Raw genomic sequence first — 124,321 nt, forward strand, 5'->3', positions numbered from 1 at the left:
TCGTGGTCAATCTAGTATCCAAGGTTTAAATGGTCTGCACTTATATACCAATTTTTCACCATAGCAGTCTCAAAGTGTGTCATCGTTAAATGACCTTTGACCCTTCATGAAATGACCCAGACCTTTTATCACCATATTATGTGATGGTAGCACAACATTTGTTACAATTGGAAATTCAATTAGGATCTTTTTTTTTTTTTTTTTTTTGTCGTAACCCTTTAAAAGTGAACCGGAGAAGTGACGCAGTTCAGATGACGTCTTTGTAATGTGACTTTTTCCTTATTCGGAGGAAGCGGGTTGGTTGGATGTTCGATACAACAGCGATTTGAGTGCAGGAGACCATTTTTTGCTTCCCATTTCCAACCATGAGTTGGGATAGTTTATTAAAACCATGTTTACTGTTTTCATGACAGCAAAAGTTGCGTGACTTTAAGAACAACACAGCTTAAGCCATCATTTTAACTGAAAGCATTATTTTTCTCATAATATAGTGTTTTTTGTGCCTAAACCTAACCAGAGGCACAACTTTAAGAAACTGTGTTGTATTCGATAGTAGGAACAAAGGACCCGTATGGTTGCTTGGTTTAGAGGACTTGTTGGTTGTTGGATATAAGTTGCAGGGAGTAGAGTATATCATATACAGTAAGTGTAGCAGTGCAAATCAAACAGACTTCACTGCATTAATAATATAACATAATACTAAAATGTGTCAAAAATGTTGACGTGCTACAAAAGCACAAAAGTCATTTTTGACAGGAGATGGTCTACATTGCATTGTCATTAAGTGTTATTATCATGTTATATCGCCATTATGAAATGTCTGGTACCAAAGTATTTTTTTATATTTTTGTTCAATTCCAGTATCTCATGATAAATGAATGCATACATGGTTGGTCAATGGTCAAGATTATACGGCACTTGATTTCAAAGCTTGAAAAACTCCCAACCACTGTGTAACTGTATTATTCCAGACAATCTTACACATCAGATCCAGTCTGGAATCGTTTTTTGGACGGAGTTGGGCTCCTTCTCAGAAGAAAAGAACGCAAATATTCAATGTTTCTGACTCTCAAAACATTGGTCTACCACAGGTGCAAGTTTTCCATACCAATTAGCAAGTGCTCCACCCACAAATTTTCCATCAAAATAAACTGGGAACACATAAAAATTGCACATTAAAATGGGAGTGATTGTCTTTGATATTCAATGCTTTAATTGAAACCAGGCAGGCGAATTACAGAGCTCTGTTTTGACGGCTCCATGGTTTCCGTCAGTAAAAGGGGATTCCTGAGTGATATCCTGAGGAACACTAGATTTCCTTTTAGAGGAAAACCAAACAGGGCAACACGTCATTGTTTTGCACCGACTTCATGGTCAATCGGCTTTGCAGTTTTTCTGTACCTGAAATGGACACTGGGTCAAAGGTTCACACTCCTTCTGTCTGCCACTCACCCACTTGTGTGCATAAGTTCAGTATCCACTTCACATATGGCAGGGCTGGGTAAACATCTGGTAATCTTTGTTTCAGCTTCTCAATAGCTCACCAGGCTATGGTCTCGCTGTGTGTACTCAATCTTCTCCAATTACATAGTTGCTGGCTGCTCCCCTGAGGTTACGTGGACAAACCGTTTGGGATTGCGGAAGGAGTTTCCACAAAATAGGTGTTGTCCAAAAATTCCTTGCAGTTATGGAAATAAACCCACAAAAAGAGAAAACGTTAAATAGACTGAGAAAAGAAGACCGAATGAGCTTATAAGCATGTCATTTGGTATATTTAACTAGGACTTTACTTCTTTTGTTGTTAAGTTCTCTTCCTCAAATTCTGATGACATAAAAGTATTTACGAGAAAAAAAATCCGTCAACAGACATTCAAGTTAAAACATACAATAAAATAATCTTTCTCTTTGTTGTTGCACTCGGGAAGACAGGACACGTCAGACATTCTGGAACGAGATTATAACAGAAGTTTCCCTGAATCCATTCTTAAACCAAAGATGATTACAATTATAGTGGTTGCATTGACTTCAAAAGTTGTAGCCTGCGGTATTAGCCTGGCGGCTTCCTTGTGGAAGTTCTCGACAGAAAATGTCATAATTATTCCAGTCTGAACTTGATGGTCCACACCCCATTACAGACCCTGTCTATTGTCCTGGCACGGCTTAACCACCTTGTCAATCATCCTCTATGTCATGTGTTGATGCAAAGCTACCTGCATTCCTAAACGGTGCATCTGGACAGTGACTTCCCAGGTCCCACTGACGAGGCTGTTCTTACCAAGCTGGCAGGGAGCCAGGCAAGGCTGCTGGCCCGGGCTCCTTTTCCCAAGTTCCACCCAGACACTGCGTGCGCCGTCATCCTGCTGAAATGTAAACCCCAGATTCAGCTGTGTTTGTTATGGTTGCGCCAGCCCTCAGTGAACACACAACGCTGTCACAACGTACCTATAACAGCGGGGCGATATTTCAATAACAATCTATTTGGTCAGCTGCAATTACATCACTAGGTGGTCAAACATAAGTTTGCTGGAATGATAATTAGGATTATTTCACGGACACTTTTAGCAAGGGTGCAAGATGAGGCTATTATTTCCGAACATGCCTCGACATTTAATACAGAAGTTTAAGTCAAGTGATTTTAAGTATGTTTTCACAGTGTTGAACTTGACCCCACTGGACTGTGTTCACTGGAGCACCATCATTACTGTTTTTGCTATGGATGCTCTATTTAACAGCTCAGCCGGCTGTACCTCGTTGTCTCGTTTAATCATCCAGCTTCACTATAAACAATAGTTTAGTCTGAACACTAGTGTTGTCCTTGAGATCGCTGGCCTGCTGCACTAATGGCTATTTACTTTCCAGAGAAAATGAGTAACCCAGAAAATCTATTTTTATCCTGAAATGACCCCGGGGTCAGCCCCACTGAGGTGACAGGGGGACACATCCTTAACTTTAATCAAACCGCCGGCCCTGCAGGCTGCACGCTAGTGCAACAACCTTTGCGTGATTATTATTAATTTTTTTTTTCCTGTCCTCTTATCAGTTCATGTGACCCAAAGTCACTATAGCATGGCAAATTCCACAGAATCTAATGTTGGAGTATAAATCCAGTCTGTCTGCAACTAGCTGGGGGTCTGTGCAGTGTGGCATCAGTCGGGTGGGTAATTTATTGTGGGAGCTAAGTGTTTCCATTTGCAGTAAGAGCCACTAAAAACAGACTCGCTGAAGGTTTCTGGGGGGCCTGCTTGTAAAAGTACTGATGCGGTGTGAGCTGGCTCATGGCCTGACAACCTGTTTGGGGAGCTGTATAGATGGACTTTTAATGAATACATAATCCAGTCATCACAAAAGGGAGCCCTCAAACTTGCCAAAGCTGCACTTCTGGACAGGTCGTGTTCTCATTTACCTTGTGCAGAAAAGTGAGATGCATTTTCAGAGGAGGTTTCCCAAATAAAACAAACAAGACCTCCAAAGAGATTTCTGTTGGTGGTTACAGATAATGTACTTGTGCAGACACCCATGAGTCTAAATATAGGACTATTATTCCAATGAAATGAAGAAAGAATGATGATTTATTCGATTTTTTTTTTTGGTTGTAATATGCATTGAGACATTTGCAAGTATTTATATGTGTACTTCTTAGGCCATACATTATCCCAGCTGATCAACCGCAGTGCAAATACAATAATACTGTCCTCACACAAAGTGCAAAGATCGTTACGCAATACATTTTTGTAGGTAATAAGTTTAAACTCGCCAACAGCAACTCACTGCTGCCCTCTACTGAATCCTATGAGATCGAATTAACAATAGCATTATAAAAAAACATGAATTATTGAATATTTTTCCACTTTATTGTCAGAAAGTCAAACGCTGGCCTAGTGGCTGAGAATAAGTATGCATTGCTACTAACTTACAATAATTCACACAATATAAATATATGGGAATATGTTGTTGCGAACACCTCATAAGACACAATTAAGTAAAAATAGCTAACAGTGCAACAATAGTGTAAAGATGCACGCTTAACCCGTAAAAATGCTCCAACCTAGATGTAAGTTATTGTAGAGTATTGTTGAGCACGTCCCTCTACACTCTGAGCACGTTATCTGAGCATGAATCAACTTTCCTGCTGAATGATTCATTGCACGTATTCACTTCAAGCATTAATATGCAAGTTAGTAAGTAATACAGTATTCATATGCAAGCACCTCAGCAGAGTTCAGGTAGGCCGTAATGTGGGTTTTCACCTGGAGTTGATTTGAGACTGATACTACTGTATAAAACCACAGCCAAGTTTAGTTTGGCTGCAAAGCTGTTAACTCTGTCGTACAAAAATGAGAAAAGTTTGCGAAACAAAAGCCAGAAAACCAAAGTGCGCCTGAAAGACCAAGGAAAACATAACGATGTGCAACAGCACATGATATCATCATGCAGCAGAGCATCTGGGAAAGTACCTTATTAACAGCAACACGGAGTGCATTAATAGTTTGACTAAACAAAAGAAAGATCAAATTTTAAACAATGTATGTACACAAAAATATGTAAATTCACATGTTCATTTATGCCTGTAGAGCAATGCCCATCTATGACTAAACCAGAGCAGCAAACGTTACCGCGCTGATATAAAAGAAGACCATGTTGATGTGAAGTGTCGTATCACTTTCGAGACTACACACTGTATACACCCCTGCTTGGACTCAAGCACCTTCCCTCCAGGAACGTTTTTTCCCAGTTCTAACATTAACCAACAGGCCTTATTTCCTGAAACCAGAAACTCCCTCAGCAAAAGGAAACCCAGCAACACCTGCACTAGTCAGAGGCCGTCCAGGATGTGAGTCGAAAATTAGGCCATTAGACCCAGACATGGTCTAATAGTGCTGTGGAAGACAAATTTCTCCAATATTTTATTTATGTACCTCAGTTTGCTCTACATCAACAACTGCTCATGAATTTTGATGAGTAATGCTAAAATACACGACTTAAATGAAAGTAGGTTGAAAGCATAATTGCTCCGTCATTTACAGATTACTGAATAACACAAGGAAAGTGGAGCCGAGTGCTTTAATTCTTACAAATGGACATTAAAAAAGTAATTTTTTTTTTTGAGAATGGTGTATGCAGACAATTTCTATTGCAGTCTCACGACTCCATATTTTGGAATGCAGTGCAACTGACATTTGCCCTCACAGCCCGCAAACACTGGTTGCTTTTTTCCCTGCAAGAGGAGATTGATTGACCATCAGTGGAGACACGCTCCTTGAATGAGAGCGCTCACCGCAGAACTATCAAGTAAACAGACTTGGAAGTCAAGGCCAGCAAAATCCCTTGTGTCTCCATACCATCCGTTAGGAAGGCAAAGCCGGATCTCATGTATCTGTGGTCAGACAAGACCGCCACCACTTCCTCGTATTGCAAGGCTGCTTCGAAACCACGCCAGTGTGTGCTCTATTTCCCTAACCTTTTTTAAGCGTTGGAATTCACATAACCATGTGGTGTGCTTCTGGACTTTGGGACTTCCAAAAATCCGACTGTTTATCACTGAAATCAACAAAAATAAATGGCCCTCAGTGAAAACATATTCAGCTGTGTTATAAGAACGCTTCATGTCAAGGCATCCCTTTCGTGTTTTGCACGGTGCTTTCAGTGTCACATCTTTCATGGTGGGCTGTGTTTAATATAAGTGATAAGTTCAGGCTAACTAGGACCAGACTGTTGAATGAGGCTGTCAGTCGTCTTTCCAACCCTTTTATATAAGGCTTCTTCCTGATTCCTAATTGAGTACTCAGCGACTTGCCAAACCAAATCTGGTCTACTGTTGATATGAAGTAGTCCCGCCTTCTGGTGAGAGCAATCCGACAGAGGTGGTCAGCTGATGCCAACAGTCTTGGTGCCAACAGGATGTTATAATACTAGAGGGTATAAAGTGAGCCACTTCCCCACAACAGCAGGCACAGCGGCTGAAACCGTAATTAACATCCGTTTCTAGTTTGCATTTGTTTTGATTTTCTCTGTTGCAATTTGTCACATGGGAGCCGACTATGAGGGGCGTTGCCTGATGACTTTTTGTTAAAGCTTAGTTAAAGTTCAGGAAGGTCATTTCTCCGGCTGAGTTTTCCTCCAGATGATAAACCTAAGTGTTTTCCATCTCCATATGTGATGGTTTTTTTGGGGGGGCTTTAGTGGTCATTTTATGTCAGGACATTTTAGTGAAATGTTCTCATGATCATTCAGTCAATCGCTTGTTACAAACGCTCCGCTTGCCTTTGAAAATATTTCCAAGCCAACCGACTCGAGCTCGTGTTAAAAGGTGATTAAAACCATTACTACCATTGTCATTTGCAAGAGCCAAAAAAAATCTCAAATGACGAAAACTACTTTTTACACCAAAGTTCATATGCATCATGGAGATAAACTGTTGAAATTTACACTGCACTTCTTCAGAAATGCTGATAGAAATGTTTCTTTTTGCATCTTTAGTTTTAAATGCTAATTCTGACAGTTCCCCTGGCTAGATGGATACCAAAACACAAATTAGAATAAACATGAATCCTGCATTAATCGATTTTAGGAGAGTTGGGGAACAAAACAACAACATATGAACAAAATGCTGGCATATTAGGAAGTTGATATGACGATCTATTTAGCTTAATTACAGCAAATATTAGCATTTACTTGTTAAATCACCCAGATTTTCAATATATGGGTCTGGCCATGCTCTATTCAGGATTGTTTCCAGTCGTTGCATCCTAGTGGGTGTCGACCTTTGGTGAAACTATCGAAACGGCTGTTAACCAAACGGCATTGACCACCATATGACGTATGTTGTGCGCCAATACTGACCATGCTGTGAACAGAGACCCTCCCACAATGTGGGCAGAGTTTAACACCCTGTCCATGAATTACCATTTCAGACTTTGAAAAAAAAAAAATGTTTAGGCATTTTGGCATTCAATTCCTTGATTTTTGCTTATATTGCTACAACTGTTCATATTGCTTCATCTAGCTCCACCACCGCCGCCACAAACACTTGAATTTAAGCTCATCGCACATAGCCGCCCCCCACTGGTTGCTGAATGGTCCGCCCTTTAGAGTAAAAGACTGAGGCCATGAGCAATAGGCGGGCGGAATCAGGCTAGCATTCAGCGGCATTCATTAATACACACGGACCAATATGAATGAACATTATTTAACTTATTTAAATTGTATTGCCAATAAGTTATTACAGACTTTAAATGACCGATAAAAAAGGAATTCATTTAGTACTTACAACAGCAGAATGAAACAGGTGAACTTCCCTTATAATTTGTATCCAGTGTCAGGATGACTTTATTATCAGCTAAAATAGGCACCGAAATCCTTTTTAAACTTGGTACAGATAACTCCGTTTTAACCAATCGCTCATCACAAGTTCACAGTGAAAACAAACCACAATAAAATTACAGAATCACAATATATATGTCAGTCTTTTACAGATAATACACATTTAGATTAGTATAAGTCTTTAGCAAGGCATATACAGTAGATTTACATCTTAATATGAATTATTTCATCTATAATATTTCAAAACAAAGAGCGGGGGATATTTCTGTTTTGTGTTTTCAAGAGCCCCAGTACTTAGTTACACATTTACAGTCTTCTGCTATACATATAATGATGGAACATTTTGGAACATTACTTGATGCAATACAAAGCAGTAATATTGAGACATGCAACGTTAAGCCACAGGGAAACCATGTCCAGGGAGGATAAGTGACACCTGAGAAAGACAAGTTGGTAACAGGACACAAATGGTTGTAAAAAGAAAGAATGGCAGTACATCAGCAGGGACACAGTAATGTGATGACACAAACCAACCTTATCTAGTTACCCTAAGCTATATTGGAAAACGTTCATCAACAGGATTAAATTAGGTTTACCCTTAACTCTTACACCTGTCTTTAAATAACAGCTGCGGAAACAACATGCAAGTTTCTTTTCATAAGTTTGTGCAGTTATTTAATTCACTAGCCATTTCCTGCTTCTTTTCTGAATGTCTATTTTGTTCGTCTTTGTAGTTGTGCAACTTCTAAACCGCGGCGTGTCTCCTCTGATACAGAGCTTATTTCACCGGAGTGCGCATGACATGCACTGAGGATTCAAGCTATTCGCCCGGCTCTCACTCAGGTGACACGACCAATCAGTAGGAGTTACCTCAGGTGAACCAATTCACTAGAGCAGGGGTGTCAAACATACGGATGACTTTGCTAAGTGTGAAAATTACAGAAAGACATAAAGTGCATTTCTATGAGAATATGGAGGTTTATGAGTACAAACGTTTTGTAATTTTTTTTTTAATCGATCCAGTAATTGCTTCAAAAACAGCGTAAATGCGACGTCTGCTCCGGAGGCAGAAGCGCTCGCTGCTAGGGAATCTGCAGAGGAGAGCCCAGGCAGATAAACAGTGGGCTGATGTCTGAGTTTTTGGTCTTTATGTTTCTAGTTTATTGTAGAAAGACCTTTAAAATAGGGTTTATCATCCAAAAACCATCACCAATGATTTAAACATAGAGAAATATTGTCGTTATGTATGCGTTATTATGCTATGATTTTACTGGTCTGGCCCACTTGAGATCAAAGTGGACGGTATGTGGCCCCTTGACTAAAATGAGTTTGACACCCCTGCACTAGAGTATCGTGATTCTTTATGTTACTACTTTTAACTCGCCACGCTGATTTCTGAGTTGATATTTCATTTATTATTCACACCGAGTTGTGCAGTAACAGCTAGCAGCTAACAGTTAGCCCAGGATCTAGCTTGTTAGCATCAGCGCATGAACCAGAGAGCTGTTGGTTAGTTCAAATGGCCCCTGGAAATCGCCAGTTTCCCGTTCACAGTGAATAAATACATGTTTATCGCTAACTGGTAATGGTTCAACTTTTCGCTTACTACCAACAGCTAACTGTTGTTGCTCACAACTATTGCATCAACACCTTTTGGCCTGAGACGAGCCCGGGTGCTTCAGAATGAAAACACCAGCGATTCAGCTTTGATTCACTCCATTATAACAGTACTTTATTTAACTTTATTATTAATTTTAGTATCTTATTTACATGTGATGTGCATTGTTTTTGGAAAACTTAACTCATGACATACATAATCTCTAGATGACTCATTGAACTTTTCCCCATGGCCTCATTTAAAAAAAAAAAAAGTAAACAAAAATTTAAATAAATAGTCATTTTAAACCCCAATGCTTTAAAATCACAATACATATGGACTTAGCACCCAAGTATCGTGAGAGCATTAAATCGGTTAATAAGCATATTGTTCCAACCCTACTACCGTGTGCTGAAACCAGTGAGGGATGAATATTTTTTTTCCTCCTCAGTGATAATCACCTGCTCATCATGATGTTATTGTCAGTTTTGAGAGTCCTCCTTCCTTTCCACAGAATTTTATCCTTATTCTGACTCCAAAATGTGAGAAGGCAGAAATCTTTTTTTTAGGCTGTAGTCAACTGGAACCGAAGTAAAAAGTAATGGTGTCTGCACTTGCAAGATATGCAATAGGAGGGTGGGTATTTATTCTACAAATCTCACATGTTTGGATTGTTTTAAATAAACTAATGAAATAAATAAAAAATTACAATTTTACATTTAAAATTACACAAATTCTTAACTAGTGTCATGTAAAAATATGACCAAAATTTGTGAGCCCACATCTCACCTAATTTCTAAAAAAACAAAACAACAAAAAAAAACAATCACCGCTTTCTTCGGTATGTTCTTATTTAAAGTCACTGATGTGCAAATATCAGAGATTTTGGTGAATGTCTTTAGCTTTAAGTGAACATTGCTGCACTTTCACAGAAATCACTGACACTGACCTTAAACCCATGAGCTGATACCATCGAATACAACACAAATCTTGGAAATCCCCAATGCTGTATTTCAAACCATACCAATTCCAGGAGGCTTACAGTGCATTTCTTCGGAGGGACACGGCGACCACATGCGTCTCTTGAACTGTCGGGACTACAGCAGTCTTTTCATGCGGCAGGTGTGCTTCTCTACGTTCATGGTGGCTCGGTCCGTCGAGCTCGTCAGGTCGTCCAGAACGTCATCCTGCCGCTCCAGCTCTGTCTCGGCTTCCAGGGCGAGGTTCTTCAGCTGCATCAGCATCTACACACACACAATCCAATAAGTACACGCATGTGGAGACACACACACACACACACACACACACACACTCATTTGTTTAAGTAAATACACTTAAGTAGAAGACATAGTAGACATAAATAACTAAGGAACAAAACGGGAATAAAAAATCTATTAAATAGTAAAAGTGCACCACAGACGTGCGTTTCAGAGCGGAGCATGTGGACCATATGTGAACGGGCGTAAAGATGGGGTCAGGGAGTTGTAAAGCAAGCGAGTACTAGAGAAAGAGTGATGGCTTTAATTCAGAGTTCTTCCTCTTCATTTTGCCAACAAAGACACCACCTTGTGACTTAATGTCTGCAGATCAGAAGGCGACATTATAGTTTAACACCAACTATGGTGCAATAATAGTTATTCATGTTGCTGATACGATAATATTTCATATTAAGGAGTGAATGAAACTTGAGATACACAGAGAAAAGTCGCGGCTTGTCTCCGGGGATCGGTGATATCATACAATACTGTTTGTTTTCTACTTTCAGTGGGTTTAAGGAACTATACAGTACATGCATGGTTTAACATCTGTGTACGTTATGGTTAATGGAACAGCTTAAATATACTGCAACGTGCCAAGCAAAGCCTAATAAACACTCACTTCAAACCCCACCAGCATGGTTTTCAAACTAGTATTATGTTATGCTACACATGCTCTCTCACACACACTGACATAATGTCAGTTTTCACTGGCTGGTATATGTGGATATTTTAACTGAGCACAGAGACAGCTCCAGGCAACAGTTTGAAAAACAGATAGTATGTCAATACACACCAAGGAACAACTGCATTCACTCAATTAGGTCTGTGACTTTACAGTTTCAACTGGGACGACAGGACTGAGTCACACCTTACAGTTAACATTCACAAGAGTTTTGGTGCGTCGTGTAAAAACACATGAATATTTGTATCTGCTGCTCATACAATGGCAGGCGGACTTAAGTCGTGGCGAAACCCCCGAAAATGAAACATTTAGGCTACAACTAACAGAAAAATGAGTTAAAATTCACAGTCATTTCAAGACTGAGAATTAGTATGCAGTACACACACACACACACACACACACACACACAAAATGATCTGAACCAGTTTGTGCTGTTAACAAGTAGGATTTTTCAACTTCTTGACAATAATAATTGTATAAAACTGCTGAGACAAACGTGAACGTTTTCCGCAGCACAGACGGGACATGAAACTGCGTGACCCGCTGCACAAGTTGTCCCACGGTCGATTCTAATCTTAACTTGAAGTCCATTAAAAGCAGGGTGTGTGCAGAAGGATAGGAGGAAGTCAAAACTGGCAGCCTTTGAAATGTGAGCCATTATCAGCTGTAGACAATAAGCAATTTAAAAACACAATAGACAAGCCAGGCTTTATGATTGGCTCACTGCTGCTACTGCTGTCAGATTTATCTGAACTATTATGTTATTATGTGCAATCATTTCCTACATTCTAGGCATAAAGTGAAGGAGAATAACTTTAGTTATTTATGAAGGGTGTACATCAAATAATGTATCATGAAAAAGGACTTTTAACATTAACATAATGCTGCAACAAAATTGAGTCATTAGTCTGCTACTAAATGTTGAATTCGTCTGCCCCAATATATTACATTTGAGAATCATTTTTAAATTTTAGGTTTCAACTATTGACAGTAACCTCTTTATCCTGGATATTGCACGTTTTTTTTCTATTTGGAAAATTAAGTTTTTGTTTTCATCTGCTAAATGCACCAAAAGTAAGAGCACAAATGGCACTTTTTCACTCTCAGCACCTCTCTTCTTCACCCTTATAAAAAAAAGCACAATGTTACGATAACCTTATCAAGAATACTTATTTAGGTTAACTGTTTATGTAAAACGATTAATAATAACAAGTATATCTTAAGGAGATGTTTAGACTGTTAAACATTTATCAGTATTTGCCTTACAATTTTATTATAAACCACATTCGTAAAAGTGTTTACAATAATTCTTTAGTTACTTTTCAGCAGGGAGAGTTAATATTATTGCGTCTTCCCCTCTATCCGGCAAGCTATCAGATGATCTTGTGTGCTGTAGACTAGCAGTCCTTCACTTATGGCAATCCTGTTATTGAAGTGAACTTGCTATAGTTAAAACAAAAGTAGCTTGCTGGAGGTTTTACATGAACTATCTCAGTCTAAGCAACCTGCAACAGTGAGTCACACATGAAAAAAATTGTCCGAATCACAGGCCTGAATTTGCGTCACTGTGTAGGTCTTGCCACCACAGACCGTGTCTGTAACAGCTCTGTGCCGCGAGGCTCTGAATGGAAAGACATTGTCGAGTCTGACCAAATCACAGACCGTGTTTCTTTTCCTCTCTTAAAACGAGGATGGACGTCGGTTTGTGGTCTCACCAAATAACATTTTAAACATACAGGATGAAAAATACAAATCATTACAGTGAATTGTGGTTTGGGATGAAAATATGTGTTTCAGAAACCATATGATTATTTAAGATAACACTATTTTAGGCCATCTGTTGCCTGCACACATGGGCTAGTTATTTGTATTAACTCTTGTCTTGTACTCCCAAGTTGTACATACAAACATGAAAAATCTTGATATTGCGGTTATATTTTTGCACAGGCGATGGGAATCCAACTTTCTCACCTGTTTGAGCTCCTTGGCCTCAGCCTGACTGACAGATGGCTGGAGGACATGCACCTGCAACTGGGACAACTCTCCTGCTGGGACCTCCAGCGGGAGCTCTGTCTCTTGGCACTTCTGCATTAAACCTGACTCCATGGGTGGAGATGGTGAAAAAGTGCAGAGTGCATATGTTGTTTATGAGGAAAGCAGACAGTAAACTCTAAAGCACAGCAGCTGAGGCAATAGGGATGAAGTGACTCATCAAAAATACATTTCTGCCCAACAGAGACACCAATAACCATGATGAAATGTTTTTACATGTGGCTGCACTGTTATAAATATGTCAAAGTGGAAACATGGACCTTTACTGCCACTTAGTGGCCACATTCATACCAGGCATGTAAACAGCAGTGAATTAACAGAGCCTCCGTTTATTTGACCTGTATCTTACCTTCATTCCAGCTTGTCCCTTCTCTGTCACATGGAGATGAAACTGGAGTCGCCCTGAAAGACGTGTACTCGCTGGTGAACTCCACCTTCTTCTTGTACTGCATCTCCAACACTGCCATTGCTTCTGACATCTTGGCAGACAGGAACCTGTAACATATATCTGGCTTCCCGATAAAACGCTGTCTGACGGTAAGCTCGTAGGGACTGTGCACCCTAATTTCGTCGATTTCATTTCGTTCAAACCGATGAAGAAGTTGGCAGTTAGTGTCTCTCGCCTCCAGCGAGGACACCAACACCAGCAAACATCCGGGCTTCAAGTCTGAGTCTCCACCTTTGGACACTACTGCTGGAATGCTCGAGATCACCTTATTTCTACCGGACCCCTTGGCTGCAGAAGCAGCGGCTGCAGCTCTTGCAGCATCTTCAGCCTTGGCCTCCTGCTGAACCTTCCAGGGGAGTTTGCCAAAAGGCCACCAGGGCGGAGACTCCAGTTCTGACAGAAGTCTGCAAGACAAGAGAAATTGATGTTACTATTGTATTAAGCACGTCTTCTGCTTGGTTAAACAAGTCAACAGCATAAGCCTGCAACATGACCAAGACATGAGAAAACTCTCAATAGGCAAAGACATTTTAGGATAATTACTTGTCAGCCACGCCCAAGTCAGAATCAATCTTCTCCAGTCCCTGCATCATACTGTCAAACTGCTCTCCCTGGTGGCTGAGGACACTGCCGGTGTCCTCCAGTCGTCTCTGGGCCCCTGCCACCAGGTTGATCAGCTCCCTACCTTTAGAGGGCTGAGACTCTGCCCCGCGGGCCTCCGAGCTGGGAGAAAGTAGGCGTTCTCTCCAGAAATGCTCCAACACATTATAAACCACCACCCTGTTGGGCTTCAGGGAACCGAACCAGTGTTTCACGTTGCCCTCTTCCAGCACCGTGAGAGTGCTGAAGATGAAACTTGACGACTCCATCTTGATCTGCATGATCCGTGAGAGGCGGAAGCTGGTGAGGCTCTCCTTACTGTGGTTGGAGACGAAGCGCACCATGGTTCTGGTGAGGGACAGAGTTCCGTTTTCCCACCGCTTCTCCGAGTTGATGTAATAGGAGCCCGGCCAGCTGTGGATGGGAACGTCCCGGCTCATTTTGGAAGGAGATGCACAGGTTCACCTGGAAGAAGGACACGTGTATAATACTGTACACGCACACAAACAAACAAACACTGGTGCTGCTTTAATCTATAATTGCAATCCCAAAAGACGTTGTGGTGAGTGACCTCTGTCCTGATGGTGGACATACTTTATACACGGTGTGATCCAGGCGGCAGATGGGCTCAGTTGAGGCGGCTTCAGCTCTCTATCCAGCTGACCGCATTACGCGTGCATCGTTACAACGTTACAAACCACTTAACACCCCCCCCCCCACTTCCTCTTGAAAAAATGATAACCGTCCCACATAACATTAGTCGTCAACATTGGGCTGAGCATTACGTTACCTCGTAGCCTTCCTAGTATGTTGTGATGTTTACTGCGGAAGTGATGTCACACCCGTGTACGGCTGTATTCACTGTCCGTGTTGAAAACTCTGCTGTCAGAAAACAACACGTCAAGGTTCAGAGGGAAATAACTGTGGTTGGGAATGACAGCGGTCGTCGAAGTAGTTAAAATCACGTGCATTGGCATTAAATAAACGGATACTTAGTACGTGTAGTGACAAATCATAAACAGGAACGGTATTTTCCAGTATGCGCGTCGTTCAGGAACCTGCAAGTCCTCGGGTTGCAGTAAAAATGTAGCGACCTGTTGTCAGCATAATGTTCGTTTCGTGGCCGAACCGGGTTTCAACTCTCGACAGAAAAAGTGCCAATATGGACGCAATGTAATGGCAAAAATAAGTCTCCCCGCTAGCTTTCACCTCGCCGTTTCCCCGCTAACCAAACGCAGCTGAGGAAGCTCACCAGCGAGCCGACGCGTTGTTTACCATCATGGACAGGGAGGCGTACCGTAACTACAGCAGCCTGGTCAAAATACCGAGGCAGCAGTCCTACGAGCAATTTTGGTCCTCCCATTTCGTCGATTACATCGACAGAGAGCTGAGCTATTCTACGTTTTTCAAGAAATATTTGCTTCCCAACCACCCGTGCATGTTTTCAAGAAGGTTCACGGAGGACTGGAAGTGTCGGAAACAGTGGGTGACTGAAGAGGGGAAACCTCATTTCCAGAAACTGCTGCAAGAGTTTGGTAAATAAGCCTCTTACTCCTTCCTGCATCGATTACATACTATACATACTAATGCCGTGTTTTGCACTGTCAGGTGTCATGTAAACTGATTTTGTATTTACCTCCGCTATGGAAGTTATGTTTTGATGTGGTTTGTTTGTCCTGTTTGTCAGCAAAATGATAGAAAAAAACAACAACTTGTTTTAATCAAACTTGGTGAACATGGGTGTAGCATAAGGCAAGGTAAAAAAAGCCATTCAAGTATGGAGGAGATCTGAATCACGGCTCAAAGTTCAGTGGTGACAAAAACACAGGCCATTCTAGAAATAAGATAACTGTGTATCACAGTCTACATTTACAGGTACCAGTAATCCTCTGAGATACATGTTTACTTGCTCAAACGTAGTTCAACCAGCAATTGTTATTACGCTTTCAGGGCCAGTGCTTAAAGAGAGAACCGGAAGCGGTACATATACAGACATACAGTAGAGTGGTTGCAGTCGTGTATACGCATGTCATAGACGAGCGTAGTGTTGGTCTTGAAGGAGGTCTGCGCTCTCTGATTTGTTGTTATCCTTTTATTCACAGACGAGACTCCTGTTCCCGTTGCAAACTGCAATTCAAAGGAATATAATGCCAACCCTAAACAAGTTATGCCTTTCAAAGAATTTATACACTACTGGAAGGAATACATCCAGAATGGAAACTCATCGCACAAAGGATGCCTTTATCTGAAAGACTGGCACATGTCAAGGTATTGTAGTAATACGCTAAAGATGTTTACACACTGTGCAAAATAGCTCATTGACGACGACTTTTATATATTCTTTGCAGGGACTTTCCAGAACATAATGTTTACACCACACCAGTCTTCTTTTCTTCTGACTGGCTCAATGAATACTGGGATACACTTGAAGTGGACGACTACCGGTTTGTCTACATGGGACCTAAAGGCTCATGGTATTGAAAATTAAACCCAATGTTGGTAAAAAAAAAAACCAAAAAAAACCTCCGTTATCTAAGTTTTAGATTTTTCATACAATCCAATGCTTTCTCATGTCACCAGGACACCGTTCCACGCTGATGTGTTCCGCTCCTACAGTTGGTCTGCAAACATCTGTGGCAGGAAGAAGTGGCTCCTGTATCCTCCGGGTCAGGAGGACTTTTTACGAGACACTCACGGCAATCTACCTTATGATGTTACGTCAGCCGAACTTAAAAACAGAGGCCTTTTTCCACACTCTGAAGAAGCCTGCCAACCTCTTGAAATTATTCAAGAAGCAGGTGAAATAATTTTCGTGCCCAGTGGCTGGCATCATCAAGTTTATAATCTGGTAAGAAGTACAGAGACAAGGATATCTACACAGTTGAGTTAAAGCAATATGATACATGATGGTATGTTTTATAATACTATGAGAATTATCTTTTTATCACAGATGTGAGAACATTAATATCGACGTCATCATTTTGTAATCCTGATTAAAATTTGTTTTCCTTACAGGAGGACACCATCTCCATTAATCATAATTGGTTGAATGGGTGCAACGTTGACATCATGTGGCAGTTCCTTCAGAATGAGCTGTCATCTGTTCAGAAGGAGATAGACGAATGGAGAAGCACAATGGATTCGTGGCATCAGCACTGTCAGGTACTGTGCTCTCATAATGCTGTCGGCATGTTGTCCAAAAACACAAATATGTTAAATGCATCGGTTTATTACTGGGTGCGTTTCCCCTCAGGTCATCATGAAGGCCTGCTCCGGTATTGATTACGGGGAATTTGCCTCGTTCGTGAAGATCATTGCTGACAACCGAATGGCTTTCTTGAATGCTTGCTCCTCCGGGGATTCCTCCTCCGATTACTCACGACATCTCTCCGAGACCTTCACCACGCTCGGACCTTACCATGCTGCCTTTGACCTCCAAAGAGTGGCGCACGTAATTGAATGCCTCCTGTGCAATGAGGACTTCAAGAGGCTCGATCATTCGACATTGACTTTGCAGCCGGAAACCATGTTACAGCGTATTCGAGACACCATACAGTCCACAAGAGGGCAGCATCTCCTTTACCAGGAATAATACTGTATGTTCAATGTCTGGGCAATGTTACCGCGACCTGGAAACAGCTTGAATGCAATGTTCCCATTTGTACAGTGTGATAAGAGGATGATAAAGGAGTTACTGCACCTTTGGCATGAGATGAATCGCAAATTCAAATGTTGCTTGTGAATGCCTGGAATTTGTTTTTGCACTGAAAGATAAAACAGATAAAAAAAATACACCAAGGAATTTTTGCTTTGCAATTTTTTTTTTTATACATTAAATAACCACTAATACCACATCATGATTGATACACCTTTTTATATAGAGCTTCAATACATCTTTGAAAGAGCAAAAATCTGTGATAAATAACACTGAAAAATTTAGGAAAGTCACTTTTAGGTGGGAAAAAAAACTACTCTCAAAAATAGAGGAGTGCTTCGCAGCTGTTGAGCAATGACAGTGTAACATACTGTTTCAGGGTTCTCTCTATGAGAAGTCTTGTCAGATCTGATGCATGTCATATTTTCACGTAGCTGTAAAACATCCTCCTCTTCAGTTGATTTTCTCGTCTTTGGGCCACCAGTCTGGCACCGAGGCCTCAAGTGTCACTGTGGCGTCGTCACAAGATTTGAGCGTCAACACCTCTTTGGCGTGCGCCGTGCGGATCAGGCTGAGACCCAGATCTCCTGCCCCGGCGCGGTGCTTCCCAGCTGGCTTGCCCGACTGCGTTTGCAGCGCGGCTCCTTCCTCGAGGTCTGGCGCTGGAGATGACAAGCGCACTGGCATCAGGCGTTTCCGAACCACCCCAGTGTGATGAGTCCTGGCTGTGAGCTCTTGGCCGATGTAGCAGCCCTTGCTGAAGCTGATGCCCTGCATGTAGACGAGATTTGACTCCAGCGGCAGCGCCACCCCGGGAGGAAGGTCGTTCACTCCCTCGGGAAGTCCTAGACGACAGTTTTCAAGAGCACGTGATTATGCAAATCCAGACATCTCAAACCATTCATTTTCTAATAAAAACGGTATACTCTTTTATTAACTGGTCATACCTATGGCATAGCGATGTCTCTGATACTCCTCTGTATCTCCTTTCTGACATGATGCAATGATATCCAAGGGGTCAACTTGACTTTGCAACACCAGTCTCCAGCCCATTAGCAGAGTTCGAGGATCAGCCTCCCATACCAGAGCTTTTTCGGGGGAGTTAAGCTCAGGTTTCGTGACCTCTTGATTTGGGCTGTTCTGCTGGGAAAGCACAGCCCACACAGAGAGCTCTGGACAGGGGCTAATAATGACCTTTCTGCGGAGCTTGTACACCTTCAGGTGTCTCAAGATTGAGTCTTTAACCATGCTGTCACACTCCAGGAAAACGCCGTGTCCTCCCTCTGCTTTGTTCAGACTGAAAGAAAATACAGCAAGTTGAGAGACTCATAAAAAAAATAAAAAAAAAACTCTACCATAAAACCACCACACTGGTATTTTTACTTATATTTTAGCTGGTTAGGTGTTCCTAGGTGGAGCTATGATGGGAAACACCTGGGTCACCACAGTGTGCTAGTTACAACAATACAGGTGTCCTATTAAAAGCTGTCTTAACGTAAAATAACTCGATTCAATGAATCGGGTTGTCGGTCCATCCGTCAACACGAGTGTGTATTGGGCTGTCAGTTTCGGATTTCTACATTTCCTGCAGTAAAGTAACTGTTCAAGTGTTACTCTTACTTTACTGTCAGATATGCACAATCATAAACAATTTTAGACATACATATGTCATTTTCAACATACAAAATAACTAGTAAAATGGTGTTTTGAATAGCAAGAGTTAGAATTATGACAAGTAACAATGTTATGTCCACAGCGTATTGGGGGGAGGGTATCTGCAGAGAATTCATTTTCTCAAACCATACAGGACAATTTAATCCTTAAATTTATCACAAACATTCAAGATTTAAATCACCAATATAGTTTTAACTGGACAGGAAGGGTGTGAAAAATCTGTATTTTGAAAGTAGTTGAAGCTGCCATACAAATGTAGGGGAGTGAAAAGGACACTATGTCCTCTCTGATATGTGGAGTGGAAGTATAAAGTGTAACCAAATAGAAATATTCAAGTAATATATGCACGCGCGCACGCACAATATCAAACCAGACCATTTCAAATTAAAACAATTTTTAATTGTTTCAAAAAATTTTTTTTTTACAAAACTATGACAGGCACCAGACAGTGACATTCCATCAAGAAATGTTCTTATTTATCATAAAAATAATACATAATTGTGGCTTCTTGTTTTACTCGAAGATGCATTATAAATTTCATAAGAAAGGAGGTCTAATGACCATAAATAAATAAAAAAGAAGAAGTGTAAAACCTGTGTAAACAAATTGTAATGAAGTTGGCTGATGAGGTTTGACAAAAAAAAAAAATGCTGTGATGAATTTTCCATTATGCCTTACAAGCACTTAAAACAGACCGGGTCATTTTTGACCCAGGAGGATGACAGGTGTGACTATTCGCTGCTGTTGGAAAATATGAAATGGTTTCAAAAATCATTTCTGACTACAATATGAGAGACACCAGTCTGTGATAATCCATCCAGAAATGAAAACGTTATTTTCGCTACAATAAAAAAAGAATTCACAATTTTCTTTTTAGGTTTGACCAAATGTTTTTGGTGAATTTTCCATTACGGGACTATAATGTCTATAATGTCCTGTTTGAGGACCGTAGCTCTCCCTATTGTGTCCGCAAAGACCGGATCAAGGTTAAAATAAGCAACGGTACTTGTGCAAATGTACTTGAGTCACCTTTTATCCCCGTTTAAAATCCAGTGATAAAAGAATATCTGTAAATGAGAAAATCGACATGATGAATTGTGCTGCCTTAAAAGAGAGAACAGTTGACCGCAGAGAGCAGGGAGGGCTCTGGAGGAGGGAGCTGGAGCGGACTATCACTTGTGACCTGCAGCTTAGATAACAGCGCTTACGTTGACTTTCTCAGATCATGACAGTGCTGTCTGTCTATCTGTCTGTCCGCCTGCCTGTCTGTCTGTCTCTCTGTCTCTCACTTCTTGCCACACGTTAGCTCTGGTGCGCACTTTTGTTGTTTGCAGAGCGGAAAAGGAGCGAGGAGGAGAAGGAGAGACGCAGGTCCAAATTACACACACACACACACGAGTGTTCAAAGGTCGTGACGAAGTCTCACCTGTACAACATGATGTCATAGAGTGTCCTCCCTTGTACGTTGAGCATGTGGGAGTACATGGCTGTGCGCTCGGGCTCCTTCAGCAGCTCCATGTCGTTGGTTATAATCCCCTGAAGAAACGGGCTCGTGTCTCGGCCCTGGATTTTGAGCAGGGTCCTGTGCGGAAGGTGATAGCACACAAACCGTCCCGCGGCGCGTCCTCGGCTCCCGGTGTCCTGGCTGTACCGCCGGACACGGATCCCCGCTGGTCCCGGAGCGCAGCGGGGAAGCGTCGGGCGCAACCCGGCGCGCTTTCCGGCGTTAACAGCGAGCGCTCCCCGGACGAGGCACAAAACCCCCATGGTGTGTTGTCGCACAGGCGGGAGCGTAGTGAGTCCTAAATTCAGCGACTATGTTACTGTTAGTAACAGCGGACGGCTACATAAACTAGGACACCGCAGCTTTCCGCCTCAGAGGGAGCTCCATTTTGAAGTCCCACAATGCTTTGCTCGATAATACTGGAGCACGTGGGTGAGACGGCACTGTTTTGGGTTTAGACTTTTCTGCTCATGAGGAGTCTGTCGCCTTACTTTAAGGTAGAAAAGAAAAAAAATACTCCAAATACTGCTTTATTAAATTGTATATGCTTTACATAATCATCAGCGATACAAGAAATACGTGGTTTAGAGCTGCAAAAATGTATCAATTAATTGTTGATCAACTGAAAATGAATTGCCAACTGTTTCTATCATGAATTAATCGTTTTAATTATTTTTAAATTAAAAATACTAAAATTATCTGATTTCAGCTGCTAAAATGAGAATCTTTTCTGCTTCCTTTGGTCCTTCGTGAGAAAAATAAACTCAATTTTTTTTTTTATTTGTGGACAGTTGGTTGGGACAAAATTTGATATTTTCAGCTGCTGGGAAACATATTTTGCCCATGTTCTGACATTTTAAAGACCAAAACAGCTAATTAATTAATCAAGAGAATATTTCACAGACAAATCAGTGTTGAAAGTCATTGTTTTTGCCACCCTGATGAAATCCCCTCTCCTTTGATAAACAATATAAACAAATAATCCAAAATAATTAATGTGATATCCAAATACACCATCTTGTTAAAAGCTCTGTAGTTGTATCATTTCAAGAAGATAATTTTTGTTATTTTAACAAGTTTTCTTCTTACATCTTACATCACTCTGCAGTTTTTGTAATGTCATTATGTCAAGAACCTTGTTATCATTATTATTTCAGAATATTATATTGAGGAGGTTTAGAAAGGCGGTGAAGAACTGGAACTGAACTGAATAATTATTGTATTGCTATATAAACAAACTATGACAATTTAGGGTCACATCAAAGGTCACTTCTGGAGTGCTTATGTTAGTGTTAGGATTACAATTTACTTCGCTTAACTCATTTAAAAAAAAGTTATATACAACTTTTAGCTGTTTATATCAAAGCCAAAATGCCGAACAGGCGTTATAGTGACTCATGCCTCTCATCGAGGCTCTAAACTTTTACTGCTCAGTAAAACTTTACAGATGAAAAAGTAAAATGAGCACACAAACACCTGTAGTTACTGAACAATGTGTGTAACTAATTAGCAGGTAAAAGATTCCTAATGCAAAAGTGTGTTTCCAAGAAAACAGATGAAAAAGAGCTCATAAATGAACACCAAATGTTTTCATCCAGGATACGAACGCCGAAGGCTCATACAGAAAAATCCAAGCGACAAGAAGCAACTGTCCAGACCCGCCATTTACATACCTTTATTTAAAAAAAGAAGCTCAATTTAGTTTGACACGATGTCTCTTTCTAAAGTTCAGACAAACACGCATTGTTTTATCTGTTAATAATTTGTTGATGAGCATCATGTGTGGAGCGCCTCTGTGTATTCTAAGCTGCACTCCACATCTGGTGCTACTTATCCTAAAATAAATTGATGGGAAAAATGGGCTTTCTTCTCTCCACAACTCAGTCCTCTGATACATACATTAAGCCTGGTTTTACGAATAAAAGTTTATTATGTTTTTTTGTTGTTGTTGTTGCTTCAGCTGATTCTTTAAAAGTGCTGTTTTCTCCCTTTAACTACATTTTCCCTTATTTAAGATAATAAAATGGTGTGTGATTTCTCAGGAAACGCCCCTCCTGCACCAACGCTATGAGTATTACGAAGCTCTTGTTTTTCTCAGCACAGGTTTACTTCCACAATTCAAAATTCTTCTTAGCATACTCATAAATAAGACAGATGAATCTCAACATGTGTTATCCCAAGCGTGAAATAAAATGTAATCAGCTTTAATAAATTAGTCATTTACAGTTTGCTACAAGCGCTACAATATATTGCTATACTTGTGAACATCCAATTTCCTTGCAAGTTTCTGACTTTGAATGAGGCTTCTAGAAAGACTTGAAAACGTTTACACTTTTAGACATGTCTTTGTTATTAGACAAAGCAGAGAGCTACTGTAAAGCAGGAAATCAGAGGTTTCAAATAAGTTTATTTTTTCATGAATAAAATACTAGAACAGTCTTTAAAAGTTTGAGGCACTTTGAAGTATGAAAACAGTGAAGGCAGGGTTAACTATTACTCTGAAACCAATTTTAGAAACATACTGCTTCAGTGACATGCCTAAACACAAAGTAAGGGCTCATTGAATAGCTAAGGATGGGATGTTTACTGCAGTCTCTCCTGTTTGTTCCCAGTTGCAAAGCGTGCTTCAAACGTCAAATGCTTCAGATTGCAGAAAATCGGGTCTTCATTTCGAAAATAATCTGATTTTCTCTTTGTTTACCTCCTTCTCTTCATGTGTGACACTGCAAGGCTTTGAAAAACAGTAGAATACATAGAGGCTTCGCACGCAATGACTGAAGTATCATCACAGATGTTTACCAGAAAAGCCCTCAGCGACACAGCCCCATTTCATTATCTTTATCAAAATATTTCACATTTACTTGGCTTTAAGCAGCACTCGTCAACACCACATCCAAAAACACTCCTCCAAATATTAAACATGCATCTTTCTAACAACAATCACCATTCTTCAGAAATGAGTCATTGTGCATTTGTGCACTGTTTTTCACTGCATTTTCAAATTTGGGTCGAGAATACAATCACACGCTTTCATACAAGATCAATTTCTCCTCTTTAATCCAGTTCAGTGGTCATCAATGGTATTTCAGATAAATAGCCTGAAGCAGTCTGTTTTGGACATTTTAGTAGGGATTAGAGATGTTGAACTAAAGTAAGCATATCTTAACCATATCCAAAAGCTATGGCAAGCACAACATGACACACTACATTAACAAAGAGGATTCATGATACTAGATTTGATAATTTCTTCACGTGTTTTCTTCTTTTTTATTCCCAAAAACTAATCCTACTGTGTACTGTACGTCTTCAGCTAGTGTGATTGAAATCTCACTTGTTATTGTCCAAAGTTGTATCTCTCTCTCACACACACGCACACACACACACACACACACACACACACACACACACACACACACACACACACACACACACACACACACACACACACACACACACACACACACACACACACACACACACACACACACACACACACACACACACACACATCCTCCAGCTGGCTCACAGTGCAGTTCTGGAGAGAGTTTTTACTGCTAATCTACTAAATTAGATTTATTTCATTTAGATCCAGACAGAGGTCTTCCCATTTTTTACGATGGTTGCAGCCTTCTCTGTGGCTGACTTCGGTCTCGCTCCTTGTTTCTCCTGGACTGTGTTGACTCGATTTTGTTCTGCCATCGTGCCCCCCGATACAGGACTACTGGCCCTGGAGGTTTGTGGGTGGTTTTTGGTTTGGTATGTTTGAAAGGCCATGTCGAGCTGCTCCTGTGCAACCCGCAGGTGCCGGTGCAGACTTGCAAGATCAGAGGGGATGTTCTCGTCTGGGCTGGTGCACTGCTGCTCCTGGGCCACGTTGGCCATGTTCTGCTCGTGGGTGATGAGGCTGTTGGGGATCCTGCTGGGTTTGTCTGTCTTCATCACAAGGTTGTAGCCTGGAGGGGAGGCCGGGATGTTGCGAGAGAACGGGTAGCCGTAGGACGTCCGTCGGCCCCGGTTCCTCTTCATGCGAAGAGTATCCCGAAAACTGCCAATTCCCAAGTGAAGCATCTCGCACACATTTAGCACAAGACAAAGACAGCTCACCACATACATAATGAGGAGGAAGATTGTTTTCTCTGTGGGCCTGGAGATGAAGCAGTCCACTCGGTGTGGACAGGGTACCCTGTTGCATACATATGAAGGACTAACTCGAAAACCATAGAGGAGATACTGTCCGGCAAGGAAAGCGATTTCAAAAATAGCTCTTGACATGAGTTGAAGGACGTAAATTCTCATCAGGCCTTCTTGCATAATTCTTCTGCGGCCATCATGTTTTGGTGGGTCTTTGCCGCTGCTGCTTACTGGTTCAGGCTTGCCCTCCTGCACCTCCAGTGTATCCTCATAGATCATGGGCTCAGCATCATCATCTTCCTCCTCCTCCAGGACATCCGCCAGGTGGTGGCTCTCCCTCCATCTCGAGTGAGGAGGTGGCTTTTTGCGCAGTCTTTGGTGCTTCCTGCGCTCCTCCTCCGAACTTCGGGCGATCTTGTGGATGGCATATCCCATGTACATGATGGAGGGAGTGGAGATCATGATGATCTGGAAGACCCAGAAGCGAACATGCGACAGAGGGGCGAAGGCATCGTAGCACACGTTGTCGCAGCCCGGCTGCTTGGTGTTGCAGGTGAACTTGGTCTGCTCGTCCGAGTAGATGGACTCACCTCCGACTGCCGTGAGCACAATGCGAAAGATGATGAGCACAGTCAGCCACACTTTCCCCACGAAGGTGGAGTGGTTGTGGATCTCTTCCAGGAGGCGAGTGAGAAAGCTCCAGCTCATGTTGCTCTTACAAGCTTTTCAACTAGAATCTGTGAAGAAAGAATGACGAATTCATTAAGATCTAACGGGGACTGCAAAGTTGTGAGATGTATTCAACATTTTCGTAAAACTGTGTCACCCACAATGAACCGTACTGTTCTTCACACAGTGGTATCGGCATATTTAGTACCTTTGCTGTTTGTGTGAAGTTCTCCGACCAAAGCAAATCCACAGCAGGGTTGTAAGTAAAATAAATCTTCATTATTATTATTATTAAATGAAAGTAAGTAAATAACAATCACAAAGAGTCTGTAATTCTTGGATTCAATTTGAAATCAATCAAGTCCTTAATACGCAGATAACTTATAAGGATGTAGTTTCTGTTATTTTGTAGTCATAGTTTTAATTACTTTGGATATACCCCAATGTAAAATATATCAGTGTCATTAGCAGAGTAGGGCTTCTTGGCGTAGAGGAGAAGTCTATTTTTACGTGATTGTACTGTCCATACAAAAGTCAAGGGCTCGTGTAGATGCATGAAGGGTAATGCCATTCAGACACACTCGAAAAGTTTTTGAAATGGCACAAAATAGAGAGAAAAATACTTAATCAGCCTCGTGAAAACCGACAGGGTTAAAGACTGAAAGCATAAATTGAATCCGACAGAGCCCTGAATGTACGAAAAGCCCATTCTGGCACCAGAGTGCGTTTCAGTCAGAGGGCCACTTGAGAAACATACTGTTCCCTCCGCTTTAACGCTCCATGCCCAACAGATGACATGAGATGTCACGGTGTCATGCTCTCCTCACGGCCAGCGTCACTGCTGACTCTGTGAGGCAAACGAAGCTGCGACGCGGAGACAGCGTAGACTTCTGTCCCTTCATTCATTGTCCGGCGCCGCAGAGTTCACGTTGATCTCATGACTGCGATGCTGTATTCCCTGGCGTGTGATGTGACATCTCCCCTGCCATCTGAGGGAACAGGAGAGGCTTGTTGCTCCGCCACAAGGCCTCAAGCACTGCTGACGCTGGGGAGGGTTACAGCCACGCGGAGGCAGATGGCACCTATGGTGGGCGGCTCATGTCCGCCCCAGGACGGCATGGCAGACGGGCTCCTTTTCACTGAGGAGTCACGTTTGAGTGAATTTGTTGTGTATCATAGCGTCAACCTTAGTCTTGCCACAATAACCACTCCTATATGCGTGCTGTTTTGATAAGGGCTTCACAACCTGGTGGAGATTTCATTGTTAGTAGAACTCGCCCGGATAAATAACTCCAGATTTTCACAGTAAGAGTAGTAGAGTAAGTACACGTGAGTATTCTCGTTAATGACAACTTCGGACCAAATAAAAATTGAGATCAGAGATTAGACTCATAAATTTGAGCTAAAAAACACATCTGTTCAGATGTCATATAAGGCGATTAACCCCCCAAATAACAGACCATTTTTGTTCTAATGTTTGTCAAATAAGGAAAAACAACAGCAAGACTGGCTGTGCTTTGAGGATTTAAATCTTTCTGAAATACAACTTAATGTATAATAACAGCTAAAGAGGTGTTGTAGATGTAGAAAATATTAAAATATATCATATATTATTATTGTTGTTATTAAGTTTTTAAATTTCACAAAAAATAGCCACTGTCTATTGAAGACAAATTAGAAATAGGCATTTATTAGAGAGTACATCTATAGTTAAAAACTCTCTCTATGATGAAGGCACAATTCTCTATTTGGATCAGGTATTTCATCACAAGTGCAGGTAAAAGCCAAATATATTATTATTACACTTGCATGGTAACAGCTTTCCAATCGTGAGTTCAGGCGCTTTGCATATTTCAAAATGTTCAATAGACTATTTAATTTAGGTTGCTGCAATAGAAATTGTCTTTCCACGGGGTTAATTCGGACACAGGTCCTCACGAACGGTCCCCGAATCCATCGTAACCGTATGAGCATCTGCAGTGACGTAACAGAGTAGTTCAGCAGAGACTATTATTCAGTCGATTCAGGGGAAAGTCAACTGAAACAACTCACCTGGAAAAGTTGCATATGCTTTTCCCATCCTGAAGGTCTCCTTTGCCCTTTCTAGATATCCCTTGCACAATCTGATCCGTGGACTACCACTTCCATCCTAATGACCTGGGCTTCCCCCGTCTAATTAGCAACTTCCAGAACAACAAAAACAAGAACAGTGACTAAACTTATCGGACTTCTTTTTACCCCGTTTTCCCACTCTGTGAAGAAGTGAGGTCTCGCCGCTGTGAATGCCTCACATTCTGGCTTGTGTCTGGTTTCTATTACACCAGCCTTCTGCCCAAGAAGGAAGTATAAAAAAACAGAGAGGCAGAAAAAAAAAAATCCTCCTCTGGCTAGTGACCCTCATCCGAGGGTTCAGACTTGAGGATATCGCACTGCAGATTGAAATGAACACCCAGCTGAGGGAGCGTGCTAATCGCAACACAGTCAACCTCCCCCCAACGCTCATGTGCAACATTTGTAACACAGATGATGGGAGTCTCTCTCTCTCTCTTTTTCTCTTACTTCATCTCCCTTTCGGCCCCTCCATGCTTCCATCTATCTGTATGTATCTCAGCTTAATCTCCGCGTGACCCCCGACGATTTATAAACAGCTACAGCTCACTGAGAAATAAATGTAATACATAAAGTCATGGGAGACATTTGTAAAAATGCAAAAAGTAATTTAAAAACATCAGTACTTCCTTCCCTCATTCACTGTCACACAAAGCACACGCGCATCCACTACAGTAAATGCAGATTAGCGAGCTCTATTATCCTTCAATTACATAACAGTTTACAGTGGGTGACAGTTATGAAAAACAACTTTGGGGAAGACGAAGACAGGTAATTTGAGGACAGCAGTGTCACAGAGACATAAGCCACCTTGCCTCTGCGCAGATCCGCCAGAATGTAACCAGAAGGTACGCTCAGTCATATCGAGTGTCATAATATTTGGATCCTCCATCCAGGCAGATGGCCAGATAACAGAGCAGTGGACAGGTCGCATTCTCCACTTCTTTTCCGACTTGGTGTTTATTCTTGAGGCTTTCGCCTCGGCCTGCCGAGCGCAGTAGCACACGTTGTTACTTAAGGCATCTAATGGAGTTTTTGGTCATGATGGCACAGGTGGCCACATGTGGACAAGAAGTCTCTCTCTGTCTCTCACACACGTACACATGTATTTCATGATCTTTTCTTAGTCTGAAACGACACAACAAAGCACAGATGAGGAGGGGATTCATGCGTGATTAAAATAGGAAAATAATTTCTCCATGTCTTGCTGTCAGGTTTTGGAAAGGATCTAAACTCATCTACTTTTAATAGAGTGCAGATGAACGGGTTAGTGTCTGGCTTGCATTAAAGAAATGTGTCTGGTCATTGTCACAGTATTATTATAATGTTCACTAGGCCCTCAATAACCCTTTAATTATGATTGGTTTACAGATATAAAGCAAAGAATAACGTGGCAGCAACATCAGTAAGTCCACCATCAATCAGAACGTAGTTTCAGCTCAGTTCCTTAAGTGACGATGAGAAGCTCTTGATTTCCGTCGTCTTCATACATTGTCAGAATATTACAAGTGCAGTAAGAGCTCAGCAATAAATATCAAGACTGAGACAATATCAGCGCGCAAAAAGCCGCTGCATTAAAATCTCATTCTGTCTGAGTAGTTTGTGGTCTAAAGAAAGCTCTGAGAGCCAAGTCATCTGGGCCTGCAGGACCCATCCTCCGGAGGCCCTCGCCTTCAAGGCTGGCCTCTGCGTCTGACTGAGGAGATGTGGCGTAGCGAGCGCCCCTGGTGCAGCAAAGAGGAAAAGAAAGCAGGGGATGCTGCTGGAGTGACTAGAGCATTCGGAGTTTGGACATGTGCTCTCCCTGAGGGACCAATAAGCACGTGCTTTTAAGTTGCAACGCATTCCTCTCCCTCCAAAATCTTCCCGTCATCCAAAAAAACACAGATGGTTCAGCAAAGACGGCTAATAAGTGAAAATTTGTGGGATTTGAAGTCAAAGTCAATTCGAGTGTTTGTTTCTCGACAGTTGCAGAACTTGCTCTCCGTGGACGTGAGCTGCAGACAGGTTTCAGGACGCTGAGAGAATACAAAATCTCAGAAACAGGTCTTTTCTGTCAGCAGGTTTTTCTTAAAATGTCAAGGTTTTATCTTTGACTACCTTTAAAAAAAAAAAAAAAAAAAAACACGATATGTGTCATTACCTTCATTTAACGACAACAAAAAAAACGGTTATTAATCTAGTAGGTCATTTATAATCGAGCTGCATTTAGCGTGAAAAAAATAGCAAAAGGAGTTATAAAACAATAAAATCTGCAAGTCAGATTTATTTTCCCAAAACTGCATTCAAATGTTTGAATCACACAAAGTCATATAAAACAAACAAACACGCAGCCGTCAACAGAATGACTGCGTAGCTTTGAATTCACTGTTCCTGTGTCCTCGAACATGTCAGGCTATTCTAGCTTTGGGAGACTGTAGTTCACGTTGATAAATATTGATTGGTCTGCCCAGAGCCAGGAACAATATTACAGTATTCCCCTGTAAGACATCATTTGACATTGCTCTTGTTACAAGGACTGGCACCATGTGACTGCCAAAAGAGAGTGTTTATTATTCATTACTTGAAGGTTGTATTTGATGTTAAATAGATCCCTTTTTTTTTCCATTGTGGTAGCATCTGTGAGATATAAATAACTTTTGAAAAACCTAACATGACATTTGACAAATTTATTGGATTGTTTCATGCACTTACAGGTAAAATTCATCTAAAAAAAAAAAAAGAAGAAGAAAAAAAAAAAAGCGGTGCAGAGCGAACACTCGCTGTATAAACCAATTCACAAATGTGTATCAGTGTATTCCGTAATTACAGAAATATTTGAGTTCCCAAACAGTTCTGCCTTTAAGAGCTCACTGGGGGCTGTGAGGTTTTGCGGCGCACTGAGTGGCGAAGTGATGCAACACGGAGGAGGGAGCATCTCGACGACTCTCCTTGGCCGCCACAAGTGTCATCACGAGAGTTTTGGCCACATGTATTTACTGAACAAAGTTGATTTGAGCAGACTAGGGGCTGTGGAGGTCTGTGTTTATGTAACAGATCAAGCTCCACCATGTGACTTGGATGTGCCCCCCCCCTCCTTCCCTCCTCTTCCTCTCCTCCTCCTCCTCCTCTTCCTCCTCCTCACCCCCCCCCCCCCCCCCCCGGAGAAAAGAGTGACACAAGACACCAGAGCAAAAGACATTCAACTTGGTGCTCGGACTCCTCCTCTCTCATCCTCTCCTACCACTATTATTAAGCTACGCTTACCGGGCTGTGAGGGGCGATCCTATAGGCAGCCTGAGAGTGGTGGCAGTCCCATCGCATTTGTTCATTTTTCTCCCAGTTTCTCCGCCGAGTCTATCCAACCCCCGGGCTGAGTGCGTCCCGTGCCAGTTTTACTAAGGCTGGACTCCACTGAAGCGACTGAGATGAAAAGCCTTGAGGTGGATGCCAACAACTTCCCTCAGCCAGGGCGCCGCGTCTCCCACATACGAGCAAAGCAACTTATATTGAGTGTGCATCACACTGTATTCAAAATACAAAGGAAACTTCTTACTAAAACAGCCATGTCATCACACAAGCAAACAAAGTGTGCAAGCGTCAAACCTCATCTTTGTGCCCTTTAAAGATGTGCCTCCTACAATTGGACAAATTCTATTAAGCACTGGGCAAACACACCAAGCAGCACGATTTTAAAGGCCCTACAGAATAATGGTGTTCCACTGGAATAGGTCTGCTGCCTCACAAGAGGTTAATTTTACCACCTCAAGAATCTCCCAACATGCTGCTTACAGTATAGACATTTGTGATGAGGAGGTGAGGGGAGAAATATGATTAAAACGATGTAGGTGATCTACTGTATCACTAATATGAGTGGACTTTGTACCAGTTTACATCTGAGGGACAATTCGATTTTTGTCATGGGAATTTTGGGAACACTTTAAAGTGTACAAACAGCAGTTCAGCAATTTACAGTTTTTAACTGTTGTCAGGTGACTGTACGGCTGTCGGCTATGTGACACAGTTGAGTCATGTAATATTCTTCAGGAATAGCATCCTCTAACAAGTATACCTAGAACAGTCACCAATTTTTCTTTCATTCTGACTTGATTTTGTTGACTGTTTAGCTTGCTCCATGTAAAGACGATGAATATAATGTAATTTACCTGTATCCAAATATTCTTTGTAAATTAGATCCATAACAGCACACCTTAAATCAGATTGAGCTATAGAAAAAACAGACATTCGGAAAGCAAGGTGGTTGATAACAGGACACTGACGACTTATTCTTGGTATTTTTCCAGCAAATTCTTTGGATGCTTAGGGGACCTGGAGGGAATATAGGTTCTAAAATTAGTAAGAAATTAACAAATGGCGCATATTTTGTAGACAAGATCCTTTAAAGACAAAAAAAAAAGAAAAAAAAAGCGCCAAATACTCATACAAATATACAAATATTCAGCCATATACTGAATACCAAAACTTAATGTGCAAAAATAAATCAAATAAAAATCAGTTGTTAAGTTTAACTACATTCATACAAGTCGGTGCAACCCAGTTTCATTTCAATATCACATCCCTTTGTTATCCCTCAACACCCCGACAATCTACTCTAATTTTTTATGAAGGCCTTCATAAATTTACCCCCAAATTACTCTGATCTGAAATACCTCTATTATAATACAATTATACCACATTTTCAGTTCCACTCGATACTTCAATACGCCCTGTAAAATAAGACAGAATCAAATAAAATTAAAAAAAAAAACCCAGACCAAATGAATGTAGGAAAATCTAAAAGGAAGAACAAAAAAACAACTTGGCACCTCTAGTCCTTGAGTCCTCATTTATGGCAAAAGGTAGTGTGATGTCATGTAAGGAAAGGTTGTGTCCTTTGGGTGGCTGGATACCAAAAGTATTCAGTATATTCTTACTAGAATCTGGCACTGTGATGAAGCCCTTGAATAATTATAAATACTCTATAATTAAGACTGTATGATTGAAGTGAACTACATCAATAAAATCACTTTCGTTCACAAATATAATGTAATGTTTAGCTGCTTTGTTACACAGTGTTATTTTACACCGACTTTTCCATTAGGGCAGTAAAAGCCAACACAACTACTCATCCAAATAAACAAAATAACAACGCTTTGCCTGCAGAGCTGCAGGGCCTTAATCTTTGACATGATCTTGTCTTTACCGTCTATGTCACGGGCCGAGCCGGGGAAAGCCCAAAGGAGCAGCAGACCTAGTCAGGGTCATTTGCACTATCAGAGATATGTTACTGCAGCTCCTCCTTCCTCGCAGACGCCTTCATGCCGTTGCCCTTCTCCCGTTGAGTGAACTCCAAACACTGATAGCGACGCTGCAGGACCCCTATGATAACGGCCATATACTCTCTATCTTCGGCGTACACTTATGCAACGAGAGCTCAGATCAAAACTCTACATATGCTCGTACTGTATGCGTAACAGTTAACACACGTGACATTCAAAGCTTGACTCTCGAGTCGGTGATAAGAACAGACAATCTGCTGAACGAAATATTCACCTTCCAGGTCATTGTGAATATTCTCAAGTGAATATGTGATGATGTATGCAGTGAATCATACACTGTGTTGATTAATTAAATGCTAGTGAACACAAATTAACCAGAATTTTTTTTATATTTGAAGGCCTCCTTTAATTAGAGCTTTATTTTATTTCTCATTTTTAGCCACAGGATGGCAATCATGCATTCAATTAACGCAGACTCCTCTGACCTTTCCCAAACATTTTAGAAATGTTGAAATTCACAGGCATAAACTGATCTGAACTGTCCAGAGACGGCTGTCACTGACCAGGTTCAACGATAACAGTCCTGTTAGTGTGAGCAGTAAAACAAATAAACATGTGGCAAGCTATCAAGATCACAAAGAACATTACAGTGAAAACCTTCACAAGATGAGATTCAGACTTTTAAGGCATTTAATACATCTAATTATAAGATGAGGAGAGTAGTTATTGTGTAATTCATGCTGAATCCCAGCACAATTCATATGCAGATTACTGTAGAAGAAGAAGTATTCACATCCCTTACTTAAGTCAAAGTACCCGTACAGCATTGTTAAAATATTCCATTACAGGTCAAATTCTTGCATTAAAAATCCTATTTAAGTAAAGGTACAGAAGTATTAGAAGCAAAATGTAGTTAAAGTATTAAAATAAAAGTCCTGGTTTGGTCCCTCTGACTAATACAGCTAGTTTGAACTTTATATGCAGTTTTATTAACAAAGGCAGCAGATAAATCTGAGGGCCATCAGATTGATTACTGGGAAAGAAAACAAGAAAAGACGGATTCACATGTTTTGATTCACCAATCTGTTTTCAGTTTTTATCCTTTTCTCTTCTGTTAGATTTTTTTTTTGTGAGATATTGAATCCTTTTAACAGTTATTGAAATTGAACCATGTAAGAGGGTTAGAGGGAAAAATCTCTGATTGGTGGAGCTGTTAACAACTCATAGACATCTGAAATGTGAAGAAGAGTTTGGAAACCACTGGTTTAATCTTTAACAATCTGTTCTATTTCAAAATCTTGTTATATTGTTCATTGTGTCAAATCTTCATATAATAAAACACTAAAGTTCTTAATGTTAACTTAATGTTAAATGTTAGCTAAAATAGAAATCATTTTAACCCTGTAACACGGCAACACACCAGCAGAGGTTAAGATAGTCAGCTGCATTAAAAACCGTGAAGCCTCACTTGGTGTCTCCTTCACCCGCTCTAAAGATTTTATGAACTGTATTATGATTCGGCAAAAAAGTAGAACATCTACCTGCTTATTTCTGCCACTTCAACTTGAATGAACATCTTTTTTTCCCCGCTGAATTTAAATGCTGCTAAAAATTTTAAGCTATAAAGCCAACGAGAACAGGATATTAAAACCTCCGGTATAATCCACGGCACCAGACTGCAAAAAAAGAAGGACAATGAAAGGCTGTACCTACTTGTCCATGTGGTTAAAGCAGGAACTTTTTCTATTCTTTATGGTGGAGCATCCTGGGCGGGCATCCAGAGGCATCGTTTCACTGCTCAGGCTCCGTAGTAGGATGAGAAAAACAATGGGTCATTTTTCTTCAAAACCCCTCACCACCAAGTACAGGCAGGACTCTCAGGAGACCAGCATCCTGCCAAAGGCCCCATTGTTCGCCAGCTCGTCCGCCTCCATTGCCATGACCACCGACTGTTTATCTATTTAATCCAGGATGACCAGGATGACTACAAACCCATTCATTCACACAGAAATCAGCAGTGTTGTAGCTCTGGACCTCCAAAACCTTCATTTTCCTGATTTAGCTCAGTGTGAGTGTGAACATGAATTTATGACCACAGTTATCAGCAGCTATACATCCCGTTCTATTTTAAGTCAATATTCAGTGTATTACTGGATATTCCACACATTTTAGTATCTGTCAACCTTTTTTCTGATGCATGTTTTGAAGAAACAAAACAAGCATCAGCAAAGGTTATTTTCAAGGCCAAGCAGCTTGGCCAACAGCAAAAGTCTTTTCCTCATCTGGCTTCAGAACACTTTGTTGTTGTTTTTTGGCAAGTGATGGAAATATAGGACGACAACCCCTGTCTCAGCTGTCCCATGGTGTGCCAAAAAATTTGATGAATACCAAAACAATTTTTTTGTTCTCTTTGGTACTAGTTTGGACATTGAACTTGCACAAAGAGTCAGTAATTAATTGTAATGTATGAAAATAATTACCTTAAAACCAATGCACAAGACATGCACCCCAAAATGTGCTAAATAAAACACACAATGAATATTTAGAACCATAGGAGAATGCATCATTGTAATTACACAAGCTCTTATTTATTTATTATTTAAAACAGCTATTTGTCTTTATTCTAATAAGGAAAAAGCACATATTCTGAAAAAAAAAGTTGATCCAATAAATATACTGTATACCAGTAGATCTCATATTCATTCCATATTTGACTGGTCCTTCCAAAAAAATCTTTGCATCTTTAAAAAAATATTGTCCTTTGTTTATTCAGCTGGTGCTTCTACTGCTTGACATCTGACTTTCTCCCAACAGGATGCAGCCCAGTAACGTGTTTATTTTCTTATATAACATTGCAGTCAGCCTGACTAGAAACCCAACAGGTGGGAAAAGCACAGATTAAATCTTCAATGAAGTGTTGTATTTTAAAAGTCTGCTATTTCATCCATTGTGTTAAATCTTCATTTTTAGGAGTGAAAGCTGTCAAATACATGTAGTTACGTAGAAAGAACAACACTTGAGTAAATATAGTACTTTCCACCACCAATTTCTCATCAACCCAGGAACCATCATGACAAGGTTTTAGTTGATATTTTAAACTGTATCATTTGTCATCTGTCAAAATCCCACTTCATTTTCGTAATTAAAAAAAAAAGCAGCTGCTCCTTATCTTTAACCATAGCCTACCTGTTTTATTCTGTGTGCATGGGGCTTGGCGTGTGGTTTTGTTTCGCATGTGTTTGTGCGTGTCACCTGCAACAACAGACAGCATTGAGTGTTAGAACCCACATCGAAGTAACTGTTTGACTAAACATGGTGTGAGAGGGTGTGTGAAATTTTCTTTCCCTAAAACGTTGAGTTCTTTGTCAGTTTTGAATCTAAAGTTCGTGAAAGCACCTTTAACGCAGTAAAGTACCAACAGAGGAACCTGTAGTGAAATTTTGTCCTGATATTGCAACAGCAGCATTTTAATTTGAAAATTTACCGCAACATCTGTGATCTGATCTGTGGCAACATCTGATCTGTGATCAGTTTTTTAGGAGAATATAACCATGTTGTGCACTTTCGGGTCCAGGCAGACTCCTGGAAGTAAAGTTTATTGACCTATTTCCAAATACACTGCAACCTATACTCATTAGCCATTTGATGTCATGGGATTTTACCTCTAACCTCTTATATAAACTAAGAAGTGAATATTGAACCCAGCAGTATGTTACATTAGGTCAGCGAGAGAAAAATACCCATTTCTAGTCTCAGATGCCTTATATTAATATTAATATTAATATTAATATTACATGCTAAAGTCCCATCCAATTTATATGGTGAGTTTAACCCTCCTGTTGTCCTCGGGTCAAAATGGCCCGCAGCTGTGTTCAACCAAGTTCTATTTTATTTCTATATTGTTATATTTTTTGGGATCATTGGTCATCATTCTTTGAAGAAACCCTCACAGCCTCCTTGTCACCAATGATCCCAAAAAGTATGAAAATAAAATAGAGCTTGGTTGAACACAGCTGCGGGTCATTTTGATTCAAGGACAACACGAGGATTAAACAATGTCTGATGATGATGTTTAAATTTCACAATCGGTAATTGAGCAATTCACTGTACTTTTTTTCTCCTCCAATAGGCCTCGGCATCATAAAATGTGATTTCTTATCTTGGCCACGTAAAGGTTTTACTACAGGTTAGAAAAACTCTAACAACAGACGTGTGTTATCGCACCATCACGTAAAGAAAGTCTGTGCTGTTTCCGGAAAGTCAACGTCCCTGAGTAAAACCTGACCTTGACCTCGCAGTGAACAGTGACACCACTTTTATAGTGTGTGCACGGGTCTGGTCTTGACTAACAGATTAAGTATGTGTGCAAACATGAGAGATAACATCTGCACTCTCTGCTGTTACACAAACAGAGATGTGATTTTTGATCAATAAATTAAATAACTAATGTTAAAATGGATGTGAAATCAAATCTGCAAAAATTAAAAGAAAATTTAAAATAAATCAGTGTTTGCACTGAAAAATATTGTGTTGGCCTTTAAAATGTAAAGTTCCTCCAGATTATCAAATGATATCCACAACCATTTATTGTATTATTCTTGTCTTGTATCTTCCCAAGTGTTGGCTGCAGCTTTCTATTGCCTAAACCATTGAAAGTTCTTACTGATCCTGTATCTGCCCCGACTCCGGTGATAGACGTCTCTGATGAACTGACTCAATGTGTCAATAAGGTGTAGAAAAATCAATCAAACCCATGATGGTGCTTCGGTGAGTGGCGTGAGATGCAAAGGTCAAGTTGAAATGCTTCAAACCCCAAAGCAGAGGGAGGTCGACACACATCTGTGATGGAAACCGTGGAGATGAGGTGAAGAAGTTAGAGGAGACCGTTCTGGGTCATAATTTGATAACGCAGTGATGTTTATTGGCAGCAGCTCGATGAAGGGGAGAGGCCACAACGTGTGGCTGTGCACGGTTGCTAAACCACTCTGTCTGAACTCGCACAAGGGTTCAACTATCGGGAACACATTGGTTCCAACAATGATACGAACGTGTCCTTGGCTGAATACTGCCAGACTAAGAGACTAAGAAGGTTGTGCCCAGCATGACCACAATCAACCCTTATCATGAACAGTTACTTCCTGAGATCCTTGGCCTCACATTCAGGGAATCATTACTATGTCAGGCATAAATATCTAAAGACATCTAATCAGTAATATCTGTAATGACGTGCAGACTGCAGTAGGTGGAAAACGACAGGATCAGGCAAAGTATATTTCAGGTGAAATTACTCATTACTCATTACTCATTACTCATTACTCATTACTCATTCCAGTGGAGTTAAACATTCAGCCTGTCTCCTTCAACAGCAGCTAACATAGAGTGGTATACACAAAATTAAAATGATAACTCCATACAAATCTTCACCTCTGAATGTTGCTATTTGCTAGATACTGACATTTCATGGTGTATCATCGTACAAGTGTACATATGGCATCACCTGTTAAAATTATCATCCTGGAAAAAAAGAAAGTCACTGTTAAATTGTATTTGTTTATTCAAAATCATTGTTGACCAGATTAAACTGTTCTCTGATCTGGGATTTCTGATCATAAGAGAGGACGTTATATCAATAAAATCTTCAAATCACAAAATCCCCATTTGCATACATATTAGTACTTATTTTGAATAGAGTTGACAATTTAGTAATATTCAAAACTATATCTAAAATATGTAACATTTTGCAATTACTTCCACAATCTGCTCATTGAATCATCAGCATTAATACAAAACATTTCATTGCACAACATGCTGTCATGTTCGTAGGAACATGACGAACAACTGATAGTTTATAGAGATGTTTAAAATCGCACTCCGATTCATGTGATTGGTTTAATATCTGAGTCTGTATCGAAACTGAACATCTCTGTCCGGCTGCATCGATCCAAAACCCCATCGCCTGAAGTCAATCTCGGGTATCTTCTCATCCGGATCCTTCAGCTCAAACTCAAAATACACCAACATGAGGAAAACAAACTGCTTCAGCTCGTTGGTGGCAAAGAAGCGCCCGGGGCACATGGAGACCCCGGCGCCCCACGGCATGTTGTAGTACTTCACCCTCTTCCCTGATTTGTAGAAATCAGTTTTCTTGCTCCCGTCTGGATTCAGAAAGCGGTTGTATTTGAAAGAGCGAGGGTCGGAGTGGATATCTGGGTCGACGTGAACGGCACTGTAGGGAAAGACTGACATCCTGTCGCCCTTGCGAATCGAGTATTCGCGCCCATCACCCATCTTGAGGGTCATGTCCTCGAGGACCGCCCGGGTGAGGAGGGGAGCAGCGGTGAGTCGGAGGGTCTCATCCACAGCACTGTCCAGGACGGGCGTTTTCATCAGCATGTCACGGGTCAGGTTGATTAGGGGGCCGCCTCGTTTGACCTCCTGCCCGGTTTCCTTCAGGACCTTGTCTACTTCTTCCTTCACTGCTGTCATTGCTTCTGGGTGTTTCATGAGGAAGAGGAGCAGCCAGAAAGCAGAAGGTCCCGTGTTACCCTGAGAGGCCCAAAGAAGCACAAACATGTACTTGTTTATCATCGACTCTTTCATCCCCATCTCCTCTCGAGCCTGCTGCATTTCCGACAGCCAGCGGCTGATGTTGTCCCTGGCCTTCATTTTCTGCACTGACAGAGCTTTCCAGAAGAACGACTGCAACCTGTACGCCTCTATCTTTTCCATCGGTGGAAGGATCCCGTAAGCCAGGTTGGGGAACAGTTGGTCATATTTACGAAACTCGGAAAACAAGGCCTCCGATTCGGCTCTGTCTTTCTCTTTGGCTTGCTCCTCACTGCCTTCTGACTTGTGTGGCACGTTGCCATACAAAGATAAATAGCCAGCTCTGAAAACGATGTTGTAGCTGTGAATGAAGAGGCCGTCTTCCATCCAGGTATTCAGGTCTGCAGCTGAGCCTATGTCGTGCAACATCAGGTTCTGTAAATTTTCCATCATAGCTTGTGTCAGTACTTCCAGGCCTTCCCCTTTCAGATGCTTGTTGCTGCTTATCAGGAGCAAGTTGTGTTCTTCCTTGACAGCTTCATAGCCAAACACTTTGCGCACCAGCTGCACTGCGAAGTTGTCGAAGTCCAGTTTTTCACGGCTCTCCTTTACAAATGACCCAAAGGAATGAGGGTCTTGAAGGAATGTGAAATAAAACCCCCCCAGCTGTACCGTGAACACATCGCCGTGTTTTTTCTGCATCCTCTCCAGGAACTTGAATGTGTCCCTACGAAATTCTAAGACATGACCCAGCCATGGGATTAGCCCTTTATCCAAAGGTGGCTCTCCCAGTCGCCTCTGTCGAAACACCCCGAGAAGGTACAGACCTCCGATCAGAGCAGCGAGAAAGGCAAGGAGGATCGGCAGCAGCAGGCCCATGACTGATCCCTTTGACAGCCACGATGTTATTTGAAGTTAAGGTCCACATTCAACAAAATAAACTGACTTTCGCTCCTCCCTTTCTGTGCAGAGTCACTTTCAAAATTCCAGGAAATGCTTAGGCTGTGCTTCCACATAAAGAGGAAATTCCCATGTGTTGTTGTTTTTTTATCCGAAATGCGAAAGTTTTCCAGTGATTACTGTCGTTCCTACTGCAACGGTAATTTTGAAAGTGAAAACATACGCGCCTGGTATCCATTTTATACTGCATGAAGAAAAGTGGCCTCTTCAGCGATGTTCTCATAAACTGCACTCTGACAAAGACGATCATCTTCACCAACGCACAGCATGAACCTCACCATGGTCACTTCCCCTCTGACTCGCAAACACTCAACAGTCAAAGTGTCACATGAGTGCTAGATTAGACAGATTATTATGCAGTAAGGAAAACAACTACATCATCTGGATGATTAAATCAAGTAGAAAGATTGTGAGTAAAAATGTTGACCTTTTCAATTGTTGATTGTTAATGCGTCAGTTGCTGATTCATTTTGTGACTGGTGAATAAACCTTACTCACGATGGTTCCGAGACATGAGTCAAAGAGCAATGACACTGTAAAACAAGATTAGAGACTGGAGCACACCACAGGTTTATCTAAACCAGGAAAATATACCTGTTTCAATCCTGTCAGAGACATAAATTGTCATCTTTTGGTCAAATAAGGGTGTTAATGAGTGGAAACAGACGTATAATCCCATATCCATATTAATAAATTAATAGATCAGTCAGTGCTGTGATCACAGACAGATGAAAGTTTTGGGCACAATTGTGATAACATGTGCCCCATCTGATGGGAGTTACACATTTAATACCGTTACGGTGACCCTAAACTTAAATACATCAAGTTATTACTGAGGCAACTGCATTTCTCTTTTTAATTATTTTCCCCACAAAGAATCTGGGCCTATTTAGATGTATTTAGGAATATGACAAAAATTACTTTTTGAGCCAAAAAAGTATTTAGTATTTAAAAGTATTGAGTATTTAGGAATATGACAAAAAGTACTTTTTGAGCCAAATTAAGAGCCCTTCAGCCCCGTGTTTTTTGATGTCTAGAAGGTTAGTACAATAAGCAAAGTAATGTTTTGACAAAATGTCTTTGAACAGAATTCTCCAGAGTAACCTTATGTACAACGTCTACAAGGTGGATATTGATGCGCATGCCTCTTGTGTCGCCCCCACGGTGGACATGTAGCACAACCTACTGGAGCATTTGTGTTACTGGTGTAAAAAGCTGTAGCGGCTTTGAGTTCACAGTTCAACCCACATCCTGTTTGTCGGCTTTCTTTAGTTCAAGATGTATTGCCTTGAGCATCGAATTACTGAGCTCCGTGATGTGAAGTTAAAGGTGTAGATATAAAGATGGGATTTAGAAGCACAATAGACTGGCAATTATAGGTAGGTAGGTAGGTAGGTAGGTAGGTATATACTTTATTAATCCCAGAGGGGAAATTTTTTCGCCACAGCAGCATACATACAGGAGCAATAATAGAAACAATAGAATAAAATAATAATAGAATAGAATAATATAATAGAAAAGCAATAAAATAAAAAATATAAATATAAAATATAAAATGCACAGTACATACAGTATATATACAGTACATTAAATATCTATATATATTATATACAACAAACCAATAAACACAGTCAACATATATATATATATACCCAGCATTATAATTTTAGGAAATAAATATAGACACATATGGAAATCAGCTGTGCATTTTTCAATGTTTAGACCAAGTGATTCTTACGCAAAACATAAATAGAATAATATATTCAGAATCTACCAAATATATCAGGGCACCCATTCATTTCTTATTTCAGTGTGATCCTAATCCGCTGTTTGTGAATTCACTGCATCAATTGTGTACCAATCCTCTGTAACATGACATTTCTATATATCACCAAGTAATCACAAACTTTCTGAGCATCTTGTCACACTCCTCTATCCTATGAGTGTAATATCATAGGTTTTGTAAATGTTGAGTTATTATTGGGTAGTTACTCGGGGCTAAATCTCCCCGACCCCTTCTGGCTAAGGATGGCCTTCTTATTCAAGGTCGGAGGAGACTGAAAAAGAGGAAATTTGGTTCTTGTGACCATCAGGTTCATTACGGCTGAGATGTAACTCTCTGTAGGTATGTTCAGTGATCGGATAGATTTAACTCCAGCTGAGTTTTTGATCAGTCAAATGTTCAGTAGCCGATGATATTTAGCCATTGGATTGCTTAAATCTGAAACTATGACAAACCTGTATTTACTTGTTGCTGCTGATGACTGGAGATCTTTTTGTTTTTCATTTAGTTAATGATTGAGGACAGTGAGACTTTCATCGAATATGCTACCATTCAATAATGATAACCTCCAAACACATGTATTGATTTGCAGTCATGTTTTTAATGGACTGAATTCATACTAATTTAAGTACATGATGAATATTTTATTCCTATTTTCTTAAACTGCCGAATCTCAACTCGGCAGTCATTCTCAAATTCACCCCCGGATGGAGCTGTGCTCTTTGTTTTTGTTTGGGCTATTTTAATACAACTGTTTCCTTTAAAGCAGGTCCAGAGCAGTGTCATCTCCCTGTCTGTGCACAAGCTGCGCAATCTAAATTATAAATGATATATTACTTGATAATTTTCAACATTACTTTTTCAGGTCAGTAAAGAAACTTATATTTTGGAGTGGAAGGTAGGCTAGTTTACAACGTATGACACAACAAAACACTGTGCAAGAAAATGGAAATATCTATAAAATGTTTGCATTTCATTGTGTTCTTAGAAGTGTGTCTGGAAGGTAAGGGATGGCTGATTACTGCGCTTCCACTTTTACATCTGTCCTTTAGTCTACAGTGAACATGAGGGTCTGCTGGTGTATGATCAGAGGAAACTGAGTCTGTAATTGCATAAAGGAAATGCCACAGACTCGTTACGGACTTCAAAGCCGTTTTTTTATGTCCATCCTCAAGAAGGCTGGACGCAAATGCAGAAGCTATTATATAAACATGGCAAAGTGCTATTGTTAAAGAAACAAGGGATTCATTCTGCTGCTGCTGCAACTTGTTTGCCTGATTAGACTGTAATTCTATATAAAATCTTTAAGTTGTTTTTTAAAGCTCGCTATACAGATTGCATTCTGCTAAGGCTTTGGTGCAATTATTTGTAAATAATAACTGTAAACAAATAATAGTCATGCATGATTCATATAGGAAACATTTCTAAGTCAACAAAACGGCAAAACCTACACGAAGAAGATGCCTCAAATGCCTCGTTTGATACTATACTGATATTTATTTAGCGAAATGTGTTAAAACACAGACAGACTGATGCTGCCATTATTCTCCATATAACGATAATGATTGGGTATTACATTTAGTGCTCTTATTCACCCTTCATTGATAATTATTGATTATCATTCCTTTTATTTCCCTAAAATGTTATTCCTATTTATGTAAAACCTGAATTTTTAAATAGGACTAAAAGTTGTTAAATTTACAACACAACGTATTTTTTTTTTTTTTTTAAAAGATACATAAACTTTGGCATGTGACCTACCAACCTGAATTTCTTTTAAACGTAATCATGACTAGACTTTCTTGTTCTGCTGCACGTTGCAAAAACGTGCGACTCTGTCACGTGACGTGGAGCCCACGGTTACATCACCCCCAGAGACGAACAAGTGGACCAAGAGAGTTCCGCCCCATCTACTTCCGCCGTCTTTTAGGTATCGATAAATCGTGCTGTGTCACTTTATTGTAAGATGATATCGCGCAGGAGAGGATCGTATGAACGCGCACACCAACGTGGTTTAGTTAGGGACAGAGATAGAGTGGGAAAAAAAATAAATCTCATTAGAGCGACTGAACTGTTCAACTCTGACCAGTAAAAACGATGAGCTTCTCCAGTTTAGCCGACAGTAAATGCCGTGCTGCTGTATTTACAGCTGAAAGTGTAACACCGTCATTCTAATTATCACCTGACAGACAGACTGTTAAAGTTACTCTTCGCTTTCATGACGAAACAGACGACACGGCTCTTGGGATTGGGAGCACTATTTGGCATCCATTTCACCATCTTTGATTTCCCAGGCTGTTGGCGTACATCTGGTGCTGCGTTCAGAGCGCCCCCCGAATTATCGGAAATATTACAATTACAGTTGCACGTAACGATAACCACGAATGTATATCACACCGACGTGCCGTGTGCATTCGACATTCAACGTGTGTGTAAGGTAAGATGGATTTTCACCAACGCCACGAGCAGTGGTGGAAGTGTACGAAACATTCCCAAGAAGTCGCTCGTATTTACCATCTTCTATTGTAACGTGAACGCAACACACGCGTAGCTAACGTCGGACCTGCGCGTTACAGTTGGCTTTGTCTGTTACGTAGCCGGCATAGTTACTTCCTACAACCGTGCAAAGTGTGCTTCAGGGAACTCGACAAAACTCTCCGGATAAGTTATTTTGAAATATCAACACTGTCCTTAAATCAGGTAAGAAGCAGTCCGGCCTGCTGTGGTGAGAGGAAGCTTTTATCTGCTGGTAAAACTGAGCTGGTCCGAGCTGTCGATTGTTATATTTCTCACCGGACGCTTAAAAAGTTTATAATTAATCGTTACGTAATAGATGTGTTTTTTATTTTTTACCAAAGTGAAGACTAATTAAGAGTATTTAATATCAGGCTTATAAAAAGGTGTGTTTTCTCTCCCTGCCCTTCATGTTAACCTCTGACCACTTCATGCGGGTCTATTCCAGAGCTAATAGCACATTAGCTCTGAAATAGACCCTTACAAGCCAGTTCAAAACACGATTTTAAAGCCTAAATCATGACAGGTTTTTTTTTTTGTAGGTAGAACTTAAAAGCTTACTGACAATTAGGTTTACAATGTAGATTTTTTTTATATATATATAATCAAATCGATCCCATCTACATTGAATAAACCAGCCAGCTTACAGTTTTGTTGGCGAATATTTCCCAACAAACACGTAACAACTAACTGTCTTCTTCGTCTTTTCTTATTGTTAGTCGACATGTCTGCCTACGACGAGAATGAGTCCAAATTCATGCGAAAAGCAAAGGAGAATCCATTCGTCCCAGTGGGTGAGTACACCTTGTGGCTGCGCTGCTGCATCGTGGAAAAAGAGTACAAGCAAACACACTGAACAGTTCAAACTAAATTCATAAGTTTCTTAGCAATTTGGATTTTTGACGTCATGCACTTTTTTTTAGTTTTTTTTTTTTGTTTTTAGTTTTATTGATTTCACTTGACTTCGAGTCACCTCATTTACTGTCATTTCAAAGTGACCATTTGCCTTGTGGAATTATTCATATTCAGCATTAGTCATCTTAATATGGACGGGACTTTGGAGCTCAGCTATTTTATCTTTATGTTTAGAGCAGTTATATTGCACAGGCTAATTCAATTATGTGTGTACTGCTTAAATGTTTGTTGTTTTTTTTATGAGTAGAATTGTATTAAACTACTGGATGCCTTGCTTCCCCATCTATCCATCTATCTGTCTTTGTATATAAATATCACGCTTTTTTTTTGCTTGTTGCAGGTTTGGCTGGATTCTTTGCCATTGTTGGGTACAAACTGATGAAAATGAAAAGCCGGGGAGATACAAAAATGTCAGTGCACCTGATCCACATGCGTGTTGCTGCTCAAGGTTTTGTGGTCGGAGCCATGACCGTTGGTACGTATTGTGGAGCGTCACGTTTGATAAAGTCTGAACTGCAGATTTTCCCGGTCTGTTTTGAAGTAGCTGTGATGGTTGTCATGTAAATTACATTTTTATTTTGTTTGTGTGTTTGTTTGTTTGTTTTAGGGGTCCTTTATTCAATGTACAAAGACTTCATTGTGAAGCCCAGAGAAGAACAACAGAAAGCAGAGAAGTGAACATGGACTCTCATGCGGATACTTTATGTCCCTTAATATTACCTCAGATTAAGGTGTGCACCTTTTCTTTACAGTTGTATCATAATTTTTGATTGCACACACACCTCTTCAGCACCTCTCACCCACTGTACATAGCTATAACTTCCATGATCACTCTAGCTCTTCACAGTGTACCAGAGGGTCAAGCTATAGCTTCTGTAGTTAAAACAAGGGGTGTTGAACTCAACGGTTTTAATATGTTACACTCCTAACGTTGGTAAACGTTTCTATCACCATGAAGAGGTTAGTGAAGATGAAACAAACTTAAAAAAAAAAAAAAAAAAAAAATTGGGTTTTGTGCAATTTTAGAAAGTAAAGGATTAGCACTTAAAAATTTGGGCACCCAAGATATATATATATATTTTTTTTATCAAGGTCTCATACATTTATAAAGATACGCTACACAGGCTAACAATTTAGCAAGCTAAAAGGTAACGTTAGATAATGCAGGAAAAGCAAAGGCACAGATGAGTTTGGGAAATCAGCATTTTCTGCAGACTGAGGCTATTTTTTGAAGTTATGAAGAAAAACTCGAAATAAAAAAATTACAATATATTAGCTTAACATTGAATGAAAGTGGAACTTCCATGGCCTCTGCAATTTCCTTAAATGTCAGCGAACATATCGCACCTCTTGAACTCAAAAGTCAACTTCAACTTCATGCCTTTTAGAAATTGATTTCTCTTTGCTGTTTTCTGACTCAGCGCAGCATCACATTATTCCATACATAAAGATATGGAAATATGTCTTACCAAAACCAAAAATATATTTTGTACCATTAAAATGGGTGATTTAATTCAATAGCCTTTACACAATTTTATTGTAATAGCCAACTTTTTTTTTTTTTTTTTAATTTCTTGCAGTATTTTCATATTTTTATGATTATGTGGTACTACTCAGGGGTCCAATGTTCATGAGCTAAACAAACTGAGTTTCGCCTGTGAGCTGTAGTAGCCTCTAAAATGTCATGTAACCTACATTGTGATATGCATAGATACCTCGTTAAATTATTCACAAAGCTGAGTTGACTGTTGTGTGCAAAAACAATCACATCCCGTTTCTGAAAGTGTTTATTTTTTCCTCTGCAAACATAAATTGCCAGTCAAGTAATTCTGAAAGTCTATTGTCTTTATCTTTTGGAGCCTTTATTATACACTCAGCTTCCAGTTGTTTAGTACACCTACTGCAGCTAAAGCACATGCTGTCAACAGTTCAGGCTACAGACGCTTGTCAGTAAAACATAATAAACTCCACAGTATTGCAAAAAAACGACTCCACAATGACAATAATGTTTTAGTTTTTTTTAAAAGAGCATACACTTTGGGTTTTTTTGTGAGGTGTTCCTGATAAACTGCCAATTGACTATACTTTATAGAAAATCATATTCTTGTGTATACATTATTTTTCTTTGAGGGTTATAGGTGTGCAAAATACTCCAAACCATTACATATTTTTTTTAAATGTCCTTTTTGCAAAAATCAAATAATAAAACTGCTCTTGGTAGATAATATATTGCTGTTTTATGCTTTTATGAAAGACGTTTCCTTTACACAGAAACTGATTTACATCAATTTATGGTGGCAAGATGCTCTAAAAGACTATCTGGTTTCATTCTGAACGGCACGGATGTCACGTACCTGTTTAAGTCTTCTCAATAACATCTGGCATGACAGTGCAGATCCCATTGTTCTTTTGACTACTCACAGTTATACCAAGCAGTGTCCTGAAGGGGGAGGCCTACTTCCACATCCGAGTCTGGTCTAGAGTAACTTTTAAAGCTCCATTGAGACTTCCTGTCAAATGAGAAAGATTTTCTATTTGAAACATGGACTGAATGGACCTATAGCCAGTATCAAAAAAAAACCTAACAAAATAAAATGTGCTTTTGTGTATTTACCTATTTGACATGACATAATAATCAGAGCAACTTTCACAGTTTGACAAAACGTTGTAGAGCTGTTCCTCCGTGTAGTTATGTAGGATATGTTCAATTAAAAAGGCTTGACTTTATGTTTCCATAAATCACACTTTTTGACGGGTCTTATTACCGTGGCTTTGTTTTATAACTCCTCTTTGCGCTATAATGTTAATCAAGACACTAATAGCCTACTAATGAAAATTCATTTTCAGGTCTGGGTTATGGGAAACGCAAAATTCAATTTCTGAAAGTTTAGCTAATTTCAAAGTAAAAAAAAACGTTTTGACCACTCACTGGTAGGTTTTTTTTTTTGCGTTGTTCAATTAAAGATACAAACTTGGGAAGAACCCACAGAGCTGACTACCTGGAAACATGTGCCATTATAGCTGTGCTGGAAACGTCACAAACAGATGAACCAATGGTAAAGCCCCGAGCGCGCGCTGTTTGTTATGATTACAGTTCGGCTCCCGCGAGATCTTGTTCGAAGTCTCTGAACGGCCGTTGCTATGGATACAGAAGCGTCGCAGTCCGTGAAGGGGCTGGTTTTTTTTGTTTGTTTTTTTTTTCACCTAAAAAAACAATGGAGTTTACGAGGACATTACTTGGATAAATGTCAGGTGAGTTTCTTACTCTTTCTGCAAACTCAACCTAGTAATGACTTGGAATTTATCCAGCAAAACTGTCACTTTCGATCAGTTTAAACTCCTATCTTGACCTATTTCGGCTATCAATGTGGTCATCAGCCTCACAAGTTAGGCAATAAATCAATAACAAGAAGGTGGGCACCATGTTGGAGAAGGACCCTTGTTTTGTTGCTTTTATGTGTAGACTATTTACACTTATGTGTTTTAGGAAAATATAGAACGATGGCAGTAAGAAAGCTGCTGAAAACTGTGGCTTCATTCCTACTGCAGGGTACAAATCCCAGATAATGAATGTTCACGATATAACACAATGTTTAGTCTTAGTATTGATTTTAATTAAAATGTTTCTACCTTTGGTAGAATTTCATGCAGAATTTCTCCTCCATGCTATAAATCATAGATCATGGAGCCTGATGATCAAATGAATGAGATGCGGCTTCAGTTTCAAGCGCTACAAAAACTGCAGGAGAAGAGAAAACTGGACAGAAAAAAGGAGAAACAACTGGAAAAGCTTGATGTCAGTGGCACCCAGGATGATTTGAACCTATTTAAGCAAGGTATCCAGGCAGACAATGCCCAAGACAGGTGAGTCTTACCCAGGTTGAAACATCAAAGTTGTTGTCCTCATTGGCAGCTTAGATTGCTTTGATACTTCACAGGCTAAATAAAAAAAACATGAATTGTAAAATATTTAAGGTTGGAAATCTTTATTATTTATGATGAATAGCCTTAGGTGATGGATGAAAACAAGTGTTCATTTTAATTTTCTTTCTACAGGCTGCTGCAGAATGAGAATCAGACACTGCTAGACCAGTTGAGGGAGCTGAAGGATGAAAACGGTCGGCTCTTCAAACTTCTGAGTGAAAAGGATTTTGAAATTAAACACTTGAAGAAAAAAAGAGAGGAAGAAAGACTGGCTTTAGCGGGTATAACGCCTTCAGTTCTACACATTTTGCACATCTGTGTTAACAGATTCGCCACAGCCTCTTTATGCCTCGTCCTCTCATCATTTTAGGCACGTCGGGTTTAGCAGGAGCTGCAGCTGCCACAAAGATTGTGGAGCTGTCCAAGAAAACCAGAGAGCTAACTGCAGAAATTGAGCAAGAGAAGATTAAATCCAAGCGAAATGGCAACAGAATCAAAGAGCTTGAGGGAGAGGTAAAGTTTAGCTTCATCATTTAATTTGAGTGTTGGACAGAAGTTCATCATTACAGCACGTCACTCTTAAAGGTTTATTGTACTACTTCTTAGAAAGCAACACATTCACGGTGATGTTACTCTCCTCTCTGTAGCTGCAGGCTGCTTTTGTGCACTCGTTACCTGGGAAAAAGAAGGACCCAAAGTCACTGGATAAGAGCTTATCTGAAGACTCTGAGGTAAACTTTAATGTAAAGATAATATTGTGATATTGATCTTCCTAAATTTAATCATGTCAACTCATAGAATCGTATATTTCTGTCTCCCAAAAGCAGGAAAATCTGGTGGTCAAATCTCTACAGGAGAAATTAGCAGCTACCAAGTTGAAGGTGATTGAGTATCGCAACCAGGTTCAGTCCTCCAAACAGGAGCTGAAAGTAGCTCAGAAGGTAGAGGCCTATCTTTTTTTCTGCCTTAAGTCTAATTACCCATAAAGAATATCACATGGATGAGTGACAGATCACCAGTCATGTCTGGATTCCAAAATATGAACTGCTGCAGGTTTTGATCAGTGAGGTTGGAGAGGACGTCAGCTTTCAGCAATTACTAAACTGCCCTGGGAGCTTTAGAGGTCGGTCACAGCAGATACTGACTCTTCAGACAAGGGTAAGCTAGAACGTATAATCTTCCGTCATAGGTTCTTATAAAAAGTCAAATGATTTATTGTCAATAAAATGTTGAATTTCAACATTTCTCTAGTAAATGCCTGAAGTCATCATGAACAAAACTGCATTGTACAACAGGTGCGGGACCTCGAGCAGCAGCTGAACCAGTCAACACAGCAAAGACACTCAAGTGCCCTGAGTGTAGAGGAAGAGCTACTGGGCCTGGGTGTCCTTCAGAAACCTCCCCCCCAGGACAGGAACATCAGCTACATCCGCTCTCTCGAGAAGGAAAAGAGGGAGGCTTTTGAGGTGTGTAATTAATAATTGTAAGTTGTATGACGTGAATTTGTTAATGTACAAAGGCCCTACTCTCCTTCTACGCATCTACAGAGGATCTCTGTGGACTATGAGGCCCTCGTGAAAGAACACGAGGATGTGAAGAAAAAGCTGGAAGCTACTAAAGCCAGGAGCAAATCTCTGTCTACTGAAATGAAAACTCTGAAGGCCCAGATCTCCACCCTACTGGAGAAGGGTAAACACGACGATGAGCTTGTGGAGGCTCTCTTGGTAAGACATTAGATTAGAGACAAATATAGTTATATTATTGCAGGTATATCTGATATCTCAATTTTAGGAATTGTGAGACATTATTTTACTTACTTACTGCTCATGAGCCCAAATTATCATGAAATTTTGTCAATCACAGTAATATTCAAAATACTGGAACTGGAGTTTTGACAACAGGAATATGTTTAGTATTTTAGCTCTGCTCATGAGTTAAACATGTTTGAATTTGTAATTATTAAAGCCTATCTGACAATTTGTTGTTCAGATGTAAATATTCCATAAAACAGCTGAAACATTACAAATTATAGGTTTGAATAAATACACTATATAACTGCTGTGATACAGACCAACTATAATAACTAATGAGGGATTTCATGTCACATTTATGACTTGAAGATAGCAGATAGGAGGATTTTATGTGACGGGCCTATGTTTTACTACGCTACGCTCACCCACCGTTCTTTTCGACCTCTGGCAGAAGCAGCAGGCCCAGATGCAGAAGGCGCTGACCTGCCTCAGTCAGCAGCAGAACGTCCCGGGCAAAACAACCCAGCAGAGCCCGAGACGACAGCTGAGCACTGAGGCTGCAGAGCACAACACTCTCATTCAGAGGCTGAAGCAGATGGTAGCTGAGAAAGAGGCCAAGATCACAGAGCTGCAGGAAATACTGCAACCATCCGACAAGGTAAAACAGCAGCAAAGGTATTTCTGTGATTTCTCAGAGATTCAATGTCATTTGTTAAAAAAAAAATCTGCCACGCTATTAAATGTGTGTCTGCAGCAGTTGAAGGAAAGTGTGGACCGACCATCCAGCAGCAAAGCAAATTGCAGTTCAGGAATTCCCACTGCAGAGGGAGACATTACCAAGATAATTACACCTTCAGGGTACGTGTGCTGACAGTAATCATGTTAAATAATCACAGAAGTATTTCAGAATATTTTTAGTTCACTTGAATAGAAATATCTATCAATCTTATGCATCTTAAACTGATCTCCTTTGCTAATTGTTACAGAAACACTGAGTTTCAAAGACATCTTGTCTGACAAATGAAGGATTAATAAGTCCCCCTGGTTAATGGGGGACTTTCTATAACCAGGTTATTGATTTTGTGTGATGCCTCAGTTTTGTCAGCATAATCCGGTGGGATTTCTGTTAATATGACTGATGACAGCCAACTGTTTTCTTCAGTTCAGTTTCTAAATTTGGTCACAAACTGGTGCTGCCTGCTGTGAGTAGCAGAGAATTCAAGTAAGTGTATTCATACCAGTCCTGTACCATACTGATAGATTTGCTTCACAGCAATTAATGCAACATTGTGAAATAATAATAATAAAAAAACATGTTTTAATGTTGTATCTTTTGTTCTCAGGGATCTAAATTCTTCAAAATGTCTACAATGTTCATCTGATGTGAGTGCACTGATGACTCAGTGTAGTGAGTACAACATGGAGAGCCACAGACTCCTTGAGCTGGTCAAAGTCCTACAGACTAGGTAATATATATATATATAATCTTTTATATCTGCGAATGTTTTCCGAGTTATCATTCACAGTTTTCTTCTGTCAGAAATATTGCTGTTGAAATTCACATCTCGGAGAAGCAATATCAGATCAGAAAATATCACTTCATCAGTAGCTTCAAAACATTTTAAAATGATTCTTGCAAAATACCAAAACAGAAATAGATTAACCTTTTGTGCCAGCAGCACCGACGCTCTTCAAAAGCAAGAGTGTTTTCGTTCTTTTATCTTTGTCACTGCGTATTGCGCTCTGTTCCCAGTCTAGTAGCTCTCCTGCTAGATTGGGAGCAGCATCATTATCTTGTACCTATCAAACATGGTGATGGATTTTTTTTTGTGTGTGTGTGTGTTTGTGTGTGTATGTGTGTGAAACCTATCCATTGTTAGCATTCTTTGGTCAACTTATGTTATTGTTATATAACATGTCAGTATTGTCAGCTGCTACAACAAAAGCATGCATTCTTGTTCGGGCGCTGGCAATACCCATGAACTGAGAGTTTGTTTGCAGGTGTAAAATAATTCAAATGAGCAGCAGGAAACCTTTGAAATGTTATTCTCCATCTTTTCAATTTGCAGTCTCGATAGTTATGTGCATCATAAAAATCAAAATGACCTACATAGAGGTTGTTGAGGAAGGCTGTAATGCTACATACAAGTATATGTCCATTTGAAGACCATCTACTTGTCATTGCTCTGTGACCAGGTTGTTTCCATCATTGTTGATTGTTTATCTTAAATACTCATCAAAACTGAGGGGTGCACTAATGCACTAATGACAGCTCTGTGGTTCATTTTGTGACTTCCAGGCTGAAGTCTAATAATAAGTCATGTACACAATGACGTAGATTTTTCAAGCCAATTGTTGTCTAAGAAGTTTACCTATTTTTATTCACCTCTTTGTCCGTCTAAAGCTTCATTCGCCTATATACAGTCTGTTGAGAGAAATGTCATTCATTCAATTTTCATCTAACTACCAAATTGTTTGAACCTTCCAGGGAGAGAGAGATGAACCAGATGTGTTCGGAGGCAGAGCACAAGTACCAAGAGGAGCGCCGCAGGGCAGTGATCCTGGAGCAGCAGTTGGAGAGGACAAAATTAGATTCAAAGTAAGGACTGTGCATGCAGCATTGTAAGGACTGATAGGCCAAGGCTAAGAGACAGCATGATGTAAACATGTCAAAAAGATTCTCAGTTTGTGCTTATATATATTTTTTTCAATGCTCTGATTGAAACAACTTCTCTCTTACCTGTCTTGCTTGTGGCTATCACAACCGTGTGCCTCAGGAGCAGTGTCCCACAGCACCAGCTCGGCAACAGGAACTGTCTGTAGACAAACTCGGGAGACTGTCCACGTGGCATTTTATTTTTTTGGACAACTTTGACAACACTCTGGATGTCTCGAACCGGTTCTAAAAATAACATTTTGTTGCTTTTCCAACTGTATAATTTAAGCAGACGACAGTAATAATGATGTGTGGCGATGGACACAGCCTTAAGCCAAGAGCTCATTCTGCCCACCATGTTTGGGCTGCACAGAGATGCTTGTGTCGCTCTTGTATGTTATCTCCTGGCTGGTCATTCAGCTGGAGGACACGGAGGTTGCTGAGGGCATCCCTAAAGAGCGCTCGCCAACCTGACCTCCAGCTTTTGCAGTGACGTGATGAGACAAGTCAAGCATGTTTTCCTGGAGGCTCTGTGACAGCACAGACAAGACACTTACCAGGGGAAGTGGCTGGTGCCTGCTCAGCCTCACTTCCAGCTGAGCCCTACCTTCTCATGTCACACGTGACAAACAGACCCCCCCCTCCCCTCCCGCAGTAAGCGAGCCCTCCTCTTCTGCCGCACAGACATCATACGGATCTCTGACTCTTCTCTCCATTTGAACCCTCAAAGACAGTTCGTGATGGTTCCAACTTGAGGCCGGGTGACCTCAGTTTAACAACATAAGTATACCTTGAGTAGCAGAGCTTTCACTTTAACGCTGATGGCAACGGACAAGTGCTCCTACTGATTGTAGAAATATTTGACGCTGATAGGATGTCTCCCCGTGGTTTCATTTCGTGTCTTGCCGCTGTTTTATAAATGTCACTGTCACTATTTATTAAATAAATGTATGTCTTTTCCTTCTCTGGTAACCTTAAGTGCACTACAGGTACCAAACATCTTGAGTATATTGTTTACCTTCATGGCTATGACTTTCCGAGCTTATTTTTGGCTCCAGATCGTTGTGCGTAAATCTGTGACAGGCCAGTGTAAATAGCAATCACCCCAGTTAAGTTCCCAAAAGTTTCAATATTCCTGTTTAATATTAACACTAATCATTTCTGACTGGAAACCAGCTGTGTGGGAATAGTGGTTGAAAGTGAATGCGGACTCGAGCTGCACAAACTCCCCCTGTAGTCTTGCGTACATTCCCCAGAGCATGTCACACACGTACAGTATACGAGCTTTGACTCCTGATCCAAAAGGTCGTCTGGATGTGCGCAGCCTGGTGGGAGCAGCCCCACATTCACGCTAACATCCGAGTTATTTTCTTCTGATGTAGCCAAAAGGGTTTTAGCAGAAATCCTCCCTCCATATCCTCCCTCTCCACATCACGCTTAATTTAAAACCATGGCTGAGTTAGTGTGCTGCTTCAAATACCGCACTATTTCTTCCAGGACCCTGTGGGAGATTGGCAGGTCCCCGTTGGACTGAGCGAGAAAGTGCCACAAGACAAAAATATCAAATGTTGGACATGATGAAGAAAGCCTTTATGCTCCAGGTAACAAAAAACAGCTTGTGTTGAATACCGCCTGGATAGAAGTTGAGGCACCCTTTAATGTAAAAGAGTGAGATGTGTCTTCGGAGGAGCAGACGATGAGCCTCACGACTAAATGGCCTGCAGGACAGAAAAGGTGTTGATGGAGCAAATACTTGTCATGATCTATAACTGCATCCGATTCCCAGAAAAATGTTTGACTTACTAAATTTTTGTTTGGTTGTTTTTTAAATCTGCCACAACACCACCTCACATGAAGTCAGCTTTTGTGAGCATTTTTCCCAAATGTTAAACTGTAAAAGCTGATAGGAACGAAGCCAACTTTTCAATAAGCTTATAAATAAAGTTTTAATACTCGTGTTACCGTGTAATTTCAGTTAAATTAATGTCACAGATTAATGACTGCTCTTGTTGACTCAGTTATTTAAGAGTGTCATCACTTTCAAATAAATTAGACTTCACCAAACAATTTAATTATTGTTTTATGTAGCTGTATTACGCAGAGAGGTGTAGATTTATTCCAAAATGCCCAATAACCCACCAAACCAAACACAAACTTATGTAAACACGGCATACGTAAACAGCTTCACCTATTTGTCATTCCAGGTTTCAATGACTCCTTTCTCCATCCTTCTCCTCAGAGGTATTCCCTCGTTCTGGACCAATGCTTCCTGCAGACCATTGACTGCATCCAGAAACTAAAGTAAACAGTGGAGCTGTGAACGCAGAGGTTAAAGTTAGCCATCAGTATATGAGGGATCTGTGAACTTTACTCAGGCCAGAAAACGGTTTGTGCCTCTATGAGTCCATTCATCTCCCGGTGCCTCTCATTTACATGTAATGGAAAGAAAATAAACAGCGGATCACTAATGTGCTCATTTACAGTAAGAAATAAAAGTAATGAGTTGTTATCTTTACTGAGACAGTGGTGAAGCAAAGACAACACTTTTTTTTATTTTTTTAAACAAGGTTAATGTGGATACACGTCTCCAGGATGTGTTTATTGTTGTTGACACTTATTTCCCTCATTAAGCATGGAGGTGTTCAGTACAATTACCCACAATTTATTGTGAGATGTTGATGAGATGAGCTCTGTCAGCAGATTAGCTGAACATTTTTACTCTCTTATTTCAAACTTTTGAAGTTATATTTGCTTGTTTTCAAACTGTGGCGTCGCTTACATTTCCCCGATATACATAATCTGGTGCAATGAATTAGTAATTGTGTTCACTTTATTCATTTTAGCATATCTAGATGGCAGTGTGGTCGGTCATGTTCAGCATGTCAACCACTTTTAATGTATTTCTGATAGTAACTTACAAATACTGTATGCAGTCTAAAGACAAACAATGTCAATTAATTGTGTACTGTATGTTCAATGTGCTGCAAACAGCATATAGTGCATTATCAATTCATACAGTACAGTTTAATTGTCATTATCGTGACCCAGATATTACATCATTTATTTTCTTGCTTCCGGAGAGAATACATATAATGAATACAATAATGAGACATTAGCTAGTCAGAGAGCATTATTTTATATTTAAAAAAATAATAATACAGGAATACATTTTACTGCTAATGCACCAGCTGCTTTTTTTTTTTTTTTTTTTTTTACTACTGAGATACTTACAACAGCGCAAACTGACACTAAAACAAACCCGACTCCCGGTCTGCAATAGAGACAGCATTGCTGAGAAAACTGTTATCTCCAGACAAACTCTCTGTGCCCTGTATGCTCTGCCACTAAAGGATGCTTTTCTCTCCCAGTCGCCGTAGTAACCCAGTTGTCACTATGGACCACGGATCTATAATCCCGCACGGTTTGTGCTCCTTTCATCTCCTCCCCACTCGCTTCCCATCCCAGCAATGTCCTTACTCTTCAATCGAAGTGCTCGCTGTCTTCTGTCAAACTTGAAATGAATCAATTTCACATGGTAACACTCCACCTCACATGCGATAGTGGTCCTGTATTCTCTGTTTTAATTCAATTTTGAGTACTCTCTGACACTGCTGTACTTTCATACACCTCTGTCAGAGAGGAAAGACTACATACAGGCAATGTGTATTTTATTAATAATCTAAATGAATACGACGATGTACCGGAGCTGGAAGTTTGAATCATTGGTTGTGTGTATCCATCGTCACTGGTGCAGATATCCTTAATGTTCCACCCAGTGGACACACAAAGACTCTACGGCTGACTGCAGCTAAGGCAGCAACATGCTGACACAATGGCATTGATATTTTGTTCATGAACATAATCATGCCCAGTGGGATTTGCTGCCTTCTGGAGATGTGTGCCTGAGCACCACTGATAAAAGGCTGCTGATTTTTTTGGTTTTGTAGTTTTACCTTTATCTGAAACAAAAGAGGGATGACACACCTGCTGAGCCACCATGATGCCCCAGGAGGCAGCTTGTTGCTCAGAGAAAGGCTGTCTGTGTGTGCTTTTTGAATGCGAATGTATGAATTTGTGTTTTGAAACGACAGACGCATCCACTGAGTGTCTGTTCAACTTCATATGCTGTAGTTTTATGTAGTGAGTCATGTAAAGGAGGAATACAATCAAATACAGTTTAAAAAAAAATATGTATGTGTTTGATTTCTGTCATTTCTACATCTAAAACAACTGACCTTATTTTTTTTATGGAGCTGTTTCCTGACACTAAAGACAAGCTGCAATTCAGTAAAAATACTTAACTAGAAGCCAGTGGATACCACGAATTTGAAAAAGAGCGATCGAATGACAAAAGCTTTGTGCAATCATATCGCTGCGAACAACACAGCAGTCTCTTTTATATTCTATTAGATGGAATTGATCTTGCTGTTACAGGTTTAGTGATTGCATCCAGCACCTCCGACTAAAGCCAATCACCTGGGACTATTTCTAACAGAGACTGCATACAAAGGTTCTCATCACAACCAAAAAACCCTTAGGATGGGACTTCTGCTGCTACAGTACTATACATCAATGAGGGAATCAGATTTAAATGTGCTACATAGTAAGTGTAAGTTCATCCATCAGTGCATACAAAGCACAGTTCTCCCAGTCCCTACAGTGACTTAACAATTTGTAGTGTTTTGAGCTCCAAAGACAAGATATTTTGTCATTGTTAATTCCCCCCAGACTGAGAACATCGGATGCACAATGGGAAGAAAAATGACAAAGACTCATCTTTGACTAATTTCTCTTCATGTCAAAGGGCCTGTTAGACCTGCTCTGAGACATTAAGATGATGCTTGAATCTCTGTGAAAAGCATCTCCCTGCAGGATGCTTCAGCCAGCCTTGTTACAGTCCATTCAATGAAACCTTTACACAATCTTTCTTTATAATGTCTCACTGATATGGGAGTATATGTGAAAATGATATACATTAACAATAGGAACAGCTGACATGTGATTAAATAACTGACCCTAAAGACATCTTGACAATACATTCTGTCAGCAAAGGATATGATGATGATGATGATGATGATGATGTAAAACACAGAAAACCAGATATAGGAAAATTGAGCAGTAGAAAGTAACAAAGTACAAGCTGGTCTAATCAATATTTTATGTCAACAATTGATCAGTTGAGTATTTGTAATGCAAAAGGTGTTACTCAAAGTGATGAGCCAATAGATTCTTCCGAGCTCCACATGGGGCTTTGGTACCTTTTCTGTTTTCTACAGGTCTTTACAGTTACTTTAATCGGCCATAAAGTCAATTTATAAAGGTTTAAGTACAATTTTGTGGTATTGGTTCCTCACCTCAGTATTTACCGCGGGGCATGTCATACTTCTTTTTTTATCTGACAGCTGCCGTATTTCACAGTATTTTTCACAAAAACTTGTAACAAGCTCATAAGAAAGTAATGCTTTACTATAAGCACCATGCACCACCTGTAACATTAAAATACTGATTTATCAGACTGGATATTGTCTAAAAGTTGGGCTATCACTATTACTATTCACATTCAATCATATCTCAGTCGTGGTGCTCCCTCATTTTACCATGAATTATCACTTATGGAATTACTTTTTTTCATAGAGAATTTTCTCATCATTGAATATTGAGGATAAAATACATGGCAAAAAAACCCACAAACCTTGAAATAACATTATTTTCATTTATGCGTTGCAGTGACATAGTGTAAATTGAAATTGGATTCAACAACAGCTTGGTTGTTAATGTTTTGCCTCACTGAAGGGATGAGTCTCAGAGGATTTTCACATCAGCCTTCTGAGACAATAAAGATGATGACTCACAAACCATTTGCTTTTACTGTCCTGTGCAGGCCACCCTCATCGTGGCCCGCACTGCCCATCCCCCTATTCCCAGTTAACTGCCTGTCCCCAGAAGGATGAGCTGGCTGTAAACCACACCAGGTCTGTTAATTAATTAATGTACCCGAACTGCAGGCTTGGCTCCGTCCACTGTAGTGGAGCAGTTTTCAGCTGGCTGCAGTGGTGACCGCCGGTGTCTTTGAGTTCCTGCAGTGTTGTGGTAGAAAGGCAACAGATAAGAGGAAGCAGAGAAGCAGACAGATGTGGATGAGAGAGAGCCTTCAACTCCATAGTCACTATTAATCACCCAGGGCCATTGTGGTCCTGTCCTGTAAACGGCGCCAGTGCAGGCAGGCAGGCAGACAGAGAGGAGCAGGCAGAGGCAGAGAGAGGGGGCAGGGTGGCTGCAGGGAGAAACAGGGGGAGAGAATGGTTGGGGATCAGCCTGTATGCCCACCTCAGCTCCTATTGCCGGGCTGGGGAACAGTGCTGCTGTCTCAGTGCCTTTCCTCCGTGTTCTCCCAGATCCCGGATCCTGAGGTAAGAGCTTGATCCATCACCGTGCTCTCCACAGGTTCCCCTCGGGAATATTCTAAAGGTTTTCTCTATGACGGGGAGCAGGTGTTTCGCTGTTTAAAATGTAGCCTACATGTATGTGATCTATGTCCTTTGTTTGGTCGCCACAGTTGTTGCTTGCCTTACTTGTTGTGAGTGAACCTCTGTTGAAACCTGATGCATTACCACAAGCTTACATGAACAGCCAAGCGACACATGTTTAAATGGGTGCTATTAGGAGGGTGAATATGACTAGACCTAATGTGATTAGCTGTTTTGGTGCTTTTGGAGGGAACAGAAAAGAGAGAGTCACCTTGAAGAGAATATGACTTCTATCGTACTCTTGATAGAAAAGTGCAGCAGAAATTCATCATGTTTTCTAATGAAAAATCCTCTGAAAATTGGCAGTTTACATAGGACACTATAAACATGATGGACATGAAATAAAACATTAAAATGAAAAGGAGTGCCTGTAAATTATACAGGCAAATTATAGAACTATAGAAACAAACCATACATTTTGAATACTGATTGAGGCCAATATAATCTTTTAAAAAGGGGGAAAATAGGTCATGAATAGTGCCTTGAATTAAGTTCCTTTATACAGGCAACAGATAACAAATAGATTGGGTTTATTTTAGTATTCTATATAACCTTATTTTGCCTTGGGGAATCCACATCTACTGATATGCAGCCAGCATGCTTCTTGAAGAAGATCAGAGAAAGCACAAGAGACTTAGAAACATCCTCCCTCTGGCTATTTGTGCTTTCAGAGCTTTTGAAAAGTGAAAAGTTGAAGTTTGTGTTTGTATCAGATGATGTTTGATGAATGAATATAATGTTTACACTGTTTGTAGTGTCAGGCAGATCTATTATAGACTCATGCTCATGTGATCTTCAGTAAACAAAACAACAACAAAAATATACAAATTTGAAAACTTGGCATTGAATATCAGGAAACTGATTCAAAATGCAATACACATGGCACTCATTTGTATCCTGTTTACATGACATCAGACTTGTTAATTGTATTTTACTTTGCTATTTAATGTGGAACAACATTTATGCAAGTGCAATTTTTTTAATTATTTTTTTAGTTGTTAATCCTTCATTAATTAAACTAATCTCCCTCGATTAATCCGGTGAAAATGTCTAACACAAGCAAAAATCGTATTAAAGAAAGAATCTTCAAACACGCCACTCTTTACGTATGTAAAAGACAAACTAACCAAACCCCCGACAAACAAAAATATGAGAGAAGAATATTGGGCATGCAATGATTAATATTAGGTAATTTGAGTTCAATATGTTTGAGTCATAAGTTTGTGTGCTCAGTTCCACCAAAAGAAAACTTGAGGTTTATATACACTAATCCTGCCACATGAAATGTCCCTCCAGAGGAAAGGACTTAGTGTTACATAATCATTCTTGAAGAAGTACTTGTTTTTATTGAAGAGCAGCGCTAAATATCAAAGCCGATATTTACCATTTTCTGATTTTCGGTATTTTTTTAATTTTTTATTTATTCAAAAGAGTGATTCAAAAATGCAGTGCTTTGGCTCTGGTGCAGCGTCTGTCTCAGTCTGTAGTCACCGCTCTGTGGTGTTGAGCAATGGTCCCGCCCACAGCTTTATCTGATTGGTTACACCTCATGAATAATAAGCAATCAACGCTGAGAACTCCTCTGCTACAGAAGACAGGCCAGAGAAGTTCTCAGCAATTCAGAGGACTGTGTTTCAAAGGGAAGACAGTAGACACAGAGGAAGTTAAAAACACCACAGTCATGTCATATTTACTTGTTCTTTTTTTTTTTTTTTTTTTAGAAGAGTTTAACGACACGCGTGTTTCATTAAAGTTCGTCTCACAACCGTAGCGAATCGTTAATCCCATGTTTTCCCCCCCACCACTGTCCGGGAAGAGCAGCCCGGCCAACGGGACCTGCTGCCCCGCCAGAACTAAATAAGTTATCGTGTTATTTACTCAGTCCTTTTGCTCCCGCTTTCATTTCAGCGCAGTCCGAGAGTCGCTCATGCATTTTCTGTCACTTAAAGTCGCGCTGATTTCTGTGCTGCTGCTCCTCTTTTCGCTCTCTGTGTATCACGAAGGCCGGTGTGTCGCTCACACAGACACAGACACAGCAGAGGGGACAAGAAATAGCCCAAATTGCAATATACCTTCATAATAAGATTACGTGGTGGCAGCATTTATTCATTTAAAGTCACGTGAATTAAGTTTTGTGTTAGAATTTGTTATTCCAAATTTTGACATAAGGATTTTTTAAATTTTTACTACAAATGTATATCGGTTTTACATATCGGTTTATCGGTGTCCTTGATAACCAAAAACAACAGGTTATTCTGCTTCAGTACTTCCTCAAAGGAGAAAAGACATATTCAGGAAGAGGGAAGATCATTTCTAAGATCACAGCAATGTTGTTGATATTTGGATCTCTCCACATGAAACTAAAGAAATGCTTAAATTTACTGTCTTAAAAATGTTTTCCATCCTTCACATTGGTGTTTTTGTTCTAAATGACTAAAAACTATTTTTTAATAATTAACTGAGTATTTTAGGTTAATTTTTTTTACCATTTCTACCAAAGCAAACATATTTGTATTCTCCTTTACTATGAGGAGACTCAGTCCTAAAGTTTATTATATCAACTTCTCTTCTTATTTTTAAATAATATTTTCCATTTCACTACAAACTGTTGTTTTCAGTAAAGGCAGCAAATGTAATAAATGTCCTTTTTCTGATCCATTGCTTGTTTGGTTTAAGGACTAAAGTATAGAGTTTCCAAACAGCATTGTATTATCAAATCGATATGCAGTAGACAGGGAGAAATCCTCTCGATGATTTTATCAGGGAACCAATGCTGTGCTGGCTTCAGCAGTATTGATCTAGGACATTAATCTAAAATAGAAACACTCACATAAATTCACAGTTTTCTTCCTTATTGTTCCCCCCAACTCCCGGTTCTCGAGAAAGGTATTTTGAAATGTGAAAGATGTTTTATTTTGGACACTATCGACAAAAGTTTGTACAGAACAGATTTTAAAACATCAGACATTTTACAGAAAGTGCAGGAAAAGTCCGGAAACCAGCCTGCTCCGGTTGCATGGTCGCAACATGGAGTAAGGAGACATTCAAGTGGAGACACAGACACAAACACCCACAGGTTACATGGATGTTTGTTTTCCTGGCAGCTGCTTAAGGAATTCTAAAGCGCTTTTCACCTCTGCCTCTTATTTTTGTACAGTTCCCCGCATGCCCCGAAGATAATTTCCCTGAAGTCAGCTCTGTATTTTTGACTTGCAGTACCTCCATATGTCAAAAACTGTATGTCAGTTCAAATGATGTCAAGGGATTGACCTTTACATTGTTCAAAATGAAAGATAAGGTTGTACAAGGACATTAGATGCACTACTGTGAGTAGACTGCACTGACAATAGATAGAAAGGACTTTTTTGGCCATGTGACACCCATGTGCTAACCAGACAGTCCTCCCCTTAAACACCTCCGTATGGGCCATCTGTGCATGCAACTTAATGAAGCTCATATTTACATTTATTGTGACCTTAATAGTCGTAGTGACTGTGAAGAAAGCAAAAGAGAACATTAAAAACAGCTATGGATGAAACACAGAACCGCTGTTGGTGTCGCCTGTAAAAAAACAAAGCCAGTGTTGACTTATTTTATAACTCATGGATGTATTAATCACTTACATGACGTATTTAACTTAGGTCATGTACAAAACATTTTTTTAAACTTATTTGAACCCAAACCATGACCTTTTCCTTAACCTAATCGAATAGTGACAGTTTCACAACACTAACCATGTATTTAGTATTGTTACCATGACAACAAAGGTCTAGCACACCTGTCACTGGCAGTCATATATGTTGTTTTGGCTAATGACATATTCTGTCATTTAGGTTTGTGGGTGTTGGTCCTATAGGGGTGCTTTAAATATGCATATGTCGCCTTGGAAGTCATCTGAAAAAGACCAGTCTGCCCCCCACTGTGATGTCACCCGTTGGTTTGTGAACCGCTATTTTGAAGCCTCTGGTCTGGCATTTGTTTTTGTTTTTTTTAGAACCATGAGTGACCATATATGGAAGAGCTGGGGAGGATTGAAGGGTCAGTCTGACAGAGAACCAGAGAACACCATGCTTACTCACCTATACTGGAAACATGACAGCACTTCAAGCCTTACTGGCTTACATTGCCCAAAGAGTGATATATCATACAAAGAACTGAGCATAATTCTTAGGTGATGTGAAAGTCTTAGATCCATGAAGACCTTGTTCTCTCCTTCAGGTTTGTCTGTTATAAAAACCTGTTAGTTAAGTGTTTTTGGTGAGCAGATACTTAAAAGAAAATCAAAGTTTTCTCTCTTTTTGTCTCCCACAGCTTTTACCCACAGATCCCCCGAAGAAGCCCGACCCTGTCAATTCAGAGACTGTTGTTTTCTGGGGGCTGCGGTTATGGCAGGTCATTGGCATCTTTTCAGTATTTGTTTTGGCCGTTGGTGAGTATACAGCATGACTGTCACTGCTCTTTCACCCTCACAAGCTATTCTTGCTATAGAAGGCAATCTGGGAAAGAAACCGCAGGCCAAGAGCTCTTCAATTGTATCCACAGTGTGATTATCCAGCAAACTGTGATTAGTAGTAACAACCCTGATATTATATAAGACGGGGATCATTTCTGTGTTCCCTGTCTTGGGTGAATCATCTGTGTTTTAGCAGCAGCTGCAGCAGGAGGACAGAATTTCTCTCTTTGTTTCCCAATCCTATGGCTTTAATTTTGGCTTAGAAAAAAAAAAAATCCAAAATGTTGGGTCAAAATGCAGATGTTGTTTCTAGATTAGAACCATCACCTGTACAGTATGCACATCCGGTGGACCTGAGGCTCTTTCTGATTTGCTACAAAATTGATAAGAGAATCTTTGGCCTACGTCTTTGTTTATAAATGAGTGTTTTGAGTTAAATGCTAACATCAGCTTGCTAACGTGTTCTTCCTCCTGTTGTTGTTCCTTTCTCTTTTTTTAGTTATTACTCTGTGTTGTATATTCAAATGCCGAATCCCGAGAACCAAAAAGGAAATCGAAGCACGCCACGCACAAAGACAGGCCGCCAAAAAATACGCCAACACATTGGAGACAGTGCCACCTCTGAACGAGCTGACTGAGATCCCAGGATGTAAGTAACCCTCCATCAACTCTCAAATATTAATAGGATTACATTACATTGGTAATAATAAATAATAAATAAATAATTTCAAGTCATTTAAAAAATTACCTATTCGTAAATCGCTCGGAACTATTCAGTCAAAATTTGACTATTTGCTTAGTTGGGAAAGACTTCTGAATGCTTGCTCCAGCTGCACAGTTTGACTGCACTTCATCTTCATTTGTGTTTTGAATGAGTTTCACTCTTAACTTTTCGACGACTGTAGTCGTCTTTGCAAGTTTCTGCTCTTCACACCGTCTCATCTAATCTCCTATAGCAACACATAGTTCTACCCGGTAGCAATGTGTTCTTCTTATTTTGTTTAATTGAGGCTGTCAGACAGCTTTCAGGCACATTATTGCCACCTTCTGACAGGAGTCGCGTATTACAACCAGACGCTGCTAAAAACAGGGTAAATAAGGAAGACTAATTGTCGCAAAAATGAATAGATTTGATATATTATTACAAATATTTGAATATCATGTTCCATCCCTAATATTAATAGCAAACAGGATTTCTCACTCTAATGTTGACTGGAGATTTACTGGAATTGCTTCTGCTTGAGTTCCTTATTTTCTTTGGATACTCAAAGTTCAAATGGCCACTACCATTTGAAAGATTTGAAAATAGGAGATAAATATTGAAAAACTGAACTTTCCATACATTATTCCTGCAACATCAATGAGGTGCTCAGAGAACAGAGTGCCCCTTTAAACCAGTTTGTAATTGATTTACACAAAAGAAGCAGCGGAATTGACTTCTATGAGTTCCGCTCTATCCGGGTGAAGATTTACAGTATGGATTTGGGTCTCTATCTACAGGCAGGGAAGTGTATTTATTCCCAGAAATTATTATTATTATTTCTACTGTATAGATACTTCTTTTTTTTTTCAATTCAATTGGGTTTTTGGAAAGCTCTTCACTGTTAATCTTTGTGATTAAGGCTGAGAGGACAGCTGCCTTTTTACATAACATGTTTTCCAGCTTTAATTTTTTAAATTTGTAAGGTCTCTTCTTTTCATCTCACAAAACTTGGCTGCACTTCGTTAAATTCTGTGCTCTCTTGTACTAAATTTCCTCTTCTCTTCTCCTCTCTTCCTTCCTCCTCTTCTTCTCTTCCTCTCTTCTTTCCTTCCAGCCACCCCAGATGCTTCTGCAGTACAGACCGTCTCTGGGCAGGTCCAACCTCAAAGTGCTAGCAACAACCATCTCTCAGTAGTTAGGGTCAGTGAGGAGCACCCCAGCTCCCTCACTTTGCCAGAGACGGGATGATTTTCTTTTGTCCTTTTCTTCTGCTACTATCTTCCTTCAGAAACTCCTCTTGGCTCAATTTCTGCAAAAAAAAAAAAACTGAGTGCGCACACTGGCAACCTCTCTAAAAGTCTCTTTCATGCCTTTGTCACACATGCATCATTCTGCCCCGCATTTAATCCATCTGGTCTTCTCTAAATGCATCTGCTGTTTTCCAAAATTTATAGTAGTTCTGCAGCAATAAATGTGTGCATAAAATTAAGCTTTCACTGTGGCTGCAAATAACATATTATGCACTATTTGGAAAGAGTAATTCTTCTGGGCAGCTTCACTTTTGTAGTTTATACTTTTGTATTTTGTGAGGTTTATCCTGTTTCTTACGTTCGAAATGTTTCATATTTTAGCTTCATGCATATTTGCATGAAATTTTAAAAGCAAATGAATTTCTGAGACAGAAAATTGCTATTACAAACTGTAATGCATGCAGCATGTGTAATGTTTGTGCACTGTGTTTGGTTCCCTTCCTGTCTGTTTGCTTTGAATAAAGCAAATCATTCATGCTGTCTGCTAGTGTAAATTAATGATTATTGATGTCAGCACAGGTCTCATCGATTTAAATGCTCTTGTGCGTATGTATCTTCTTTGTTGTGTTGACTTATGTGTATCGAAGCCATCATAGCTGCTGACCTGCGGCTTCTTCATGTTAAGAATAGTGACAAATATGGACTGACATCTGTCTTGCCCTTTTTCTCCCGATGATATATTATGCACAATTGTGCACAATCGAATTCATTGGTTATTGTGAGATTAATTAAGTAAGTAAAAGCGTTGAGCTGTCGATGAGTTCTTGTGAAAAAAAATTATGAATCTGCATCCATATCTCCTCAGTCTCTAGTCTCATCACGGAAAGTTGATCTAATATGCGTTGGGGTAAATACTCTTCTGTGGACTATATAACTAATTAACCATGTGGCTGGGAGAGCGGCTGAAGGGGAGGCACACTGACTGCAGCCATTAGAAAATAGTAAGCATGAACACATATTTATTGGTTGCTCTCAACCATTAACTACAAACAAACCACACTGTGTTTGTTTCTGTATTTAACATAGGAAGAGGGCAACATAAATGTATAACAAACATACTGGCTTCTGCATTTCTCCAGTGATTATGTCTAGCGGAGGAATCGCATACGATTTTTTCTGAGATGAGGGCTTCATTATGCAAAGCAACCTTGCACTTCGGAAATGTTCTCTCAATGTAATTGGTGAAAACAACACAAATATGAATACACCAGTTGATTAAATGTTACGAATGAGGATCAAGAAATGCCCATGTTCATGAATATGTTTTTCAATAGACTAAATAATTAAAATCAAATTTCCCATCTGTTTATGGACGTACAAAAACTGAAGTGCAATCAGCAGTTAAAAAAACGTTTTGTATAAAAGTAAAAAAAAAAAAAATCAGACATTGTGACAATTAATGGAGGAAGGGAGTTATAGTTTTTTTTAAGATGCAAATTTTTTTGTATGTCTGACATTCTCCATTAAGAGTTTCTCTGTGCCTCCATTTACCAAACTGTTAAACGCCTGAGACAAACTAAAGGAGGAAGAAAGCACAGGTGCTTTTCCAGTTTCACAACCAATATGTTATCAGCTGTCGTCAAGGGAGATGGTGAACATGAAGTTTTTTTTCTCTATCTATTATCCTTTTGTCTCAATTTCCATCAAAAGCTCTCACACAGAGAACAAAATACAGGAAAAGACAGATTTGTGAAACAGTTCTTGCAAATTGCCTCCTTCACTTATCCTCACCAGACCTGCTGCCTCTGCAGAGTGCATAATTTAAAGTGACTGAAACTACATCACCGAACACTTTCATCTTTTGTTGTAATGAATCATTTCTCAAACATCTATGCAACAAGGTTTGTGGTTTGGGGTTGACAACATCCTGACTGATCAGTGGAGGTTTTGTGATTTGGATTTGGTCTGGTCACAAGCCCAGTTCTGTTTATCATGAGCAAAATACCAACTGCAAAAGCAGCAATTGCTTTTGATGTCAGGGAGGCCGTTTCTGGCTTTGCTCACATCGCCAAAGTGAGATGAAACTGTAATTTTTTTTTTTTAATGTCACAATCCATTTGTACTGGCTGAACGTTTGACATTTGATGGTGTGAAGGTCACAGCCTTTTATTAACCTTTAACAACCCCACTACCGGAGACAGCATGTAAACAACTGGACACTGGCAAAAATGACCCTGAAAGTTTGATCAAAACTGAAATGATGTCTGAGGCTGAGACATGTTTGGGTTTTAAATTCTGACTGCTTTAAGATCCTCATTCAGCCATCGCCAACCCAGACTTTGACCTGTTGCATTGATGCATCAGCTCTCCAAGTTTTGTCCAAATCAGATGAGTTATTTAAAGGAAGAAGATTAAAAAGAAGCCAGACGAAGGAGCTTTAGAGTGTAGGAGAAATACATGAGGATACGAGCAGAAACACAAAGAAATCTATTCACAAACATTTGGATGGGTGCTTGGATTCTTTTAAGTCAGATGGATTCACTCAACAGAACAAAACATGGTACCAGAACAATTTCAGGGTTACTTTGACCCCCTCTGGCTACTTTTGACATTTGGCTTTTGTTGGCTTTTTGGCCTTTGTGTATCTAGAGTCTCAGCAGTGTTTGTAGAGCATCAGGAAAAATGTCTGCTGAAAAAGAAAAAGAATCATTTGAGCAGTTTTCCAAGTAAAATCACACTCAAGTTTCATGTGGTCAGCAGTAATTTGTCAACTCTTGTCTGACGTTGTTATAGCTATTTGGTCGTCTATTAGTCCCTGTTAGTTTAGTGTAGTTTTATTGATGGGTCTTTCATTTTGCAAAGCCGTCTGTCAAATGTTAAACCGTTAAAAAACTGCTGTGGGCTCAATGTTCTCCTGTCAGGAGGAATTTTAGGCAACGGTCTGATGTTTCCATTTCTTTCTGGGAGTTAGATGAGACAAGTGAAACCACTGTTATATCCAAGAGTGTTATTGATCCCCGTCACCCTGTTCATGACAAGATAGATGGATGGATGGATGGCTGGACGGATGGACGGACGGATGAACGGACGGATGAACGGACGGACAAGAAATATTCAAGCTTATAGAAAATGTGTAAATTTACATTTAGTTGTATTCACTACTTAAATGTGTTGTCCCTCATCCTCAGTTTAGTGACTTTAATGACATATTCATCTTTACTGCTTCTGGTGTACATCCTCAAAATGTCACCTCCTGAATAATAATGAGAAAATCTTAGTTGTTTCGTCAACAAACACAAAAACCACTGTCAACTCAAGTTTTGTTCTCCATTTCTCACAGAGAAAGCTCTTCAAACATTCCCATTAAAAGAATAAATAGACCATGTTTATTAGAACAGATAGAAACAGATGTGCCTTCATTACATGCAGCCTACTTAGCCTGGCGTTCTGTTAAATTTTCCCTTCCAATTACCATCAGAGGCATGACCCTGATGCTACCTGATTCTGTAGTGAAGCCTTTAACCTTTTTTTTTTTTTTCATGTTTTTTCCCGCAGCTGCAAAAGCAGAAGAAAGCCAGGAGGTAACGACGGTCTCTGGGAAGGTGGACGCTGATAAAGGAGAGAAGAAGACCAAGGAGGGCAAGAAAGAAGGCAAGAGTGCCAAAGAGGGGAAGGGGGATGAAAAGGAGGCATCAACAAAGAAGAAGGGTGAAAAGGGTGAAAAGAGTGAAAAAGGTGAAAAGGGAGCCAACAAGAAAGAAGCTGGTGAAGGAAAAGGGAAGAAAGCGGGAGAGAAGGGAGAAAAAGGAGGCAAAGGAGGGGCGAAAGGGGGCGCCAAGAAAGCTCAAAAGTGAACTCTGCTTTCCTGTGATCACTGAAAAAGACTCACTTCAAATTAATTTTATTGACACTGAGCCAATAACAGTTGATATAGACACTTTACACGCAGAGCCTGAAACCCGGAGAGCAAGCACTGAGGCGACGGCAGTGAGAAGAAACTCCCTTTTAACAGGAGGAATCCTTCAGCAGAAAACTGCAGCTCATACACAAAAGATTATTGCATGTTTCTCACTGCGGACATTTTGGGTACTTTTTTTCTAAAATGAAATTTATATGATTTATTTCAAATAAACAAAATGCTTATGTGTAAATGCATTTTTGTGGCCTTTGTGTCATTCAGAATCATACTCATGCAAGAATATCAAGAGTATAGAAGAATTACAGATTTATTGTCTTATTCACAATTCACTGATGAACATTAGAGACCAGAAAACATACTTCCTATATTATCCGAAGCTTACATTGATACCTACAACATGCCTACGTCACAATGGAGTCATGAGATGGTGAGCCAACACTGCCCACGCATTGTATCGAAAGCATGAAAACTAATGCTGACTCCACTGAGAACATTTGAGCACAAGATAAATAAATGACAATGAAACACACTTTATACTTCCATGAGAGGTATTTAAAACAATGAAATACAACATTAGCTCTATTATTATTGGCCTTGTTATACACTTAATTCCAAAACACAATCATATTACATGATACAATCAGAACAAAATACTGTGTTGGAGGGTATTAAAGTGCTCAAAAGAATTTTCCAGGTCTTTTTCAATGGAAAGATTTTCATACTCAGATACTGCCAGATCTTTAATGGAAAAACGGTCTGGAATTATACAACAGTAAAACACATCCTCACATCTAAATGACAGAATAGGTCATTTGACTGTTGGAGAATACCAGCGACAAGTGAACTGGTCCTTTGCCGTCATGGTAACATTACTAAACTGTTTGGTGAGGTTTATAAAAAGATCTTTGTTTGGGTTAAAATAATATTTGATGTGTAGGTTGCATTACATATCTGGTGCACAGTAAATATAGGATTTAAGTTTTAAAAAAGTGAATGTTGTTTTTACATGTGGCACCAACAGTGGTCTCCAGGGTGACCATCACCACTGACATAAAATCTACGACAACTCGAGGTCACAATAAACGTAAATATGGGTCGTCTTAACACCCTTCAACGAGCAACCAATGTTGTCATTTTCGGTATGAGGAGGTACTGCAACAGTGCAATAACATATTCATCAATAGTTTACAGATTCAGCTAAATTCAGAGTAAAGAAAAATGCAGTCAATACCGACTGAAAGACTCAACTAAATGAGAAAAATGAGGTCTTTAAGAGTAGTAAGTTACTGTATCATAAAGTGACAGGGGGTTTCACTCAACCTCAGTTACTGCTTTAGTCAGACCACTCAACTTATAGTCACAATCATGGCCAATCCCCATGGAAATGCTCGAGCTGACTGTCAAAAACCAGATTGAAGTTATCAAGGATAACGTGAATGCATGGCTCACGTGTATTTTTTAAATAGTTTATAGACAACAATTTAGCTCTTTTGCACAAGGGAATAAGCTAAATCAGAATTTATTTAAAAGCTAAATCTTTACTGGTTTTAACTTTTAATGGGATTGTTGACAAGAAAAATGGTTAAAAAAAAAATAAAAAATAAAAAAAAATATCAGACCATTCTTGAACATTTGCTCAGTGGGAAAACTGTTTGTGAAGTAGCCTAATCTGAAGCAAAATATGGTTTCGTATTACTCTTTTAGATATAGTAAATAGCTGCAGGCTAGATTTGCAGGTTGCACAAACTGGAAGAGACCAGGCTTTAAGTTTTAAAACAGAATACTTAATGGGTTTAGCAATGAGTGCTGCTAAACTGGGAACCGGTGAATTGGGAGCGTAATTCAGTAAGTAAGTGTAAGTGTGAAGAGACCAAAGAGCACAGCAAGAGGGACAGGAGGCCAGTGGCTGTGCCAGCTGATGGCTTGGAGTTGCTATAGCAACAACAGGACTCGGCCAAGCAACTCCTAAACAACCACAAGGCTTTGTAAGGCGAAAGATAGAAATATAGAAAAACGAAATCAAGGTTATCAAAACCATATATATATATATATATATGTTTTGATAACCTTGATAATATCCTTGGAAAAATAATGTTATTTACTTTTAGCTCTACCACGTCAAAAATCTGCACGGCAAGTCTCGCGAGAGCTGTCGGGGATCAGGGTTCAGCGGTCGCATGGTAAAGCGCTGAACTTGGCCAATGCAGCCAGCTGACCAGCTCGCGTGCTCGGTGAGTGGAGCAGACCTCCACAGCGGAGAAGGTTTCTGGTACGTCAGCGTGAACGACCGCGAACTCCGACGAAGACGGAGAGACGGACAACATTGCCTGCAGAGACATTTTGCCCAGAGGACCACCGGTTTTTCAGAGCGTTTCCTCATGACGGTTTTAGCACCTGGGTCAAAGCCATGCTGTCCCTCCACACACGTGACATGAATGCCGGACATAAAAACACGCCATGGACGTATTATCTGAGGTCAAGCCGAGGACAGAGAGTGGCTCGAAAATAAAGAGGGACGTCCAGATACAACAGACTAATGTGTCTTGGGCCACTGGTATTGTAGTTTGTTATTATTGTTTTTTTTTTTTTAAGTCTGTGGTCCTTACTGTCATTATAGGAGCTATTAAACTAGCTTTTCATGAATACTGAATATGTACAAATTTGGTCACGTCTTAGTTGAAATGTTTGCCAGGTAAACTAACATCACTTATATTTAAAAAAATAAAAATAAAAAATAAAAAAAAATCAAAGTTGAGGATGTAAACACAACAACACTTTTTAAAAAAAACAAAAAAACATTAATGGCCTCGATATATTTTTGCTTGGATACTGTGTGTTATGAAATGTTCTTCTCAGTGCTGCTTACCTGAAAGTGAGATTAAAAAAAAAATCTGGGTGAGGTTGATTTCACTGCAACTTCAAGACAATTTAGTCTCTGTAAACAAGGTGGTGGATGATAATACAAGAAAATTCCTGCGCTGTAACCTTCTCTCTGGCAGCACATCATGCCGTTTCTCTTTGGTATAATAGATAGTGTAACCTCCTCTGCCAATCATACAGGTGAAGTTGCGGTAAAATACAACTTGTAGAGTTTAAGATATCTTGTGGAATGATTCATTAAATGCTACTATGAATGCCCTCTGACCTGTACATATATTCACCAGTTCCGTTTTAGACTATATACAAAATCAAAATATTGCCAACATTCCATAAACAAACATAAAACAATACATTAAAACAGCTTTATAACATAGACATGAACACTTTTAGCTCACAATTATAACGTATTTCTGATCTTTGTAAACATTGTGACTTGTATATACATCAAAAAGCAGCACAACACCGGACAATCCTTTTAAAATTACTGCATGTTTTTCATTTCTGGGTTTTCCTTCATATCCACCACAACCAAATTCCAAAGAAATTTGAGATTTTCTTGGATTCCTCATTTAATTAGCATTCCACTGGAATATATGACTGCTTCCTGCACCCTGTGTTTTTAAATGGGGATCTCATCTTTTTGAAAACTTTGAGAACATTTGATACCTTTTTTTTTTTTCATGAAGTTGAGTTCCTTAAAGTTCAACTTGCACTATATCCCAAAGAGAAAGGCAGCCTTTAAAGAAATATTCCTACTTTGGTATTTGCACTTTGGTTGTGTGTGTGTGTGTGTGTGTGTGTGTGTGTGTGTGTGTGTGTGTGTGTGTGTGTGTGTGTGTGTGTGTGTGTGTGTGTGTGTGTGTGTTAGGATTCTTTCTGAAGAGAAATCGAATATGATACATTCATTTCAACCATTCAAAATCTGTTGTAATTTGAGAGACGAATAGCGTGTTGTTCTAAACAGCAGAAACTGTACAACATTTTGACAAAAAAAAAATAAAAAAAAAATACCAGCCTTATTTTACAAGCATCCTCCAGAGAGAAATGCAGATTATGCTAAAACACCACTTTTAAAGTATAAAAAAAAATAGGTGTGCAACAACAGAGGACTTCAATTACCTGAGTAACTTCCCTTTTATACTGAAGTGGATTTAAATCAATGCTGAACAAATGAGATGCCAGAAAACATGAAAAGATGACTCAGAATAGTAGCATTGATAATCTGTTAAACCAAGTCTACAGTTAATTTGATAAAATTGCCCCCATTTGTGCCACTAAATGCACTCAAAACCCACCTGGCTTTGCATCGGTGATTAAGGCTGTTCTCGGCATCTCCTGTAACCACCAAACCCCAGTTTGATTTATGCACAAAAGATGACCACAAGAGTGTTGCTCCCAAAGCAAACAGAAGACAAGATAACATAAGTTATGGCAGTGGAAAAGAAAAAAAAAACAAAAAAACGGCAGTCTACTCTCAGCCTTTTGCACATTCACTGTGGCAGGTGGTTGGCGAAAGAGTTGAGGGTTATTTTCCACGACGATGGGGATGCACAGTCCCTCAAATAAGCTCACAAAAGTGATACACCCTTTTTGCCTTGAGCCTCATCTGTCCGCAATCTTCTGGCTCAATTCACAGGAGAAAAAACTGTGAGTGTTGACGCGTGCAGCAATCCCCTTTAGACCATCCTGAGACTGTTTCATGATTTGTTTTTCCCACCCTGGAGGTCACATGACTGTCTCCCTCTCCTCTTCGACCACAGGTGAGGGTTTCTGGTCCTCACATGGCCGTGTGTGAGCAGAATGCTCCTCTTCGGGGATGTGGAGTTCCTGTCCCGATGAAGGTATAGAGTTCTCAGAGACAGAGCCATTCTTCACATACCCGGGAAGGTTCCTGTGTCCGTTCACAGGCACCGGTCCCAGCCTCGTGGTGAGGTGGAGCGCCAGCGGTCCTCTGGCAGTGACATTTGTAACACTGGTGTGTGATACCATTGGTCCATAGCTGTATGTGTTGCTGCCGCTTCTTGCTTTTCTTTTGAAGTCCAGGGCCAGAGTTCTCCTGCTCCAGGACTTTTTAATCTCAGCTTGCACCTTTAGAAGAGAAGAGCTTGTTTAGACATGCAGTATAAGAGCTTTAATACTTTGTAAGAGTTACAAATGTGTACAAAGCAACATGTTTTTGAGTTCTTACCTCTCCATTACAAAAGCAGTATATAATGGCAACTAAGAATCCCTGGAAAACAGAAAATAATGATTTTACTCGCATTAATAATGAACCAGCAAGCTTTAGCACTTAATAGGACATTTAAGCTGTATTACTTGATAGTATGAACAATAGTTTCAATCGTCAGCTACCATTATCATTCTATTGATCAGGATCTAACCACAAGTCAGCAACTGAACAACACGTAACTATTAGACGATCTTATTGTTTTTTTGGTGACGGAAGTTAACCCTGTGGACACGTAGAATCGTTTGTTCAGTTTGAAAGGACACATTAATATTTATGTGGAAGCCCAAGAGCTAAATTTACATCACTGCGATTTCTAGCCCGGCAGCTTTACCTGGAAGGAGTTGAACAACATCTCGTAGTGCATCTGGATCAACCACGGAACTCCAGACACCTCTGTGTACGGCATGGCATTGAATATGATGTAGTGGACACCAAACAGTGGCATCAGCACCAGCGTAGACTTCAACAGTTTTCTGTAACGGTAACAAAACAGGAACATTTTATCATCTTGAAAGAATCTTAACAGTCAAATAACCAAACCCTTTGCACATTATAGCAGTAAATGATCTAATTTTCTAAAGGTAAACGATTGTGAATTTATTCATTCTATTTATTCTATTGATTAACCTTTTTTCTTTAGTTTTAATAATTTGTTAATCAAAAGACAGTTGAGCTGTTTCACTGACGTTTTGAGTTATTTATCAAGCAAAAACGCTAAATATTTTATCTGAAAGCTCCCTAAAAGTAACATCCTTTAGTTTTGAACTGTTTGTCAGATTAAACAATGCAATTTGAAGCCCACTTTGGAAATTGTGATTGGTCTTGTTGACCATCTTCCAACACTTTATAGACTAAAGAAACTACTACATGATAACTGACTGGATAATTGCTGATCTGAATAATAACTGGGTATAGGTCATGATTTTTAAATCTTCAAATAATCTTTAAAGAAATAAAAAATATAATAGTTTATGCACAATTGTATTATTTCCCTTGTCAGTACTGACAGCTGGTAATAATATGTTGCTACCGCCAGAAGGTGGCAGTAATGAACCTAAAAGCTGTTTCCAACTGCCACGAAACAACAAAAGAAAAACACATTACGACCAGGCTGTGGTAAAACGTGTGTGGCATTGCGAGATAAGCATGAACGATACAAACAGGAGAAACATGAAAAGACTGCTAAAGCTGTCAAAAAGTTGTCTAATGAACTTCATCTAAAAAAAATATACAAAAATGAGGTGCACTGCTTGTATATAATGAGTCTACCAAAGCTAATGCACAGTCATTTGACAGTAAAGCACTGAGCAGATGGTCCATCGACAGATTAACAATCAATAGCTGGCTTGGTCACCAGATAGAGTACGTTTGATGTTAGATGTGCAGAGCAAACAATGGCCTAAACAACGCTTCAATCAGCTTTGTCAATGGTGAGGGTTTTCCAAGTTTGAGGGCATTTTTTGAGCGTGAATTTACGATGTGACTCTCTTTTTGTGTCTGTATGTACATGCAGCACCGAAGAGGGGCTTTGAATAATAGTCAATTAGTTCCCAGTGAATATCAAATAATATTTGTGCTTGAAAAGCTCACCCCAAATGATAACACTGGTTATATAAAATTTGTCCATGCAAAAAAAAAATTATTTCTTGTATATATATATATATATATATATATATATATATATATATATATATATATATATATATATTTGCATGCTGAATCCTGATAACTGTATGACCCACAGTTGTTTTGTTCCAGCGTTGCCCAGTGTAAAGAGAAGCAACCTTTCATTCAGTCATGACTGTACAGGGACGTTACGATGTAAACAAATTTCACATTAAATTTGCATGTTAGTACTCAGTACCTGTACTGTTGTCTTGTGTCACACCTTCCAGCATTAGTTTCTCGTAGTTTAGTTGCCAGGACTCGGATGATGTTTAGAAATAACATGAAATTAACCTGAAGAGAAAATAGAAACATAATGATATTATTAAGTGTAATTGCAAACACAATAGGATGTCTTATCCACATGCTATGAGGCGACAGGTGCAGTGAACTACTATAATTTCTTACACGGCAGGGGAGAAGTGCAAGCATGTACTCACCACTACGGCCGCCAGGATAGGCACTTGATAAATCCATTTTAAATTGCCTGCACTTAAGTCCCAACACCTGCAGCAAATAAACAACCACAAAACCGGCATCAGCAAGAGTTAAATATGCACAGATCAAGCTGGTAGATGTGATTATCCAGAATTCCTCTGGTGCACTCTGGCGTCTTTAATGATCTCTACTATCATTTCTCAATGTGATCGGACTTAAATAGAGATTTAGATAAGGCACTGGCTCCACCTTCCCTTCCCTGCTAAATTTATGTAACACTTGTAGAGTCAAGTATTGTACGAAAGCACTCAGAAACAAAGTAGTATTTATGTCATATTTTTGGCCTTAATTCCGTTTTAAGTGATTAATTATCCATAGGTTACCCATGAAGCCCCTTTCATGTTCTATGGCTTTTACATTACAGTTTTTTTTGTGTTTACACCAAGACATGCAAATAACGATGTCTGTCCCTTTTTTGTTGTTGTTGGAATCAGATCAGTTCAGTTGGCCTCAGCTATCATGAATTATTTAAGTTTTTGTGGAAAGAACAGTTCATAGATTTGGAGTCTAGGGTTGGCACAGTATTTAAAAATGTTTGAATAGGCATTAGAATAGATAAAGCAAATCGTTTATGCGACTATTCTCTTGTCTTGTTTTGATGCTCCGGTACAAACAGAAGAAACATTAAGAGACTGCTTTAGCCATCAAAAAGGTCTGTGTGAAGCTTCTTCAAAAACATACGTGAAAATCAACTGGAATATCATAAGTCTACCACAGCTATGCATAGTCATGTGAGGGCAACGCACCAAGCAGACGATCAATAGACAGATCAACAATCAATGGCTGGCTTTGTCACCAGATGGAGTAAGTTTAATTATAGATGTGCAGAACAAAGGGCGGCCCTCATCTAAAAGATGATGGCTAAAGATATGCTTCCATAAGCTTTGTCAAAGTTGATGGTTTTAAAGTTTGATGGCATTTGTTGAGTTTCTGATGCAAGTCTTTGAATAATAGTCGATTTGCTCCCAGCAAATATTGAATAATATTTTGATGAAAAGCCCATCTCTCTTGTAAACTCAAGTCATTGATTCTGCTTGATTTAGGTCAATTCTGACCTGTTTGGCATCCTTTGTAGAGAGATTTGACTTGTATTATTTTTGCTCAGTTCTACCAATTACATGCATGTTTGAGCTGTTGGTTGTTATCATGCTTGAGTTGTTTTTCTGCCCAAAACCAAGAAGGGAGACAAATATCCTGCTGCCCTCCTGCTGACTGAGAAGTATGGGGTTTAGTTTTACGCTTCAGCTGCTGGATACCAGCTTAGCTGTAAGCTCTCTGTTCCAGAGTCTTCAGTGTTCGAGCAGGACCAAGGTGGAGACAGCAGATAACCATAGTTACAGGGGACTGAGGTCCCAACAAGTTGGTTTAGGGCAGTTTTCTCCCTGCAAGGTCGCCCATCCAGAAGTGGAGTGTGAATTAACTTTTGTCAGCTTTCGACCCTGTCCTCAAATTTAGCAACACTTTAGCATTGATTTGTAAATTGTGGACAGTAATTGGGATTTTTTTTTTTTAGATTCAATTCCTTCATTTTACCATTTAGGCCTTTATTAGTTACACCGAGGTGAAATGCTGCTGTTTATATGCCCTTATGTGGGCCATAATATGTTGATATGGCCTCATATGGGGCGTATAAACAGACACACGTGATCAGTAAAACAAAATTACTGAGGTGATGTTCTTCATCATTGACCATTTGCTTTAAACAACTCATGACTTCTGTTTTTCTGTATTAAAGTTGAGATTTAGAGAATAACGTGTATACTATTTACGCACATAACTTACTCAGTGTCTGCAAATGTGGCTCTCACAGTTGCCCAAATGGTCACAAACACAGCTGGTACTCCTGCAAAATAGTACAAATTAGTTTTACTAATTTGATAAAATAGCTATCGGTGTGTGAAATTTATCCTAAATCTGTGATTTTCAGAGGAGAACCAGGGAAGCACAGCATCCACATTGTATGCGCTGTGCTTATGTAATGTATACGCACAGTGTGTACAATGCAGGAACTGTAAAGCCCGCTGTCACACAGTGTTCTTACAGAAATGAGTCATTCTCTGTTATCCTCTTTTAGTTTATGATGCAGTATCATTGAGGGATTTGACAGCCTCCCACTGTTTTAACCAAAGTTTTTATGTCTCGACAACAACGATATATGTAGCTGGATCCAGTATCTTTTTCGGTTGTCCATCTGGCTGTCCGTTCTCATGAATGCGAAATCTCAAGAACTTCTTGATTGAGTTTCTTAAAATTTGGCACAAATGTTCACTTGGTCTTCTTGGATGTCCACCTTGAAACTGTGGCGATTGTATAGATCTCCTGTCCTGACAATGTAACTGAAACATCCACATTTTCGAATTTGTAACTTCTTTGGAGCAACAACCATATTTGAAGCAGTCCCACTGCTATCAGTTATCAGTTAATCAGCTATTTGCCGAGCATGTGAACTCAAATGAGGATTCCTTTAAAGTCTTTACTACATGTATTATATATGACATAAAGGCAAATAACCGCGAGGCGTTGAACTACTTTGCATATCAATTAGATGATAAAAAATTAAACAGCTTGCATAAGAATAATTTACACGGTATTAAGTCTGCTGATTATATTGTAATCACATGCACGGAAGTACAATGTGAATAAATCAGAACTCACCCCATCCAATCAGAGTAAATCCCCAGAGATACTTTCTGTCCGAGAAGAAGGTCATGAAGATGAGACTGTGGAGGTAGAGACCCTCCACAAGGATCCAGTAGTAATTGGTTGCCAGGAAGTACATGAACAAGGTCACAACCACCTTACAGCTAATCTATTAAAAAACAAACAAACAAAAAAAAAACAGTAGATGAGGATAGCAGATTTAATCAATAAAAAGATTTGATCCCATTGACAAAAAAAAAATCATACTTTTAAAATTATTCTCATAATTGTAATGTAAATCCATGGGAGATATTGCGCTTTGATTTCAGCTACATGATATATTACAATCAAGAGAGATACTTTTGATACATTTCCACTCTTGTCATAATCTTCATTGATTTTGATTTACAGTGTGTGCACCTGATGAGTATACGTGGAGCCAACCAAAACTCAAGAGTCAAAAACAAAACACACCCTGTAAAACACCATAACATTTACACTGCAGTCACACATCATTAAACAGCTGCTAGTGAACAACAAGGTTTGAAGTATACTGCTGATCTCCACTGGAATATTCCACTCTAGAATGCTGACTATGTTCAATGATATAAAATTTAAATACAGTTTAGTCCATTAAATCAGATAGCTGATTCATAATGATGCTACTACACCAAAAGCAGGAATGTGGACCACTGCAGTTTTTTCACGTCTGCGCTCGTTTCCTGTGTGCCATAGAACTGAATTTAAAATGACCAGTATTGGTTTAAAAAGCACCGAATGGTTTTGGGCCAAAATACATTTCTCGCCTGCTGCTACATTATGAACCATTCACACCTCTCGGGTTGTCTGAGACTAGTTTGCTTACTGTCTCCTTGGGTCAAAACTAAGCACGGAGGGAAACATTCACTTTTAATTCACCATATATCTGAAGAAAACTGGAGGACTGCTGCCCCTCCTAGCTTCTTTAACCAAGGCCAGTACACTGAAGCTGCATTATAATTTGTTGTCTCGTGTGTATGTTTTCATGTATTTTAGTTTATCCCCTATTCAGTTTTACTCTTATAAGACCTTATTCACGTCTCTTGCCTCATGTTGAATTAATATCTGGTCTGAATGCCTTTTTTTTTTATATTGTGTGCATTTGATTGCCTTTTTATTGAAAGGTGCAAAACAGCATGCCTTACATTACTCAAAGTCGGTGATTTTAAGTGATTGCTTTAAATTACTGTTACGCCACAGAACGCTGATTGAGGTTAACTTCGCAAAACCCCAGAAATCATTCAACCTCACCGTCTTTAGCAACGCCACTGGTCGCTCAGCCACTTTGGTCCGCACTGAAATTTCTCGCAACTATTTAACCCTCAAATGCATGGGTCAATTTTTAAACAAATAGCATTGTTAAAACAGATTGAAATCATATTTGTAACCTTTTTGAAAGGTTAAAGGTAGGGTCAGGTAGGTCAGGATTTTTATATCCAAATAGTCATTAAAATATACAAAATATAATTTTTTTTATTAGTATATGCGACTATCGCTCTTCCTTATTTCCTCTGTTTTTACCGCCACCCTCTGACGGGAGTAAGGGATTACAGCCTGGTTGGCACTTAAATGCAGGTAATGCACCTAAAAGCTGTCTGCCAGGTGCCATTAAACAACATAAGGAGAAGAAGAACATATTATCAGGTTTCGGAGTTGGCCAGGTAAAACTGTACGACGCTGTGAGATTAGATGCCTTGGTGCGAGCAGGAGAAACATGCAAAGAATACTACAGCTGTCAAAAGTTATCTGCAGGTAAAGCTAGCAGATCATCAGGGCGGTGGTGAATAGTTGAATAATTCAGAGTGATTTTTGAACAGTACTTTTGCTTGAAATGCCCATCCCTAGTTAAAGGAACGGTGTGTTGGATTTAATTGGTTGTATTTATTTGATATTTATACCGTCTTAGCAAAGTAATCACTGATCACAGTCACGTGATTATTGCAATGTGGTTGTTGCTCACAGTGCGCGCTGATCCACTGTTTTGTGGTTGAGCGAGGATGGACAGATGAGGCATCTCCAGGACTTTTTTCAGCTGAAGTAGTTCTGTTTCCAGATAAACTAAAGACTTTTAGAGCAAGTTGTGGCACCTCTTTCCTTTTTTCCAGCTGTGACCACAGCAGCTGAGTGGCAAAGTTTTCCAGGAGAGTGATCTTGAGAGATCTTCTTGTTTCCCAAGTTGGAAATTTGGCCAGGAAAACTACTTGTATGTTTATAGTTGCAGGGTTGAGATAGTTGAACTATGAGATTCTCTCATCACTCATAAAGTCCCTTGGGACTGTTACAGTAATTGGATGTAGTTTGACTGTTCGATCGTTTGCTGTGAATGACCTTGTAAATGTAATGCTCCAGTTTGCTTTTAAATGACCTGATTTATTAAAGAAGACAAAAACTAAATCCTCATTATCAGTAGCCTCCGGTAAATCCTGTACCCTTGCATAGTAAAATGCTTCCCTAAAATTTGTAAACCAGTCGCAACAGCCATTATGTTACTGTGACAATAAGTCAAACAGACTCACTTGTGTATCTAGGCATTGTAACAGTGTAACGTGATAGCATATCCTGGGTCACTACACGTGTTTTAGATAAAAAGAACGTTTTTTATTTTTGACATTTTCATACCCAAACATTCTTAAAAACAAACAATTTGAGAAAAGAGAGATGGGAGATTACTGCTGAACTGATAAAAGTGAATTACACCGGGTGTTGAACGTTTCTAGGTTGCTAATGCATTTTAGGGTCAATAGCTTGCCATTAAGCTTTTTTCGGACATTCATGGTCGCCAGATGTGCTTTATGGATAATTTGACTTTTCCTCTACACGACCAGCAGGTAGCCTACAAGTTTTCGAGAAAGCAAAAGCGTGACATCCCCAGATCACCTCACTCAGTGTTGTGAGGTTTATGTTTTAGGTTTCCTGTGAAATGTTTCCACAGCTACATTATTGAATGGACTGTTTTGAAATTTGCTACAGATAAGAGGAGTGTAATTACTTAGGCTTACTCCAAATGTCTGGACTTTACCGCTCTTGAAGACTCATTGATTCATTCATTCACTTGCTCCGGGAAAGTCTTCAAGCACCAGGGCTACCAGACTCACACCTTTCAGTTTTTTTCATTGATTATAGTCTGGAAACCCTGTTCGCATTTACGTTTGCTCAGCCACTCTGAAGGGTGGGCCAATTGACGACCAGTATGGGTGGCTAAGTGCGATGACGTTAAAGCGTTTCTTTTCTGAATGTAGTTGCAGCTGTGGTAGTTTGCCGGATATTGTGGTCAATGTCGATTGGCTAAAGGCTCCAATAGTTTCAAATTGACCTGAGGTCTATGCCCAGTAGGCTGCAACAACACCAGGCAAGTGAAGTTGTATTTTTTTTCCCTTAAAAACAATAAGAGCTTATTATTAATGTGAAAAACATTTACTTTATAAAACGTTACTTGAATACTTTATGCCAGAAATAATATTCAACCACATCATCATACACTGGACACTTGGATTCAGTCAAACTTGACAGGCTTTATTGATCTCCTAACTTTTCAGCAAGCGCCATCATGAGGTCAAAATTCCAATTTGGTTGCTTTCTCTGTAAAACTACTTCGCAAATGTTGACATGCTAACCGGCTAAACTAAGATGGTAAATGTTATCTCCTAAATGTCAGGATATTGGCGCTGCCTTTGTTGGCTTATTGATTTAGTTAGCATTCAGCTCAAAGTACCGCTGTGCCCAAGTACAGCCTAACTATGCCTCCGTAGAGTCTTGTTACTGAAATCTTCTCTCTACAATCTATGCTTTGCAAACACAGTGGTAGGTCACTGACCAACTGATTATTGGATGGATTGTGTACCTGCAGAATCCAATATCAGTGTCATTTCTAGGAACACTTGGTGAAATACTGTGTTTTTGATCATAATAAAGGCTTTGACATTTAAGAGAAGGATAACAGCCCGTAAGGTTGTTTACATTTAATTTATTTTATTTTATATGTATGTGCATTTAGAGCAGCTATACCGCACATGACAAAGGAAATAGAAGATGGATAATGCACTGGCTTTGAGAGTAGAAAACATGTTCTTGACTCCTCCATCTCTAATCAAATATATATATGTATTTATCATACCAGCTGTATTTAATTTTAAAAGTGATGCGACATGAATGCATAGTTATACTCCAAAAGTGTTCATTGTAAAAGTAGGAAATGTAATCAGCACAATAAAGGGTAAACTCGGGATTGGAGGCAGAGATTAATTGGAGAATTGAAGGTGCCGCAGCAGTTAGTCGTTAAAGTTACATGTTTTAATATATTTTTTGGAGCTTGTGAATTTCCCCTGGGCCCCTCTGACTTTCGATGGAGAACACTAAAAATTGGGAGACTCACACAAGTTATTGACTGAATAAAAGTGACAAATGAATATGTAAATAAATAAATGAATGAACTGGTTTAATATGAGCATCCCAAAACTATGCTTTGAAAGCGATATTTTATTTGTTCGTAAATTATCTGTGTTTGAACAGAGGTTATTATGAATCCAGTTAGTATGATGTGCTGTTGTATTGACGGGATGTATGCGTATCGCAGGAGGCAATGCTGATACAGTCAGTCATCAATTCAGTTCCAGTTATTAAAGAGCCCTTTCAGGCTATTGCAGCTGTGTTGTCATGCCGTGATTATAAGACCCCAGTTCAGCACTCCTTTCTCCACACTGATTAGTTGTATTACCGGCATCTCTACCTTTTCTCATCCATTTTGACAAGCACCATTGGGCTTCAACAGGGGTTTTGTCATGGGTCAGGTTTACACTTTCTGAGAAGACACAGGTCTGTGATCAGAATATTTGTGTTCCTAAACACCATCTGGTTCTTAAATCAGAAATTAAGTCGATGTATAAAGCTGTCCATTATTGACTTTTTTCCACTGAGGCTTGGTTTATAAACCCTGTGACAAGGATCACTCTACCAAGATATATAGGACAGATACGCTAGGATCAGAAAGGTCGATCAAATAACGACTAATCTGCAGTCAAAGGCAGCAAATGAAAAGTGAGTAATGCAAATTTGTATCTGTTATATCTACAGTAGTTTAAGATAACCAATGACAAAGGCGAGTTTCTGTTTTAATACCAGGTCTTATTTGCTCCATACACTACAGTATGCATTATGCTAAAGCACAAACATGTACGTTCGTTCCTTGTGTCATATCTCGACTTAAGCAAAGCTATTTTAATGCAGTAAAACTCATTTTGGAGACATACAGGATAAAAGTATCCCCCCTAATATATTGCACAAATTGTTTGTGTATTAAGGCATCCATGAAAAGTACACAGTCTTTAACCCTTAAAAAAAACAAAAAAAACTTGACTCTGAAAGGGAAAGCCAAGTACCAGCCCAGTAAAACCTTGGCAAGGTGACAAGCAGTTCAGTTTATTTGCTCCAGCACTGGAAACGCAGGTGAGACTTTGCAAAATACATGTATCACTTCCTCTTTGGAAGCAAAACGCTTAACACCAAACTACACAGTAAATCAAATTTTCTGTACATGTAAAGCAATCAAACACTGATGATTCCAATCAGGATGTTGTTTAGAGAAAAACTGAAAAACCTTTAGCGGGTTTATTGTGTATTACCGGCATACCATAAATACTGCATGTTATATGAAAACAGCTATATGTGGTTTGTTCCGTAAAAAGATAGTTTTTCTTTTCTTTATATTTATTGAAAGACAGGATTCTTTATGTTGACTACCTCTCTTTAAGTGTGTTTTAGCTGTGTTGTTTACTTACAAACTGTGTTTTGTTGGCTGGAGGAGCTTCAGTAATGGACTTGAGGTCTTCCACTGTGACTCTTTCCATGTTCTCTAAAGCCGATCCGGAGTAGAGAACAACATCCTTCACGAAAATACTTATCGCTCTTAGCATGTAGGAAACAAATAGGTGCATGTGGATGTAGTTCCTGGTGCAGTGTAATCGTCTGGGGAGAAAACAGACCGCAGCAGCAAGGTGAAAATATAGACTGCTGAATATTGTATGTTTTGCGGCGACTGGCACACCTTCATGTAAGCGTGTGTGGCTATTTTCACACTGACAATACTCATCCTAATTAGAGCCAGCTGAATTCCACGCTGACTCCCAACACGTTATTAAGATTTAGGGGCTAGAAAAACACAAATATTGAATTGCTACGCTCAAAGTGAGCAGTAAAAACTAAATTGCGAACATGTGTTGAGGAGCTGCAAAAGCATGCAAATTTACCTCCAGACAAGCACAAGTTTGTTAAGAATTCGTCCAGAAGATCCTAAACATTTACCATTGAGTGGGCTTTCGGTGTCACGCCCCCCGTGGAATCAATTTGCAAGATCAACAGCCGTAAAGGTTACATTATTACCGTCAAGAAAAACAAGTCAATGATAATATTTACTGATTATATAGTGCCAAAAATTCCAAACGTCTGGTAGAGTAGTCGAAAGTAAAAAATCTTAAGGAGTTATTGGATACTAACATTCGACCACTCTGTCCACAATTATGTCCATCCACCTTTTCCCTCTCTAAAGTCTCATTAATGAGCTGAAGTTTTGACAAGCTACCCTCAGAGAACTATTGATTTAAGAAAACTAATCTAGCGCACATTTCCCTGGTGAAAAATCCTGAACACAACTGCTAATGTAAAATATCCCCTTTCTCTCCCTGGAAAACATTTATGAGCCGCCTGTCTTAGAGCTGATGTGTTGATGGGGGGGAGACATGGCTGGAGCTCTCCAGAGCACAGAGCCAGAATGTCAGATGGGCCCCTGGGATAACTTATTAAACTCATTTGGCCCGTGGATTTCCTGGTGCCAGTTGGGAGCGTTCCTAAAACCTCCTGACTGCATGCCTGTACAGCAAGTCACGCCGGTGGAAACATGGTAAACAGTGCCTTCACATCGATTCCTGATACTCCCTACGCTCAACAAAATAAGCAAATAGTGACAAATCGACCCTGCATAAATCAAAATGATAAAAAAATAAAAATAAATTACAGGAAAAAAATCTATTCAACCGTGTTTTAGAGTTTCTCTTAATTTAAGACATTATCACAGGGGTGACAGAAGCGAAATAAGGATGATATTCACAGGATCTGTAGCAAATCCTTTCATCTTCTATAGTCCTACAGTTGGAGAAGCATAGCTTTTCAAATCGAGTATAAGTTCTTCACATCTTATAAAGCAGATAAAGAAAAAGTCTTTTATCTTTATACAGTATGCTTCAATTGGGGAAAAGGGTTAAAGAAGCACCTCTTCTGATTATTGTGGCTTAGGAAATGTAATCATTGTAAGCTTGGTGGAATTTTCAAATTAAGCTTTGGTTGTTTGTCATCGAAACCTGAAATCAGCATAAAAATAACACAAGAACTTAAAGGTCAGAAAATGAGGCATGCAATACTGCAAGCCTGGAGGCAGACTCCTCAAAGGTAGACATCTGTTAAAAGTCAAAGTAAAAGTCAGAGGTAATGCTTGATACAGTTTGCATGCTTCGCGCTGTTGCCGTGACACAATATTGAATCGTGTGATTATCCAGTGGGAGGAGAGTTGCATGATTTCATGATAAAGCCTCTTTTATCCATTAAGTCATCATGAAATGAATATGCCCTCTGCTTCAATGTTTGCAGCTGATAAAATGGCAGGGTAAAAAAAAAGTTTTTTTGTCATGCCATCATGACATTAAACATTTACACTCCCTGTTTTGATCCATCCTGCAACTGCTCTAACCTTAATTTCTGACCCTGTATCAAAAGCGCTCTTTGGGGAACATTTGTGGTTGAAAGGAATTGATTACAAAATTGCAGTGGTGACATCGACTCACCTAAAATATCCCAAGATGAGAACAGCCACCATGAGTGATCCCAGAGAGATGGAGTACCCCACTGTGTAGATGAGATACAATCGGTGAAAGACCTCCTGTAGGAAAAAGATAATCTGTCAGGATTTGAATAGGACACCAACACGAAGAAAAACTCTTAAATTTAATAGAATATCCTCCCTAATCTGCAGGGTTTTTTTTAATTTTCAGAATCATTTATTTTTTCTTGAAATCAATGTAAATAGGTTTTTAAAAATAACGGCTAACCACTGTTTAAATCAAATACTGTAATGACAACATAAGTAAAGTGGTCAGATGGACTGAGTGAAAACTGTCAGAAATATGTTGATTACAAATGTGTATATAAATATAATAGATAGGTCATAGAAACGTACACAACAATTATGTAAAAATGTATTATTTAAAAAATATTAAACATACACCGCACTAAATGTACTGTAGGTATATTTTAGTTCAGATTTTATTAAAAAAAAAAAAAAAAAATTTATTGACAGAAATTTTTTCCTTTTTTTTTTTTTTTTTACAAATGAAAAAAAAAAGTTCAAGCTCAGCTACCCAAATGAAATGACAAAATTCAGTAATTTCATAATATCTTTTTAATCTCATGTTATTTATAGCAGTGGTTGTTAACTGGTGGGTTGTAGGGCCCTTTTGAGTGGCACAAAAAAAAAAAGAGTTGAGGTAAGAAGAAAAGGTCTAACTTTATTTTGAAGTTTACAGAATTTCTGACACTATACTTTTATTTTGAAGGACATATGTTTTCCATGACACGATGCAGTAGCATTGTCGTTTTAAACTTGCTTGCTTAAAAGCATAATTGCCTGTAATTTAAGCTAAGTGCTCAGTGTGAAAAGGCTGTTTGCCAATACACATTATACTAGCCAATCGTAGCTTAAAATGTTTTGACCACACAAATTTAAGCAAATTATTTCATTATGATGTTTTAATCAAAACAAATATGTAAATAAACAGGGAAAATTCCCAAACATTTATGCTACGCAAGAACCTCTACCTCGAAACTGAGCGTTAACATGCGGGAACATTCGTGCATTTGAAAATATGTTGCCACCTGGTTACAGAAACGTCTTAAGTACTAAGACTTTACTGATGGCAACAACATTTGACATTGGTGACGGAGCTGAGAAAGGCTGGGTGGGGTTGTTTGATCTTCCAACAGCAGTCTGGCAGTGAGAGGACATTGTAAGGAGAGCCACTAACCAAACCCTCTGTGCGTCAACATGCCAAAGGGGCCAAGAGCCCCTTGTGATGTAACCAGACACTGCACTGCTGTTATCATTTAGCATCGGGAGCTTGTGCCAGAAAAACGTGTGTCTTAAGTTGTGGCGGTGGTCCGTGGTATGGCAGCTTTGCAGTGTGTGCTCTCATTCCTGCATATATATTTGTCATTAGCTGCTGCTCCCTGAGGAGCGCATCGACTTGAACATTTGAAGTCATAAAGAGGACAGCTGCATTATATTGCTTCAAGGCTAAAATGGGTGAGAATCAACGCGTGTCAGCTTTCACAGCCTTCACGGCCCACTGACATCTTTGCTTTGAGTGTGTTTTTAATCAATATTGCCAACATGTTTTCTACCCTTCTTACAAAACCCAGCAGTACTTTTCACTGCAAGTGCTGATATCTAAACCTCCACACAATTATAGGATAAGGAACACTGCATGCGCAACTGCAGTCAAGGTAACACTGACCTTCGTCAGTCACATTGGGATGAATTGAAAGGCTGCCGTGTTTAGTTTTTTAAAACTGTTTTTCTCAACATGCACCATGGTGTTGTAGAGATGTCAGTGCCTATGTCACATGTATGATCGCAGGTTTGACTCTAAAATACAGATTTCTTTATTCATTTTTATAATACACATTTTTTTCTAATTGTTACGTTTCGATAGTACAGTATGTTTGACTAGGAAATTGTGTTTTCAGATTTTAGATATAGTGGGGGTAATGCTGAAAGTACATGCAGCAGTACTGATGCAGGGCAGCAGTGTCGTTGACGTGCAAAGGTGTAAGATGGAAAATTTTGCAGTTGTAATAGACCGCCAAATTGGTGGGGTGTGTAATTTTGATGATCATTTAAAGAATTTAAGTAAGAGACTCTGTTAAAGAAAATGAAAAATTAACAGTAACAACAATAAAATAATTATATTTAAAGCTGCATGGCCCATGTCTTTGGATCTAAATTCCTTTTCACTGTTGAGTAACTGTCAGCGTTAGTCACGATTAGTGAGGTCTTTGTTTTCTCTGATGGAAATGCTTCCTGTCAAGTTTTGAAATTTGCAATTAAGACAAATGTGACAGTGGTTTCAGTTGGTATTTGACCAAAAATTTAACTAATTGCAACTGTATTATAACAAAGTATCCACATTACTATCCTGTCATTATCTCCCTGCCATCATCTCAACATTTCATTAAATAAGATTAATGCTTATTCGCCCCACACATTACCCAGAAGACATGTCTCAAATGTCTGCACATTTCAAGGGTATTGTAATTGCAGTATAAAACGGTGCCATAGTTTCTGAAAAAGCTGTAATATTTTAAGTGTGACAATTTACTTGGGTGATACAGCCACTGAGGCTGTTGGTCGTCATTGTTTTGAAGGGAGGCAATGTTGCTGTGTCAATGAGCATGTAAATGGGATGGAGCTCACCTTTTCATGGCTATGGTTGTAATGGTAGAGGAATTTCGCACATTCGTTATAATTGGCCCATGTCTTGTTGGCTGTGGCCAGCTCCCACGTCCCATTGTTGTCACACCGACGATATGCTAGTCCTAGACATTAAGCAAAAAAAAAGTGTATGTTCAGTTACAGATTTAAAGCTTAAGGAATGTATACATTTCATTGGAGGTTTTCTGAAGGAGCTCAAGTTCTAATTGTACAGTATGCAGTAGAACTAGAGTGCAGCCTGGTGCCCTTTCACCAGCTTGAAATGAGCTTCAGGGTTTCAACTGCTGACTTTTCCCCGGGTCAGTCTTACCTTTGTGGTTGAAGTCATAGATATAATCTGGACATGCGGTAGATACAAGCTTTCCTGGAGGCCCCTTAGGCCAACAAACAATGCCATCCCATTCTGGTGAGCAGTAACCATCTGCAGACACAAAAGAAGAGTTGACTTTTAAAAATAGAGCTACAGTGCTGTTCAAGCATCAAATGTCTATAGGCATTTACAAGAGCAGCAGTACTGTATGTTTCCAAGGATTATGTTGTCCTTTAAAAAGTAGGCCAGATGCATGAACAGTACATATACATAATGTAAATTAATAGTGCAAAGCAGCCTTGTACTTTGTGGTAAGCCTGACTGTAAATTAGATATTTATTTTGTTCTGCTCAAAGAAAACAGAGGTCAGCAAAAGGAAACACATATTTGTCCAGCTCCCATCTATTGTAACATAATTAAGACTTGCAATCATGGAATTCCCAGCATGCTGACAACAAGTTGTCCATTGAATCTGGTGCGTTCATTAAGGCTTGTTGGTAGCTGCTGCAAATTACCATAACTACTCTATTGTTGATAACATCATAGTGTTTTTATGTTGTATGGAATTGGTTTAGCATGGATCTAATTTGAAAGATCCCCTGCAACACTGGCTGGATTGCAGTGCTCCACGTGCCCTGTTGTGAATAAATGAAAGTGTTTTGTTACATAGTATAGTTTCGAGTCTGTATCATATGTCTTTGGACATTTTATAAAATGCATCATATTCAACTTGACTAATAATAACCAATTTTATTTAGTTGTTTGGTTTAAGAAATGTCAGAGAATAGTAAAACATGCCCTTCACATGTACTCTTAACCCTTTAAGCCCTAGAGCCCCCAATTGGGGGGCAGGGAGAGGACTTAGCAAAACTATTATTAAAATATGGACATATATACTGATATTTACACATCTGAACAAATCTCACAAGTGTTCCCTTTATTATTACAAATATTATTATTTTTTATAATGTTTTATTGTGGTTGCAGAGATATACTCTTTTTTATTATGGGTAAGCAATCTTCAAGCAGAGGCCTAAAATGTATATGTGTTTTTAAAAGGTTAATGTCTTATTTCATCTGACCAGCAGTTCAAACCCCAAACACATTCAATTTGAAATAGTTACAAACATAGAAAAACAGCAAATACTCACACAGGAACCATAAAATAGTTGCTATTTTTGCCCAACTAAACAGCATTTTGGCAAATTATTAAAATTGTGGCCAATTCATTTTCACAAAATATTAATTACTAGTTGTCTAGAAGTCATTTTATGTCATCTCGCTGCTGATAACACTGATGATAAATAAAAAACCTTCATGAACAATGCATTTATTAATGGATAAACCTGACCAACTAAACCTATTCAAACTAATTAAAAAGAAATGTGGTTTCAATGACAGGGTTGGCAGATGAAATGAAACTTGCATGGCATTTTCAGTTCACGTTTAGAGTTTAGACATGCCTAAGAGCGACAGAATACATTTAAAAAGTCATCCAGGAATAATTATAACATAACCTCGCAGTATTTTTCTCATTTTCCTGAGATTCCTACAGGAATGCTTACTGTGCGCCATTTTTGAAGATCACAAAAACCCTGTCATGTATTTTCTGTAAAGAATACAACCAAGTAAGACTTTGCAATAATGCATCTATACTTAGTTCAGACAAAGAGCTGCAGGTTGAAAAGGGGAAAAAAAAAAAAAAAATCCTGTTTCAGAGCACAGAAACCCCTTAATTGTCAGCTAAATTGTGGACCTCAGCCCTCTGATAGTGGGAGCAAAATCCATTTCCCCACAGATTCCTGGCAAAAGCCTCCCTCATGGCTTGGCATTTATGTTGTGTTATTGAAAACATCTGCCCCACTGTGACCACTAATAAGTAGCTAAGGATAAAACTAAAACTATCCTCTCTTTGCAGTAGATCCATTATTTTCTCGTTCCTGTAATCAAACTTACAAAGAAACATCTGACGCAATGACGACTTGCGTTTTATTTGCCTGTCACTTGGAGCACAAAATTAGAGAGCAGACAGAGTGGAGCTGACTGATTTCTACAGATCCCTGGTGGGAGAGAAACAGAGTTCAGTTTCGAAAATCACACTGACCACACATCCTGGGAGTAAAAGTAGAATTGCTGCTCACTTTTGCCCTGGCTTTTTTTTTAACCACCTCGGACCACCTACTAGCAGGCTTACATTAAACACATACACACACATATGTTGTAATTTCTCATGAATTTCTTGACCACAATTTAAATATAAACGTGACTATGGGGAGACTTTGGTATTAGTGATGTCATTGGGGTTTTAAGAAGGTTTTCTTTCCCCCTAAAACTCATTTGATTTTGACCTGCACAAGTCAAAACACATATTCCATTTTCTCCTGATACATGCAAGCTTTTATAATGATTGCAGATGTTATTTTACACCCAGACCACAAGCTTGAAGGTTGAGCTATTTTCACACTGCTAGGTCTGGGGATTTGAACCCACATCCCTCCACTGTCCTCTCCAGGCAAACCTCAGTGTTTCCCTCAAAGAAAACCTTGTCTCAGCCATGTAATGGAGACTTTCGTGTATTTAAAGACAGAATGTGAAAAAAGAAATTATATATAAAATGTTGAAACACAAAAGTTTTGCAGCCTCACATGGCACCTAATCCTTTATCAATGAAATTTACATGATTTATTTATCACTCTCAACAGATCTTGCATTTCACACTACTGCCGTTTTTTAAGTAGTCATCGTTCCTCATCTCCTATAATAGTTCAGAAAACCACAAGTTTACAGACGCTGTGCCAGAAAAAAAAACTCTTGGGGTGGTCAGGCAGAACACAGGCTAGACAAATACAGATCTAAAGCCAAAGTCCTAAAAAATGCATGCTAGCGGCTATTATCTGTTTACCTCAGCCCACAGCTTCAGGGTTACCTCACAATATAACAAAAAAGAGTGAAATCTGTCTAAATCTTAATGACCGTTTCAAGGAAAATACTTACATGGGTATCCGAAAGCACAAGCAATGCTTTCCTTGTATTTTATCTCCCGAAATCTTGACAGTCTCCATAATTTTACTCTACACCAGAGCTAAACCACTACCCAGATTCAAAATGATTTCCACGCTACATAATTACAAACAGCCAGATACGACTGTTAAGTTCAAATCAAGTTCAAATGAAGTAAAGTCAAAGCAATTCATGTGCCGTTAAGTAAAAAAAAACAACTGTCAAATCAAGCTCATTAAATGAGCACATTTGTGCTTATCCAGCCACATCGGGGACTCTCCTCCCCCCTCCCCGTTTATTAAGGTAATATGCTTATTCTAATTTCTTCAGATGTAATGTGATTGAACCGACATGTGCAACCTTCCAAAAGAGGTCAGAAAACAGCCACCACATGCATGATGAGTCAACAGCCGGTGCAGGCCTATAGCATCATCAGGTATGCAGGTCAGCTCTCTCGTGCTGCTGTACCCCTAAAACAGCACCTCAAGCATTTCACAGAATCCCAATCAGCCGTTCCTGATGGGCTTGTTAGAGTCCAGATTCAGTGTCAAAGTTCCTCCTGATGGTACACACACACACACGCACACACACACACACACACACACACACACGCACGCACGCACGCACGCAAACACAAACACAAACACAAACACAAACACGGCAGTGGAAGAGAGATGTGTGATGTACTGCAAATGGACTGCAGGCAGCTAACTATAATTTATATGAATCTATATAAATAGTAAATTATAATAATAATAACTAAAATAATATATAGAAAAGGCTCATCATAGGTTCAAGGTGACAGAGATTCCTGATTATCTTGTTAGAGCCCAGATTCAGTGTCAAAGTTCCAAACGGCTAACCAGGAAGTTACAACGCCTGGCAAATAAATATTACGTCCCCCATAAAACCATAGCATTGTTTGTTTTTACAATTTTTGTGCAAACAAATGAGATGACCTGTTAATTAGTTAGTTTTAAATATGGTTTTTGGTCCCTTCAGGCCGAGATAAGCTAGCTGCTGAGTCTTTGCATTTTATCTCACTCTCTACAAAAAAGTAAATAAGAAAGTTTCCCAAAACAATCTTCCATTAATTTAAAATATGACTCATAAACATCTGGTCAAGATTGTGTAAAATCAAAAATGTTTAAAAAAAAAAAAAAAAATTTTTTTTTTTAAATGATAGTGAAGTTCATGCTACAAATAGTACGTGCTCGGGGGTGCGTGCTGAAGTGTGACACCAGGCCGCCTGTCCCCACAACATGCCAGGATAGATTAAGCATGACGGTGGTCAGATAAACAGCACGACTGAGATCTGAGAGAGACCTAATGTTCGACTGATTGCTCTGCTCTGCATCAGCACTTATAGCCGTCTAGTGCCATGTAGTTAGGTACGCTTTGAGAGAAAGCGCAGTGTTCTTACCTAAAGCCTGTGCAAACATGCTATTCGGCCTCGCAATTCTCAATAGTAGAAATTCTTTTGTTTTGTTTTCTGTTTGATCTAATTTGAGATTTGTGGACATTTAATAAAAAACATGAAAAGTTGGGAAATACTACACAGGGAATGCAACTACAGGGAATAGTCAACAATAGATTTTGTGTTCTGAACCTGGAAGTAAACGTTTTTAATTATGTGTTTCATTTACAAGGGGTATCGTTTGGAGGGTCAAAGAACTCAATGCGACCACAATGCACAAGGGTTAAAGAGAAAATAATACGATTGGTTTGGCTGTGGAATTCAAAATCCGCTGTGAACAATCAACTGGGAAAATGACAGTAACCACAGGGAGATACATTATATGCTGGGGTCTGCTGGAGAATGGAACTCTTCAGACACCCATAAATACACAAATAGACCTCAGGATCAGCTTTGCCTTCAATCTCAGCATCCAGAAAGCCACAGAGGACGCAGGAAACAAAACAGCATTTTTAAATGTAACCACCAACTTAGAGTAAACATTGAAATGCCTCGAAACTGCTCCATCAAACATATTGGATTTGAATATATCAGCAAAAACACAGTCCCAAAAATGTCGGTCATATTTTTTCTTTTTAAAAAATAAAGCAAAGTGGTTACCGGAGAGTACACAACATCAGCTGATTAGTATAAGCTCTTATAATCAACAGTCACATTCAAACAATCACTTCTAATCAGGATAACAAGGGGGTGTTTACAGTCGTCGCACTCTCACTTTCACTTTCACTCTCATCATGCTGGTGCCGCTGGTAGTGATGTGGTTTACTTCCACAGTTCTTGGTAAACATAACATGTTGATTGATTTCTTCCTCTATCACTCCATCCTCATCTGATGTCTGATGGCATTCATTGCTTTCTACATTTGTATTTCAAGTGTGCATCCATGAGGTTCTGTTCTGCGGAGCCTCTGGGGGATTTATTACACTCCCCATTGAACCTCTCCCTTCAGCTGGAACTCATTAAGGAGTCTCCTCAATGTTAAAGCCTATTGTGACAAATGAGAACATTTTTCTGAAATAAAAGGACTCGGTCTTCTTTTAAATATCATATTATCGCTCCAACACACCAATTTACACCAGTTTTTGCATGAAAAACTCCAACACTGCTATCACTTTGTCATTCTACTGTGACATGAAAAACATCATACTCAAACAATGAATCAAAAACTATCAGCAGCAAAACTCTAATCACTGGCTAAAAAGACACATCCTACAGCGGATATTTTCCACATACTTTTACTACGGCTTTGTCAAGCTAACGCCATGGCTGAAGACAGTCTTCTACTGTAGTCCATAATAAAACGGCTAACAGCTATTAAATGCCATGACATTGGCCCAATGCCAATCTACACTCTCACGGACTCACAGACTTTGATGTGCATTCCCGGTAAGTCCACAAGGGCTTAGGGCTGTTCCACTGTCAAATCGTAAAGTCCATGAGACCTCTGATACAGACTTTCTGACCCCGTTATGCTCCTTTTGATTATCCTTTCCTGAGGGATATTCCCATAGTTTATAGCAAAATTAATGACGTATAAAACGGGGTTGTCCTGCCCTCCCGCATAATGTAAACACAACCACGCATGGAGGGTGTAGAGAAGAAATCACCAAGTAATGTATCTGTCAGTCACAGCACCTAGATACTCGCTGTTGTGGTTATTTATTGCAATTTTGTAAAGTTGTTTGTATGTGGCGAGGTGTTCTTTACTTTTCGAAGCATTGTTTACAAGCAGCATTTGATGACGTGACGGTGTGTCCCATTTTGCCTTTTTTGACATTTTGGCTTGTTTTATACAGACATTAAGGACGAGTCATAGTCATGCTTTAGTGCTATCATGAGACTGTTGACTGTATTGCTGTGAAATGTTCGTGTCCGCCTCCCCATAACCTGTATTTATTTTACTGGGTTAATATTATACCTGCTAAACATCAACATGCTAGCATTGTTGTTGTAGTCTCACAAATCCACTTCCATGTCACCAGGCTTTTAGTTTTGTTTGTTTACTCACCAGGAACCTTGTGCTTTCCCTTGATGTTCCCCTCACACTTCCGTTTGGCTGTGAACAACAGGCCGATCTGTTCCTCTTTCGTCAGCACATCATCTGCGTAAACCTGTAAAACGGGACAATGGTGTGGAGTTAATGAAGGGAAATGTAAGCGTAAATGGCAGCAGTGTGTGATATGCATCCGCAAAACAGAATTAAATTCTCCAACACCAAAACCCAGTTACAAAAATAACTAGCAATATGAATGTTTAAGCCATAACAACAACAAAAAAACACAGAAAAAACTGTATATATTTAGCTGCACATGTGTGATCCCCTCGGGATCTGAGGCAAAGGTTCCACCTGGCTATTATCTAGACATTATTTCTTCTTCACATCTGCTTGAAAACCCTGTAACCACTCCCTGCATGCCTGCTCACACTGCTGTGGACAGCACAATCAAACCCCATGTCTCCTTCAGTGCAAAATTCCCCAAAATGAGCACTGCTGACATTTTCCCAAAGGGAATATGAAGGTGTGGGTGTTAGACAGCTTGTTCTGTAACTGAAAGGTCAGTTTGCATTATACTTTGAGAGTCCAATTATCAAACTGTTCATGAGTTGAGCAGTGTATTTATATCCGTTTTAACTGTGATAAATAACTTTTTTGTAATCTTTTTTTTAAACGTTGTAAAGGACTGAGTTTTTTTTCCTAAACTAAACTGTATCAATTTCACTTGATGTTTATAGCCTCAGCTTTCATCCCGGTGGTTATATCCATGACATGGTGACTGATCGGATATGACAAACGTTTCAACACTGACAAAAATATTCCGAACATGTTTTACACCTTATATATTTTGAGCTTTTGAACGTTGTATTTAAGAGTGACGTGGTGCTTCAGGTGTGGTTTTCCAGTCAAGGAAACATTTTCCATTCCCATAGGTCACTCTGACTGGCTTTGCTGTTTGCCCGTGGGTCACTTTTTGGTAATGACAAATGTTACTGTATTAAAAATGACCACATTCATTTTTAACAGAGCGTGACAAGAAAAGTGGAAATGAAAACATCGAAATTCAGGCCCGGTGCTAAAACTAAAGCATAGATGAGCGGACAAATCAGAAGGATTCTCTACGCTGTCACACAGAAGTTTTCACTGTGCTTTTGAGCCATACCGCAGCAATAATGCGATATGTATCCCCACAGTACAACACAAACTAACACGTATGCCGTACAGTGTGCCTGGAGGTGCGGCTAAAAAAAACCTCCCAGTTCAGTTTTTTTTTTTTTGGTTCAGTGATCCAGAGCAAACAGTACAAATTAAAGACAGACATTTACTCACAGAGCAGCTGACTGCAGATGCATCTGTCAGTTCTAGACACAAATTACATGTCTGAATGTAAAGAAAGATTTTACTCGCACTTCTATCAAAGCAAGAAGTGGGCAGTTCACATGTGAAGGGAAATTATTGAGAGTGAAATGAAAATGTATACATAGATACTTATAAACATGCATTAAAGCCATTTTTTTTTTTAGCGCAAATTAGATTTGTTTAAATTTGATAGACAAACATCAAACTAAAATATGAGATATAATTGTCTCTGCTCCATCTGATAAAAAAGGAGTGCACGGATATCAGAATATTTTTAGAATGATAGAATGATTATGCTCTGTTGATGCCACTGATTAGCCCATGTCTCCCTTTGAAATAAGATTTTAATCTCACCAACATGATTTACTTGTTAAAATGCACAAATTAGATGTTAAAAAAACTACTTCAAAAACTGATTCTGAAATGTTTCAGAAGTAACTTCTGAAATGTGGTGAAGTAAAAGTACTTAAGTACAGTACTTGAGTAAGTTTACTTACTTTTACCATGACTTGCATACTTATACTGTCACTGTAGTAGAAGTACGGCCCTCTAAGCAGTATTTATAGTTCTGTAGTTGGCTGCTACAACTCACGATGAGAACCAACTCTTACAGTAAAGTAAACTTTTGATATTTTCGAGACTTTTTAAGCCCTCTCTGGTGTCTGTTTATAATCAGAAATAAACAACTTCTAAATTTTCTTGCAGAGACAAAGACGTGTATACATTGTCTCTTGATGCAATTGCGTAGTTTCGTGAGCTTAAAATTGCACTGTAAATACCGAGCCGTTGTGGGTTCGCTGCATACAAACCACAATACCTCAATCCATCAATATTTTCACTACTTTCAGCCCTGAAATAAGGATGTCCAGTCTGAGAGCTGAATAAGGTTACAGAATGAAGACGTTTATGGCTTTGCACTGTAAACAACCACAGATGGAACAACATTCGACCGCAGGTGAACAAGGATAGATACTACCTGTTTACTGTACTAACTATGCCAATATAGAATATTCCACTGACAGCTCCTGAGACGTTCAGACTATTTTCTACTAACTGCCTGGTGTTACTTCAGGTGAAAGCTCAACAAACAGAAAACCAGAAACAGTGAATCTGGGGCAGTTTAAGCCCCTGTGAAACATTAAACTAAAATGAGGCATGGAGTTTCAGGGTGTATTTTCTTTCTCAAAAACTGGATGAATTTCTCCTTCATCTGCAGGTTCCCACTAGCAGCGACGTAGCAAAGTATCATTTACCATTTCAAGAAGAGAATCCTGGGTAATAAGTGTGCTCCCCTGATTATTTCTGAAACTATTCCTCCTCCACTGGCCAAAGTCCAAACCTCCAAAGTAAACACAACTCTCACATGGACATTCTTATTTACTGCATCTCATTCAAAACACAGTATTCTTTTTGTCAAATTATTTTGAGCGCACGCTGTGTGTGTATGTGTGTTTTCATCACTGGTCGCCAGAATACAAACTCCACTTGGATAAACCACAAGTTTCTATTTGTCGTCGCAAACTGCGGCTTGATGACTTAAACTGCAGCTCTCTGCAAGAATATAAGACCAATATTGAAAGAACTGCATTTAGGCTACTCTGTCAAGAGAGGGTGGAACCACGAGGACTAAATACTAACACTATACAGTACGGGAGTGAAGGTACATTTACAGCTTAGTTTTCATTTTCTATTTCCAGCATTTGGGGATTTCAGTGTTTTAGTAACTTAATGCCAGGTATATTTATTTATCATAGTTGTACTTTTCTACACACGACAAATTAATATATTGTGTGGTCATTTGCAAATATTTTCAAGCAAAGTATAAAAAGAGATTCAAAAAAAATTGTCCATCAAAAATGGAGACAAGTGGATAGACGCCATGAACACATTGAATGGAGACACTGGGTTTCCGGCGGATTACCAGCAGCCTACACTGTGAACAGCGTTGCACTTTTTCTTTCTTCTTCTTCTTTTTTTTTCAGGAAAGTTGTGGTTGACCAAAGTAATTTCCTGAAATGCCCCACAGTGAATCAGAGAGTCAAACGCTGGAGCTTGTGAGGTAGACTTTCATTAGAAAACACAAAACAAAAACTTGAGTATCCAAAAAGTTTTAAATGAACCACAAAAACCACTTAAGTTCAATGGAGTGTAATTATCTGCAGTAAGTCAACAGTGGATTTGGATCCAAAGTGCAACTCCGTGATCTCATTAGCAGTCTCTTTTTCAGTCAGACCATGAAAAAGTCATACAGTATCAGTATAAAAGAAACAACATAGCGCTAGTGTTAAGTATCATGACTGCAGAGAGGCGAGTATTTTCGAGCCGAACACCAAAGCTTCAAAGGAGCTTGAATCTTCAGCTGAAAGCTAATGAGAATAAAAAAATCTCTGTCAGAAATACTATATTTTTACATAAAAAAATTGCCGGGCGGTGCAGATACTTCAAGGGAAGTGATATCTTAGATGAAAACTGAACAGTTGAAGAAGATTCAGCTGGCTGTTTCTGCAAATACTTGGTTTGTTTTTTGCTGCTTCACCAGCAAGATGACAGTTTGAGTTAGTGAAACACCAACAGCAGTCTGACAGAAACTCTTCCACAAGATCAGGGGTGTCAAACATACGGCCCACGGGCCAGATCCGGCCCACCAGGGGGTCCGGCTCGGCCCGCCGGATGACTTTGCTAAGTGTGAAAATTACAGAAAGACATAAATTGCATTTCTATGAAAATATGGAGGTTTATGAGTACAAACGTTTTGTGATTTTTTTTTTTAAATTTTTTTTAATCGATCCAGTAATTGCTTCAGAAACAGCGTAAATGCGACGTCTGCTCCGGAGGGAGAAGCTGCTGCTCGCTTTGTGACCCGTTAAATCTGCAGAGGAGAGCCCAGGCAGATAAACAGTGGGCTGATGTCTGAGTTTTTGCTCTTTATGTTTCTAGTTTATTGTAGAAAGACCTTTAAAATAGGGTTTATCATCCAAAAACCTTCAATGATTTAAACATAGAGAAATATTGTCGTTATTATGCTATGGTTTTACTGGTCTGGCCCACTTGAGATGAAAGTGGGCAGTATGTGGCCCCTTAATTAAAGTGAGTTTGACACCCCTGCACAAGATGATCAGGTGATGGAAAGTAATGACCAGTTTAGCTACTTAGTAATCAACGTATGGCCTATTGGTGGCTCTGTGGAATGGTGAATGTCTTCATGTTGAATATATAATGGTGCACAACAAGTATAGTTTGTTTATGAGTAACGTGCAGGGATGAGCATTTCGAACAAAAATACAAAATTGAAATCTCACGGAGCCACACAGTTTTACCTGACAAAGCTCCGAAGCCTGATCGCAATCTGCTCTTCTTCTCTTTCTCTTTTTTTTGTCTGGCAGACAGCTTTTAGGTGCATTACTGCCACCTGCTGATGGGATTAACGAATTACAACCAGGCGCTGGTAAAAACAGGGGAATTGAGGAAATGCAAATAGTTGCATGTACTATTCATTTAAAAAAAAGTATTTTAACACCTATTTGAAAATCCCATCCATAACGTGTTAGGCGACGAGTTTAATTAAATACTGACAGACAACCTTGATAGTTTGCCACAGAGTCGGCTGATGCTGCTCAGACAGTCACTGGCTTAGAGCCAAAACAACAGTTGGGGTTTAAACAGCCTCTCCATCTTCATCTCCATTATAAACAAAATAGATTCATGTGCAGGTAGGCATCAATTGCAGCGGTTCAGAAATGAGAGGCACTTGAAAAATTTCACAGAACAGTGAAATTACATTTCATTTGTCTCAATTCTCAAGACAGGTTTACACGCTCATGTGCACTGACTGTCTTTGCCAATCATGCATATCATCATCTTCAGATTTGACTACATTTTTAGCCTTTTTCTATTATTTAAATATTCTCTGTTCATGTCACACAGAGTACTGTAGTTTAAAGAGTGAAATAGTTAATGCAGTTCTTCCATCTAGCGTTGAAGCAATCATAAGTCAATTTATATACTGTAATACAGAGAACTGTGTAGATAAATCAATCAGGTCAACCCAATGTGATGAAGACTGATGTGAAATCTGGACTATTTTCTACATCTCAGGTATTCACCTACAAACCTGTTGAGAATCACTTTTGATGCTTTTTACAGACCTATGTAGGAGGGAGATACAGTATCTGGGAATGTGTTTGTAGAAGCTACTGCTTTTCATTTCAGGGTCAGCTCCACATGATGTTCAAAACACTGGATTAGTAATCAGCCAACTATTAAATGTGAGGGGAGGAGGGCATCACACGCACCCACGGCCTTACTCAACAAATGTTTTGGCCTGTTTTGACTGTCAACATAAAACCTCTGCTTACAACTCCACTGGAAACGCAAACCATGTTAATTTTGTCTATCACTTCAGAGCCATCCCATAATGCCTCCCTCTGTTAGCCGATCCTCAGTGAGGATGAGATTTTTAGGTAAATGCTCGTATAAAGTGCGACTTTCCTTTCCAGATCACACTTCATCACATAGATGATAAATAATATACGGATAATATTTACTCTGGTCGCTGTAAAGCGCCTCTATTATGGGAATACAGTCAAATGTTTGTTTTATGTACTTGTTTTGGTCATTTGCCATTCTTTACACCATAGGCTAACATTCACTTCCTTGTTGTTGGCATGTATTCAAAATTTAATCCCAAGAGTTTTTGGACTTTCCAGGATGTTTTTTTCTTCAGAAAATAGAGGGGGTCTAGAAAATTATAACATTGCTGAATCTCTTTTTTAATGGCCTGTCCACTATCTGGAAAAAACATGAATATGTTACCCGTGACATATTGCACCGCATGAATGTTTTAGCGGATGAGGTTCCTGGATATTATAAACTCTATGAGTCAGTGCCACTCCTCTTCAACTGTGCAATTTGCATTTGATGATAAAAACCACAAACCACAAGACTGGTTGTCCTTTGGAAATGCTTGCTGACCACATTCTGACTTAAAGCAGCATTTAGTTCCTAATTATACCCTGCTCTGGTCGTAAGCCTGAAGAACAGCACTTTTGTCCTTGATGGAAACATTGTGTGCGCACTGAGAGGCAGCATACGAGGCAGATAGCTGTGATTGTGTTGTTCTCTCAAATCTCAAAGAAGGATCATTACATTATATAAGTGATTTAATACAGCAAGTATGGGCCATGCCTCTGGTAAAACAATGCAAATGCAGCATTTTAATTTTCATCAAAGGCTTAAAAACTACTAGTGGTTATGCAACAATTAAATGCACTAGACATTTCATCATATTTTAACAACATAACATCAAGTGTCACCTCATAATACTTGTACCAGACTACTGGCAGGACAATAGATTTGAGTATATATGTACATTTATGTAGTGATTATAGGTTAAAAATATATATTTGAAAGTGGATTCATAATCCATAAAAGCCTTTTTTCAGTTGCAACAGATCATGTAGTTTTACTACACAGACTGTATCATTAATGGAATATGATAGCCTCTCAGTCACAGCTTGGCAGCATCCGCAGTAATCCTCTAAATGACAACAGCTGATGGTAGGACATGAAATGATGTCAGTGCTCCTATTGACATTCATAAAGCATCATCACATTCAGCCATTCAAAATTGATTCTTAAGGTTTTCCATTTGGTACCTGTAATAATTAATGAAGTGTCAAATTTGCAGGTCAATCTAATTACATCCCTGCAAAGGCTTGACCTATCGTAATTGTGAAAACTAAATAGGTGAGGCTGCAGAAAGTAAGGCTCTACAATATTTATTAGCATGGACAGCAAATAGATTCTAATGGCCTCATCCATTTTTAAATGAGACTTTCACAAAAATACACATTGTGGCAAGAAGAAAGCAGGTGAAGCCTTAAAATATCTGAAAGCTTTCTGAAGGTATTTTTTTTTTTTATACAAAAGGTTTCATGAATGAATAATGACTACCAGGTCAGGTGGCTTTAGTGTCCACCAGGGCAAGTTTTTTTTTTTTTTGTCTCATATCAGCATCTTTACCACCAATTTTTCTCTGCTTCTGCCTCTAATTAAAAGCATATCTATATAATTTGCAGACCCCTGTTCCAGTATTCAGTCTAGCTCAGTGCCAATGTGATAATTAGTTGACTTAAGGTTCATATAACACTTTAATGTCACAAAGTATTCCAGACTAACACTTTCACAAGTCTAAATGAGTGACCATTGAGCATTCGTGGTATGCAGATAATTTTGCTTGCTCAAGCTTTTTCACCACAGTCGATTAGGGCTGGGCCATAGGACCATTTCTACAGTGACACAATGGACATGTGTTTAATTGGAAAATTATTTACAGCTCTTTAATATCTCTCAGTATATAATGGGCAGTGTTGTAAATAAATAGGCACAACAAATTAATGTAAATCCTGAAGTTTATGCACCCATTCACAAGCTAGCTCCATTAATGATGCATTTAATGTGGTGAAATAAGCAAAAACAAGTCATTTCCCCATAATATTTTATGTAGAAAGTATTTCTAGAAAATGTATAATTTCATAGTTAAATTGACAGAAACTTTATAGAACTCTTTTCAAATTAAATTAACCATAATAATTGTACTTTTTGCCATGACCAGTGAGAGCAGAGCTCAACAATCAGTGCTGTGGACGTAGTTAAATATTTAAGTGAGGAAGGAGCGCAGTAGAAAAAAATTACACGTGTAGAGGGAAACACTCAAATCATCCCTTTTCCACTGTTAACCAATGAGGCAGCAGGCAGACTGCTTCCAGCTAAGAACTGGGACAAGGACAGTTTGTACAAGACACCTAATTGTAACTGATTTCCCAATGCAGCCTCTAAATTGTAGACTAATTAGTCATCGCTTAATCACCCAAGCTGTCTCCTATTGCCTACTAATATTCCACCCATCTGATTTGGTTATTGAAGAGGCTGCTAAGTGTGAACCTTGTGCAGATGGTGCCCTTGATTGAAATGCCTTTCAGCAGAGTTTGTTTCACAAAGCAAAGGCAAAGTCATGCCACAGCTCTCAAATGTAATAAAACAGCAAATTATACGAATTAATAAAGTAAATAACAACCATTAGGACATTTGCATTGGCATCCACGTGTAATTACTTTTGATATGGAGCCACATTAGTTTAATGTAGTCCAAATTATTTTAACAATGAGATTTATTATTGTTTATAATACCTTTGAACCAGAGATCCCCCTGCTGTGTAGAAATGAATAACACATGACAGTAACAACTGTTTATGACCTTCAAAATGATATTTAAAATTCGCATGTTGCATATGTTGCTTTCTCTGAAGCGTCGCTGTAAGGGTTAACATAAATAACATGCATCATAATTCCCACCATGACTTCCAGGAAAAAAAAACTATCCACAAGGCATTAATCTGCTTGAAACACAAGCTATTAGGGGGATTAAATAAAACTCATATTGTATCTTAAATCGAGGGCAATTCAAGCCACAGATTGTTGTTTGTTGGTCTACAAACAGTAAACAAGTTCCTTGGTCTCTGATATATTTGATTTGTAATTTTTTTTTTGACATCACTGTTTAAATAAAGCTCCCCGCCCTGCTGGCTCTATAAAAAAAAGCTGCTCTATAAAGCCTCTAAATGACATGCTGAGACATTTATGTATTAACGCCACTTATAGATCACATTATGAAAGATTTATTGTATATCAGAGACACAAACATGAATACATACAGATGGAGATGAAGATGCTCAGACTGTCTGGTGAGTGAAGAAAATGTGGGCAGACACTGGCTACACTGTTCAGTGTGCTTTTCAGCTGAGAGGCCTGCAACTGACCTGTCAGCATGAGCTTTTCACTTTCCACTTACTCCAAGGTCACTGGTGCTGAGGTCTTTGAACCAGGTTTCTATTTGACTGAAAATTACTTGAAATCACGGGTAAAAGGCAAACAGTGTGCACAGACGAGGGCGATACAAGTCAATATCGCACATTTAGCTCACTGCAAACATGACAAAGCAACAACTGAAGTGAACACACCTGCCACATCAGTCACTAAAAAGGGTCACTATTAAAATTGTATGTTTAAATCTACATGATACACTGTTCATCCATGGTTTAATGTAGAGATAAACTGAAGTAAAACTGATCCTTGGCATATAAGTACCAGGTTTTCTGAGCTTTTCTTCATTTGCATAATTGTAATCAACCTTTTTAAATGTACTTCAGACAAAACAACATCCGCATTGTCACATACTTTAAACTGAAACAAATACTTTCTCTTGCAGATCAAAATAAGCTTGAACCTAAAATTCTTTAGGAGAGTATTTTGTATCAATCTCCTCTAACACTGTATGATTCATGATGCTCAGGACAGAACTGGAGCTCTAGTCTTATTTACTTCAGAGACTCCTCTTTCATGTCAAAAACATTTCGGTCATTGATAAAGTTGTTATGATAGTAGTGTCTCTTGTAGCCTCAAGCAGTATTAAAGAGCAGGTACAGAGGTCTGGTAAACTTAGTTCTTTCAAACACCACATTCTTATATATTTTTCATTTCAAAACGTGTTGTCTTCAGCCTAAACCAACGTTCACTCAAGTTGCATCACTTGAAGCACCTTGTCATTTTTTTGTGCATCATCCTCTGCAGCCACAGAAGCCTACTGTTTTTGGTTTTGGTTTTTTTGCTTCATGTCTTTAGATAAGAATGACAGTGTTTTGGAAAATATCTATTATCATTGTTTGTTCAAAATTCATCATCCTTAAATGAAATGGGCTACTTTTATGCTTTAATTATCTAAATATAATAATTAATGTAATTATGTTTAACGAAAATATCATAGTTAGGATACTGCGGCATTTCATCACCTTCGGCTTACTGAATGTGTTTTAAATCTCCTTTCAATAATAATTACTTTATTTGTTGTAGCTATTAAGAATGAAAATATGTTATGTAAAGACATTTTGTAGCTGTAGAGTTTAAACATGGAATAATAAAACTTTTGGGAAACAAAAATAATACAATTATTTACTACAGGCCCATGTAGAATCCTGATTTTCCTTTACAGTTCAATACAAATAATTGCAGAAATGACCAACAGCTTCTAACAGATTTTGTTCCGGCTTGAAAGTCACGTGGTAACTTTGATAAATTAATAAACTCAATACTCTTACATACACCATGCTACATTTGTATGAGCTACATTTCCAACAATGCCTCTATTCAAGGCACATTAGTACACACATGGATGGATGCAGATCTACTGTACTCTGGTGTGAGTCGAAGTATGAATGATTGACCAACATTGTTCACTGTATGATAGGTGTAATGTTTTAATACAGAGATTTCCATTACTGTTAAGACAAAGTACCACTACGTACCAAACCAATTTTACCAAAGTGTCACTTCCTGCTGCAGATACTTACTTTTTCAAAAGCTAAATAACAACAACATAGGGATACTGTTTCAAAATCAAAAAATACATTTAATAATCTGAGTACTCGCAAAAATCACTCAATCAACAAGGAGGCACGTAGAAACAGCTGTTTTATGGACCTTTCAAAATTCCACTCATTCAGCTCGCTAAAATCAACATACGAGGAGTCAGAATCCGACTACATCAATCCACAGTTTGGAAATTACTGTCAGACTTGAAATATATTTCACTTTTTAAAAATGAGCTTTGTGTAACTCATTCTACGTTCAAAATAATCACCCAAATTATATTAAACAGCTTATTTAGTTGTTTAATTCAATATTGAGTCAGCTATTTAGTCATTTGTTAGTATCCACTGCACTTCCATGGTCACGGTGTTGACAGAAGCCTGTACCAACATAGTCACCAGTCAAGTAGGGAGATACAGTGAACTTTGACCAATGAGCAATATTTTCTTATGTTGGAGGAAGAGCTCATGCAAGACATTGACAAGTAGTCATCTATCAATTAACATTACACTTGTAAATGTCAGTCTAAAACATTAATTAATTAATCTCTGCAGGGCTATCAAATAATCAGTGAACCAAACTCTATTTACATATTGCCTTTCAAACAAATGAAATGTAAAATAACGTCCTTTACAAGCGAAAAAACAAAATGAGCTATGTTAAAAATGGATTAGAAACTGATGCAAAGCAAAACAACCAAACTCAACCCCCGCCAAAAAAGTGATTTGAGTAATAAAACAATAAAATATGGGTAGTTAAAATATTAAAAGATAAATACTAAAAGACTTCAGCATCCAAGTAACTCCATATGGAGCACTTTAACAACCAACATTCAGAGTTTGTGCTTTCATTGACTTGTGTTTTAAATGCTGTGGAGTTGACACTGGAAAGAACAGCCAACCTTCTGACTGTTATCTGAATTTGAATTGGCTGAGATTTCCCCTGTACTGCAGTGTAGGGATTACTTACTTATTGCTGGAAAATCTGGAGCTGTGAACTGCGTACTTACAAACCCATAAGCTCCAGAGTTTTGCAATGAAACTAATAAAGGTCCTTTTAAGAAACCCGGCCTCCTCTCAGCCATAAGCCGTGTGCCAGGGGAGTATTCCTGCCCAAAGTTTGAGCTGCTTCCAAATTACGTAAACAACACACACGTGTGAAATCCTGCTCTTCCTGCTCACAATGATTTAGGGAATTGACACGGAACTATCTACCCACCTCAATTCTTGTTGCACAATGACACTGGGAGCTTCTGTATATTTGAAATTCAATCTCTTCACCAACAGTGGGGGCAGGGCTGAGCTGAACTGTCGGTCAATGGCAAAGGCAACTGCATAGCTGAGAATTTTCACGTTAACTCGACTGAGGTACTCTGGGATTCCGAGCATATTGCCTGCAAGGAAGTCTGCACCACAATATTGATACAGTGGGTAGCTAATGAAAAGAGATCATATACAAATTTATCATAGTGTAGTGCTGGCAATCAATCTGCGTGTCCCTGACATCCTGCATTGTGAAGTTATGCATTTCTTCCATCGAGTAATTTTGTACTCCAGTGCTCGAGTGAAAACAATGTTGACTTTCGGCATTCTAGACTGAAGATAAAACCCAGACCACCTCATCTAACACTGACAGAGGAAAGGCAGACGGCTGTATCACTAGGACATAAACGTCAAATGTTTAATACATGGCCGTGGCTTTAACTTCCCACCACATACAGCAGGAAACTAGAAAACTGCTTATTTTTAGAGAAAAAAAATTGTTTCATGACACTTCAACAATGAGAAAAAGAACTAGAGACAAGGTTTGGAAGTGAAAGTGAGAGATGGCATCATTAAACGACTTTCCCTTCACTAATCTCAGTCAAGCTTCAACTCATTAGCTTTTGAAGATGCGTCTTTCAAAGTATCACTGAGTACAAATAAGCTGTTTTAATAGATCATCAAACCTTCAAGGTAAAAAAACAAAAAAACAAAAGGAAAAACAAAAGCTGATATTTCCACTGACTCAACAATACACAGCGAAAACAGACCATTTTTCTAACAGCTGATGTTCATAGGGAAGAAGCACATCATTAAAATATGTTAGAAGTGTAACATTTTCAGTGGTGTAAAAGTAGCATTGAGTTACACATACTTGAGCATTCTTCAAGTGAAAAAGTTAAGAAAAAAAAAACAGCAGAGGTCATGGCAAGTCAAGAAAACAAGCCCTTTCCTGAGTCAAACACAGCCATGGTATAACCTTACCATGCTGGTGAAACTGTAGACTCCCCCATTAACACACGTGTTGCGAGTCTGACTCACAGGCCCTTTAAAATCTGAGCAAAGCGTCAGTCAATAAAAAAAAAGATCACCAGGGCACAGAGATGTCCGCGCCTCCAAGAGAAAGTTCAAGAAATTAGATTATTCTGCAGTTATCTCAGGAATCCTCTCAGCTACTGTAAAGCTCTGTGGTGAAATACCGAGCATAAGGATGTGAGTGTGAGGGGTGTTTTCCCACTACAAGTTGCCTCTGTGAGCTGAATCCCATGCTGATCCCAGGAAAATTCAGGCAAACATGTAAAATGACCAGTGACGACAGCAAGTGACTCATAATCTACAGCGACAAGCCGTGTACAGCGCCAGATACAGAGTTTTTACACCTCCGTACTGCTTAAATCTACAACACATGCTGTAAAACTAAATTACAAAACAGGATGTCTCAGATCTGCCAACCACATAATCTTATTAGGACGGAGAAATTACATCTTCACCAAGGTGGGTATAAATACCAACTGTGCACTTGAATACACCCGCTCACTCCTTTGGCTTTTTATGCTACTGCTGATTCCCATTTCTTCATAGTCCATCATGCACAATTACAAGATACTGTGAAAGCGAACAGTGTAAACATGTTATTTTTGGTGTGTTTCGCCGACTCGATGATGTGACATTTCACTCAAGAAGTTAGTGCAGTATCTCCAGGCCGTCTCCGCTGAGCTTTACGCTCCCTGTGGTTAACGCGCTATCCGTAACTATGCCTTAAACACAACTTTAAAAGCTTTCCTGGCCTCCTTTCACCCCTTATTTAGTCTGACTCACCGGATGTAGAGTATTCGTATAAAGCTGCCATTGGGCAGCTATGTCAGTCAGCTTTCTCCTGCACTTCTGCTGACAAAAACTTCCGAGTTATCAACCTCTACGCTGAAAATTGCATGTTTTGGCAACGACATGGATCATGCTAGCTGGGATTTTGCCATTTTAATGCCAGGACTCGCCTCCCCACGTGGAAATGTTTCACCAAAGTAAGTTCCCCCGAACACTATTTTGCAAGGGCACCATCGTTGTATCCTGGGTGTAGCGTTACCACCATTTTTTTCCCCCTATACCAGAATGGAAATGGGTGCAGCCAGACCATTCTCTAGCGGTTGATATATTATCTGGCTATGCGATTGTGCCCCTTTTTTCCCACATCTAGTCAGTGATGTTGACAAATGCATTTTGCTCTGTGAAGCTGTGAAGCTATGAAGGTTTCTGTGTCATTTTCCTAAAAGACTATCAATACAAAAAATGGATGGAAAATCTGCATTTTTAGGAAGACTGTAATTTAAAATGTTTATTTAATCATGCTATTTCCAGTATCCAAACTTCTTTCAGGAAACTTTTTATCATATCATAAAATCCTACAGTTATTCTATTGCCACTACCTCATATAGCAATATGTTGTATTAAAAACTCACAAACACCTCATACATCAATGTCTCACTGTTTGAACTAACACCAGTCTGAACTGGCAAATGGCATGCTGTCTACTTGCATCAGATAGTCCTGATTATAATCAGAATATTTCTTTTCTAAAATGGCACTCCGTTTCGTATCTCATATACTCTTATATAAAATATATCATATCCAGTAATCAAACCTAAACTCAAAGCAATGACCTGTGTTTCACTGTTATGTATTACCTGGCACTGAACCATTGATTCTATGAGCTGAACTTTAGGATTTTACTGGACTCAGTTGGTTAATATAGAGCCAGTCTGATCCCTTCTTTACTGTACTTTATTGTGCGTTGTCCACCTCAGCTTGCAAGTGTTGCTGTGCACTGCTCTCCTGAATGACTGCCAGGCCATACACTGAGTTACTGCATATGTGAGTGAAAATTAGTGTATGAAAAATGATTTGGTCATGTGATGATTGATTCTGTTCTGCACTAATCAAGCAGATGGAGGGAGAGACTGGAGGCAAAGATGTTGCGTGAAACCCACTGATTTGTTCCATCATCTGTTAACTGCTTTAAGGTAGCTAGATTATATAATACCGCTATAGGGCCACAGAGTAATACATTCATACTAATGGCATAACAAACATTGTTCAATAAAATGTATGAAGCTGACGTAAAGTAAGGTCTATTCAAATTTAGCACAGCAAACTGGCTGATGACAGCTCTTCAGGCTCTTTTTTCATAAATCAATCCATCAGTCAACCAGAAGCTCTTGACTCATTTTTGGAGATTACATGGTGAGAGTGTATGGAGCACATGTGCGTGGTTAAAAATGAAGTGTAACCTGGAGAGGTACGATAAGTGATCGCTTAGAGCTGGCTTCAGTGATGATCAATCAAACTGCCTCTTTATCTTCACTTCATATGCAGTTGTTTTCTACACAAGTGCAGTTCTGTCATTTTTGTGGTGGAGAGAAAGGTCTGAATGGATTCAGCTTCAGCTGTCCTTGTGGAGTAGACAGAGGGCCACCATAAATGAATAAGCTGTGCCACACCTTAACCCCTTAAGCCCGCAGCAATTCTTTTAAAACTTACACCTGCAAAAACATCCCCAAAAATTTTTCAGAAACAGCTGCAAAACTTTTGTGAGGCCAAAATGAACAACCTTGGGCTCCATGGATAAAAGACACTCGGGAGAATTTTTGAAATACAATAAGTCTCATTGTCCCCATCGCCAAGCCAGAGTGAGATTTAAAAACCTTCTACATAATCAGAACTGTGAATTACAGTCAAGTAAAAGCACCCACAAAAAAACCACACAACATCTATAATCCCCCGAAGAATTGGATTCAAATCTTTAAAATGCATTTCTCCCAGTCTTGCTCTTCCAGACAATGTTGTTGTTTTTCTGGTGTGGACATAGCCAGATAGCCGGTCCCCTCTTGTCCTGGTCTGTGGGTTCTCTTCTGTTGTGGGATTTGCTCAAGTTTAGCAACAATTAGCAATCTGCTCCCAGACCCTCAGCTGCTCAATTTAAACCAACTGGATAGCGTTAGATATAAATTGTATTAAAACTGGGGATGGCTTACAGATGGTTAATTGGTTGTCTGGGGGGGTGAGCTCTGATTGGTAAATTGATAGGCAGCTTACTGCACAAGCCTATTGCCTCTGTGATGATCACAAATGTCAGTAGAAATTGGTTAAGCCAAGCATAAAGTGGATTCCTCATAAAGAAACCTTTAAGTAAAATGTTCACTGTTTTGCTTGCAATTTAATCATTGCTGGCACACTTCCTGCTGCCCATCTTCCCCCTCTTGGGAGAAGTAAAGGTCATAATATGAGGTCATAAGTCTGAAGTCTGGCCATGCATTAAATACACACAAATAAACACACACACATTGTTATTGCTATGTTTGTCAGGACATCCATTGACATTGTGCATCCCCTAGCTCCTTAACCCATAGCATATACACGATCCAGTTTCCCCTGAGGGCTCAATCTACTGCAATTTGAGAAAACACATGCAAACAACCACATAGAGAAACGCTGCAAACCGCACTACAACTGAAAGGTTTCCAAGGGGCACGAAAACAGTGCACGCTTTTTGTTGCCATGGTGACTCATTCATTTACTGAAGTTGAATGTTTGTGGTTTTGGAAAAAGAGCTAATGAACAACCCTACAACATTTGATAGTGTTTTCTGTATTTGCTGCATTCTTTTCTAAATGTTGCTCCATTGTTGTCAAATTAGCAAAAATGTTTTCTGAAGTTGCTTGTGTTTTGACTGTTTGCATGTCTTTTTTTTTTTTACATCACATCACTTTGAGCTCTCAGGGATCAACATACAACTAAATGTCCAACTAGAACCGTTACACTTCCGGATTCTAACCTGAATAATAAAACCAAGTCTTAACGCTTAAACAGTCCTTTAAAGTTGTGTCATTGGGAACCGAAAATGTCCTCACTCCTATCGTCTATAACACTCAAATCGGTCTTCACAAGTAGAAGAAAAGACACACACAAACCTGAGCCCTTCATCATAAAATAACCCTTAGAGTATGAATAAACATCACATAAAGTAGGTGATAATAGAACGGATATGATCTGACACAGCTGACAGAGGTGTACATTGAGATGTGTAAACTGGTCCTGGCAGGGCTTTGTTGTCCCTCAGTGTCCTAATGGGGCATGATAAGAGAGAGAATCAAGATCAAAGCCACGTCCAAACTGTTTGAACTCCCGGAGCTAATGAAATGTAAAACTGGGCCTGTATTTATCTCACTTCCATTTAAATCTGCACAAAAGAACCAATGTAATAGTTCAAACTGGTTTTCCTGTGTGGACAAGTGAGACAACATAGTTGGAATTATTCACTGAATGTAAAAAATAAGCAACTTACTCATAGCTCATAGCTTAATCAGAAATTTAGTTTGGCCCAATATCTGAAATATATTTTTTTGTATTTAAAAAATCCATAGTTAATACAGTAGCATGTTATTCTGCTGAAACTATATATAAATAAATATATATATATATATATTTATTTTAATTTTTTTAAATACATTTAATTTGTATGAAATTTGTAAATACAAGGATTCATTAATGTGGGAAACTCCAATCCAATATATTTATAAAATATAAATAAACTGTATAAATTGGGAAATTAAACCAAAATTCTTCAAGACATTCTGCTGTTGGTAGATAAGGCCCACCAGAAATTATATAACAAAGACAATTTTGTACCATACTAACAAGTGCAGACAATGATGATGCTGATTGCAAGTAGTAATCTTGTAACATGTTATCAAATGCAACTAATTGTAGTTTGTTAGAGGACTCTTTTCTTAATTAGACTGCTTCAGGTATTAGTATAGTTGTAATGGTAGTAGTTGTGGCGGTGGTAGTAGTAGTGGTGGTGGAGGTGGTAATAATAGTAGTTGTGGTAGTAATGGGAAACTGAGCCATGCTCGGATAAGTTTTTGTCATCTAAGATATACTGAACCAAATTAATAAATATCTGAAGCTCTTTTAAATTCCAGAGAATATTTTAGTCAAAATAAGTTTGATAGTTTTCATTCAGAAGTTTGTGACTACTGAAATAGTGTCATTTTTCTGTAGTAATGAAATGGATGTAAACATTAACAACACCTGTTGTCACACATCAGTTCTTTTCAAACATGTTGATGGATTGATTTATTTATATTTGATGCTACACTTTCACATAAGAAAAATTGAGAAATGAAAGTCATTTTCCTTAAGATTCTAGTGTGACAAGAGAGTTATATTACAATATTATATTATTTAATAAAGGAAGGTCCTATTCATGCAATGACCTACTTTCATTGGTCAAATAAGACATATGTTATAATGAAAGAAGCTGTCAATATTATTATTATGAGGCGAGTTTTATGTCCATGTCACCTGTTAGAAGTGTCATTTGTTTTTTAAATGGAAATAATTGCCTTTTCAATTGGAAAAAAAAAACACAACCTTTGTTCGTGTGCTTGAAAAGGATTGCAATATAGTAGTTGGTGGTGAGCAGTGTGGACAAAATTAATATTGCAGTAATTGTGCAATATATTTAAAATCATATCCAAAAGTTTATTTGACACCATTGACTCAAAGACAAAATTTATCAAGTATTTGAGCCTATAATATTTATTAAATTATTTTGAGGATTTAGTCACAGAGTTCTTATGAAAGAGAAAATAAATCATTAAATTAGTATAATAATTATGCAGTTTGTTAGTTTGTGCATGAAGCTGCAGACTAAATATAATTCAAAGAGGCAAGTAAACAGACTGCAGTCTCAGCAGTTTTGTCAAAATTACTGAGTCAAAAGCACATTTATGAATATGGTTCATTTCATACTCTTTCAAGCACACACAGACCCACACAAACACAGAAGTAAATCGAATTTTTTTTTTATCATAAGTCGTATTTCGGATCAGTGAAAGGGCGCATGCGATAATACATTTTAGTATTAGAGACTATTCTACAAATGCACCAGTTCATTTGAATCAATGAGAAGATATCTGCTGCCCCTAATTACCAGAGACAGATTTGGATGAGATTATCCAGCACTCCAATCTGCATTATAAAGTTCCATTGAGGATAATTTGACAGAGATAGATAAAGCCACTCTGAGAGATTATCATGAGGGTCATAGAGAATGTGTTTTATATGATGTCCAACAGGCAAACTTGAGGCAGTGCTTATTAGAAAAAGCAATTTGTTACGTGTGCCCCTCTCTGCTGTGTTGAAGACTAAAAGGGTGATCCAGTGGATTGTGTCTATGATATGAACATCAATTGAGCTGTTCTCTGCTGAGTAAACAATAGACAAGTGTTTAATCTAAGAGGATTTTAACTGGTCTGCTTCACTCAGTTCAGCTCAATATTACTTTGACAAATACTCTGAGTGAAATTCATGCTTTCAGATTCAACACAACTTTCATTGAACTACTTGATCTTAAAATTTTTGACACATTGAGGAACCAAGCCACTGTTTCTCTGGAAAAAAGATATTTTGAGCTGAAGTTGTTTGCAGCAGACATTTTCCACATCTCGTCAAACGAGTCAAAACTGCCTTGTTCACTTCAAAACATGACAGTTGTCACAGCCAGATTTTGTCCAGAGCTGACATGACTTTGCCACGGCAGGCAGACAGACACAGTTTGAGTCCTTTCAGAGAGGATCCAGACACATGCAAGTCATCACGAGGGAAAACACAGTCATGAGGTAGAAATTAAATGCTCACCACGGTTTTCTGAAGGCACTACTTCCTCTTAATAAATGTAATAACTGAGTAAGTGAGGCAGCCAGTCACACTGAACAAAGGCCCTGTGAGCCAGTGCTTTGTCTGAGCCGTCACTGCGGTTCGCCTGCTGAGGTGTAAAACACAATGGACATACTCCTTGTCTGTTCTTGTATCAGCCAATTTCCTTCAGATAAAAATGTTGGATAACATGAACAGGGCCTTTCAGTTCATGATGTTTCACTTGTTGATATTTCTGACACTTAGATTGTCACTTGAACCTCTGGAAAGTGGCACAGTCCTGCAGTTTGACAACTGAACGTCTCAATTTCAAAAGCCTCGTATCCCGTCTTTAAACACAGACTTTCCACTCTAACTTTAGATTCAGTGTAATCTACATCCCGTTTGGTCACGGTCTGGAAAAAATAATACTTTTTTTTGAGGAGAGGAAGACTAAGCAAACATCCAACTTAAAAAAAATGGGTAAACACCATTCACAGACAGAGCCTTTTAACGACTGAATGTTGAATCAGCTATAAATACACAGCTATGTTATAATTGTTTTCCTCTGCCATCTAAACCAATGAGCCTAGAGGTCCACTGCGGTACAGTGATGGACCACATCACTGGGAAAATGCACTGTACCTCAGAGCCTGGGCGAACTGCCTGTTGAATGCACAACAGCCTCAGCCAAAACACACAGAACCAACATGGTGTGCTGCTCTGCCTGCACAGAGCGTGTGTGTGCATGCGTGTGTGCATGCGTGTGTGTGTGTGTGTGTGTGTGTGTGTGTGTGTGTGTGTGTGTGTGTGTGTGTGTGTGTGTGTGTGTGTGTGTGTGCGCGCGCGCGCGCGCGTACACAGCAGGCTTTCTGGATACAGCTATGGCAATATTTGAAAGTACAATTATACATCACGATGTTGTGCAGACATAAATCATTACAGCTGTGACTCAGAGAGGCTGAAATTGTTCAGGTGCTACTGCTGCAGATATGAATTAAATATTTACCCCCATTGCGAGATTTGCTTCACACCCAGCTAAATGAGAGCTTTGCAAATCTGTGAAACAATCTGCAGCGAACACAATGCCCGCCCTATTAGAGGAACTGGGTTACCAGGCGCTGCTTTACTCATACACTTATTGTGTTGTAACTGTGGGAAGATGCTTACTAGAACAAGAGTGCGGCCATTAATCACAGCTGCTGACCAGGTGCCATGTCAACCTCTCAAGTCCTGTCCTGTCTTGTCAATGCGTGTGGCAACACTCAGCCATGTGTCTTGTAATTTAGGCTCAGGTCTGTTGTTTTGCAGCTCAAATATGCTCACTGGCAGCATACGAGTGTGACAAGAGTGTGACGTGCAGCACAGACATAATCAAGGGTGATGAGGTGATATGAGTGACTTCAAATTTACTTTCTGTCTTTTATCTTGGAGGCCAGCATCTTTCCTCAACACTGAGCAGATAATGCCTTAATCGTGTTTGGCATGATGAGCAAAGTCTGCAGAAATCAAAAGCCGTTAGTCAAATTTAGCAGCTATGATTAATAAACTTGTTTTTGTCCGATTAAAACGTTTCCTAACAGAAAACGGACAGGTTGCAGTAACAGCCGCTCTTCTGCCTGCTCACTGTTTGACATCCTGTCAGTGATCTGTGCACATATCGGATGCAGGATTGCAACATTAAAGTAACACAGAATAAATGGTTGCATATGTAGTATACAAAACAAAAAAAAGACTTACCAGGCACAAACCGCCGAGCAGTGAGATGAGAAGAAAGTCCAGATTATGGAGCAGCAGAGAGGATCCCATCCCTGACCTGAGGCAGCTCTACCTCCAAGAGTCCTTGCAGGGCTCGAACAGATGCTGATGACGCTCGGATGAAATTATTTAATCTACTTAACTCTCTTCAAAGTGGATCGAGTTGTGTTTTTTTACTCCATCTGTCCTATCGATGCTGATGGCGGCTTGTGAAATCATAACTCTGTAATCGCCCCGCTCTGCCCTCGATTAAATTTCCTATAATCTACTATATGCTCAGGCTCAGCCCGCTCGCTATATTTCTCTACATCTGTCTTTTTTCCTCCTCTGAAATTACATCCACATGTCAGAACTATTTATGTCGCTCTCGCTCTGCGGTGGGAAGTTCAAATGATTCTTTGTAGGGAAGAAACCAACGCTGTATTTTTAGGTCTTTTAAATTTCCCCTCAGACTAATTTAAACACTTCAGTATGGAGCTGTGCGCCGTATGGTTTATTCCAGTCTTCTCTTCCAAAACGTTAGATCAGTGTTGGACAAAAAATAAACCCAAATTGTATCACTCCATCACCAGTCCGCTGTTGAATTTCACAACTTCACTCCCTCATGTCACCATGAACGCAGTCATGTACCATCCTGCAGGCAGCAGTGAACCAGGAGGGTCTCAGACAGGGATTTTAACACTAAATAATCTCCTGACAGAGCAGAGAAATTACAAACTTCTTATAGAAATCTGATTTTGCGGGATTCCGATCAATTAACGCACGCTGCACTCCGCTTCCCTTGCTTGCGAGTGTTTTTTTTTTAATTCTTTACAAATTCATAAAAACGCAACATAGAAATGTAATACTTGTGTTGTTTCCAGAAATCGTGTTGAACTGTATAAATGTAGCGTGGCAGTTAAACAGCAGCTGAATGTATGAAACTCCCAGACGGGCTCTGTTTACTAGCGGTGATGTAAAAAAAAAAAAAAAAAAAAAAAAAAAAAAAAAAAAAAAAAAAAAAGAACGAGAGAAACGCCAATTTGGCTTCGAGATTCTCTACTTACTATGACAAGAGAGCCCAATTCACCCTGACGGACAGACCGCTCGCAAACGCCCGCGTGTTTTTGTGCGCAGAGTAAAGGCAAAAGTTGAAGTTTCTCGTGTTGGGAAGCGTCTCCAGATGTGGCAGGCGGCAGGTCGTGTTCAGTAGTGAGTATGTGGATGGAAAAGGGGGGGCGGAAAGGAGGCAGGTAGGGTGGAGCGTAAGAGCCTCTCATTGGTGCGCTCCCTCTTACGTTGGAATAAACCACGACTCCGAAAATGACATATTTTCTCACCCCTCAAACAAACTCCACATTCAACAGATCGCAGGGCCTTTGCCAAACCACTTTTTCCCCCTGCAGTCTCTCAAAAGTTGCATCTAGCAGGATTGGATTACCGAGACATAATGCAGATGTCCGTTTTTATCTGAGGCTCCGTCTTTACTGTAATTTGCATTAAAGGCTTAAGAGGCATCTATAATATTCTCTAACAACTTTCAAACTTTAGTTTTCAAATTAATACGAGATGATCTTAGTCAATTTCATACTACATGCTTTTATTTACCATTAATTAGGCTAATTTATTTATTTTTACTCTAAAATTTGTATATTTTATAGACACTGTCCTCGCATCTTCCTTGTTAAATGATAATAATAATAAACTTCATTTGCATAGCACCTTTCATACAAGAAATGCAGCTCAAAGTGCTTTACATCAACAAAATTACATACAGTGCTTCACATAAAATGGATATAAAGGAACATAAAAACATGTTAGAATGTAATTTGAAAATAAGATAAATAAATAAAATGTATAAGAACAGATAAAAACTCATTAATAATTGTACCTGTTAGGGTACCACCAGTGTGACCAGATGTCAAAAGGCCAAATGTGCGGCACAGATGAGCTTTGTGGGTGACAATGTGGGACGAATTAACAGTACTGACGGGTAGTTGTGAATTCTCTACGCAACTTAGAAAATAAACACACACAATAAATTGTGCAGCGTACAAGTTAGGTCTATTGCATGTTGAGGAATAAATGAATACTTTTTGTTTAAATGCAATTTTCCAAACTTCCATACTAATTAAATAAAGAAAGTATAAAAAAAAAAGATGCTCATGTTTTACAGTAAAATGGTCTTATGCAGTGGTAGCTTACTACCACCGTCTGCTGACCTGTATGGTTGCCTTCCCTGCTTTCTTTACAGCCTTTGGACAAAAACCATATTTTAGAAGGTGTGTCATGCAGTATTAAAAACTTGAGCCAATCAAAATGTGGGACCCCGTCTTAACATGACTCAGGACAAGAGACGAAAATGCTGTGCGGTGCCTCATAAAGTGGGACACCTGAGCTTTGCTCCAAATAAGGAACTTCCCTTGATACACTCACATATAGTATTCTTACATATTAGTACTCTTACTTGTGTAGTACTTGAAATTCTACAGGGTAGTGTTTTCTTTAATTGCTCACTGCAGTTCAACATGAACTGGAAATACCCGTAAAATTCGAATGCATCACCTGCTAACATATCTGCCGACTTTTATTATTTTACCTAGAAATGAATGCGTTTTTGTGCCCTCTGTTTAACACGCACAATAAACACGGTGATGGTTTCTATCCAACAGCAGTATGGAGGTACTTAGTGACAGTTTGTGAGGTGTTCTGCAACAGCTGCAGCTTCCTCAGATGCAGCAGTTTGAAAATACTTTACGTCAGTGGTCCTTCCTTTTCTGCTACGTAGCCAAAATGAACGTTGAGTGTAGAAAGTGTAGAAAGTGTTTCACACTCAGATTTTAGACTGTTTTGAGTGCATCTTTTGTGTACTTGTAGCGCGTTTCATGTTTCCATACTTGACAATGTGAATGAAAGTGTGCACTTGAATAGTGTGTTAGTATGTAAGCTATTTGGAACACAGCTACGGTCACCCTAAGTACAACAGATTTGTGTGTCAAGATAATTATCATCATCATCATATTCATCTTGCAAAAACATTTTGCTTCTAGAAATTGTATTATCCTGTCTATATTCTTCCATTTATTTATTTTTTAATCTGATTAAATCCCTAATTCAAACACAGGTTTACAGTGGGTACAAAAAGTATTCAGACCCCTTTAAATGTTTCAGTCTTTGTTTCATTGCAGCCATTTGCTAAAATCAAAAAAGTTCATTTTATTTCTCATTAATGTACACTCAGCATCCCATCTTGACAGAAAAAAACAGAAATGTAGAAATTTGTGCAAATTTATTAAAAAAGAAAAACTGAAATATCACATGGTCATAAGTATTCAGACCCTTTGCTGTGACACTCATATTTAACTCACATGCTGTCCATTTCTTCTGATCCTCCTTGAGATGGTTCTACTCCTTCATTGGAGTCCAGCTGTGTTTAATTAAACTGACTGGACTTGATTAGGAAAGGCACACACCTGTCTATATAAGACCTTACAGCTCACAGTGCATGTCAGAGCAAATGAGAATCATGAGGTCAAAGGAACTGTCCAAGGAGCTCAGAGACAGAGTTGTGGCAAGGCACAGATCTGGCCAAGGTTACAAAATAATTTCTGCAGCACTCAAGGTTCCTAAGAGCACAGTGGCCTCCATAATCCTTAAATGGAAGAAGTTTGGGACGACCAGAACTCTTCCTAGACCTGGCCGTCCAGCCAAACTGAGCAATCGTGGGAGAAGAGCCTTGGTGAGAGAAGTAAAGAAGAACCCAAAGATCACTGTGGCTGAGCTCCAGAGATGCAGTAGGGAGATGGGAGAAAGTTCCACAAAGTCAACTATCACTGCAGCCCTCCACCAGTCGGGGCTTTATGGCAGAGTGGCCCGGCGGAAGCCTCTCCTCAGTGCAAGACATATGAAAGCCCGCATAGAGTTTGCCAAAAAACACATGAAGGACTCCCAGACTATGAGAAATAAGATTCTCTGGTCTGATGAGACCAAGATTGAACTTTTTGGCGTTAATTCTAAGTGGTATGTGTGGAGAAAACCAGGCACTGCTCATCACCTGCCCAATACAATCCCAACAGTGAAACATGGTGGTGGCAGCATCATGCCATGGGGGTGTTTTTCAGCTGCAGGGACAGGACGACTGGTTGCAATTGAAGGAAAGATGAATGCGGCCAAGTACAGAGATATCCTGGAAGAAAACCTCTTCCAGAGTGCTCTGGACCTCAGACTGGGCCGAAGGTTCACCTTCCAACAAGACAATGACCCTAAGCACACAGCTAAAATAACAAAGGAGTGGCTTCGGAACAACTCTGTGACCATTCTTGACTGGCCCAGCCAGAGCCCTGACCTAAACCCAATTGAGCATCTCTGGAGAGACCTGAAAATGTCTGTCTACCAACGTTCACCATCCAACCTGACGGAACTGGAGAGGATCTGCAAAGAAGAATGGCAGAGGATCCCCAAATCCAGGTGTGAAAAGCTTGTTGCATCATTCCCAAGAAGACTCATGGCTGTACTAGCTCAAAAGGGTGCTTCTACTCAATACGGAGCAAAGGGTCTGAATACTTATGACCATGTGATATTTCAGTTTTTCTTTTTTAATAAATTTGTACAAATTTCTACATTTCTGTTTTTTTCTGTCAAGATGGGGTGCTGAGTGTACATTAATGAGAAATAAAATGAATTTTTTTGATTTTAGCAAATGGCTGCAATGAAACAAAGAG

The 124,321-nt window shown here is 39.3% G+C and overlaps 9 protein-coding genes across 13 annotated transcripts; 4 read left to right on the forward strand and 5 right to left on the reverse strand.

Moving 5' to 3' along the window:
• Positions 1–8,237: 8,237 nt before the first annotated feature.
• snap47 (synaptosome associated protein 47) lies at positions 8,238–14,840 on the reverse strand. Of its 3 annotated transcripts, none has more exons than XM_069692218.1 (5): positions 14,749–14,840; positions 13,902–14,423; positions 13,260–13,762; positions 12,830–12,954; positions 8,238–10,161 (listed from the first exon to the last, which is right to left on the reverse strand). In XM_069692218.1, exons 2-5 carry the CDS (start codon positions 14,396–14,398, stop codon positions 10,015–10,017), a joined length of 1,272 nt encoding a protein of 423 aa, XP_069548319.1. In that variant the 5' UTR covers positions 14,399–14,423; positions 14,749–14,840; the 3' UTR covers positions 8,238–10,014. The 3 variants fall into 3 exon arrangements, with proteins under 3 accessions (XP_069548319.1, XP_069548318.1, XP_069548320.1); XM_069692217.1 differs by lacking the exon at positions 14,749–14,840 and adding an exon at positions 14,553–14,742; XM_069692219.1 differs by lacking the exon at positions 14,749–14,840 and adding an exon at positions 14,530–14,742.
• A 46-nt stretch (positions 14,841–14,886) lies between these two features.
• On the forward strand, positions 14,887–17,807 carry jmjd4 (jumonji domain containing 4). Its single transcript, XM_069692216.1, has 6 exons — positions 14,887–15,493; positions 16,061–16,226; positions 16,307–16,432; positions 16,539–16,806; positions 16,974–17,120; positions 17,212–17,807. The coding sequence occupies exons 1-6, from the start codon at positions 15,238–15,240 to the stop codon at positions 17,548–17,550; spliced, it is 1,302 nt and encodes a 433-aa protein (XP_069548317.1). The 5' UTR covers positions 14,887–15,237; the 3' UTR covers positions 17,551–17,807.
• A 1-nt stretch (position 17,808) lies between these two features.
• iba57 (iron-sulfur cluster assembly factor IBA57) lies at positions 17,809–21,183 on the reverse strand. Its single transcript, XM_069692220.1, has 3 exons — positions 20,714–21,183; positions 18,561–18,910; positions 17,809–18,458 (listed from the first exon to the last, which is right to left on the reverse strand). Exons 1-3 carry the CDS (start codon positions 21,052–21,054, stop codon positions 18,067–18,069), a joined length of 1,083 nt encoding a protein of 360 aa, XP_069548321.1. The 5' UTR covers positions 21,055–21,183; the 3' UTR covers positions 17,809–18,066.
• Positions 21,184–23,178: 1,995 nt separating this feature from the next.
• Positions 23,179–34,750, reverse strand: gjc2 (gap junction protein gamma 2). Of its 3 annotated transcripts, none has more exons than XM_069692211.1 (2): positions 34,672–34,750; positions 23,179–25,659 (listed from the first exon to the last, which is right to left on the reverse strand). In XM_069692211.1, the coding sequence occupies exon 2, from the start codon at positions 25,628–25,630 to the stop codon at positions 24,374–24,376; it is 1,257 nt and encodes a 418-aa protein (XP_069548312.1). In that variant the 5' UTR covers positions 25,631–25,659; positions 34,672–34,750; the 3' UTR covers positions 23,179–24,373. The 3 variants fall into 3 exon arrangements, with proteins under 3 accessions (XP_069548312.1, XP_069548311.1, XP_069548313.1); XM_069692210.1 differs by lacking the exon at positions 34,672–34,750 and adding an exon at positions 34,500–34,637; XM_069692212.1 differs by lacking the exon at positions 34,672–34,750 and adding an exon at positions 27,644–27,966.
• A 3,744-nt stretch (positions 34,751–38,494) lies between these two features.
• On the reverse strand, positions 38,495–40,722 carry LOC138617308 (7-alpha-hydroxycholest-4-en-3-one 12-alpha-hydroxylase-like). The gene has a single exon (XM_069692213.1). It carries the CDS (start codon positions 40,381–40,383, stop codon positions 38,848–38,850), a length of 1,536 nt encoding a protein of 511 aa, XP_069548314.1. The 5' UTR covers positions 40,384–40,722; the 3' UTR covers positions 38,495–38,847.
• A 4,093-nt stretch (positions 40,723–44,815) lies between these two features.
• On the forward strand, positions 44,816–47,901 carry higd1a (HIG1 hypoxia inducible domain family, member 1A). The gene is made up of 4 exons (XM_069692221.1): positions 44,816–44,947; positions 45,481–45,555; positions 46,017–46,151; positions 46,284–47,901. The coding sequence occupies exons 2-4, from the start codon at positions 45,486–45,488 to the stop codon at positions 46,352–46,354; spliced, it is 276 nt and encodes a 91-aa protein (XP_069548322.1). The 5' UTR covers positions 44,816–44,947; positions 45,481–45,485; the 3' UTR covers positions 46,355–47,901.
• Positions 47,902–48,874: 973 nt separating this feature from the next.
• Positions 48,875–54,290, forward strand: ccdc13 (coiled-coil domain containing 13). Its single transcript, XM_069691947.1, has 15 exons — positions 48,875–48,928; positions 49,356–49,540; positions 49,733–49,881; positions 49,971–50,113; positions 50,248–50,331; positions 50,425–50,541; positions 50,654–50,758; positions 50,896–51,066; positions 51,148–51,324; positions 51,803–52,009; positions 52,106–52,209; positions 52,514–52,573; positions 52,695–52,817; positions 53,840–53,950; positions 54,129–54,290. The coding sequence occupies exons 2-15, from the start codon at positions 49,359–49,361 to the stop codon at positions 54,172–54,174; spliced, it is 1,779 nt and encodes a 592-aa protein (XP_069548048.1). The 5' UTR covers positions 48,875–48,928; positions 49,356–49,358; the 3' UTR covers positions 54,175–54,290.
• A 5,780-nt stretch (positions 54,291–60,070) lies between these two features.
• On the forward strand, positions 60,071–71,019 carry tmie (transmembrane inner ear). Its single transcript, XM_069691948.1, has 4 exons — positions 60,071–60,417; positions 64,846–64,963; positions 65,487–65,636; positions 70,496–71,019. The coding sequence occupies exons 1-4, from the start codon at positions 60,307–60,309 to the stop codon at positions 70,792–70,794; spliced, it is 678 nt and encodes a 225-aa protein (XP_069548049.1). The 5' UTR covers positions 60,071–60,306; the 3' UTR covers positions 70,795–71,019.
• A 4,307-nt stretch (positions 71,020–75,326) lies between these two features.
• On the reverse strand, positions 75,327–120,273 carry pth1r (parathyroid hormone 1 receptor). Its single transcript, XM_069692214.1, has 13 exons — positions 119,604–120,273; positions 98,138–98,240; positions 91,653–91,763; positions 91,325–91,446; positions 88,641–88,735; positions 86,586–86,772; positions 80,788–80,941; positions 79,915–79,975; positions 78,075–78,141; positions 77,834–77,928; positions 76,301–76,442; positions 75,928–75,969; positions 75,327–75,827 (listed from the first exon to the last, which is right to left on the reverse strand). Exons 1-13 carry the CDS (start codon positions 119,670–119,672, stop codon positions 75,465–75,467), a joined length of 1,611 nt encoding a protein of 536 aa, XP_069548315.1. The 5' UTR covers positions 119,673–120,273; the 3' UTR covers positions 75,327–75,464.
• Positions 120,274–124,321: the final 4,048 nt, after the last annotated feature.

Source organism: Brachyistius frenatus, unplaced genomic scaffold (assembly GCF_029030835.1).
Source record: "Brachyistius frenatus isolate BFR_SWC_R1_liver_20210118 unplaced genomic scaffold, ASM2903083v1 Contig_12, whole genome shotgun sequence".
In the NCBI taxonomy this organism is placed as follows: Eukaryota; Metazoa; Chordata; class Actinopteri; family Embiotocidae; genus Brachyistius; species Brachyistius frenatus.

Bases quoted from the DNA above. Each gene is read 5' to 3' on its own strand.
- snap47 (XM_069692218.1), bottom strand. From the start codon at position 14,398: ATGAGCCGGGACGTTCCCATCCACAGCTGGCCGGGCTCCTATTACATC. The intron at 13,763-13,901 runs GTAATTATCCTA...CTTGTCTTGCAG, and splicing joins GACTTGGGCGTGGCTGACAA to ACTTCTGTCAGAACTGGAGT. The intron at 10,162-12,829 runs GTGAGAAAGTTG...GTGTGTGTGTAG, and splicing joins AGGCCAAGGAGCTCAAACAG to ATGCTGATGCAGCTGAAGAA.
- jmjd4 (XM_069692216.1), top strand. From the start codon at position 15,238: ATGGACAGGGAGGCGTACCGTAACTACAGCAGCCTGGTCAAAATACCG. The intron at 16,227-16,306 runs GTATTGTAGTAA...TATTCTTTGCAG, and splicing joins AAAGACTGGCACATGTCAAG to GGACTTTCCAGAACATAATG. The intron at 17,121-17,211 runs GTACTGTGCTCT...GTTTCCCCTCAG, and splicing joins CGTGGCATCAGCACTGTCAG to GTCATCATGAAGGCCTGCTC.
- iba57 (XM_069692220.1), bottom strand. From the start codon at position 21,054: ATGGGGGTTTTGTGCCTCGTCCGGGGAGCGCTCGCTGTTAACGCCGGA. The intron at 18,911-20,713 runs GTGAGACTTCGT...ATTTTCTTTCAG, and splicing joins TATGACATCATGTTGTACAG to TCTGAACAAAGCAGAGGGAG. The intron at 18,459-18,560 runs GTATGACCAGTT...ACTGTCGTCTAG, and splicing joins GAGACATCGCTATGCCATAG to GACTTCCCGAGGGAGTGAAC.
- gjc2 (XM_069692211.1), bottom strand. From the start codon at position 25,630: ATGAGCTGGAGCTTTCTCACTCGCCTCCTGGAAGAGATCCACAACCAC.
- LOC138617308 (XM_069692213.1), bottom strand. From the start codon at position 40,383: ATGGGCCTGCTGCTGCCGATCCTCCTTGCCTTTCTCGCTGCTCTGATC.
- higd1a (XM_069692221.1), top strand. From the start codon at position 45,486: ATGTCTGCCTACGACGAGAATGAGTCCAAATTCATGCGAAAAGCAAAG. The intron at 45,556-46,016 runs GTGAGTACACCT...TGCTTGTTGCAG, and splicing joins GAATCCATTCGTCCCAGTGG to GTTTGGCTGGATTCTTTGCC. The intron at 46,152-46,283 runs GTACGTATTGTG...TGTTTGTTTTAG, and splicing joins GGTCGGAGCCATGACCGTTG to GGGTCCTTTATTCAATGTAC.
- ccdc13 (XM_069691947.1), top strand. From the start codon at position 49,359: ATGGAGCCTGATGATCAAATGAATGAGATGCGGCTTCAGTTTCAAGCG. The intron at 49,541-49,732 runs GTGAGTCTTACC...TTCTTTCTACAG, and splicing joins GCAGACAATGCCCAAGACAG to GCTGCTGCAGAATGAGAATC. The intron at 50,759-50,895 runs GTAAGCTAGAAC...ATTGTACAACAG, and splicing joins TACTGACTCTTCAGACAAGG to GTGCGGGACCTCGAGCAGCA.
- tmie (XM_069691948.1), top strand. From the start codon at position 60,307: ATGGTTGGGGATCAGCCTGTATGCCCACCTCAGCTCCTATTGCCGGGC. The intron at 64,964-65,486 runs GTGAGTATACAG...CTCTTTTTTTAG, and splicing joins AGTATTTGTTTTGGCCGTTG to TTATTACTCTGTGTTGTATA. The intron at 65,637-70,495 runs GTAAGTAACCCT...TTTTTCCCGCAG, and splicing joins GCTGACTGAGATCCCAGGAT to CTGCAAAAGCAGAAGAAAGC.
- pth1r (XM_069692214.1), bottom strand. From the start codon at position 119,672: ATGGGATCCTCTCTGCTGCTCCATAATCTGGACTTTCTTCTCATCTCA. The intron at 98,241-119,603 runs GTAAGTCTTTTT...CCCGTTTTACAG, and splicing joins TGCTCGGCGGTTTGTGCCTG to GTTTACGCAGATGATGTGCT. The intron at 77,929-78,074 runs GTGAGTACATGC...TTTTCTCTTCAG, and splicing joins CTATCCTGGCGGCCGTAGTG to GTTAATTTCATGTTATTTCT.